Source organism: Stigmatopora nigra, chromosome 16, assembly GCF_051989575.1.
Source record: "Stigmatopora nigra isolate UIUO_SnigA chromosome 16, RoL_Snig_1.1, whole genome shotgun sequence".
Taxonomy (NCBI): domain Eukaryota; kingdom Metazoa; phylum Chordata; class Actinopteri; order Syngnathiformes; family Syngnathidae; genus Stigmatopora; species Stigmatopora nigra.
In genome coordinates this window covers 2882953-2996980 of record NC_135523.1, presented here as the reverse complement: position 1 = coordinate 2996980, position 114028 = coordinate 2882953, and the positions used below count along the sequence as shown (strand labels likewise).

Below are 114028 nucleotides of genomic sequence, written 5' to 3'. Positions count from 1 at the left end.
GCTTTTTTTCGCAAAAAAACGACATAGTATAGTAAGGCTTTTTATCGCAAAAAACGACATAGTATAGTATGGCTTTTTTCGCAAAAAAGCGACATAGTATAGTAAGGCTTTTTTTCGCAAAAAAACGACATAGTATAGTATGGCTTTTTTTCGCAAAAAAACGACATAGTATAGTAAGGCTTTTTATCGCCAAAAACGACATAGTATAGTAAGGCTTTTATTCGCAAAAAAACGACATAGTATAGTATGTTTTTTTTCACAAAAAACGACATAGTATAGTAAGGCTTTTTTTCGCCAAAAAAACGACATAGTATAGTAAGGCTTTTTTTTCGCAAAAAAACGACATAGTATAGTAAGGCTTTTTATCGCAAAAAACGACATAGTATAGTATGGCTTTTTTTCGCAAAAAAACGACATAGTATAGTAAGGCTTTTTTTCGCAAAACAACGACATAGTATAGTATGGCTTTTTTTCGCAAAAAAACGACATAGTATAGTAAGGCTTTTTATCGCCAAAAACGACATAGTATAGTAAGGCTTTTTTTCGCAAATAAACGACATAGTATAGTAAGGCTTTTTATAGCCAAAAACGACATAGTATAGTAAGGCTTTTTTCGCAAAAAAACGACATAGTATAGTAAGGCTTTTTATCGCCAAAAACGACATAGTATAGTAAGGCTTTTTTTCCGCAAAAAAACGACATAGTATAGTAAGGCTTTTTATCGCAAAAAACGACATAGTATAGTATGGCTTTTTTTCGCAAAAAAACGACATAGTATAGTAAGGCTTTTTTTCGCAAAAAAACGACATAGTATAGTAAGGCTTTTTATAGCCAAAAACGACATAGTATAGTAAGGCTTTTTTCGCAAAAAAACGACATAGTATAGTAAGGCTTTTTATCGCAAAAAACGACATAGTATAGTATGGCTTTTTTTCGCAAAAAAACGACATAGTATAGTAAGGCTTTTTTTCGCCAAAAACGACATAGTATAGTAAGGCTTTTTTTCCGCAAAAAAACGACATAGTATAGTAAGGCTTTTTATCGCAAAAAACGACATAGTATAGTAAGGCTTTTTTTCGCAAAAAAACGACATACTATAGTATGGCTTTTTTTCGCAAAAAAACGACATAGTATAGTAAGGCTTTTTATCGCCAAAAACGACATAGTATAGTAAGGCTTTTTTTCGCAAAAAAACGACATACTATAGTATGGCTTTTTTCGCAAAAAAACGACATAGTATAGTAAGGCTTTTTTTCGCAAAAAAACGACAGTATAGTAAGGCTTTTTATCGCCAAAAACGACATAGTATAGTAAGGCTTTTTTTCCGCAAAAAAACGACATAGTATAGTAAGGCTTTTTATCGCAAAAAACGACATAGTATAGTATGGCTTTTTTTCGCAAAAAAACGACATAGTATAGTAAGGCTTTTTTTCGCAAAAAAACGACATAGTATAGTAAGGCTTTTTTTCGCAAAAAAACGACATAGTATAGTATGGCTTTTTTTTCGCAAAAAAACGACATAGTATAGTAAGGCTTTTTATCGCCAAAAACGACATAGTATAGTAAGGCTTTTTTTCGCAAAAAAACAACATACTATAATATGGCTTTTTTCGCAAAAAAACGACATAGTATAGTAAGGCTTTTTTTCGCAAAAAAACGACATAGTATAGTAAGGCTTTTTTTCGCAAAAAAACGACATAGTATAGTAAGGCTTTTTATCGCCAAAAACGACATAGTATAGTAAGGCTTTTTTTCGCAAAAAAACGACATAGTATAGTAAGGCTTTTTATCGCAAAAAAACGACATAGTATAGTATGGCTTTTTTTCGCAAAAAAACGACATAGTATAGTAAGGCTTTTTTTCCGCAAAAAAACGACATAGTATAGTAAGGCTTTTTATCGCAAAAAACGACATAGTATAGTATGGCTTTTTTCGCAAAAAAACGACTTAGTATAGTAAGGCTTTTTTTCGCAAAAAAACGACATAGTATAGTATGGCTTTTTTTCGCAAAAAAACGACATAGTATAGTAAGGCTTTTTTTCGCAAAAAAACGACATAGTATAGTAAGGCTTTTTATCGCAAAAAACGACAAAGTATAGTATGGCTTTTTTTTCGCAAAAAAACGACATAGTATAGTAAGGATTTTTATCGCCAAAAACGACATAGTATAGTAAGGCTTTTTTTCGCAAAAAAACGACATAGTATAGTAAGGCTTTTTATCGCCAAAAACGACATAGTATAGTAAGGCTTTTTTTCGCAAAAAAAACGACATAGTATAGTAAGGCTTTTTATCGCAAAAAACGACATAGTATAGTAAGGCTTTATTTTTGGTAAAAAAACGACATAGTATAGTAAGGCTTTATTTTTGGTAGAAAAACGACATAGTATAGTAAGGCTTTATTTTTGGTAAAAAAAACGACATAGTATAGTAAGGCTTTATTTTTGGTAGAAAAACGACATAGTATAGTAAGGCTTTATTTTTGGTAAAAAAATGACATAGTATAGTAAGGCTTTATTTTTGGTAAAAAAAAAAACGACATAGTATAGTAAGGCTTTATTTTTGGTAAAAAAAACGACATAGTATAGTAAGGCTTTATTTTTGGTAAAAAAAACGACATAGTATAGTAAGGCTTTATTTTTGGTAGAAAAACGACATAGTATAGTAAGGCTTTATTTTTGGTAAAAAAAACGACATAGTATAGTAAGGCTTTATTTTTGGTAAAAAAAAAAAACGGCATAGTATAGTAAGGCTTTATTTTTGGTAAAAAAAAATGACATAGTATAGTAAGGGTTTATTTTTGGTAAAAAAACGACATAGTATAGTAAGGCTTTATTTTTGGTAGAAAAACGACATAGTATAGTAAGGCTTTATTTTTGGTAAAAAAAAATGACATAGTATAGTAAGGCTTTATTTTTGGTAAAAAAAAACGACATAGTATAGTAAGGCTTTATTTTTGGTAGAAAAACGACATAGTATAGTAAGGCTTTATTTTTGGTAAAAAAACGACATAGTATAGTAAGGCTTTATTTTTGGTAAAAAACAACATAGTATAGTAAGGCTTTTTTCTTTTTCCAGTGGCAAAAACATTGGGTAAGAAGCAGAGGTGGGAACAGGTTCAAATCAGGAATGAGTTTGAATCATTTTCCAATGTTATTGAGGTAATGGGGAGGATAAATATAACTTCCAATCTAGTATTGTTTTCAGCTGTTGCTGTGGTCGGTCCAGTGGCAAAGACATTGCTTCAGAACTTGAATTGGGAACAGGTTGGAATCAGGAGTGAGCTCCAATCCAGGACACAGAGCACTCATCTTGTTTACCAGTGGAGTTTAGGTAATTGTCAACTAATATGACTTTTGATCATTTCTTCTTGTGGTCATCATAGTTCCAAAAATGATGTATCTGACTGAATCTTTGGTGGAAACAAGTTCAAATCAAGAATGAATTCCAATCCAGCACTGAGAATGCTCATCTTGTTTACCAATGGAGTTGAGGTAATGAAGAGAATAAATCTGACTTCTGATACTTCTCCCTCTTGTTGTTACCGTGGTCAAGTGGCAAAAACACGGGGTTAGAACTTGAGGTAGAAATAGGTTTAAATCAGGAGTGAGTTCAATTCCCCTCTTTGCAATTCTTAAATTGTTTTTTGAGGTGATGAAAGTATGAATATAACTCCCAATCACTGTATTTCAGAAGTCACTGTGGTGCAGTTGCAAAGACATTGGATCAGAACTTGAGATAGGAACAGGTTCCAATCAGGGGTGAGTTCAATTCCACTTTTTGTCCTTCTCCGATTGTTTATTGAGGTGATGAGAAGGACAAATATAACTTCCAATCACCTTATTTCAGATGTCACCGTGGTCCAGTTGCAAAGACATTGGCTCAGAACTTGAAGTGGGAACAGGTTCCAATCAGGAGTGAGTTCAATTCTGCTCTTTGCAATTCTCTAAATGTTTATTGAGGTAATGAAAAGGATAAATATAACTTCCAAATCATATATTTCAGAAGTCACTGTAGTCTAGTGGCAAGTACATTGCTCAGAACTTGAGATGGTGAATCCAATTCAGGATTGGGTTCGAATCCACTCTTAGCAATTCTGCAGTTGTTTATTGAGGTGATGAAAGGATAAGTATAAGTTCCAAATTGTATATTTCAGAAGTCACTGTGGCGCAGTGGCAGAGTTACTGCTCAGAACTTGAGATGGTGAATCCAATTCAGGAGTGGGTTCGAATCCACTCTTAGCAGTTCTCCAATTGTTTATTGAGATGGATGAGAAAAGGATAAGTATAAGTTCCAAATTGTGTATTTCAGAAGTCACTGTGGTCCAGTGGCAAGGTTACTGCTCAGAACTTGAGATGGTGAAGTTCAAACAGGTGTGGGTTCGAATCCCACTCAAAGCTCAGAACTTGAGATGGTGAAGTTCAATTCCCGAGTGGGGTCAGATCCACTCAAAGCTCAGAACTTGAGATGGTGAAGTTCAAACAGGTGTGGGTTCGAATCCCACCCAATGCTCAGAACTTGAGATGGTGAAGTTCAAATCAGGTGTGGGGTCAGATCCACTCAAAGCTCAGAACTTGAGATGGTGAAGTTCAAACCCGGAGTGGGTTCAAATCCACTCAAAGCTCAGAACTTGAGATGGTGAAGTTCAAACCCGGAGTGGGGTCAGATCCACTCAAAGCTCAGAACTTGAGATGGTGAAGTTCAAACAGGTGTGGGTTCAAATCCCACCCAAAGCTCAGAACTTGAGATGGTGAAGTTCAAACAAGTGTGGGTTCGAATCCCACCCAAAGCTCAGAACTTGAGATGGTGAAGTTCAATTCCCGAGTGGGGTCAGATCCACTCAAAGCTCAGAACTTGAGATGGTGAAGTTCAAACAGGTGTGGGTTCGAATCCCACCCAATGCTCAGAACTTGAGATGGTGAAGTTCAAATCAGGTGTGGGGTCAGATCCACTCAAAGCTCAGAACTTGAGATGGTGAAGTTCAAACCCGGAGTGGGTTCAAATCCACTCAAAGCTCAGAACTTGAGATGGTGAAGTTCAAACCCGGAGTGGGGTCAGATCCACTCAAAGCTCAGAACTTGAGATGGTGAAGTTCAAACAGGTGTGGGTTCAAATCCCACCCAAAGCTCAGAACTTGAGATGGTGAAGTTCAAACAAGTGTGGGTTCGAATCCCACCCAAAGCTCAGAACTTGAGATGGTGAAGTTCAATTCCCGAGTGGGGTCAAATCCACTCAAAGCTCAGAACTTGAGATGGTGAAGTTCAAATCAGGTGTGGGTTCGAATCCCACTCAAAGCTCAGAACTTGAGATGGTGAAGTTCAATCCCGGAGTGGGGTCAAATCCACTCACAGCTCTCAAATGAAGGGAGTGTCAGTAGTGGGGTCAAATCCACTAACAGGTAGAGTAGAAGGGGGGAGGGACAGAGTAGAGGGGAGGAGGTAGGATAGAGTAGAGGGAGGGGGAGGAGGAAGGATAGAGTAGAGTAGAGGGAGGGGGAGGAGGAAGGATAGAGTAGAGGGAGGGGGAGGATGTAGGATGGAGTAGAGTAGAGGGAGGGGGAGGGGGTAGGATAAAGTAGAGGGAGGGGGTGGGATTAAGAAAGAGTAGAGGGAGGGAGAGTGAGTGGAGGTAGAGTAGAGGGAGGGAGGGAGAAGGTAGAGGGAGGGGGAGGTAAAGTGTAAGGAGATATGGTAGAGTCAAAACATTGGATAGTACATAATACTTTTAATATTTTGATATCATTTTAATATTGATATCTTTAATATTAAAAGTAAGATGTACATGCCAATAGTTATCCATCTACCATCTCCCTCCCTCTCTCTCTCCCTCCCTCTACTCTAGCGTACCTCCTCCCCCTCCCTCTACCCTATCCTACCTCCTCCCCCTCCCTCTACTCTTCTCTATCCTATCTCCTCCCCCTCCCTCTACTCTATCCTACCACCTCCCCCTCCCTCTACTCTACTCTATCCTTCCTCCTCCCCCTCCCTCTACTCTATCCCTCCCCCCTTCTACTCTACCTGTTAGTGGATTTGACCCCACTACTGACACTCCCTTCATTTGAGAGCTGTGAGTGGATTTGACCCCACTCCGGGATTGAACTTCACCATCTCAAGTTCTGAGCTTTGAGTGGGATTCGAACCCACACCTGATTTGAACTTCACCATCTCAAGTTCTGAGCTGTGAGTGGATCTGACCCCACTCCGGGTGTGAACTTCACCATCTCAAGTTCTGAGCTTTGAGTGGATTTGACCCCACTCCAGATTTGAACTTCACCATCTCAAGTTCTGAGCCTTGGGTGGGATTTGAACCCACACTGGTTTGAACTTCACCATCTCAAGTTCTGAGCTTTGGGTGGGATTCGAACCCACACCTGATTTGAACTTCACCATCTCAAGTTCTGAGCTTTGAGTGGATTTGACCCCACTCGGGAATTGAACTTCACCATCTCAAGTTCTGAGCTTTGGGTGGGATTCGAACCCACACTTGTTTGAACTTCACCATCTCAAGTTCTGAGCTTTGGGTGGGATTTGAACCCACACCTGTTTGAACTTCACCATCTCAAGTTCTGAGCTTTGAGTGGATCTGACCCCACTCCGGGTTTGAACTTCACCATCTCAAGTTCTGAGCTTTGAGTGGATTTGAACCCACTCCGGGTTTGAACTTCACCATCTCAAGTTCTGAGCTTTGAGTGGATCTGACCCCACACCTGATTTGAACTTCACCATCTCAAGTTCTGAGCATTGGGTGGGATTCGAACCCACACCTGTTTGAACTTCACCATCTCAAGTTCTGAGCTTTGAGTGGATCTGACCCCACTCGGGAATTGAACTTCACCATCTCAAGTTCTGAGCTTTGAGTGGGATTCGAACCCACACCTGTTTGAACTTCACCATCTCAAGTTCTGAGCAGTAACCTTGCCACTGGACCACAGTGACTTCTGAAATACACAATTTGGAACTTATACTTATCCTTTTCTCATCCATCTCAATAAACAATTGGAGAACTGCTAAGAGTGGATTCGAACCCACTCCTGAATTGGATTCACCATCTCAAGTTCTGAGCAGTAACTCTGCCACTGCGCCACAGTGACTTCTGAAATATACAATTTGGAACTTATACTTATCCTTTCATCACCTCAATAAACAACTGCAGAATTGCTAAGAGTGGATTCGAACCCAATCCTGAATTGGATTCACCATCTCAAGTTCTGAGCAATGTACTTGCCACTAGACTACAGTGACTTCTGAAATATATGATTTGGAAGTTATATTTATCCTTTTCATTACCTCAATAAACATTTAGAGAATTGCAAAGAGCAGAATTGAACTCACTCCTGATTGGAACCTGTTCCCACTTCAAGTTCTGAGCCAATGTCTTTGCAACTGGACCACGGTGACATCTGAAATAAGGTGATTGGAAGTTATATTTGTCCTTCTCATCACCTCAATAAACAATCGGAGAAGGACAAAAAGTGGAATTGAACTCACCCCTGATTGGAACCTGTTCCTATCTCAAGTTCTGATCCAATGTCTTTGCAACTGCACCACAGTGACTTCTGAAATACAGTGATTGGGAGTTATATTCATACTTTCATCACCTCAAAAAACAATTTAAGAATTGCAAAGAGGGGAATTGAACTCACTCCTGATTTAAACCTATTTCTACCTCAAGTTCTAACCCCGTGTTTTTGCCACTTGACCACGGTAACAACAAGAGGGAGAAGTATCAGAAGTCAGATTTATTCTCTTCATTACCTCAACTCCATTGGTAAACAAGATGAGCATTCTCAGTGCTGGATTGGAATTCATTCTTGATTTGAACTTGTTTCCACCAAAGATTCAGTCAGATACATCATTTTTGGAACTATGATGACCACAAGAAGAAATGATCAAAAGTCATATTAGTTGACAATTACCTAAACTCCACTGGTAAACAAGATGAGTGCTCTGTGTCCTGGATTGGAGCTCACTCCTGATTCCAACCTGTTCCCAATTCAAGTTCTGAAGCAATGTCTTTGCCACTGGACCGACCACAGCAACAGCTGAAAACAATACTAGATTGGAAGTTATATTTATCCTCCCCATTACCTCAATAACATTGGAAAATGATTCAAACTCATTCCTGATTTGAACCTGTTCCCACCTCTGCTTCTTACCCAATGTTTTTGCCACTGGAAAAAGAAAAAAGCCTTACTATACTATGTTGTTTTTTACCAAAAATAAAGCCTTACTATACTATGTCGTTTTTTTACCAAAAATAAAGCCTTACTATACTATGTCGTTTTTCTACCAAAAATAAAGCCTTACTATACTATGTCGTTTTTTTTTACCAAAAATAAAGCCTTACTATACTATGTCATTTTTTTTTACCAAAAATAAAGCCTTACTATACTATGTCGTTTTTCTACCAAAAATAAAGCCTTACTATACTATGTCGTTTTTTTACCAAAAATAAACCCTTACTATACTATGTCATTTTTTTTTACCAAAAATAAAGCCTTACTATACTATGCCGTTTTTTTTTTTTACCAAAAATAAAGCCTTACTATACTATGTCGTTTTTTTTTACCAAAAATAAAGCCTTACTATACTATGTCGTTTTTCTACCAAAAATAAAGCCTTACTATACTATGTCGTTTTTTTTACCAAAAATAAAGCCTTACTATACTATGTCGTTTTTTTTACCAAAAATAAAGCCTTACTATACTATGTCGTTTTTTTTTTTACCAAAAATAAAGCCTTACTATACTATGTCATTTTTTTACCAAAAATAAAGCCTTACTATACTATGTCGTTTTTCTACCAAAAATAAAGCCTTACTATACTATGTCGTTTTTTTTACCAAAAATAAAGCCTTACTATACTATGTCGTTTTTCTACCAAAAATAAAGCCTTACTATACTATGTCGTTTTTTTACCAAAAATAAAGCCTTACTATACTATGTCGTTTTTTGCGATAAAAAGCCTTACTATACTATGTCGTTTTTTTTGCGAAAAAAAGCCTTACTATACTATGTCGTTTTTGGCGATAAAAAGCCTTACTATACTATGTCGTTTTTTTGCGAAAAAAAGCCTTACTATACTATGTCGTTTTTGGCGATAAAAAGCCTTACTATACTATGTCGTTTTTTTGCGAAAAAAAAGCCATACTATACTTTGTCGTTTTTTGCGATAAAAAGCCTTACTATACTATGTCGTTTTTTTGCGAAAAAAAGCCTTACTATACTATGTCGTTTTTTTGCGAAAAAAAGCCATACTATACTATGTCGTTTTTTTGCGAAAAAAAGCCTTACTATACTAAGTCGTTTTTTTGCGAAAAAAGCCATACTATACTATGTCGTTTTTTGCGATAAAAAGCCTTACTATACTATGTCGTTTTTTTGCGGAAAAAAAGCCTTACTATACTATGTCGTTTTTTTGCGAAAAAAAGCCATACTATACTATGTCGTTTTTTTGCGATAAAAAGCCTTACTATACTATGTCGTTTTTTTGCGAAAAAAAGCCTTACTATACTATGTCGTTTTTGGCGATAAAAAGCCTTACTATACTATGTCGTTTTTTTGCGAAAAAAAGCCTTACTATACTATGTCGTTTTTTTGCGAAAAAAAGCCTTACTATACTATGTCGTTTTTTTGCGAAAAAAGCCATATTATAGTATGTTGTTTTTTTGCGAAAAAAAGCCTTACTATACTATGTCGTTTTTGGCGATAAAAAGCCTTACTATACTATGTCGTTTTTTTGCGAAAAAAAAGCCATACTATACTATGTCGTTTTTTTGCGAAAAAAAGCCTTACTATACTATGTCGTTTTTTTGCGAAAAAAAGCCTTACTATACTATGTCGTTTTTTTGCGAAAAAAAGCCATACTATACTATGTCGTTTTTTGCGATAAAAAGCCTTACTATACTATGTCGTTTTTTTGCGGAAAAAAAGCCTTACTATACTATGTCGTTTTTGGCGATAAAAAGCCTTACTATACTGTCGTTTTTTTGCGAAAAAAAGCCTTACTATACTATGTCGTTTTTTTGCGAAAAAAGCCATACTATAGTATGTCGTTTTTTTGCGAAAAAAAGCCTTACTATACTATGTCGTTTTTGGCGATAAAAAGCCTTACTATACTATGTCGTTTTTTTGCGAAAAAAAGCCATACTATAGTATGTCGTTTTTTTGCGAAAAAAAGCCTTACTATACTATGTCGTTTTTTGCGATAAAAAGCCTTACTATACTATGTCGTTTTTTTGCGGAAAAAAAGCCTTACTATACTATGTCGTTTTTGGCGAAAAAAAGCCTTACTATACTATGTCGTTTTTTTGCGAAAAAAAGCCATACTATACTATGTCGTTTTTTGCGATAAAAAGCCTTACTATACTATGTCGTTTTTTTGCGAAAAAAGCCTTACTATACTATGTCGTTTTTGGCTATAAAAAGCCTTACTATACTATGTCGTTTTTTTGCGAAAAAAAGCCTTACTATACTATGTCGTTTTTTTGCGAAAAAAAGCCATACTATACTATGTCGTTTTTTGCGATAAAAAGCCTTACTATACTATGTCGTTTTTTTGCGGAAAAAAAGCCTTACTATACTATGTCGTTTTTGGCGATAAAAAGCCTTACTATACTATGTCGTTTTTTTGCGAAAAAAGCCTTACTATACTATGTCGTTTTTGGCTATAAAAAGCCTTACTATACTATGTCGTTTATTTGCGAAAAAAAGCCTTACTATACTATGTCGTTTTTGGCGATAAAAAGCCTTACTATACTATGTCGTTTTTTTGCGAAAAAAAGCCATACTATACTATGTCGTTGTTTTGCGAAAAAAAGCCTTACTATACTATGTCGTTTTTTTGCGAAAAAAAGCCATACTATACTATGTCGTTTTTTGCGATAAAAAGCCTTACTATACTATGTCGTTTTTTTGCGAAAAAAAAGCCTTACTATACTATGTCGTTTTTTTGGCGAAAAAAAGCCTTACTATACTATGTCGTTTTTTGTGAAAAAAAACATACTATACTATGTCGTTTTTTTGCGAATAAAAGCCTTACTATACTATGTCGTTTTTGGCGATAAAAAGCCTTACTATACTATGTCGTTTTTTTGCGAAAAAAAGCCATACTATACTATGTCGTTTTTTTGCGAAAAAAAGCCTTACTATACTATGTCGCTTTTTTGCGAAAAAAGCCATACTATACTATGTCGTTTTTTGCGATAAAAAGCCTTACTATACTATGTCGTTTTTTTGCGAAAAAAAGCCTTACTATACTATGTCGTTTTTTTGTGGAAAAAAAGCCTTACAATACTATGTCGTTTTTGGCGATAAAAAGCCTTACTATACTTTTGTTTTTTTGCGATAAAAAGCCTTACTATATTATGTCGTTTTTTAAAGAACAAAAAGGCTTACTATACTATGTGTTTATTTTACGAAAATAAAGCTTTACTATACTAAGTCATTTTTTACGAAAATAAAGCCTTACTATACTATGTCGCTTTTTTTTAAGAAAAAAAGCCTTACTATACTATGTCGTTTTTTTACGGAAATAAAGCCTTACTATAAATAAAATAAATTTACACCACAACCAGTTTTAAGATACTCCATTTTTTTAAATAAATAAATAGAAATTTGCAATACAAAACATCTGAAATTTTGTTTTTTATATGGCTGAACAAATACTTGACATTAACATAACATCCAATACAATCTCTGGCCATGTAAAAAAAAAAAAAGTGCATATATAGTAATGACTTTTGCTATTATAAGTAGACTAACATTGTAGAGTAGCATGTGTACTTTCCATTTTGAATTTATTCTAATCAGAAGGTAAATTAGACCTAATTTTTGCCTATCATAATGTTAAAAATAAAATATTGTATTTTATTCTATTTTAAAATAAGTTTTAAACTACATTACATAATAGTTTTTCCTAAAGTATGTTGAAGAAGACAGAATATTTAGAGAATACAAGTATTTCTATTGGAGTATTTTGGCTATTTCAAGCAAAGGATCCATCATCAACATAACAGCCGCCATCATACAATCGCTTTGAATGCGAGACGTCATCACATTCGTCCTGATTGATGATGACGGCATGCACATATCTGACAGACCACTTTGCCTATTATCCTTACATTTAATGTTAATTATATTACATTATCTTTAAAAAAATAAAATTCTAAATGGTTAGTAAACAGTACTCTACAAAACCACCCTTAAAGCCCAAAACATCTATTCTAATTTTAACATTCTTTTCCTACATGGCCAAAGTCACATCAAACATGAATAGTCCAACCTGACACATTTTCCAAGAGTGCAAATGGCTTCCTCTTGTGACTTCCAAGTAGTCTCCATTGGGGGACGTCTCCAAACAAATGATTTTCCAGTCCACTTGTTACTTTGTCTAAAAGACATTAGCACATTCATTTTAAGTTTCCCTGCCCATACTTTTTTTAAATTAAACTTTCTTAAGCACATATTTTGACTTGCTAGCATTGCCCATTAGCCACTGTAGGCAGCACTTAATATCCAAACCATGTCAACCGGGAGAGGGCATCAAAATGGGTCGACAACAACCTAAACATTAAGCACCGTCTACAGCAGTAACGGTAACACCATTATACTTAATTTAATGATTATCTTTAAACCATGATCTACAAAAGACAATTTCTATACTTAATATTTACTCTTAAAATGAATGAAAATACTATACTTAACTTCTGGAACTCCATCGAGGTCACCCACAATTCAGCAATCTCACCTAAATGAGGGAAGAAAAAAAAACCCAAAGAACATGGATTTAATCATTTGGACAAAATAGCACATCCAATGTAATGCTATGCCTATCCATTATATTACTTTATTTGGTACTAATTTAAGTAATACTATAGACGTCACTGACATAAATGTCACTCCACATCCAAGCTGTCGACCGGGAGAGGGCAACCGTCGAGCCGACAGGGTTGAGACGTGGAGCTCCATCTACGGCAGTGACAGCCATCTTAAATTTTAAAAAAGGTAAAGTTAGATATCCAAACCAGTCCAAAAGAAATGGAGTTGTTTTCAGCCTTTTCTTCCACCAAGCTTCTTGATGCCAGTTTGGAGTTTTGTTCAGCACCATCCGCCTCCTCTTTCTAAAGAAGAAAAAAAAAAAAAGAATGTTAGCACATAAAAGCTAATTCAAATGCGTTAGGCGACAAACCACTGCATGCCAGGAACTCTTCTGGTCACTCCACATTGGGGCCAACACAGCAGACCTGAGTGAGGGACAAAAGACAAACTACATTGGAATTTGGCTAATAGATTTATTAAAGTCATCCCAATAACACACTTTATATATCTACTTTTTTAATGCTCAATGGGATTGTTTGCCCACCACAGACGGACCTCCACGCCCAAGCCCCGTGGACTCGGAATTTTTGCCCTCTCCCGATCGACAGGAATTGGACGTGGAACACCATCTACAGCTAAGCTCATTTAAATATCATCACAAATGGATGATAGGGACATTTTAAGACACGATTGAGCTCCAAATACTATAAAATATGCCCACCTTGTCTTCATTTCATTTACCTTACTTGCCACATCATCTTGATCTCCATTGCAGTCCATTAACAGGCCCCACCTAAGTGTGGGAAAGACAAACATTTATGGCAGCCATTAGACATGACTTGGCTCAACTTACCCAGACTGCCATGATCTTCTTGGCTCACCATTGTGCTCCCCGTTTTCCTGAAAAAGAAAATCATGCCACAGCAAACCATTAGAAGAGACTCATTGACATGCCACCGGCTACAAACCACAGAAAGTCTTCTGGTCACTCCAACCTGCACACTTGTGTCTTCCCATCTCAAGCAAACATTACAACGCGCAAACAACATTTAACAGATTTATTTTAATTTTAACAAAGGTGGGGCCTCCAGCCACCACAAACGATGCTCCATGTCCAAGTGGCATGGACCCAGAATTTTGCCCTCTCCCAGTCGATGCGGATCGGACACGGAACATCTGATGTGGTGATTTGGACTATTTTAGGACACCCAAGTCAATCTAGTCGCCAAATCTATTGACTTGACTCGATGGCGGTTTAAAAACATTTGTATACTATTACATTTAGCGTGACAGCAAGTCGTCCGTGCCTAAGTGAAGGAAAACATTACAATTAAAACAGGTACGATGCGCCATCGAGTTGAAAAACAACGCATCGTCGAGATTAACGATGATCAAAAGGCTAGTTTCAAGTCGAAAGCGACATTTCGGACAAACATGCAATCAAAGACGACAACATTTCTTACCTTTGACAGAAGAGACGCATCCACCGAACACAAGTTCAAACAATACGAATAAGCAACAAAAAGCAGCGAATTAGCCATGACAAGTTGGTGGATCGAGACCGAGGCGTCGAAGAACGCAAGTCTGATCATCCCGCCAAATACTGAATTCTATCCTTCCTTTTCCGGTCTGATGAGTCACCTGAACGGAAATACGTCACACGTCAGGGAGCCCCCCCCCCTGACATTTTGCTAAAACGCATGCGCCAAATGTGCTAAAGATTTAAATCAATTAAAGTTAATAGATCCATAGTATAAATGGTCTCTTTAAAAAAAAATAGAAACTAAGCCTCATTATAGATGGTCATGTTTATTTATTTATTAATTTTTTTTAGGATAAAATGCCTTCCTATACATGGTCACAAAATACAAACTTCAAAATACCATAAAAATGTATTACGTTTAATGTTTTTTTTTTTTAGATTAAAAAGACCATGTCTTATAGTAATTGGTTGGTAAGAGCTGTTAAATATACAAACCTTTTTCCTATCATATTTTTGTATAATATCCTACAAAACAATGACCTACTCACTCTCACACACAAACACACTCACATCAAATACTTATCAGATCCAGCATGTAAAGTGTAAATTGAGCTAATTTCTACCTTTCAGCACAATACAAGGTACCGACACGCCTAACTGTTACATTTGACTAAAAACGGGAGCGGTCGCCTGGCCGAGGGGATCCGTGCCTACCCACAAACGAGCCATGGAAACCTGGGCCTTCCTCATTGCTCAACAGCTCAACCCGCCTCAATTCCTCTGACGGCAAGATCATCCCACTGTCGCCCTCCTGAAACGCGCCACACATACACTTAGTCTCTTTAAGCATTTTTTTGCAAACATGTTTTTGTCCTTACGTCAGCTCCACGGCGCTCCCCCTCACAGGGCATCTCCTCAAAGGTGTCCACAGTGGCACGCATGTAACTGCACCCAAAAATGGCAAAAAATGAGTGTTAAGACCTACCCTATGCATGCATGTATGTGTATGTATGTATATATGTACTTATGTGTATGTACTTAAATATGTACTGATGTGTATGTACTTAAATATGTACTGATGTGTATGTACTTAAATATGTACTGATGTGTATGTACTTAAATATGTAATTATGTGTATGCACTTAAATATGTACTTGTGTATGCACTTAAATATGTACTTGTGTATGCACTTAAATATGTACTTGTGTATGCACTTAAATATGTACTTATGTGTATGCACTTAAATATGTACTGATGTGTATGTAGTTAAATATGTACTGATGTGTATGTACTTAAATATGTAATTATGTGTATGTACTTAAATATGTAATTATGTGTATGCACTTAAATATGTACATGTGCATGTAGTTAAATATGTACTTATATGTATGTAGTTAAATATGTACTTGTGTATGCACTTAAATATGTACTTGTGTATGTAGTTAAATATGTACTTATGTGTATGTAGTTAAATATGTACTTATGTGTATGTACTTAAATATGTACTTATGTGTATGCACTGAAAAATGTACTTATGTGTATGTAGTTAAATATGTACTTGTGTATGTACTTAAATATGTACCTATGTGTATGTGCTTATATATGTGTGCTAATATATGTGCTTGTATATTAGTTAAAAATAAAAAACATATACTCTCCATTTTCAGTTTTTGTAGTTGTTTGAGGAAATAATCCTATGTACCTTAAATTGGTGACAGCAAAAGAATCTTGTAGAAAGTTCGTGCTGTTTTTGGATTGATCCAAACCCAATTCCAGAGGGATGCCATTCTTTCCATCCTGGAAATGGGAAATCAAATCGAAATAAAAAAAAAAAAAGGAGGCTTTTGATAAATACTCACCACCAGTTTTCAACTGACCTTTTGCACCACGGACCCAAGCAGCTCTGCCAATGTGTCGGCCAAGCTTGAGAAGGAGGGTCTCTGGGTGGGCTCGGCTTCCCAGCAAGCCAGCATGATGGCGTAACTGGTCATCCAATACGTACACGCAGGTCAAATCAGAAAGTCTGATGCAATACTAGTCCGAGTCTCCTCACATTTCTGGGGTGCCGTAAGCCGGCGCTCTCATCCTGGTTCCCGCCTTCAGCCTGCTGCAGAACTCCTGGTCGATGTGCAGGCCGGGATAAGGGGACGCCCCTGAAGTGGGTTCGAATAATAGGATTTTTAAGATTTGCTCTTTACTGAGTTGTATTTCAAAGCTTACCCAAAGAGAAGATCTCCCACAACAAGACACCAAAGGCCCAAACATCACTTTGAGTGGTGAACACCTTGTCAAAGATGGACTCCGGAGACATCCACTTCAGAGGGAGGCGAGACTGAGCATAAAAAATAAACAGACAACAGCTTGACTAAACTATAAAATCGCCTTCAAAGAAATCAAATGACTCCCATGTGTACTCACGTCTCCCTGGCGCACATAATCGGGGTTTTTGTAGATATCTCTAGCCAGGCCAAAGTCGCAGATCTTCACCACGTCGTGGTCTGAAAGCAAGACGTTTCGGGCTGCCAGGTCTCGGTGGATGCACTAGAGTGGCCGGCAAAAAATAGAAAAATGAATTAATAAAATATATGAGATAGATGGAAATATTTCCAAAGGGGGGGATGAGGACTCAACCTTGCGGGACGCCAGAAAGTCCATTCCTCGAGCCACCTGGAAGCTGAAGGAGATCAGATGTTCCAGGAATAATGGAGAACTGGATTCTGGAGCTTGATCTTCACAAAGACTTTCTCTCCATCTTTGAAGATGTACCTAAAGGATGGAAAAACAATGGATTGACATATTACAAAAGTGACTTCCATTTGGATGTTTTTTCACATTGTTTGTTGCACAAAAATGGGACAAATCCTCACCCCAAAGACGTCTCGCTTGCTCTTCAGAAAGCTGGACAAGTTTCCATAGCGACAGTACTCCACGATGACCATCAGTGGTCCTGCCCAATGCAAATCCCAGTCAATAAATCAATCCCATTGAATAACCACAACACCCTCCCCATACCTCCTGGTTTGGTACAAGCTCCCAGCAGGTTCACGACATTGAGGTGGTGTCCAATATAGTTGAGAATCTTCAATTCAGTCATAAGGGCTTTGTGCTCGCTAACCGTCGCGCCCTCTGGAAGACACGGAGTGAAATTAAGTTGACAAAAACAAACACAATCCAGGTACTTTTGCATTACAAACTACTACCACCATTCCTTACCCTTTAGCATTTTCACCGCTACCGTCCCACAGCTGGAAGTCCCGTCAATCCCAAAGGCAGACGCCTGAACCACCTTCCCGAAGGCTCCTCTCCCCAAATTTCGGCCTGGTTAGGACATGAAAACTTTCTTACTTATTCCAACACAACGCATCAAGGATTAATATCCATTTTTAACTTGCTAGTGCTGCGCTAGCTAGCAAACATGGACAGAATGACCACTTGGGAACAAAGCTACAACACATTAGCATGTTAGCCTTGCAATTTTTAGGTGCTCAGACCAACATAGCTAACAAAGGAAAGCTAACTAGGATCAAATTTCATTATGCAGCATTTTCTCTCTTTTCTTTGGATGGATTTGTATCGAAATTAGTAACATTTCCCAGTCGGAATTCTTGCCTGGGTGGGACACGATAGTCGTTGCGGCCCATCCTGGAAGTCGACGTCCGATAAGATTTAACGTCAAGCCGACACCACCCCAGTAGCTGATTAGCGTCGGTAAACACGGTGCGGCCGTGCTCTTAATTACCCAGCCAAAGACAATACGGACTTTGATTAATGCCAGCGGAGTCCCTCCCAAGGATAGTTTGATAAGAGCTATGAGAAAATGCCAGTATCTTTGATGCCATCTTAATACATCCTCTGCTTACATTCCTGGAATCATTCAAAGAAAACCTCCTAAAAAAACTCTTTTCACATCCCATTGGCAAGGTACCTAATTTCAGACGGTCTCTTGGGAACTCCCAACGGTCCGGATCGTACCGGAGGCGTTCGCAGCGTTCGTCGATGGGACCGTCTCGCGAGTCCAAGACGATTGACAGGTACTCGGATTTACTCGAGGGACCATCCATCTGTGGGAGGTACAAGGTCAGGGTTAGCTATAAGGGTCATTCCCAAGGGTTAAAACAAAAAAAATGCTACAGTTTATTTAAGACGAACAAGATTTTTCCAGCCAATCTCCAATTAGTCTTCTTACCTGTCGTAATTTTCGGATCAAGAGGGTCAAGAGTAGCCACAAGAAGGTCGCCGCCACACAAGTGCACGCCAGAGTGGGAATCTCCACAGACGGGTTTCCGGAAACATCTGCGTACGACACATTTGTCCAGTAACCGAAGCCGACAACACCGCCTTCGACATTACCCATTTACCGTTGACCCAGATGTAGGCGGAGCTCTCCGCAGTCCCCTTTTGGTTGGACGCCCGACAAGTGTACAAGCCCTGATCCTCAATGGCGACACGGTCGATCCTGAGTGAGCCGTCCTCTGAGGACATGACGATTCCTAATGGAGAAGACGAAAAATTAAACAGGATCTCACATGGAAGAGCGGTTTTAGTCCATTATTGTTTTGGTTTACCTGATCTTTGTGACAAAGCGCCTCGGTTCTTGTACCAGGCCACGGTTGGAGCTGGGACGCCCTTGGTTGGACAGCGTAGGACCACCGAGCTGCTGGCGTTTACCGTCCAATTGGTAAGATTGTCCAACAGCACTGGAGCTTCCAATGCTGAAACATAAACACAGTCACATAAGAACATTTAGTCTGGGTTTAGCATTAAGCTAACGGAAGTGGACTCGTTCTTTTTATTTTTTTCTTAAGGAAGTGGACGTGTCGGACGCCAATTGTTATAGCGATCGCCGATCAGAAGAAAAATCACTCCACCAATTGTGGTTTCCCCGATCTTCCTCCCTGGACAACAATCGATGATTGTCCAAGCGGGGGGCCCCAAAGTCCGGGGCCCCGGACCCGACAGTGTCCGATGGGTTGATTGTTCCCGCGGCACGGGCGCGGGGGCCTGTAAATGTGGCATGGTGGGAAGTGCCATTGTGTGCTCTTCCTCCAGAACAGAGCCCATTCCCACGTGAAAGAGGTGGCCGGCAAAGGCGGGCGGGCTTTTGGGCGGGGTGGGGCCTCAGGAAGCTGAGGGGACCCGATTCACAAACAGCAGCACAGTCCGTGAGAGCCGGCGTGCTGTTTGTTTGTTTGCGACCTGATGTACGTGCACAAAAGACATCAGGATGTCCCCAAGGAGGCCCTTTTTAGGTTCCTCAAGGTATAGCTCGCGGGAACCAGTAGAAGTGCTTTTAGCTAGTAGAAGCGGTTTTAGCTAGTAGAAGGAGTTTGGACTAGTAGAAGCCATTTTGGCTAATACAAGGGTATCAGCTAGATATAATATTTCGATTTAATATTTAGATTTTGTTTTTTGGATTAAAAGAACTGGATTAAAATCCCTGAATATTATTTTTTTTATAGATCAAAAACAATGGTTTTTTTAGCTTTTTTAATATATATCTTTAGATTTTACAATATTACTTTTGAACTAAAAACCCTGAAAAAATGGATTAAAAAATGACAATCATTGATTTAAAAGGGGGAAAATCAGGAAATTTAATATATACATCTATACTCTTAATTTTAATATGATCCTAAAACAGTTTTTACAATAACATGCTTGAGTGACACCCACCTGAGACCCTCACCTGGGTTACCAGGTGCTCCTCCTGGCCAGTGATTCGGCGTTGGGCGGCGCACACATAGGTGCCCGAGTCTTGGGCGCTCAGGTTACTCCACGACAACTGCAGTAGACGTGAGAACTGCCCCGTGGAAGGCTCTCCGCGCAGGTCAGTGACCTCATCGTTGACCCCGCCGCCAGCCGGGTGGAGGCGGCGCCACGACAAGGTGGCGTACAGATACTTGTTAGCACTGCAGGTGAGGCGCAGAGCTCCGCCTTCTCGGGGTTCCTCGTCCTGGCTCACGTGGAATCCACCCGGAATATCTGAAAACGAGAAAATGATTAGTTTGGAAAGTGGCATACCTTCGGCCGCCATTTTGGAGCTAAGACGGCTAGAGAAGCCGCTCGTATTTACATTAGCCCTTTGAAACTTCCCGTGGAAACGGCGCGAGAGTTTCCTGATGGGAGATAGTGTTTATCTTTCCCAAACACCCCGAGGCCTCCCGAAATAACGCCGAGCTGCCAGTCCGAGGAAATGCGGCCCGGGGGGGCGCCATGAGAACCAGTTCCTGTTACGCTAACGCACAAGTGGAACACGTAATTACACTGACCTCGTAGAGTAACACTGATTCTGGGTCAGCTATTTGAATGTTTTCAATTTTGTCTACCAGGTTAGACGTCCAATATTATTCAATTAAAAAAAAAATGAAACTGAGGCAAAAATTACTACATAAAAAAAAAACAATGTTAATATAGAAAATAAACAAAACGACAGATTAAAGTCCAATAAATCCAATCCCTTTAAACACAAACGACATCAAGTCACCTGAAACATAGAAGTAGATGTCCAGATGGTCCAGTCCCACAGGATTGGTCGCCACACATCGAAAAACACCCGACACCAGAGCTTCATCCACAGTCAGAACGCCCACCGTCTAAACACAAATGCAGATGCAACAATTACATGAGGACTACATGAAGATGTGTCGTCACACGAGTGTGTCGTTTCCCACCTTGGTCTTCCCCTGGAGAACTTCCTGTCGGTGGCTGACGCTCAGGATGCGGTTGTGCGTGGACGTGGCGGGGAGCCCTGGACTCACGGGGAGCCACGCCGACGAGGATGTCGGAGTGGCGCACCTTTGGTCGGGAGGAGGACACTCAGCTGTGTTGACATAATTCTGCAGCCGTGTATGTCTACTGTGTGTATTTGGGATCAAGGTGGGGGGCTCCATGGTCTAATTTCAATCCAATTTAGTATTAAATAGTACTTAAATTGATGTTGGAAAATGTGCAAATAAGAATTAAACAAGTCTAAACTTAAAGTTTTTTTCCCCCAATGCCAATGTGGGTGCAATTCTAATGGAGTAATTGTCACTTAGATGTACAGTATGTATGCAATGCATATCCTATTTATAGATAAATATATATTATTGTGTGGGAGTTGTTCTTTGAGGATGTGCCTTTTCATCCCCTGCGTCATCTTCCACTTCCTGCCATTCTTTAAATCACTTGGCGTCATTAACATACCATACATTTCAGTTTTCCTTCATTAGCATCCACCCCTCTTTTCTATGGTATGTATTCACGCTACATATTTATATATATTTAGCAACACTTCACCTGACAAGCCCAAAGATTAGTAGTAGTAGTAGTATCGATCTATAGTGTTTATCTAGCAATGCTATTTAGTATTTATACTATTTAGGGATCCCTCACTCACTGGACAAGCTGAAAATGTAGTAGTAGTAGTAGTAGTAGTAGTAGTAGTAGTAGAAGTAGCAGTAGTAGAAGTAGCAGTAGTAGAAGTAGCAGTAGTAGAAGTAGCAGTAGTAGAAGTAGCAGTAGTAGAAGTAGCAGTAGTAGAAGTAGCAGTAGTAGAAGTAGCAGTAGTAGAAGTAGCAGTAGTAGAAGTAGTAGTAGTAAGTGTAAGAAAAACTACTACTACTACTACTAAGTAGGAGTAGTAGTAGTGGTGGCAAGTGTAAGAACAACAACAACTACTACTACTACTAGGTAGTAGTAGTAGTGGCAAGTGTAAGAACAACTACTACTACTAAGTAGTAGTAGTAGTAGTAGTGGCAAGTGTAAGAACAACTACTACTACTAAGTAGTAGTAGTAGTGGCAAGTGTAAGAACTAGTAGTGGCAAGTGTAAGAACTACTACTACCAAGTAGTAGTAGTAAGTGTAAGAACTACTACTACCAAGTAGTAGTAGTAAGTGTAAGAACTACTACTACCAAGTAGTAGTAGTAAGTGTAAGAACTACTACTACCAAGTAGTAGTAGTAAGTGTAAGAACTACTACTACCAAGTAGTAGTAGTAGTAGTAAGTGTAAGAACTACTACTACCAAGTAGTAGTAGTAGTAAGTGTAAGAACTACTACTACCAAGTAGTAGTAGTAGTAAGTGTAAGAACTACTACTACCAAGTAGTAGTAGTAAGTGTAAGAACTACTACTACCAAGTAGTAGTAGTAAGTGTAAGAACTACTACTACCAAGTAGTAGTAGTAGTAGTAGTAGTAGTAGTAGTAGTAGTAGTAGTAGTAGTAGTAGTAGTAGTAGTAGTAGTAGTAAGTGTAAGAACTACCTACCACTGAGCTATGGGCTGATTGATCTGCCAGTCTGTCTATCTGTCCATCCATCCATCCATCCACCCGTGCTCTAATCCTTTTCCTTTTCCCTGATTACACGCACCGTGTACTTAGTGTGTGTGAGACCCACCCTACTTGTGAAACACTCACACACAGAAGACATCCTCTCTTTCTCTACAAATGGAAATAAGAGTGTTAGATGGGGCGATAAAAGTTGGTTAGTCACACACAGAAAGAAACAGACGTACAACAATCGCTCTTCAGCCACTCCGAGTGTGCGTATGTTCGTGTCAGCTGACTAACTACACTTTGGTGTTCTTGTGATTTAAACCAAAAATAAAAACACACAAAAATAACAAAAGGAAAATACATTGATAAAATGAAAGTAAAGTTTAATGTAAAAACAACAACAAAATGATACAAACCATTGAAAAAAAGTGTATTGACAGTCATACAAATATGGTCATATGTAAGTTAGTTGTATAAAATTATTAAATATTAGCTTCATATATTACTCATAGAACATCTTTATACAAAGGGAGGGAGGATAGGACGCAAATACACAAGCATACATGGAAGTAAACATTCACACACACGCATGTCAAATGTATGAAGGACAATAAGGGCCACATAAAAACTACAAAAATGGTCACAATATGACAAAAAAACTTTTACATTTACATCACCTATTTTAGATGACTTGGCTAGTGTACATGTCTATTTTTTGGTACTATTACTTCATTTTTTTGCTTATATTTTGGGGGAAAAAGTGATACTTTAACATTTTATAATATAACTACTACTTTTTGAAATACCTGACTTCCCTCACGGAAAAGAATATGAAAGCCAAATGTTGTAAAATATTAGGTTAGGCAAAAATTAGCCTAATAATTTTTTGCGTGGCCCTGACGGTCCTTCATGCAAATGTCGCTATTTCTGACACCGAGACTTCCTACATGGTAGGGCGTCCGACTTTTAAAAAAAAAAAAATTAAATGTATATATTCATTTTTACAACGATAAAAGCTTGCGTCCACTCACTTCTCAAATTTGGGCTTCTTGCTGGAGGAAAAAACACAGTAAAAACTCACAGCTTTTGTGGATATGTGTGTGTGGGTGTATGTGGGAGGGGGCCAGGGTCATTTGGGGGGGGGACACGCACCCGTGATAGTACCACTCTAGGACACACAAAAAAAAAACAAGCAAAGCATATCCAACAGGTATTGATGGCGGTATGGATGGAAATGATGGAAATTAATAAATAATGTAGCGGGGTGTCCTATCTTTTGGCTCGTGCGCTGGCGTTTCACCGCTCAGCAGTGTCGCGAGTCTATTCCGGCGCGACGAGCGCTAGTCATGGGTAGTTGTGGAGGTGTGGGCGGGGCAAAGGTGAGTAGGGGAGGAGCTCTGCGGGGACAGGGAGGAGCCTGAAGGGGCCTGAAAGGTGTGCACGACTCACAAAAAGGTGGATATCAGAGTTAAATTTTGGTTTGGGTGAAAATTTTAAATTAATTTAAAGTGTCGTAATGTAATTGTTCCATTTTAATTTTGTTTTAAATTGAGTCTTGTGTTATTTATAAAATTAAAGTATGTTAAACCAAATTCAGGTAAAAAAATATCCAAGTAATGTCTAAATCGGACCCTTAAAAAATATGGAAGAATTAAAAATTATTAAATTTTATTATATTTTACAATAACCTGAATAAACATTAGCTTGCATATTGAATTAAAAAAAAATTTGGTGGAATATATGAATTTGAATATATTTTTTTGCATTGGGAATGAGTAGGGGACTTTTGGTATGAACATAAATACCTAAGGGGCCACCTTGTACATATTAAAGTTTTCTAAACTATTTTACATTCCAATCCTGAAACGTTACTCTAAAAGCCAATATTTTTGTGAGTTGGCTATGTGTGATGTGTGTGTGTGCTTGCGCAGGGGTGGTGGCGTGTGTGTGTGTGAGGGGGGGGGGCATTTTCAAGAATAGATCAAGTCTTTCGGAAGCAGCCCTGAGCCCCGTTTGAAGACGAAGGGGACAATCACGCTGCTGGGAAGCGTCTCGCTCGCGTCGGGAGAGGAAGCCAAACAACGAGAGGAAAAGCGCTCGCATTTTGGCACAGGAAGCCCGGCGCGCCTCCTGCCCGGGCCTGATAAGAAGCGCCGCCGCCGCCGCCTCGCATTCCCATGGCCGCCGGCGGACCCCGCTCGCCATCGCCAACGGCGGGGACCCCGGACGGCCCCAAAAGACGGGAGATCCCGGGCCCAGGCCTCGCCGTCAAGCTTGCGCTGCGGACGGGCTGCGGAGAACAAGTTAGATCCAGTCAGGATCCACAAAAAAAGAAACACCTGCCGCCCTGCCTTGCCAGCGAAATTTAGTTTCATTAATAGCTAACATAAATATTCATTCTTTTTTTCAAACGCTAGTGTCCATTTTGCCTAAGGCGCCAAACAAACCACGTTTACGTCACCCTCCCGCTCCCCGCGGTACACTTGGCGAACAATTTTGGAAGCGCCCGTCGGAAATAACGCGGCAGGCGAGGTCAGGGGCCAAAGTTGGACTATGCCGATGATGTCACGGACGCAACACTTAACCTTTACGCTTCTCTGGCTCGCTACACAATACGTTTTTGACCCCGAACGACCGCTCTGTCAGTTTTCTTGCCAAGTGTGTGTGTGTCACATATAAGAAAAAAGCATCAGAGGATGTGGTGTGCAATCACAATAATAAACAGGAGCGCGTCCTGCGCAGGAAATTCATTAAATCATCCACGTTTGATTTGGGAGGCAACAAACGCCACTACCTTCTATTCAACCGACTGTGTGTGTGTGTGTGTGTTGTTCCTTTCTATCTTCCCAAGCTTCGCTTGTGTGTCAGTGAATGCAGCACACACACTCCTTACACACACACACACACACACGGTAGGTTAAAATGACGGGAAGAGAAAAAAAAAAGACATTGGGAGCAAGTGAGAAAACACAGTGCAGCACACAAAAGCGCACACGGACGTTTTGACACATTCACACACTGACATGAAAGGCCCTCAAACGCCATGTGTTGTGGTTACAAGAAGGAAACGCTGTCTGGACACATGCTCCAATAGACAAAACACAACTTGTTTGGACAACATGCACACACAATGAAAACACACACATCATTTAAGGCACAACAACAGAAGGGACGGGTCACTTTTGTCTTAATGTGGGATTGCAAGGGCTGAGTTATTAATGTTTTTTTGGTGGGTCAAATGGTGGAAAAGATGAATATTTTTGTGATGGACGTCCATTTTAAATGGGAGGGATGGCAGAGATAATTTAGCAATTTAAATAGCAGCCAGTGAGTTATAAGTTATGTACTTTAAATTTCCCCTATATGATAAAAGACGCGTTTCAAGTTAATTCACCCAAAAGTTTAGCAAAGAAAATAAATTTTGTCGCATGAAAGGTATTGCAAAAAAATGCCTAATCCACCGACATTAAAAAATAATTAACGTCCATTTGTGGCACAAAGTGCACAAAAAAGTGATGATAAATTCATTTTAAAAGTCAGTGACAGAAAAATAATCGACAAAACAGAAAAAAATAACATGACTAGTTAATGTCGCAAAGTCCTGGAAAATAAATACTGCTATTCAATCTGGTATAAAGTAGTAGAAAGCTCAAAATTGGCCAAAAACTATCATTGCAAATACAATTTTAAAGTATGTCGAGGAAGATAAAACCTGCCAGAAAAAACATCCCCCTGAGATGAACTGATTGGCACTAAAACGCGAGCAGCCTACCCTGACCATTTGTTCTAAGCAAAATAGCGCTTATGCTAGCACGTGTACTTACGGGCCTTTGGGCGGACACGGGTGCCAGAGCCAGTGGACGTGTGGTGGCGGGACGCCTTGGGACGTGCAGTGCAGACTTTGCCGGCTCCCCCTGGGCACGGCGGCCGGGTCTTGCGACGACACGCCCTTTTCGCCAATCTCCGGACTCGCTGCCAGCAGACAAACAACATTGAGAAAAAGGTTTCCCTCGCCAAATGTCATCCGGTCTTACCGTTAACCACCAGCGTTAACGTGAGATCCCGGTAGAGCGCGTGCTCCCGGATGCCCACTCGCACCGTGTATTTCCCAGCATCCTCTTGGGCTACGTCGCGGATGACCAAAGAATGGCCGTCCATGTGGTACCTGGAGCACTGTTCCGCCGCCACTGCGCCGTCCTTCAACCTGGCAACCATAACTTTTAAGTTGCTTTCTTATTGTTTTAGGTCAACAGCAACTTCGTACCAAACGACTTCGGGCGCGGGGTAGGCTCGCAGCTTGGGGGAAATTCGGTAGGATTTCTGGCCCGCTCGAGCTTCCATGGTCGTTCCTCGTCTGGGTTTAAGTCGGATGAAGGGTCGATCTGAGGAAAGGTCAAAGAAGGGAGATTAGAAAGGTCGCTTTGGGAATAAAATGGTAGTGAAGGCTCCAACTTACCGTAAACGGTCACTGTGACTTTCTGCTGCTTGGTTTTATTCCCACTACCGACTCGACACGTGTAGAGGCCGCGGTCTGAGCGCTGTAACTTGGGAATGGTCAGGATATTGTAGAATAACATGTGAGTTCTGTGTTTCAGAAGACGCTTAGACGTGGAGCCGTGGTTGCTTATCTGTGGACAGAAAAAAAACCTTGTTAAATCTAATGTTGGATGAAAGCAAGAATCAAAATGGCTGACTATTAAATACCTTTCCAGGATAGTCCCAGGACATGTTAACCCTAGTGTTTAATTCTCCAGTGGCAGTGCAGTTGAGGACTAGGCGCTCTCCCTTTAAGGCTTGGACTGGACCACTGGTGTTCACGTACATGTCCAGGATACTACTCACTGGAATAAAAATACACACAAGGAAGGATGTTAGGCACCTATTGGAATAAAAGTTGTTGTGGTGTTAGCGGACCTGGTCTGTGGACGATGTATTGGCGAGACTTGTACGACACGCCGTCAATGAGCGTCTGGCAGAAGAAGAGGCCGATGTAGTAGAAAGTGGGAGTGCGGATGGTGAAACCACGTTTGCTGTTCCATAAGATGTTGCGCTGGTCTGGACTCAAACTGTGCTGAGGGAACTGTGGGGGAATGCAAAATGACAAATGGCGGATTTAATTGTTTTTACTTTTTTCCAAAGGAATCTCAGTTTTTTTGCTCATGAGTGATTTTTCCAGATTATATAAATTCATGAAAGGTGTCCATGAAATAGTTAATTAAATAGCAAAATAGTTAAATCCGTTTTTTTGGTGGCATTTTAAGTATCCATCTATATAGTTGACTCTATTCCATTTAGGCCTCCACAATACTGTAACAACACCAAGTTCAACATTTATTTAAATACTGAATTAGAAATTCCTATCATGGTGCCACTTGAACCAGTTTGTTTATTTGCTGCCATCCGTCCCACTCAAAATGTCTCGGACATCTCCCACCAATCACTCATCTCCCAATTGGCTAAAACTGTCTGAGTGGACACAGAATGACCCTGCGATATTTTCGTCCTCTGATTTCCGCTCCGTTTCCTCTCGAGAGAAAAAAAATAAAACCTCCATCCCAGATGCGGACCAATCCCGACGGGGTCTTCTCAAAATCCTTGCATAACCTTTTCGTCTTGGACAGCGTGGCGAGGAAACATGGACAGGTAGGAAGGAGCAAAGTGACCCTTTTCCCAACGGCCTCTTACCTAACGCGGGTAAAAAAAGGACGCAAAGGGGAGATGGGCCGAGACGTCCGAGGAGTCAGGATGTGGGAAACGAGACTCCGGGTCCATCTCCTCGCATCCTGTAGTAGTAACAGGATGCGAAGACGTTTTTTGAGCGAGAGGCTGGGAAGTGGGGTGCCTCACTTTCACAGCCTTAGCGCAAAGGAGGCGGGGTGGGGGGGCCTCGAGGGTATTGTTGTATGGAGGCGGCGAGAGAAAAAGAAAAGGCCATCCAGGAAAAAAACACTCCAAAAGGCCCGTGACAGTTCGCCGATGAAGGGAAGGGGAAAAGGGAGCTTTTTTTAGAAGCCTTCCCTTTTGACCAATACATTTTGTACTGGACAAAATGTTTGGGGACGTCGTGGAGACGTGTCAAGAGATGGCTTAAACGGTAGTAGGGGACAAAATAGGAATACATTTTTGAAGGGGACTCATTTTTGTGTTTTTTATAGCAAAATCTTACTTTTCTGTTATTGGTAAAACGATGGTGGCAACTTAGATGGATACGTATATGAAGTTAATCTTAGAAATTGAATTTATTATTATGTTTGAAGGCTATTTTAGAATATTTGGAGGCCAAAGGATTTTTTTTAATAGAAATTGCCCACTTTTTGGGGTTTACGACACGCCAATAGTAAAAGATTCATTATACTTAGACAATTTCCATTAAACAATCTAAGTCCAAAAATACATACTTCTGTTTAAAAATAGCTCCTAAAATTCCCAGTCCCACAAAAGCCACTAGAGGAAACCCTCCGGATGTTGAAATCATCCCGATGCGTTAGAGAATACTATTTTTAGAAATTTCCCTCAAATGCCTCGGGGCTGTTTTGGATTTGTCACTTGAGGAAAACTATTAAAAACACACGAATGAGTATTTTTAAATCTTTTCATTTCGTGCGCTTCCTCTTTCCTTTATTTACCAAGACGACTCATATTTTGCAAATGGTGATTAATCAAGTAGGAATTGAGGAATTTGTTACGAATAAAAAGTGAAAGAAAATGGCTATTTTGGGCGTTCCGTTATTTAAAAAAACACATTTTTATCACAAAACCCAATCTTTGTTTTCTGCTTGTTCGACAAATTCTCTTATCTGACATGTGACACTCAGGCCAGCGTATTCAAGTCCGCTTGAGGAACAATGGCGCGCGCTTTAGGGGGGCCGAAGCTAGCTACTTGGGCTTCCTCTCGCCAGCTGTTTTAAGCATCACGGCGAAAATAGTTGGCGGCAAGGAACGCTACTATGTGCCGGGCGGTGGGAAGTGATCCTGGCTGGGGGCCAACGGGGCACTTTGGACCCAACGTCCTGTCTCCAGCCGCTTTCGAAACAAAACAAGATCGGAAAAAGCTTGTTAAGAAATAGAAAAAGTCATCTGGGATGATTAATTTGGCCTGCGCGTGTGACATTCAACTGGGCTTATTTTGTCCAAAAACAAATTTAGTTGCCATTTTTCTCGGAAATGTCTTGACGTCACTCACCTTGACCAGGGTACTGGTAACGTTGGGGTGGGTAACTCGGCACGGGATGACCAATGGCTGCTTTTCCTTGAAGTACAAGACATCAGTGCTCATCTCCGCGTGGTCCACAAATGGCTGCCGTCTGTCTGAAAGACAAACACAGGCGGTCAGGGACCCTGAAAACGACACTTTAATAAAATAGGTGTTCCACAGGGCTCAACGCCCATCCCACTTTCTTTCCCATAACCATTTCATTTACCATTGAATGCCATATTGTACCGTTTGTTCTCAGTTGGTGGCTGCTTCCACTATTGTGTACTCTACAGTTCTCTGTTGTCATTACCCCCCACTACACCCACCTACTGAGACCCCCCGCCCTCCCCCTCCAACATTGAAAGCTAATGGCCGCCCGCCGTCTACAATAAACACACAAATTGTTGTGAGGCAATCGTAGCAAGGTATTGTTTGCTTGTCTGGGGGCCCCCGAAACAAAAGTACCCCAAGGACCAAGGAGTGAGTCGGGCTTCCTTTGATTGCTAATGGACTTGGAGGGCAGAGATGCTCTCTGGGGTGATGGGAGGGGCCACCACTGTAGACTTTCTGCCTCCTCTTTGCTCCGGCCGGCCGGCCGGCGGCGGCCTTCATCTCATCCTCGCACGCACGGTCGAATACCTTGACGGCGAGCCAGTGAGACCCTCCGCCTCCCCTCCACCCCCCCCAGCCACTTGGCCCTTCTGTGCCCCGCCCCACTCTCGCAACCCCTGGCCTCCTCCCTTGGAGTACAGGATGCTGGAGCAGGGCAGATAAGGCTGATGCCCTGTATGGGAAACTCTGCCCAAGCTTGAGCCTTTCAACAGCTGGCCCGTTACACTCCAAATAAGTTTTGTATTTATATACAAATATAAAAATATATCCAGAGCGACGCCAAGGTGCTGAAACTGTGGCCAAAGTGTTTAGAGATCACCCTTTTTTAGGACATCCTGTTTAAAAAAAAAAGAAAAAACTCCTGCTGTTGGCTTAAAGTCAAACTCAATTGCTAATGACAAATTAACTCTCTAAGCTCCATTTTAGACCAAATGGATTGGACGCTTAATTTTGTCAACATGGCCAATGAGGTTTGTCAAATTGAATGGAAACGAATAAACCAAAAAGTAGACATTTTTTTACTACCTATTTAGTCTATTCTTTCAGTTTTTAAACTAAATGTATAAGATAAGTATATATGATAAATAATCTTTGGAAGTTGAGAAAAAAATTCTGTCAAAAAGCCTAGCATAGATTCAAACTGATACTAATATGTGTCTTTTATAGGCAAGTGGCATCTTACCTGCCACATAGACGTAAACCGAGGTCTGCCGCTGCATTCGGTGGCGGTATCGGCACAGGAAGGAACCGGTGTGGTGAGGTCGCGCGCCCTCCAGCAAGGTCAGCCGACTGCAGTGTAGCCGTCGTGACTTGCCGCAACGGGATTCTTCCACGCGAAGCCGCTCCAGAGGCAGGTCAGGCGGGAAGGACCAGGAGAGTTCAAAGCGACCCCTGGAAGACAAAGAAGTAGTATTAGTTTGGCTGAAAAGCGCAACATGGCAGGCGTTTGCGGAAATGAGTTGATTAGGAAGCTCGTATTCAATGATTGCACTAGAATGAAAACATATTTAATAAGTTGGCTTATCTGGACTGTTTTTTTTTTGTTGACAAAATTGGCTCATAACTAGCAACAATGCTTTTCTGAAATGTTCCAAAGTCAATATTTTTTTTACAATTTTATAGCATTTTTGTTGAAGGGTCAAAAGTCATTCTTCAGATTGTGTAATTTTTCTAATCATAATTTCAATAAAATGGAGATGATTCAGTAAATTCTTAAAAAATTCACATGGAAGAATGTTTTTATATTTTTTTCCACAGGCAGTTTTGCACAAATTGGTCAACATTATCAAATAATTTGAATGGAAAATCTTTTCAAATACTTATGCTAATTGTTAGCATGTAGCTTTTGGCTTTAAAGTAACCTGCAGCTCAGCTCCAGGGTCTGGTTGACGTCCAGGACAAGCTGTCCGTGCGTCCCCTCCAAAACGGGAATGGCGTATTTGCCCTTGGCCTCGTCGTCTGCACCTGCGGGACACCGGCACACGTTAAGGAGGCGGGAACACGGCATCCCCGGGACGTCGGTACGGTAAATGGGATAAAGAGAGGGAACATTTCAGTGAGACGGATGATGGCGACCATTCATTGTCACGTTAATGGCTCCCGGCGGATGGATCATTCGCGGCAACTGGCCTTACTCACACTTCCGATAAGAGTTTCCTTCAGTATGACATTAGGTGACACATTCTCGCTCATAATGGGAACGAAACGTTCCTATTTAAACTGAAAGTAGGAGTCAATTTAAATGGGGGATTTTTTAAATTTCAGATTCTAAATTGGCATCCAACAGCAGAGAAAATTGGATTCGGATTGCTAAATGTATTTCCACATCTTTAACAAAAAATACAAAATGGAGTTAATAAATTACCTTTTTTGGGGGTCACATAAAAGCCAAAATTTTAAATTTCTCATTATATTAAAGGGACTTATTTTTAAAATGGCACAAGTCAGAAATATTTACATTAAACAAATAGCTAGAAATAGAACTACATTATTTCAATTCAAGCAAAAAAACATTGTTAACATTAAATATTCAAACCTTCACCTGAAATGAGTTCCAACCTAAAAATCGACAAAACCAATTAAGCAAAACTGTTAAAATACATTAAAAAAAACCTCAATTTTCAAATACAATATCACTTTACTAGTTAGCATACTTTCCTCATCTACCAAAATTTAAATGACATTTCTATCCACATTTGGATCCCTTAAATTCCTCTTGAAAAAAAATCCAGCACCCCCCAAAAAAACACCAAATACACCCAAAGCGAGTCATTTCTGACTGACCTTCGGCAAAGAGCGCGTACAATCCACAAAGCAGAGAAGCGAGCAGACAGTTCATCGTGTTGATCCAATTGTTGATAAAAGTCTTATTAATTCCTTATTTTGGGTGACTTGGGAGACTCATGAGCGACGCGTTCCCGTGCTTTGGGCTCCCCGGCCCCCCATTTATACAGTTCCCACAGTGGGGGCCACCGGAAGGCGGCCTTCCGTGACGCGCGCGCGCGCCTACCGGCACACCCTCGCGCCCTCCCCTTCCTTTAAGTGCGGCAAACTGGGAAATAAATCATTTGGAGTGGCTTGTTTTTTTTTAGTTTTTAACCATGAATAATTGCACGAAGCGAAAATACAAAAGCACACGAGCGACTTGTATGAAACTGTCGAGGGAAGTCGCACGTACACATAAAAAAATCAAACCTTCGCTTAGCTACTATTGACAGTAGTAGACGCACAATCTATTTTGGCAGTGTTACTTCCAGTAAAACTTCCTGGCCAACATATGAAAGGAATTAAAACAACATTTTGGGGGTTATTTTCACAAAGAAAAAGGACTAAGTTCACTGAAGTCAAATATATGAATTGGACTAAAGTAACCCTGAGGTGATTGTCGGACTTACCTGTCAGTTAACCCATGAAAATACACATTTTCAAGATTTTGTTGTTGTTGTTTTATTGTGTTTTTGCTACACTCTTGGTGCTGGGCGAGGTCACACCTGACCTCGGGTCTGCCGATGGATCCAGTCGGCAAACTTGACCACGTTTGTGTAAACGCCGGGACGGTTTTGCCTGGCGCAGCCCTCGCCCCAGCTCACAATCCCTGCCAAGAACCAACGGCGGCCGCGTTCCTGACACACCAGCGGACCCCCAGAGTCTCCCTGTTGGTACAAAAAGTGCCAGATACTTAAATCCTAGAAAACAATATGGAATTACATGTAGAAAAGGATTAACAGATATTTAAGTGGGGAAAATACAATATTGAAGTAAAACTGAACTTCCAGTGTGTGGCTCCAGTTTCTTAACTAGGTCTACAATGTCTACCGTGTCTTTTAATCTGTCTTGCTACAGCAATCAAAAAATTTCCCGAATACGGGATGAAATCAGATCTAATCTAAATACTGTAAAACTAATATAGATTGTTATCTTATCCGAAGTGTGGTTATTTTATTAATGGCTAGCTCAAAATATCACAGCCTGCTAGATTTCTCTGTTTATTGCTAACCACAGACAAACTTGACTCTGTCATGACGTAAATGAAAAAATTCCACCTGGCACGCATCCACTCCTCCCTGCAAGTTCCCGGCGCAAAGCATCCTGGGAGTGACGGCATCATCATAGAGGTCGTTGCACGTCTTCCTGTCGATGATCCGCACCGACGCCTCCCGTAAGCGAGACGCCAGTTCCCCTAGCAACAAAGCACCCACTTATAAAAAACGACTAGGGAAGAAAAGCCAAAAAAGTCCATACCATCTTCCGCCAGGACGCCCCAGCCAGTGACATAGCAGCCAGTCCCTACGGCGAAGGCGTGCGAGGGTGCTGGCGCGCATGCCGGCTGCACCAACTCGTTGAAAAAGACAGGGGCGCCCAACTCCACCAGCGCGATGTCGTAATCTGATGTCTGTCGATCGTAACCTGGGTGCGGGACGATGCGTCGGACTGGTCTGGCGGCGGCAGAAGATGCGCTCTTTCCTGCCGCCATTGAGCGCATCCCCATGTAAGCGCGCCAAGCCCGCGGATCTGAATACCTGTTGGGAGAATCCGGCAAATTCATTCCCTTATAATGCAGCAATGGCAGTTCGGACCTACTTGATGGAGTCGGAATCCTGGAAGCAGTGGGCAGCCGAGACCAGCCATCGCGCGGCGAGTAAAGTGGCGCCGCACACGTGACCATAACGCTCCATCTGGAGGCTGACCTGCCACGGCCAAGACCCGGGTGATGCCTCTGTGCCGCCTACGATCTTGGGCCGCCTTCGGGGTCGTGCTCCACAACCTGCAAAAGATGTCAATATAAAATAAAAAAGAAATACTACATGTCAAAGTCAAGGGCCCCATATGTGCTGCAGTGCCCCCAAACGGCCAATTTAAAAACATGTATCTTTACAAATATATTTAAAACATGCCTATAAAGTAATTTTTTCACGGACACTTACTGCACCGCAGCTCATCAGACCCGTCAAGGCAGTCCCTCACGCCGTCACACTCAGGGTTGAGTTTGCTCACACATTTCCCATTGGCGCATTGAAATGAAGATGCCGAGCAACCCTTGGAATCTACCAGAAACACTAATTAATACCCATTACGCCGCCAAATTTGATCAACATCTAGGCTCACATGCTCGGGTGCAATTCAATTCATCGCTGCGGTCTTGACAATCGACCACGCCGTCGCACATTGAAGACTTGGCCAAGCAAGCTTTCTTCCCGCACGAGTGGTAACATTTTCTTCCTGGTAACACAAGGAATCAAACAAATGTCTGCACAAAGATTTTTTTTTTTTAAACACATTTTACGAGTTTCGACTAACCACAAGCACCGTCTTCGCCACTGTCCGCACAGACACCGCACTGAGCTTTGCAATGGCCGTCGCCACACAACACCTCTCCAGGCCTGCATGAAGCTACAGTAGAAGCAAAACAAAAAAATGGTTACACTACAGCTTCAAAACAAACAAAAAAAATCTGTCGACACTTACTGCTCAAAGTGTAGACGGCACGGTACAGCAAAAAGAAACCACCTTGGGTCACAGATTGATCCGAATGGAAGTGGATGGACAGCGGAGAGGAGTAGACACGCTTCCTCTCGCCATCCGATACCTGGTTGCACAGTCTATGCCCAATAAAAAACAATCTGGGTCATGTGATCATCAGAATCCTCCCCGGTCGATCAAAAGGTCGACTCACTTAACACCACCCACGTCTAGCCAGTCCTTCTCGCACCCGTCTGACGACCGCTGGATGTCCAGCCTCACCACCGTTACCTCAATGGAGTAGCCGGGTAAGGGTGCCTAAAAGGGTAACAAAACAATTCAATCATTTTACATCCCTTAACCTACATTCTAGTGTGACTCACTCGTAATGTCCACTTGCAGTCGATGTTAGGAGGGTAGTGGGCCGGGTGGTAGGGAGACGAAATGGAGCCATTCCAAGAGGACATGGCGCCTCCACAACCTAAAAATGAGCATATATATAATTATAAACAGGCCACAAAAAGAAAAACACCAATAATTCTCTATCCATGAAAAATGTCAACTGACAATTCCCAACCTGCTTTAGCCACAGCGTGAAAGTACGCTCGAAAGATAATTCCTTCCCTCTGCCGCCCAAAGGAGAAGGTGAGCAACATGACGTTCCCCGAGGACGTCAACCTCATGGCGGATGACGAGTCCCATGGCATGGGCTGCCCACACCACCTGCAAACAATATTTTATCAAAAATAATTTCAGACAGTCACATATGTAAATAGACTGGAGCATACCTGGTGATGATCTTATTTTGCAAAGGCAGTAGGAAGTCATAAGCCGACAGTTTATGAGCGCCACAGCTTCCGGGCGCACCGCCGGCGTGGAGCGAGAGGACCACTAGGCGGACGGCGTGGCCCGATGGCACGCGTAGACGCCACTGGTAGTATGGCTTTTTGGGATTCGCCAGGATTAGGCTGCGGTTCACACCGGGTTTGGCATACAGGTCAAAGGACACTGCTACAAATTGAAAGCCAGAAGCAAATGTCAGCTTTACTCTCGTTATTATTTTTTTTGCAAGGGGGAGATTCAACCTTGGAAGCCCAACTGCCATTTCCCACTCTGGAGGCTGTTTGGATTCTTAAACTTGTCAGATTTTTCTTCCCAGTCGTCAGGAACTAAACCTAAACGGGTGGAATATATATGTTAAAAAGATATAACTCAAGAATTTTGAGAAAATAACCTGTCTATTCCATTACCCAATAAGTGTGTCGTGACATCATCCCTCTCCATGTAGTAGCGCTGCGCTCTCCGCCCATCCCGCAGAACCTCATCATCACCCGAAAATCGGCGCTGCAGACCATCTGGGTCGGACTCTTGAATCGCTAAGGCGACGTGGTCGGGAGCGGAGAACTGGCTCCAGTAGAAGACATTAAGGCCTTCTGTACCTTCACTACCGCACAATCACATTTTTTTCCCTTCTCATTCATTTTCAAGGCAAAAGTATTAGATATTTTCGCGGCAGTGTACCTGAAGGCGGCGATCCCTGAGCGCAGGTAGTAGGAGCCCCACGGTGAAGACTTGTAGAGTCCTGAAAACTGAAAAAAAATATTCAAAAGAGTTTCAATTTTGAACATACAAAATTCTGGATTATGGTAGCCTCTGTCAAAAAAATTAAAGCATTTAAATCTGTATGAATGAGATACAAAGAACAACCCAACGGGCCAGATCATACCTCATAGTGGGCCACTTCCAGCCCACGGGCCGTGTTTTTGACATCCTCGGTTTAAAGTGTTAGCAGAGAATGTGTGTGAGTGCATAAATGACAGACGTTTGTTTTGCTCGTCCTCTCACTATAGCCCGTTTGTCCTCCACAGTGAAAAGGGACAGATCCCCCAGGACCCTTCGGACCCCCCTCAGACACCCACACAATTTACAACGAGGCAGCTCCAGTTTCAGCTTTACATCTAAACAGTGATAACACAAAGGGGGGAAAATGAGGCAAAAGTAACACTCACATAAGGTTTTAAGGCCAGAGCTTGCGTTCGGAAGTGCTCTGAGGAACAGTTGGCCAGTTCCTCCGAGAAGCTCAAGTTTGGGAACTCCACACTGCATCCCAGGTAGAAGACGGACAAGGGCGGGGCTAAAGTGGAAACATGACATTAGTCATTTGGCAGGTATTTTTAAACACACATTAAAAGGACTCACGTGTCAAGTAGCGAGCAGCAACGGCCAATGCGGCGGCGCAGAAGAACACGGGAAGGAGCCTCAAAGCCCAACTCCTCCAGGAAAAACATCCAAGAGACACCTGCTCCTCTTTGAATGCCGTCAGGAGCCCCGGATGGCCTTCTTCTTCCTGAAAAGTTTCAAGTTGACCTTATTTTTAGCAAGTGTTAGGAAAACTCGGAAGGTCTCACCTGCGCCTCGGAGGAGTCGCGTCCACGGCCGAAGACGCAGTAAACCTGGCAGCTTTCCCCCCTCATCGTGGAGTCAGAGTCGGCGATGGAGAGGGAGAGAACCCCAGGTCGAAACCCGAGCCTCTTTTTCGTTCGCCCGCTCCACTTTTCAGGTGTCGGTCGGAGACCCACAATGCATTGCATCGGCAGTGGAGGGGACAATGAGGCTACTATGTGGGCGGCTGATATTGTGGGCAAACTTACCCCTGGTAGCAATTGAGGTGCGTTGGAAGGGGGTCGAGCGAGACCCCCTCGATTGCTAATCGGGCATCAGATGACACCAAGAGAACACTGAGATTCTGTGCTTTCCAACTTGATTGGGATACTCGACACGTACTTTAGATTTGGCAAATTAATGATGATTAAACATGTACATGTATAACATGTACAATGTATAAATGAATGGGGGTTAATTAACCACAAAAATGATCAAGTATTAGTTTATTATTAGATGCTAATTAGATTAATCAATAAATTATTTGATTAGATAACCTTACCAGTTACTAGTTTTTTTTCTTAACACATTGGCTGTCATTGACATCCTTTTATGATCACTGCTAGCCCTCCCAGTCAAAACGAATTGGACATCTAGTGCCATCAATGACAAGCAACCTGTTAAATGTAGTGCATGTCATCGGATATATCCGTAGATCCACGATGTGAACTTGCTGACCCTCACATAGACGCCAGGCAGCCCCGGTCTGCCACAGCCGGCCCCCCAACTGACGATGCCAATCAGAAACCAGCGGCCCCCGTCTGGCGCCTGGCAAGACAGCGGCCCGCCCGAGTCCCCCTATCACATAGCAAACAAAAAATCAGACACTCCAATGATAGCCTTTTGTGAGATAATGGATCGAACACTTACCCTGCAGGCGTCCCGCTCCCCTGACGGGACCCCCGCGCACAACATGCGGGGCGACACGGGGCCGTAAGTCTTCTTGCACTCAGTCTGGGTCATGATGGACACTTGCGCCTTCTGCAGCACAGATGGTAATGACTTGTCTGCAAAAAAATAATAAAATAAATCAACAATGGCTATACAGAAGAATGCAATTTTTCCCTTTTGATTTCTCACCCTCTTCCGAGCGATGTCCCCATCCCGTCACCCAGCAGCGATGCCGGGCAGTGACGGCGTGTGAGGGGGCGGGCAGGCACACGGGTCGAACCCCCGGGTCCGTCGAGGCGGGCCACGCCCTCTTGAGCCTCAGCAGCGCCACGTCGTAGTCCAGCGTACGGGCGTCGTAGTACTCGTGTGGCACGATCCGCTGGATTTCGGCCACGTGCCGTGCGCCACCCTGCGTCAGGGCGCCAAGATGAGCCCGCCAGCGCCTTGGGTCGGAGAGCCTGTGGGAGTTTGGGGGTCAGTTTAGCGGAAGGTGAGAAAGAATGACGGAGGACCCACCTGTCTTCACTGAAACAGTGTGCTGCAGAAATGAGCCAATGGGAGGAGAGCACGGAGGCGCCGCAAATCAGGTGACCGGAGAAGTGCAGGCTGACCTGCCAAGGCCATTCGCCTTCCTCCGAGTCGCTACCACCCACGATTCGTGGGATCTCGGGGGGCACGGAAAGCCCACAAGAAGCTAGAAAGAGGAATAAATGAAATGAAATTTGTAATTAACCACAAATTGCCACAAGAGGGGAGCAAAACACTATCTACATAGATGATAAAGAAGCACCATTATGTAGCTACTGTAGCATGTACTATGTATTCTACAATAAACTCTTCAAATACTTTAAACATGGATTGAATTGTTGAAAAATAGACATGTGCAAAAAAGCAAATTCCCCACCACAATCATTTTCGTCACTTGCATCCTGACAATCGGTGATGTCGTCGCACCTAGCGTTCTTTTTCCGTATGCACAAACCACTGTCACACTGATAGCTAACAGGTGAGCAGCTTGTTTCTGTCAAATAGAAAATATCACAAGTGAACATACCCATATACATTGACTAATTATAGAAAGCCAAACCCTGTGTGCAGTTGGTTTCATCCAGTCCATTGATGCAGTCTGTCTCGCCATTGCAGACAAATAGAGGATGTAGAGGGGTTGTACCACCGCAATTTTTGCTAGGCTGGGCTGAAATTGTAGATACTTATTCAATAAAAACAAGATAATAAACTCTGATTACTTTTGTCCATTCAGAACTAGACTTACAGCAAAAAACCTCGTCGCTTTCATCCTGGCAGTCGTCCATTCCGTCACAGCGTCGACTTTTTTCCACGCAAAGTCCGGTGGCGCACAAAAAATGACTTTTTGGACAAGCTACAGAGAAAAAAGACTGTCAGCCATACAAACTACATTTACAAAAATAAAGGCTTACGTTGGGTGATGTTGTATGGGCTGTACGAAGCCTGAAAAGCTTTGGCGGCACTTCGAGAGCTGCAGCGAAATTCCACTTCGGCATTACGGCCTGGTATGCGAAAGACACTTTCGTGTCCAACGTAGATACCGCAGAAACTGTAATTGACATCATTAATATTGTCATGAAAAAGTACTTAAATGTCATTTATGATTGCACATACATAACTTCATTGACCCTCCACCATCCATGTTCACAGGCCTTCATGTCTTTTGGTTTCAGAACATAATTGTGGAATTGCAGGGCAACACCCAAAGTGGCATCAGGGGTCTAAATTAAAAAAAATAAAATCAAAATGATAGCAAAATGTCATATTAACTGTGTATACCTGAAAGATCCACGTGCAAGAGCAATGAGGGGGCATCAAACTGGGGTGGAAAGGGCTGTAGATCTGCCCATTGGATTCAAACGTAATGTGAGAACTGCAGGCTGAATAGAAGAAGAGTAGATTTAAAGTTTTTTTGGAGTATGTATGTGTGAAATTGAATTAAATGTGACATACGCTCTTCTGCTATGGCTTCAAAGTATCCTCTGAAGCTCTTTGGTCCACTAGTCATAGTGAACGACAGCAACATGGCATTAGAGGTCGACACAAGCGAGATTGTGCTAGAAATCGGTCCACACATTCTGGACAAATACAACCATTTCATTAGAAAAATACACATTAATGTTTTATTTTCTGGTTTGCTTTAGAGACTCGCCTGTGGAGAGCTCGGCCCCTCAGAGGCAGAAGAGCGTCATAAACGATAAGGGAGTCGTGAACACAGTCGCTAGGCTCAATTTGGAAGGAGTTGACAGTCAGCCGGATGAGAAAACCGGCCATGGCGGTGAGCTTCACGTGGCATCGAATGCCTCCCCACGATGAAAACACATTTAGAGGCACCATGGAGCCGGGAAGGCTGGCGTAAAGTTTATCTACACATTGGGAACCTGAAGAAGAGAATGCATTAGTATGGTAATATAAAATGAATCTGTAGCCACAAATGACCTGCTGTAGCTCACCTGCTGCATTGGATGAGTAGTCTGAGCGTTGAACAGCTGTTAGAAAATAAATATAAACCCAAATAGTTAGTTTAAAAAAAATATATGTATCTATAAAAACATCCAAGATTGTGAAGAAATCTACCATTGACAAGGATTGAGTCAATGTCCACAGGCAGGCTTAGCAGGTAGCCGACTGAAGAGCGGTTCTTCATGGTGGTATGGACCGAGTCCCTTAAAATGGCGGCCACACATTCTTCACAAACTGCCGCGCTCTTCAGACGTGAGACCTCAAAAACCATCCAGAAGTGCACCAGTACGCCTCCCTTATTGGTAGTACTAAAAGCAAGGGAAATGCTAAAGTAACTGGGGACAAAGATGGACCCTTGTGGAACACCAGAACCTCTTGTTCTTTATGGAATAGTTGGCAGACCCTTATCTTATAACCTCGCACCCCTGGCCTTACCTGAGGTCTGAAATGATAGCGTGCTTATATAGGCGAGCTATCGAGGACGTCTTGTAAACACTGTTCACCTGTAGTAACAACAATTAACATAGCGCATGTATACAAAGATTATCATAAACAGCGATACCTACCACGTGGTTTATCTTGCTCGCCATGGAAACAAACTCGTGGGACTCGGCCTGGCGATACTCGGGGATGAATTCTACGTTGGCAACGCGGAACATCCCGGCATAGTAAACGCCACTGTTGCTTTCACGACGAACTGGGGTAGTTATCGAGAATAGAAACGCCCCACACCCTTTGATTTGGTATTTTTCCCCAATAAATATTGCATTTTGGCAGACTGTGGCGCATTTCAGGACAGACTTACAGATAAAAACCCAAAGCAGTGACCACAGGATCACCACCAGCACAAAGACCACAGCCGTGATGATGACAGCCAAGTGCTGGATGCTTAGCAAGTAAGCCCAAAACCTAGCCAGGCCTTTGGGCTTCCTCCTAGTCTTCCTGTACATCTTACACAGCTTCTGCAGTGTGTGGTCCACCGTTGACAGCTCCACGGAGACATCTTCAACCTGTTATTGAAACACAAGTGAGATAACTTGACCTTTGAGAGAACCCATACTTAAATTAAGGGCCTGATTAATAGCCTAGAACAAATAAATGTCAAGTAGCTTGACTCAGTGAACCGTAAACACTTTGGACTATAATAGAAAAAGCAACTGTATTGCTGTTACACTACTTCAACTCTAGTCTGGTGCATTGAATTACACACTAGTGAATATATATTATTCATTTCCTGAAACAAGAGAGGGTGAATAACATTTTTTTCTATTCAAACACAAAAAAATGTGTACATTTAAAGTGAAAATTCACCAGAAAGCCCTATAGGCTCAAATAGAATAGCATAAATATGAAATAGAAGCTTGTTCTTACATTGGCGGCCTCCTGTTGAGACGTTTCGGCATCTCCATTCTCCTGGTGCTCGGGAACCATGGCTCCAGCACCCCCATTAAGACCTCTTCTTAGGACACATCTTTAAAATAACCTGCAAGTACCACTATGCCGCACTACCAGTCGACAAATGAAACAAGAGGCATCGGAAAAACTGGCGTGTCGAGTTACCGTCATTACAAACTCCCATCTGGATAAATGGTCCACCCCACGGAGGGATGACGTTTTCCTACAAGAGTTTTATTTACAACGTTATTTAATAGACAAGCAGCTGACGTCCAAATAAAAACAAACAAATAAAAAGGTTCCAGCCTTTGTGAAATAAAATACACAAGTAAACAAACATAGAATCACAGTGAACAGACAAAAGTCACAGATACGAGAAGGTATTTTAACACTTGTCGTGCCTACTTGGTTAAAGGCACGGTCAACATATAAAATAAAGACAAACATAAAACGAGGACTACATTCAGAGAAATGGACGAGAAAGAGTCAAGTAGATTTTTTGAAAAAGGCATTGCGGGTGATGCTGGAAAGCAACTGGTAAGGTTTCCGTTTGGGGGGTTCAGCCAGAGAAAACACCTGCTGCTGGGGAACGCTGGTGGGGATGGTGACGTGCCGTTGGTGGAGAGGGTGGAGAGCTTGGTGATGCGGCGGTACCGAACCAGAGTAGCCCACAGCTAAAAGGAAAAGCAGTAAGTATGTTTTAGCAGCTGATGTCAAATTTATTTTAACTAGGAGAGCAAATGGAAGGCAGAGAGGTCATGTTATGCAACCTTACTCTTGATTTTGCCCTGTTTGACTCTTCTGGCATTGGTAATAGCTTGCTTTCTTTGCTCTTCACTGATTTCTATTCCTGTGGAAATAGGAATAATACAGGTTTGATTAAAAGATGATCTCTAAAACCTAGACTTAAAATAATTCTCTGAAATTACATAAATATAAACACATAAGTATTTAGTGGATTTTACATGAATGCGAAGTATAATGGGTGTTGTTGACTAGTTTTGTTCCAGTAGGACAATCTCACCCATCTCCTGGTCCTCCTTGACTCGCCTCCTTTCCTTACTAAAGGCTTGAAGCCACCTCTCCTTGTCCTGAAGCTTCCTGCAGCACAACATGCACACAAACTCCAACGTTTCAGCGTGGCGCAGTCGCATGGCGTTCTTCAGAGTCAGGCCCAGGTCTTGGTCCCTCCCGTCGGCAACATCAAGCACTTCAGTGAGGTCCATGTCCAGACGGCCTCGATAGTGAAGAAGATCTCGGCGGAGAACGTCCTTCTTGCAAAAGACCAGCTGATGGTCGAAGAGGAAGAAGCTACGTTGCTGCATTTTCCCCAGCCGCGGCAATCGACTCAGCTCCCCCGAGTGGATCAACTCGGAGCTGCGTACTAGCACATCAGGTCCCTGTAGCATCCAATACAAAAACTTAACTCTATGGAAATTTTCACTGTACGGGCTTCTGACGTTATTCATCACCTCCCAGTGAAGAATGGCCACCTGCCAGTGAGCAATGGCGTCGACACTCTCTAGCCGTCTCTTCCGCTCGTTGATCAGACTCGCCACGTTCTTCATTGCTTCGTAGGCGTCGCTCACACCACTGTGATCACTACACAAACATTCAATGAGACTGTAGGTTCAACTGGATGTCTATTGTTGGCCATTGAGGCCAATGGGTTAAAGCAGGGGTGGGCAAACTTTTCGGCCCGGGAGCCACATTGACTTTAAAAATTTGCCAGATGGGCGGGGTCAGCACAAGATACGATACATATAAAAAAGTGCATCCGTTAACAGTCAACCTCAAAACTTACAGCTGTGTGGTTAATATAATACACTAATGTCCCTCCGGCCTATTGGATTAAAATGAATTTATGACCCTCGTACTGTAATGTACACGTTAGTGTGATCTGATAAGATACCCGTGAGACCAGGAGAGGTCTGGGCACGTTTAGTAGCTCGTGTTCACTTTAGCTTGTGAGTACCTGTGGTCTTTGGGGGTGTATTTGAGCAGCTCCCCCAGCTGCAGGGGATATTTGCAGATCTTCTGAACAGGAGTGAGTAGGAAACCGGCAATTGAGATGTCAATCATCTGTTGGCGGAGGCGGCACCACTCGAAGAAGTGCTTGTAACGGCCAGATTTCATCAAGCGCTGTAGTTCGGCGCAAGCTGCCGGGTGTGTGTTACAGTACTCAGAGTAGATGGAAAAGCCTTCGCCCTTTCGTGGACAACAGAAAGAGAGATTGTTAGAAAGCAGCAATTTTTGTTGAAACACTGGCACTGAATTTCTTGTGCAGTTGTGAAGGTTCTTTGCAAATGTTGCATGTTTTCAGGTGACCTGTAAAAGGAAGCACGAGCCGATGTCACTGAGATGTGGCTCCTCCTTGTTGTGCTTCTTCTCCAAGTCGCGTAGGAAGCGCCTCTGGAAGTGGTAGATGTCCTCGATGTTGCTGAAGATGGTCTTCAGTTGCGGTTCAGTGAACATGTCTGGGTGCTTGCGGCATTGCCGGATATAGCCCTGTGTAGTAAATGACTTCTAACTCTAGTTGCTCTTTCGACATTAGCCTTTAGAGGGAGCTGAAAGATTAAAAGGTGAATTTCAAATGGTATTTTCCTCACCTCGCAAATATCTTTCAAGTGCTTAATGTAGATCCTTTCAGTATTCATAATCTCCTGCACCACATTGGTCCTCATCTGCTGCCTGTGATGGCTGATATGCGCCTCTCGGCGAACCATGTCCTCTTGCTCCGCCACGCTTTCCACGCTCCCGGCGCTCGAGTCCTCCTGGTTGACTCGCACCTGAAATGAGGTGACTGCTTGAAGCAATTACAAATGAAGAAAGAGAATATACTTAAGTACAAATAATACACGGGAACCACATGAGAAAGTTTTGCCAGTGGTTCCTTCAACAACTGCCACATGCAATTACACAATAGACGACAACCTGCCAATCAAATATCTGCCTAATTAAGACTCAGCTGTCACTCCACACCCGTTGTCAGGGAAACCAGTTGATCTCCAAGCGGGTGGCAGACTTACTTTTACACATACACACACACACCCAGTGTTAGAAGTGCCTTTCTTTTGGAATAAAGCCAGCTTACAAGTGGAGTGCAAACAAGCAGGTCAGGAAGTCCACTCACCCGGACAAAGCAGGACGGGAACCAGGCCTCCTTCTCGGGCCCCCTGCCCCACCACCAGTCCTTGTGCGAGGCATCAAGGATGCGGATTACGTCCCCCGCCTTGAAGGCCAACTCCTGCTCCTCCATGGTCACATGGTCCCACAGGGCTTCGGCGTACACGGCGTGGCCTGAGCTTATCCACTGCGTTAACACACACAAGAGTGGATGATTCCGTGTAGAACACCAAAGGATTACGACGCGGCATGCCAAACATTTTGAAATCGTACTTTATCCGAACATCGCCACAAAATTAAACTAAACTATGACAAAAATTCCCAACTATTAAACCCGTATTGGAAGGATCATTAGAGGTTCATACTGAGTTACACATTACCAAACTACACACACAAGTGGTGCCCAACTAAAAGGTTTCATTTCTGTGATTTACTATAAAAAAATACTATATATTGAACATTGTTATTGTTGCACAAAATGGCCGATATTTTGAAAGTGTCTCACCTCGACCAACGCAGAAAGTTCAACACCCGGTTCCAGGTATGGCGTGACATCAGCGTCAAAACTACTACTTTCCTCCTCTTCCTCTTCACTCACGCTGTCGTCCATCGGTACCAAAGCTTCCGAAACGCCATCTACGAAGAAAAGAAAAAAAAAACAATGGAGGCACATCTGAAAGGAGTTCCACACATTCTTAACTCTTAACTTTTCTTACCGCTAAGAACCCGGTGCAGCTTTTTCCTGCCCACGCGGTCCAGTCCGATGGGGGTGCTCTGAGAGAGGGCGGTGGGGCGGAACCTGGCCGAAATGGCTTTGTAGGGGGGCACTTGATGGGAGGGGACGGGTGGCCGTGTCAGAGGCTGCGGGGGAGAAAGAAATCTGGGGTTTAGCGAGTCTCGACATTTAAGAATGGCACCACCATATTGAGTGATTCTACTAAAATACTAAAGAACCGCACAGAGGGAAGGTGGTCCTCGTGGGGGGAGTACAAGGCCTCCACTCCCATTACGGACATGGGTCTCTGCAGTCGCTTGCCAGGGAGGTTCCCATCCACGGCACACTGCTCCCTGCTTTCGCAAACGCCGTTCTGGACGCATTGCCGATCGAGGGACTGCGTCCTTTCCTCGGGGTTCAACTCGGCCGCCTCCTCGGGAATGCAGTGCCTCCTGGAGAGCAGCTGACCGTAGTCTGATATGGGCCGCGGTCTGGTGCGACTGCTGCGTCGCCGAGACTTGACAGAAGTGGTCTCGGCGGGGGGTGATGCTTGGGACTCCGAGAGGAAGACCTGGGGGAGGGGAGAGGTGCTGGTTTCCGGGGAGTTACCGTCTCCTTGGCTTGAAACTTCTTGTCTTTCCTCCTCTGACGTCACCTGGCAACAAAAAAATGACAGCAGGGTGAGTGATGAATCCAAACAATTGCTTTCAAACCACATTGAGATATGTACTGTTAAAGAAAAGCTGTTTTTATCATCTGTATCTGAAATTTTTAATTTCAAACTCAGTCACTTCAGCTGAGCAACTTAGATAAATGTTAGAGCTTCTTTAAGGACAACAGTCCAAATGATGGAAAGGTAGAAGAACCTACAACTGCCAGAATTAAGAGACAATATTAGCATTGCGACGCAAGAAAAACAGGCTTATCTCGAGAGCTGATTCTTATGTAATAAAACACTGTGCGTAATGTAAATGAGCTTTGACAGGATCAACACAACTCCAACATAAGCATAAGAACAGCATAAGCAGTATTGAGGGCGTCTCTTAATCAAAAACAGCAACTCCTGCTCAACCATGTCCAAAAATTGTTTTGACTGGATCTAGACTGGCCTCAAAACCACTTGAATCAATATGATCCGGCTTCCCTGAAAAAAAAAAAGGCACCAATTCCTATCAACCATTGCAAATATTCCACAATAAAACACTATCACAGTGGAGTTCATTTCACAAGCAAATATTGATCTGGGCAGCCAAATCTCACCTTTCGGTTCTCCCCATCTGGATCGGGACCGCCACACACACAGCGGAAAGGCACACAGAAGGCAAGCACCATTGTGAAACACATTTAGGCCCACGGCCCAAGACGTTTTTTCTTGCTAGATGGACCAAATCATCCTCAAAAAACCCATAAAATCCACTCCAGATTTTTTTTAAATGTCCCAGCTAGGCCTCGAATGCATCATGGCTGGACTTTGTTCTGCCGGGCTGACTGGACTGCAGAAGTGAGGAGTCCGCTTAGAGCTACTCACCCACAAATGTTGCCCTTTTGCACAAGAGACTGCTAATCATAAGCAAAGACTAATCATTAACCGGGCCTGTTCCTTAAAGCATAGGACAGACGGGTCCAGCACGTGACCTGGCGCCAGTCGATGCATCACGTGGAAGGCAAACACAGCAGACAGTGCACATGACGGTGACATTGAGACAATTACCACCAAAAAATGGCTGTATGAAAAGGACTTCATTCACAAGGGTCAGCGAAATTCAATCTAGGCTTTTTCCTGAAGTTTCTTTCATGCTTGAAATGTAACCCCAAGTCTAATTGTGACTTAATGATTTCCAATCAGCTGCTGCTCGTGTCCATTACACTTGTTGGTTTGGCGTTATCGAGCTGATCTTAAAGCCTGTAGAGAAGAAGTGATCTTAGCAATAAAAAGCATGATTACTGGTTGACTCAGATTCACTAGTTCAAAACATTGAGTTCTAAAACAGAGTGGGTAATTTTAATGATACCAGCTAAGGATGTCTAAATGGATTGAAAAAGATAGGGTTTGTAATACCTACAAAATAATCCAGACACTGCAAAATTGAGACTAACAATCTTAATGTCAAAGCAGAAATCAATCCTTTCTGAAAAAAATGAAAGGAAACCCAAGTGGGCACTAAACCTTTGCGAAAAAACTAGCTAACAGTTGTTAGTGAACCAGTGAACAAAAATCAAAGTGCTTACTGTCCAAACTCACCTCATTGGGCCGGTCTTCTTCGGGTTGGGACTGATCTCCCGCCACAAACCCACACGTGGTGATCACTAGGGATCCATCTTCTCCAACAACGTGACGTTCGGGTGGCGCGTGAACCAGAACAGTGTGCCCTGCGGACATGACCCGAGGTCTAACGGGCGAGGGTCGACGCCGGCGCTCACTGACGCTCAAGCAAGGCACGCGTCGAGAGTAGTCGTCGTGGAGCTGACTCAAGGGCGACATCGGGGTGGAAAGACTCGGAGAGGGCGAGCGACTCTGCCTGCGAAGGATGTTCAGGTCGGTCATGCTGCCGACCAGCGTCAACATGGGTACCTTCACCCTCAGCGAGCTCTTCCTGCGATCGGCGAAGTCTGCTGAGGAGGCGCTGCTGGTCCTATGGATGTTTGGCGACCCGTTGGATGAGGTACTCCTCTGGGGGGCAGACGGCGTGGGGGCCTTGCGACCAAACGGCATTTTGAAAACGTGGAGGTCATCCACGCTCTTACTCAAACTGCTGGGCACGGTCGTATGAGGAATGCTTTCACTTATCTTTGCTTTCTTGTGTTCTGTCCTACCTGCCGCCACTCGTTCCTCATTTTTGTCCGACATGACAATCCGTCCTGCCCCGAATGCTTTCCTCATACTCCGGGATAAGCGGGAATTGCGCTGGAGGGTTTCGTCGATTTCCTCTTCGACGTCAGAGTCGCAGGGATTTCCATTCGAGTGGTTTGAGACGGCGTTGACATTTTCAGTCGGACGCTTGGCGTCAAGTCCACTCGCTCCACGACTCTGAATCCCCTGGAGCACTGCGGAGCGAAGCTTTTTAAAAGAGTCAACCATACCAAATGCAGAGAGGCCGACGGGACTTTCAGTGGCGGAGTCGGTGAAAGAATCCTTCCTGGAGCTGGAAAACAGCCTCATGATTCTCGAGGATCCGGGCTTCCCCGATGAGAAGTCGACGCCGTTTGTGAGGTTATCGGCGGTGGCGGCTGGGCCTACGGTGACAGGCTGCAAGTACGACACGACAATCCTCTCGGGTTGACTGTGAAATGGGTACAAGTCACCGAGAGGGCGACTCCGGGTCGGAGGTTCTCCGTTGGAGGAGGGGAGGCCAGAGGGAGGGAGAGAGTCTTCACTTGTAGACGAGACTCTGTCCTCCGGTTCTGCCTGCGGAAACAAACATAGACACTGAACAATGTACTATTGTTTTGATCATTGACCAATCCGTTGATGGGGGCACCAGAAAATAATCTCTGTTCAACTGGTAAATTTTGTAAGACTGAAAATAGTCTTGCACAACAGAACAAAAATACTTGATAATTATAGATTTTTAACATTGGTAACAATTTTAGTCACATCGGCCTGCTCTAGTACAGAAACAAACATTCACTGCCAACTCTGCATTTTTCCATTACCAGCTATCGGCTACATTAGTGGAGTACCAAGTGAGAGGTAGAAGTAGTAGTCCAATGATCATCTTGCAGCTTCTGCACAAGGAAATCCTGAACAAGCACTTTCGGAATGAGACATTGACAGATAATGGTTGTGTACACTACAGCACTCTTTGTGTTAGGATGAGTCACAGATAAACAAAGACTTTTGCTCTCTCAAAGTTGTAAGACAAAAAGCTAAGACACACTTGGGAAATGACTTGCCTTTAACACAAAAGCTGCAATTTGAAAGTCTGGGGGAGCTGAGGCCCAGGTTAGGGTCGTCTAATGTGCGTATGTGAGCGACTCACAGTGGTGGTAACTGCAGCTGGGCCTTTGAAGCCGGCCTCTCAGAGCATGACTAAGCGATGAAAAATGCTAATCCGTTGTGATTAATGCGATAAATTGCTGCGCTTCCTTCAGATTAACAACAATTGCCAAAGTTTCGACGTTGGCGCGGTGCATACCATGACGGAAATCTCTCTTGCCTAAAAAAAAATCAGTTGTTCAACCTGTCAAACGTGATGTCAACAATTTACCTGAAAACTGATGTAAAAATGTTTTTTAGAAAAGCAATGTACGAAAAGAATGCTAGCAAAGCTAATTTAGTTTTAACTACGGTAAAGGAGTAGGCGAATCCAGATGGGACACCATCGGAGCCATCGCCGCCAAGTACGACCCGCTGACAGATTGAATACACCGCCCCTCTACCACCAGGACCACTAGGAACAATACACCACTTTGAAAACGGTGCTCTCAATTGTCTTCTTGTTCCACCGGCGAGGAGTGACGAAGAGCAGCAGGGTCTGTTATCCCGTCGGATTTTCCGGGCCGGGAAAAAGATAGCAGAGGAATGTCAACAAGTCGACTTGGCTTAGTTTTTGGGGATTTTAATGTCTGATTTCATTTTACGACAGTAGTATAAAGGAGTTGTAGTTGGGCAATTTCCACAAATTGGGGACTACAAATTCAAATTTCATGAGAATTAACCTGTAACTTAAAAAGCAAACTAAGCAACTATTCTTTAAGGCTCACAATGAGAAAAATAAATTCAATTTTTTTAATTATTTACAATGACTTAAGTTAAAAAAAAAGCTTTATAACAAACATGATGTAAAAAAAATTGCCAAGAGAATATTCTATTTTCGTTAAATTTGTTTTGGTGTGCTTCCCTACTGTTATTTAGTGGATTCCTTGTTGAAGTCCTGCTAATCAGGGAGGGGTCGCTTGTCTTACTTTCCCACCCTCCCATCAGGTCACCACAGCCAGCTGGAGCCAAACTTACGATTAGACTCCCGCAGACAAGGATGAACATGCGTTCAGAGACATAAACATGCACTGGGGCAAAAACACACAGACAATTAGAAATAGTAGAGCATTCCGGCCTGCATAGAAAGACATACCATGATTCTTATTCATCAAGCTGTTTTGCGACAAGTTAAAACAAACAAACAAACTCTGAGAGGTCGCCTGTGCAGAGGTATGTCTCTGGCCTCGGGCCGGGGATCAAATTCATCGGGGGCGGAAAGACACCCGGCATTTAAGAAGCCAATTGCCAGACGAGGGAGGATCCTGGGAAAGTGGGCATTTGTCATTTTTCAACGCTTTCTCACCGTCAAAAATGTACACAGCCGCACTTGAATGGATAACACACAGCTGCCTAACATAAAATAAATCCAATTTGGTAGTGGGATTCGTAATATTTTTCAGTTCTGGTATTTTAGCTTATGAGATTAATTTCTTCCGCGATTACACCAATTGTAAATGCATTGCTTTGGTTTGTTTGTTTGTTTTTTGTGTGCAACACTCACCCGATTAAACACTGACGCCAATTAGCAAATGCTACGAGTCAGCTCCGCGGAACACACACCGCAAAAGTGTGTGTGTCATATTCCTCTTTCCATGCCATTGCTAATGTGATTAGCGCCGCTTTGCTTTTGAGTGTGGTTTCATCTACACGATAGCCTAATCAGGTAGACAAGCGGGCTATTCGCCATTGACTTGGAGTGCCACTTTAAAGCTTGCAAAAAAGCCCACCACGTCGTTGCCGGCCTTTCAGTAAGTTCAACACCATTTGGTTGGCAAAACAAGTCAATTTGGTTAAGTTAAAGGTAGTTAACATATAATTGATGTTGTAATGTATTGCTATGGTTGTTTTAACTGTCATATTTTGGCAAAATATCAACATTTTCTGTCCTGCCACAATAATGGCAATTAATTTTAACATGTGCTTCCAAGAGTTATTGACAAATCGATAGGCATGCAATTAGCAAATTGAGATACAATTATTTTGATTGTCAATTACTCAGAATTCCTTAAGCTACCTTTCCTAATAGCTACATTTTACTTATAAGATGAAAAATATAGTCATACTTCTACACACGAAATTAATTGGTTCCAGAACATTTTTCGTAACTATAATATATATAATAAGGAGACCAGTACTTTATATGTAAATTCCGTATTTGTTCCGTAATTTTTACGACAACACAACACATCCGATCACATTGACCCCGCACTCACCATTTCAGAAGCCCCGCCCCTACCAAATAAAGACCGTGGGAAGCGCAACTTACCCGAGGGGAGGGATGTCTGTGGGCGGGGCATACAAAGCTTCACCTGATCTGCTGTCATAGTGATAGACAACCTGGGAATTTAATACAATACTTGGACGAGCCTTGTCAAGAGTAAACATGGTTTCTGATGGCGGCTTTAAAAAAATTAAACACAAAAAAAATACTTTGGGAATTTGAACCTGACTAGGGGACTGAAATACTAGGCGGCACCATGGAAAGAATTTGAATTCCTGAGTGGCAAGCAAGTATGAAAGGGAAAGTAGACGACAGGAAACGGATTCTGTTGTCAAAAATCTCCTGTACAGGTTTAAAATTTTATGCTGCCACTTGGGGACATGTAAAAACATGATTTTCTACTTACCCACTGGCCATTTTTTTTAAACTCAATGAGATGCTCTTATTCTGCAAACATTTCCAAATTTCAAAATGATCTTACAGCTTTATGTTCAGTAAGTAACAATTTCCAGTGTACAAAATCCAATATTAAAATGTAAATTAAATCAAGGAATAAAGTTGCATTTGAAAGAATGACCAATTTTTCTCAAAACACAAAATTCCCCAAATCATTGACATCATGGTGCTTAAATTGCAATATAAAAAAGTCTGACACTTTCAACTTACCTCCATTTTAGGGTGAAATGTTATTGTTTCATGCCTTTTAGCCAAAAAGTACATGAAACTGCAAAGTTTGTATGCTTAAAATCCCAAGAATATTATCCCTCCAGTCAATTTTAATCATTTTGATGTGTATTCTGAAATCTGTAAGGGATTAACACTACACTACAACCAGTAAAGAACTAGAGCCAAAGTGCCTATTTCTTTCTACCATTGATCCACTTTCTTTTGGCCCATATAGCTCTTTGTAAGCCCCCACTCAACACCCCCCACTACCTCGCCTCCTTCAGCCAGCCTGGCTTCTCCCACATCACTATAACAACCAGCCATGTAATGCACCCCCTCCCCAGTACAGAGGCACAATTAGAAGACGAAGACTACGATACCATATACAATAACTTTTTGGAAACACAAAATGGACGACTTACCCGACTCATAGTCGCTGAATTTCCTCCTCCTGGTGCTTTTTTAGCCATGGAAAAGTAGTCGGGCTTTCTCTGAAGCCTCACTCCCTTCTTCCATATCGAGTGGGAGTCAATTCAAAAGAAAATAAAGCGAAAATACATGTTTTTCTACCTCATTGTTCGGATCCTTTCAAACACACCAGGTGCTAGTAGTAGCTACTTAGGCTAGTTGATGGAAGCACGCCGACAAACTTGTGAGACTCGTTTAAAAGTTTAAGTTCACATTCCGGACGTGTTATTAAAACAAAATATCAAAGTTGAAATTATTAAACAGGCTATAGCGGTGTTTTAACGTTAGTTACTTAGCTTTAGGGCGAAAAGCGGCACATTAAAAGAAGGACGTCTCGAGGAGGACGCGGAGCATCTTGATGCACTTGTTGCAGTCGAATCGAAAAAGAGGGAGGGATCGGGGCGGAGCTGATAGGGAAAGCCCCGCCTTCTTTCAGCCGCCTGTGAGAAAAACATAAAAATTAGAGGGCGTGGACTCAACGTTACTGGTACAATTTGATTCGCTGGTAAACAAGAGAGTGATTCACATGACGCCAATAGAAACTCACCTGATGAGAGTAGGTGACGCCCCTTTAGTCCTTTGTAGGAAATATAATGGTAAAAAAATAAGACTTGACATTCCAGTTAGTGCATTTTTTTCCCACGTATAATTGTTTTGCCCATCCCAAATACACATAAAAAACTTACAGGAGAGTATTATTAGTCATACAATTCCTTTAGTAGTCACAAACTCAATGTCATTTTGTTTGAGTTGAGATATACTTAAGTTTTAGGAGCATAAATGGAAAAGGCACCACATCACGCTCCAAATATTAGGAACCCAGAGAATGTGGTATCATTATCATCATCGGCAAATAGCCCGTTAAAGAGCTCGGAGCATCCTGACTCCATTCTTCACCAGGGCCACTTTTACGTTCCTGGAGAACACCGTGACGTAGTAAGCGAAGAAGTACACACCACCCTCTGAACATGTGAACCTTCCTGTTTGGGGATCGTAATGATTTTGTTGGTTGTAAATAATCTTGTCAAACCTGATGGGCATATTTGGAGCAGGTAATTTGCTCTGCGACATGAGACTTATTTTTTTACTGTCTACTAATTGAATTATTTGAATAAATTACTACATTTACTATTCAAAATTTCTTCCAGCAATTAAAATGGTGCATTCGGTGAAGATTTTTTTAAACTAATTCCCCGGACATGTACTTTAATGTATATAGAACTCACTGAATGTTTAGTTGAAATTTGTTTCAATTAAAAAACAAAGGTCATACTAATACAAAAATCATTACTTAATCGTCAAGTTGCAAAATCTTTGACTATCCTATAGTAGGTGTTTTTTTTCAATTGTATTTGATCAACCACAGGAAGCTTTCTTCCTAATGACTTGCTTTTCCAGCTCCGCCTTTATTATTAAATTACTTACAGCCGGCCGGAAGAGAAATATTGCTGTGGGCGGGGCTAAAACTAACTGTCATATACACTTACCGTAAATATAAACTTCAATAGACATTCCATTTAACCTCCAACCTGTTTAGGATAGGATAAAGGCTACAAACAACAACACTAATATTACATCCAAGTATTTTATTCCTTTCGCAGTAAGCTTCAGGATAAAAATAGATTGGGAATTAAATCAATATAATGAAAAAAAAGTTGACATTTCGAGGCAAGAAGAATAGCTTTATGTTCTCGTCCCGTAAAGCAGGCACCACGGCGTGAGTCATAAAACAATGTCATTTTGGGAGGCATGCTTGTTTTTTTTTTTTTTTTTTTAAAGCATCATTGAACATTGACGGCTTGTTTGACATTTGAGGGGCCAAATTGAGGGGCTTAAATTGCGCGTTAAATTATAAAACGGGAAATGACAGCAGCGTAGTAGAGCGAGTGTTACAAGGACAAGATATTATCTCAAGCAGGGGTGTCAAAGTCATTTTGATTGGCGGGTCACGTTCATGATAATTAAATTGCGTTTGATTTTTTTTTAAAAAGTGGAAATATACTAATGAACATATCTATATTATTGTTAATGTATATGTGTAAGATTGTATGATTAATTTGAAATTTTTAGTCCCTTATCTAGGTTGAAGATAAATGATGCCACAGTCACCTATAGAGCCAGCCATTGTTGTTATGTTGGAATTTTTGGGCACAAAATCTTTTGTAAAATAAGGTGGCATCTGCATATTTAAGTGTATTTTTTATTTTTTATATCTGACAGTGGTTTTCTGTCCAATAATTTCAGAGCTGGCTTATAAATAAATGGTTTTAGTGGTTTTATTTTTGCCGTTATTGGTGGTGTTTATTATAGTCAAACTATTTATCTATAGATGTTCATTAACAGGAACAAAAATATGTTCATTAATATGTGCTGTCCCTTATTAAATAAATCAAAGTCAAACTTTTTAAGGACTTAAACTTGCACATCTATATATTTTTTTACAGGCCACTGACAAAGCTCAGCAATTATGTCATAAAATCTATCAACTTTTATGTGAGCTTTAACGATGTATGCTAAAGCTTACTGTGTACATGCCTAGTTTATTCAACAGAGGGGGCGGGGTCAAAATTTTCATTTCGTGGCGATTGACGTAACGGGCAAAAAATGTAATGTGTATGGAAGGCATGATTGAGCTACAAAATGTACGCGTTTGACACCCCTGATCTGAACAACACTTTTAAGGAGGTGAGGTTAGTTAAGTGAGTTAGCTTAGGCTAGCAGAAGGCAGAATAGGCTAGTGACTATACATCGGGTTAGTAGAAATAAGCAGAAAGAGGACCAAGAAGCCAGAGTGGTTTACATAATCTGACGGTGCATACCGTAGCCCGTCATGCCCGACTGGGATGCCCCGCGATTGCTGCCCATCTGAAGGCTGATGAGGCTCTGGCCCTGGCGAAGTTGCTCTTCGGTGAATTCCCGTCGATAGCCTTGCGCTTTCCTGCGTTTGAGGGCGGAGAAGCGGTTAATGAAGTGGAGGTGGAAGTGGAGACGGGATTTTTACCTGTGGAACCAATCCGGGTCGCCTTTGTAATGACCGTCGCCGTTGGTGACGGCCACGCTGCCCAATGCCATCAATGTCCGTTGCACGGCGGCCATGTCTTTTCCTGAAATGGAGGAGACGTGGTTGAATGGAATTTAGGTTTGAGTTTTTTTAATTTTTTTTACTTGCCTTCCCAAAGGTCAACAGTTTGGAATATGTCGGTTTTGGTGACCCCGTAAGCTTCGGCGGCCTGAAGGAAGTGAGAAATCTTCTCCATCTGCTTGAAGGCCATCTGAGACTCGGAGATTTTCTTCACTGGTTCTTGCTCTTTTGGGTAGAGGCTGTTGATCAGGCGACATAAGACCTGGAACAGGTTAAGTACAAAAAAAATATGTAAAAAAATTCTCAATAAATAATGCCAAGTTCCTCCAAATTAATTCTGTGTCATTTTTCCAGACTCACCGTGCCGTCCATCAGCCATTTCTGGAATCCCTCCCTTCCCGTTGGGGGTTTCTCCACGCTACCCCCACACTGTGCCACGATCCAGTCGACCAATCGCTGCTCCAGATCCGGGTCGTACTTCTGCTCGATCTTTTCTTGTACCTCTCGGCTCAGGCCGTAACTCGGGCCCCTATTGGCCATGGCGATGCTCCCACCGCGATTCGCTAGCTGATGGCGGCCTAAGTGCAGTAATCACAAAATATATGCTATGGTAGTTAGTAAGACAAGAAAAAAATCACATCAAAATTACATTATACCTAAATAATGTGATGTGAAAGAAGAGAATTTCAATTAAAAAGACACAATGGCGACCTATCCATTGAGACTAGGAAGGTTGGCTAGCACTCCCATTTGATGCGTTTGGGGTGGCATGCAAAAAAAGGGTGTGGTTCTCAGCGGATGTCCCATCCGAAGACTACTGTTGCCACGGCGACCACATCAAATCAGTTTCCGGCATGCCGAAAAAGAGACCCACGTGTCCCCCGCATACGCCAGGCCACATTTGCTGTCTATTTTTAGCCCTAAAAAATCAATGACGTCAGATTTTGCTGAGTAATTTTTGCATGTCAAATGCCCAAGATGACACAGTAGAATAAATTGTCCAAAAAATAAAGATGTCACAAACATGCAGGCGGTTGATTGGTTGACTTACAGTTCAGAAGAAGCACTTAAATGGTCACGTCAAATAAGCGTGGCGATTCCGCAGAGGATGTCCGAGTCCGGAGCATCCATGAAGGGCGGCACAGGAGCGTTTGTGGTGGGGGTGCCGGACTTGGACGCTGGTTAGGACTCGCTTGTGTTTGGGAGGGGCGAGGACACGCCTTTTTATATATGCGAGGGGGGGTGGGAGGGGTTTGGAGGCGGATGGGGGTCGTCTATCGCGGAAAACGAGCGGTCACTGCAGTCTGGAAAGCTCACTATTGATGCATTTATTGATTGGTTCGGCCCCTTTGTGCTTTACTTCACTAGTGAAATGGGATGGAAAAGACAGTAAATGGTTAGTTAGAGCAATGCATCGCAGTCTATGGGCCGCAAGTTCGAGTCCGATACTACTTTTATGGGTCGGAATTAGATAACACACCCCGGGTTTGATTTACATGGACTGATTTCATGTTTCCAATCATTTTCGGACTATGAACTTTGGGTTTCTTTGTAAAATAGATGGGCGGGGTTTAACGTTTTGTGTTATCTAGGTATAAATTAATGGTAGTCTTTGCAGAGGATTAAGAATATATGACAAAAAGTACTGCTGTTTTTGTTTGACTTTGGATATAATGCTCAATTATGCCTCATTTAATAGTTTTCTAATTTGTACTATGACTTGACTCATGCTACTAATGTCATTTAAAATAAATCATTATTATATTAGATAGGCAGTCAAATGGCTAACCATGTGGATTTAATTAGCTTATATCACGTTTTTCTCTCAGTTTGGACTCGAGTCTAAACAAGAGCCATGTTCATCTCTTAATATCATAAACCTTTTTATTCAATGTCATTCACATTGAGGAAAACTAAACAAAAACAGCATAAGCCTAATTCATTGGAACACAATGTTGAACATTTGGGTTTAGGGGAGACCAATCCGTTGCTCACTACTTCTTAAAAATGGGCTACATATTTTATAGCCTCGGTTGAGGAAAAAAATAGGCCTTGGATTGATGTTTTCAGCCATGCGTGAGGACACAAATGATGACAGAAGGAGCGAGGTAAAAGGTCGCAGACCGCAGTTAACACGGACTGGCGTCGCCCCATTGAGCCCAGTCGGGTAAGGTGGGGTGGGTTGGGGGGGGGGGGGGGGGGGGGGGGGGCGACGACAATAAACTGTTAATGAACAACAGGCCAGCTGGTCCAACTTGTCACACTCGATCAGGGATGGACAAAGTTTGGCTCGCGAGCCGCATGTCAAGCTTAAAAGTGCCATGTACTATAACAAAAATAATACAAAGAAAATGGATGACCGGTCAAATTAACTCATTCACTGCCAATAATTATAGAAATGATGACGTGTTGTTTATGGATGGGAAGTAGGTTGGTTTTATCGAGAAATGCTTTTAGGACGAAGAAAAATAGGGTTGGAAAATAGCAATTTGGACTAAAGAGTAATGTATTTACAAATGTAAAACGGAATACTTTACATACCCTGTTCGCCTACCAAGCGCCTAAACTTCGATAAAAAAAAGCACAAACTCAAAAGTGCTGTAGCGCCACCTACCAGGTTGTCTTCATCATTACACTGATTTAAAAACCTGAATTTCATAGACAAGCTGACTCAGGCTGAAGACAATCTTCTCAACCTACCACTTGGAAAAAAACACCAAACATAAATCAGTGGCTGAAAACATTTCCATGAATAAAAACATTCATGGCAGTGAATGAGTTAATTATAAAATTATATTTTCCTATTGAATTCATCCATAACAAACATCCATTCACCCCTCATAACCTAACTTTTTTTGGCCAAAAATAAACCGGTCAAGCCCATGAGATTGAATTGACATACTTTAAATGACAATAGCGAGCTATTTAATGTGCCTAAATGGGAAAAATGTCATTGTGAAAAAAGGCACAGAAATTCTAAGGGAAAGAAGCCGCTACTACGGAAGTGAGTTTTTGGAAAAGACAGATTTTTGGCAGAAGGAACATGCCTTTTTGTGGTCGTAAACAGTCCTCTGAAAGTTACCCGTGTACCTTCAAATCATACCGTGGTGGTCAACTTGTCTATGAGGTCATCAATGGTGTACACCATCAGCTTGATGTCGTCCTTCTCTGACATGCGATGTTGGCCGTAACGCCGGAGGATGACGTCCACGTCGGTGCTCAGCACGCGTTCGGCTACCTGTAAGGAGATATGCCAGGGCACGTCCTCGTCCTTCAGCCCGTGGATTAGGCGCACTGGGCACGTAATGGGGAGGGGCCCGTGTAGCACGCAATGGTTCTCGGCCTCGCGTAGGAACTCCATGCTAAACTTGTACAAGCCGTCTTCGGCGTGCTTGCTTGGGATGGTCCACTCGCCCTTTTCTTGGAATTCCATCTTGGTCTATGTGGCAGGACACGGGTGAGACTCAAAAAGGGGGATGTAAGGAAAACTACTTTTTAAATTACATTTTCATATTTCTTAATACACTTTTGTACTTGACATTGTACTTTTTTTTGGTTATGTTTCATATGTACTGTTAACGGATGCACTTTTTTATATGTATCCTATCTTGTGCTGACCCTGCCCATCTGTCAAATTTTTAAAGTCAATGTGGCCCCCGGGACGAAAAGTTTGTCCTACCTCGAGCGGAAGAGAGTTGAACAACGTGACGATGTGGTCGGCGGCGGTGGAGATCCCCACCATGGCGGCTGTCTTCTCCGGACGTGCAATGGCTGCCAGCAGCATGAGCCAACCTCCAATACTGGACCCCACTAGTATCTAGAAGTACAAAAAAAGTTCATAGACGACCCTCACAGTGCAACAATCTACTAGAATCCTGCAAAACAGTGACACCCTGTGGCTACCCTCTGCCAATAACAAAGAATAAAGATATGTAGTTAATACCTGAGGACCATCTGCTAATTCATCCAACATATAAAGGACATCCTTTTTCCATGTGCCAATGGTCCCCTCTGCTAGGACCCCTTCGGAGGCCCCATGTCCTGTGTAGTCAAACCTGTAAAACCACATCCAATGGGTCAACCTTTATCTTCAAATGGTACAAAAATGGGTTCTTCCTGCTAACTTACCTGAGGCATGAGTGACCAAGGGACCTACAGAACTCCTCCAAAGCTTCAGCTTTCTGTCCATTCATGTGAGATGCATACCCAGGCAAGAAGACCACCCCTGGACTCTTGCCTTTAATCTTCCTGTAAGCCAGTTTGGGAAGATCCGGCCTGGTGGCATACTGGACTGTGGATTTATGCCTCCGGTCACCTATTGGGAACACATGTATTAATAGTTTGACATGTTGTGTAACTGTTAACATGGAGAGAACACGTGATGGTCATGGGGTAGAAAGGGTAACTACTCAAAGACAGGTTAATAAGAGTTAGGGTGACACATTTACAATCAGATCGTCTAGATGTCTTATTGCGATGATCTCAAATATGACGAGTACAAATTGTTCAGGCTAATGTTTATGAAACGACGTATTCATCAAAGCCACACCCCCTCGTGTGTAATGTAAATGTCTTTTCGAGCTAACACGGGAGACTTTTTAACATCAAAGTTGGCATTTTGGAAGGGGACAAACCTTTTAAGTGTGTGGAAGACGATGGAACGAGGGATCCTTGGCTTAAAAAGCGTGAAAGTCCTCTGCGACAAGACTTGAGAGCGAGGGCTGCCATGTCTGGAGAACGAGCCAGTGATGCAAGGTCTCGCGAGATGTGGTTGCCCACACCAAGAGTTTTACAACAGAGACGTCACAGTCGATTGAGAAATCTGTGCTCAAGATACGTCAACTTGTCCGCCATGATGAGTGTGACTGCTCGTTTCTGTGAACCTATAAAAGACAGACAGATGACGAAAATACTTTCAAATAGTTGCACGTGTGGCTTACTAAAAGCATTATAAATGATTAAAAACATTTTACATAACTATTTCGTGCTAAATAGTGGAGGCATAGTCACAGTTTTAAAACATCTATTATATCAGCATATTAACCAGTGACAATTTTGCACTTATATTAAAAATAGCAAACCAATTAAACGTCGAGGGTGTCCAATTATTAGTTCTTATTAATTATTAACATTCTGATCCAAAATACAGCTAGGCTCACCAATTAGGACACCAATTGGACATGATACATTATATCAGTGTAATAATAACAAAATAAAATGCAATAACTATATAATAAACAAATAGAAATTATTTTAACCCACATTAAACAAGTGTGTCCCCCCAAAAAAGTGGGTAAATAGACGAATCACAAGATTGTTAGATAGCTTATCTAACCGATGACAGAAGGGGCCCAGAAATGTCTTCTAATGGCTGTGGTTCAATAATGTGATGAAAGTAGTGGGGCCCCTGGTGAGTTTGTGACTGTCATGTGAAGTGTCAGAGTGGAACATGACTCAGAGCGTTACAGGCGGAAGGTCACCGAACGGAGGAACGGAAGCAGGACTGGGGGGGAAAAAAAGAACCAAGTCCGCCATTGTGGAAGATGGCAGGGGGGATAGTATTCCCGTAAAACGCTAGTCACTCTCCCTCCCTTCGACTCAATTCCCGCACCTCTCGCGCCCTCTCTCCGACCTCCACCTCATTTGGAGGCACATTTTATCCGTCAATACAAGGCGACGTCTTGGTCAGCCCGGGGCTCCGCCGCTACCACCGCGGAGGAATCGGACAAGCCGGAGAACCGAGGCGCGGGGGGGAGGGAGAGAGAGTGAGCTGAGCGAGTGGCGGAGGAGGAGTGCACACGGACGGACAGTGTGCTGAGCAGCCGTCGGCCTCGCTTCCTGGAGGATGTCTGCGACCACAGTGGACCACCAGCAGGTCGGTTTACGGCCACACATAGCTTGACGGTGCTCGTCAAACTTTGTCGACAGTAGTTAAATCCTACTATGGGGATGCCACATTTATAATTTGATATAAATAAAAAAGCCTAATGTGTGATAGCAGCATAGCCGCCCGGAAACGCAGGCCGACCGACCGACCCGATAGAACCGGTCTGTGATGCGGTTCCATTTTGACGGACACTACGGTGTTTGACATCGGATTAATAATAAATAATAATAATAATATCGAGCAAGCTGTTAGCATACTGTCATGTTCGTCCACTATAATATAGCACGTCTTGGATGTGCTATTGCTAATGCAGTGATTCATAAGCAATAAGCCATTAGAGATCATCAGGTGTGCCTTCACACATCATTCATTTTTTGGGGAAAATAGTGCGTTTTCATTTAATCTATGGCAGCATATTTCTGGATTTGTACCCATAAATATCGAGTAGTGATGTGTCTGGAGGAATAACAGATTGATGGACAAAGCTATAACAACATTGTAACCTTGTAATAACATTATTTAGTCCACTACTGGTTCAAATATAGCAAACATAGATCATAAATCATCATTTACAAAACATAAACTTGCAGGGAAATAACATTAAAGTATTTTGCCTTATGTAAAATAAAATGAAATTTTCACTTGATACATTGTTTCATTTTGGTTGACTTACTTGCTATCATTTTCTCTTAATGCTACAAAAAGTTAGTTTCAGTGGTGTAACTATATCTATTTATAAAGTATGAAAATGTAGTAATAGCATACTTATGCATATATTTTCAATAAAGGAACGATAATGGACTCATTGCCCTGTTAATGTAATCTTTCTTACCATTCCAGAGACCTAAAGGACAAGGAAATAAAGGTAAGTGATCGTAAAAGAACAGCCCCCGATGCAAAACACACGGCCATTTCCCAGCGACGACGCAACCGATATTGCCGGAAATCAAATATTTATGCGTCTACTAATCTACGCCGCCATGATTTAATGTTCCGTTCTTTTCCACGCAGTGCAAAACGGATCAATGCACCAAAAGGACGGAGTGAACGATGATGACTTTGAGCCTTACATAAGCAGCCAGACAAATCAGGTAATATGGGATAATTTAATAGTCACGGCCGTGCCCAGGGCCGCTTTGGACAAATGCTCAGTGTCAAGCAGGCCATCAAAAGATGGCATATTTGCAATCAGAGGTACAAATCAGCCATTTTAAGACCACACCAAATCCATTTTGTCAATCAGGGGAGGCTTATATGCGGAAAATGGTCAAATCCAACGATGCGACTTATACGCAAAATCCGAAAAAAACATGGTAAAGATGTTTATTTTGACCGGTGACATTTTTAATTTGTGATTTTCTCGGTCTCATAGGGTAACAGCTACCCACCCATGTCTGATCCCTACATGCCCAGCTACTATGCGCCATCCATCGGGTTCCCGTACTCACTGGGCGAAGCCGCCTGGTCCACGGCGGGAGACCCCCCCATGCCCTACCTGACCACCTACGGCCAGATGAGCAATGGCGAACCCCACTTCATCCCCGAGGGCGTGTTCGGCCAACCGGGCGCTTTGGGAAACACGCCTCCCTTCCTGGGACAACACGGCTTCAACTTCTTTCCCGGCAATGCCGACTTCTCCACTTGGGGCACTAGTGTGTCCCAGGGCCAGTCCACGCAGACCTCAGTCTACAGCAACAGCTATGGCTACGCCCCCAGCTCGCTAGGGCGAGCCATCGCCGACGGTCAAGCCGGCTTCGGCGGGAGCGACGCGCAGCTAGGCAAGATGCCGGTTCTCAACAGCATCGAGCAGAGCATGGCGGGACTCAAGCTAGGCACGGACATGGTCGCCGCCGTCACCAAGACGGTGGGCTCGCCCCTGGGGGGCGGCGCCGGCGGCATGGGCGGAATGGCGGCTAACAACCTGCCGCCGTCTGTCGGGTCGGCGGCGGCCAAGTCGGCCTCGTGGGCGGCTATCGCCAAGAAGCCGGCTAAACCGCAGCTGAAGACCAAGCCCAAGGTCAATATGGGGATGATGGGCGCCGCCATCCCACCGCCGCCCATTAAGCACAATGTGAACATTGGCACCTGGGACGACAAAGGCCCCCTGAACAAGGCGCCATTGGCTCAAGGTATGATGTCGGCGGGGGGGCCACCACTGGTGCAACAGCCTCTCCTGGCCCAGCCGCCGGCCTTACTGCAGAATCCATTGCCCCACCAAGCCCAGCACCAGCATCAACACCAACATCAACACCAACATCAACACCAACCCTTCCACCTGCAATCAATGCAGTCCCCACAACACCCACAACACCCTCAACACCCAGCATCCCTCCCCCATGGCCCCCTTCACCTCTCCTCCCACCCAGGCCCGCCTCAGGCCCTCCATCAGCACCAAGCTCCGCCTCCCGGCCGCTGGGTGGCTCCCAGGAACCGCGGCGACGGCTTCGGCCCCGGCGCAGGCGTCCCCGCCAACGCTTCGCCCTGCTCTGGCGAAGCGCACCCGGTCCTGGAGAAGCTGCGCGCCCTCAACAACTACAACCCCAAAGAGTTTGAGTGGAACTTGAAAAACGGACGGGTGTTCATCATCAAGAGCTACTCGGAAGACGACATCCACCGCTCCATCAAGTATTCCATCTGGTGCAGCACGGAGCACGGCAACAAGCGTCTGGACGGCGCCTACCGCTCGCTGGGCGCCAAGGGGCCCCTGTACCTCCTGTTCAGCGTCAACGGTAGCGGGCACTTCTGCGGCGTGGCCGAGATGCGCTCGCCGGTGGACTACAATGCCTACGCCGGCGTCTGGTCTCAGGACAAGTGGAAGGGCAAATTTGAGGTGAAGTGGGCCTTCATCAAGGACGTGCCCAACAACCAGTTGCGACACATCCGGCTGGAGAACAATGACAACAAGCCGGTGACAAACTCCAGGGACACTCAGGAGGTTCCCCTGGAGAAGGCCAAGCAAGTGCTTAAAATTATCGCCACTTACAAGCATACCACCTCCATCTTTGACGACTTTGCACATTACGAGAAACGCCAGGAGGAGGAGGAGGCTCTGAGGAAGGTAAGGGGATTACACTAGCGCCACCAAGTCCGGTCCTCCTGAATTACAGTAGAAATAACAGACAAGCACTTCCCTAAAACAAGCACTTTTTTTCCCAAATGACTCATTGCCCAACAGGAAAATTAATTCAAAAAAAAGACTTGATTCATCGACAGGCTCCCCCCAACATTAGAGGAGGGGGTCCTCAAATAGCCCACATTCCCAGCATTCCCGGTTTCCAGACAAAGGCAGATGCAGGGAGCTCCTTTTGAACAGAAAAACAAAAAAATGCAGCTTGATCACCATTTAAAATTTACTAGTAAGCTAGGGGTCAACATCTATTTTAGCATTGACAAAATATTGTTTTTGCTCAAAATAACCAAAATGGAGGAGTCAGAATTAGCTTTTTTAGGTCCATTTTATTTGAAAAAACATTATACAGTACATTAGGAGACAAAAAAAAACAACATAGATCCTAGTCTTTTCCAACTTTTAGTACAATAATAATATAAGCACATGCTACAGTACTCATAAATAGAGACATTGTATTTAAATAGTAACAACGCCCAAAGGTAGGATTGATTCCACGTGCTGTTTCGCCTGACTTTGCATCAATGAGTGAACAAGCAACCTTCAAATTGCCTCCAAAGTGTTGGAAAATCAACTGAAAATGGCCCAAAATGTGCACAAATTACAGCTAAATTTAGCACTGTTTACCCGCGGGTGTTGTTTTTCCTCACTTGGCAAATTCTGATTGTCTTTTTGTTCTCGTCGGCAGGAACGCAGTCGAAATAAACCGTAATCTTCCGGCGAGCCAGACGTTCCACACTAACGACGTAGTAGGACCTTCCAAACGACGACAAAAGGACGACGACGACGATGACGAAGACAAAGAACGTACCATGGCAACCCTCCACGTGTGTATTTGTATTTCAAAGTGGCCTGCTTTGGAAGCACTTTCATCCCCCTCATTCTTTTTAACTTTGGTTGCAACTAACGGACTAATCAGCGTAGTCGCCATCTTGTTTTTCTTTTGGGGGGAATCGTTTTAGCCTCTTGTTTGGGATCAGTATTCAGGTGAGTTAATTGGGGATTCGCAATCAAGCCAATCAGATCATGTTTCAACCCGCATACCAAAACAATTCAATTGCGGGTTCCATCTTTGTTGTTTTTTTTTTCTTTTCTTTCTTGTGATTGAATTTAAGTGCTTTTTTTGTCTGAGGAGAATGTGGCCGACTCACTAGCGACAATAAAAAAATGAGCCGTGTTTAGCGAAAAAAAGAAAATACTCGTGTTTGTCTTCATTTGGGTTAAATGGAACAAAGTGGGCGCTAAATAGACACTTATTACCGCGACTTGGATTTAGAGACAATTAGTTGCATTTAGGCAAATTGGAAGATGCTATTGTTTGGCTCAGCTACTTTAGATTTTAGGCCTATTTTTAATGAGTGTTAATGCAATTAAAATGGATTAAAATCACAAAAACAATTGCTTTTTGAAACCGCTTTGCAGCCAATGTAGAAATGTGATAAAATTAGGTTATACATTTTTTTATTCTATATTTTTAGAAAATAAATTGCGGATTTAATTTAATTAGTTTTTTTTTTCATCAAATAGTTGTATATTTTTAAACCCTACACATTTTACAATGTAATTTATATAATATCTATTATAGTAGTCTATTTTATTGCCCATAAAAACTAAATTAGATCAAATATTTGTTTTCATTTTCATTGCATTTATCAAAAATACATTATTTTAATTTATATATGTATATATACATTTTACATTTAGTTTGAAATCTAGTTGAAGTACAAAGCAAGGGCAAACTTACCGAACATACTGCTTGTGTCCGCTAGAGGGAAACACCCATCACCAATTCAATTCATCACAATGTCCTTCCTTAGTAGGCAAACAAAAATCCTGTCCAGGAAACAGCAAGACGCTTTCCCTCCTATAAAAACCAGAACGAGAATCACTTGTTGTCCTTCTACAGCTCTTATTATTATTTTTATTAATGTCAACTCGCCAAAGCACCGGAGGAGTGAGAAAATCTCCCATTATTTGCGTCCGGGGGAGCTGTAATTATAACACCGCAGGCTTTTGGACTAGCAATTGGTGTTAACTTGTGTTACATTAACCAGGTTTTATCAAGAAAAAAAAACATGATAACACTTGCCTTTTTCACTTTGGTCTGTCAACACAACAAATGTGTTGTTTTGTCGCCCAACAGGGAAGATGAGATGTGTTTGGGACAATTAATTAGGGACCCCAGGCCTCATAATGTAGCTTTGACTCAAATGAGGGCCATCCTACTTCCATTGGATTGGACATCTAGGCCAAAAAGTTAGTAAATATAACCTAGGAAGAAAAAAAAAATCCATTAAATAAATGCACTCAGTTTATACAGCTAAAAATCTAAAAGATCTACCCATAAGAATATAATACAAATGAAATGAATGGATCATATATTTAATAAATAAGGGACGTGAGAAATACTTTGATTGACAGCTCAGTGCTATTTATGAGGCTGTCTGTTGCCATGGTTACGAGTCGCGAAGCTTTTTTCCCAGACGCCTGGAACCCATAGTTGGCTGTGATAGGCTCCAGCACCCTCCATGAACCTAGTGAGGATAAGCAGTTTGGAAAATTAATTAATTTTAACAGCCTTTTTTGTTTTTTTGAGGTACTTGATAGTAAAAAATAGCTCCATCTGCCGCTGTAACATAATAATTAATATTGATCTCAAACCTGGTCATAACTCCAGCACGCTCCAGATTGAAAACCACCACATTAGATTGTTGCCCCCACCAATATGGCCGCCCCACTGGACACTCTGTGGAAACACACAAAAGAAATATGTAAAAATATTCCACCAAAACAGACCACTTTTCCTCTAACAATGGCATATTTTTTTCTTTTGGAACTCCTGGCATCCACTTTTTGACATTTGTCTGGCCTCGACATCCGCGAGGGTGACCTTCTTTCTGAATGGGTGACCCCTCCTCTCTCGCAAACGCCATTCACATGGAATAAAGCATCTCATTGATTTTCTGTAGCTCTTCCATAACGCTCGCCGCCAGCACGCAAACTATACACGCTGAACTACAGTATTTCATACATACATTAGACGTCTATCCCTGTCAATGGCAGTTTAAGATAATCTCCTAAAAGTACAAAAATGTTCATAAATGACCACTAACATTATAATAAAATAGCACCATCCCACACACAACCACAAGATGGCGTTAAAGTTCCAAAACTGCATTTTCCATTGTCCTACCTACTACTTTAAACCTATTTCATTTCAATCCACAAAATCATATCAGTACATTTCATAGCAAATCCACCAGTGTGAGTGCACCTTCGGCCATTTTTTTTGGGAAGGCTATTTTAGGCCGCGCTGGGTTTTAACCCGAATGTCGGCCTACGCGCTACACGGGTCATCCATCCACTGCAAATGATAACTAGACGGCCTGCGCACGCGTGGCGAAAAGGTGGCCATCTTAAGTCGGACAGCTCTTTGTTTGTAGCAGTGCTATTGATCTGGCTCCTCTTCCTCATCTTCCTCCCTCCCACGCTCTCCCCCCTCTCTCCTCCCTCCCCCGATCACTCGCTATTCTCCACGCGCAACCGTGCCACGCGGCTCGGGATTCACGGCGCGCCTCGGCGCTTGGGAAAATAACAGTGGCACGGGCGGGCGGCGCTGTCAAAATAATAATTAGGTGTGACACGGGGGCCAATGGCAGCCAATGGGAGCCAATGGGAGCCAATGGCAGCCGGTAAAAGGGAGCGTGGCAACATGGAGTGGGGCCAGAGTACAAGTGAAACATCGTTAGGTTAAACGTGTGTCAATCGAGCGAGGGAAAATCACGTGTTGAGGTCCACAGCTTTGATTGATGTGGGCTTTTAATATCATATGTCTGTGTGTTGCAATCGCGTGCAACTCATCTGAATATACTACATTTATTTATATTTGGGTATACGAGTTGGACAGTCTAATTTAAAGGTCTTTATGGTCAAAATACCTATTTGATTTACTAGATATACATGTACAAAACCATTACTACTACTGTGCATTAAACTCTGGTATGCCATAAAATACTACCATTACGACTACTACTACTACAACTACCACTGCAACCACAACAACTACTACAACTACTACTAGTACTACAACAACAACTACTAGTACTACAAAAACAACTACTAGTACTACAACAACAACTACTATTACTACCACTACTACAACAACTACTACTAGTACTACAACAACAACTACTAGTACTACAACAACAACTACTAGTACTATAACAACAACTACTATCACTACCACTACTACAACAACTACTACTAGTACTACAACAACAACTACTATTACTACCACTACTACAACAACTACTATTACTACCACTACAACAACAACTACTACTACTATGACTACTACTATCACCACTATTACTACTACTGCCCCTTATAGTGCAGAAAATAATAATTTGGCCTTTCATCATGTCTATTTAGAGAAATGATTATCATTTGACAATTTTCACCCTCACAGCATATACGATATCACTGTATATAATCATATGCTCCGTACACAATAACAAGCTATCACCATTTAGAATAGCCAGCAAAGGTCGAATGCTAACAACGAGGGAGGGAAAGAGATGCTGTGTGTATGTGTTTAATAGCCCTCGCATGCTCAGTCACCTCCAACCTTGCCATCAAGGTCAAGAAACGAGGGATGCTGAGCCGCCGTAAATGCTAATTAAAATGCCTTATTTTAAGAATGTAGGCTAACAAAGAGAGCCAGCCGGCGTCCAATCCAACAAGCGACTGATAGCAGCTAAAATTAGCGGAGCGCAAAATCGGGGGACGCGAGATGGGCGAATTCTTCATCCCCCGGCAATTAGAGGATAGGCGTCCAATTAGGCGCGGGATTTCCAGATAGATAGCTCGTATTTTTATTTTTTTGGCCCGATCGGTCGTGACATTTAATTGATCAAAACGAGTTGGTGGTAAAGACACCCCCAAAATCACGGTTGGGATTACACGGAGAAAAAAAAGCTCAAGTGATCCCTTAATCAAGAGCAAAGCTCATTTGTGGTCCAGCCAATCAGGAGCCAGTGTACACAACCGCATTGTTTACACTGCCGGTGGTGCTTAATGAGTGGCTATTAGTGGCGGGTGGACGTGATTGCTTGGGATAGCGCGAGAGAAAGCTAATAATGACTTTTTCTGGTTGTTATCGAGGTACAATCAAGCCAAGCGTGGAATAAACAAACAGGACTAAGTCATAGATTCTTTATCCTCTGCCAAAAACGAGCCATCCCTCTACTATTTTACATGTTATTTGTAATTAATCCCAAATTGTGGCTTGTTTTGAATTGCTACCATTTTCTTTTTCAATTACCTAGCCAAAGTTAAACGTACCAATGAGCAAGACAAAACATGGTGGCTATTATATACACACGCCGACCAGTCGACGACCGGTTCTACCCCTGGTAATGATTGCCGGTGGCAGCGCTCTATTATTTTCTAAATGGAATGCTTGATTTGAGATTGCCTTGTCTGTCTCTTAACGCCTCACCTCTTGCCGGAAAAGATGCCGTGCGCTCCTTAATGTGTGAGCTGGTCGGGGGGGGCGGGGGTCCGGGTTGGGGTTTCGCCTTCGCTGTACGACGTGAGCTGCAAACACAACACGGTTAAGGTTAATGAGGAACGCCACGAGTAAATACTTCACCTCAAATAAATGTTTCTATTATTGCCCATAAGGAAAACCCTGGATTACTAGTTAGGTTTAAATGCAATATTTATATATAAAAACTATATATACATTAGGAGTAGGAGTAATAGTAGATTGGTTTGATTGTACTAGTGGACACGAGTGGAAATGCAGTTATTTATTGTGTATTTCCACCAAAAAATGCATGTAAATATTGCTGCATAGGAATTTTTGGAGGCCCAAAATGGCGCCACAGCGGGTGTAAATGGACCCAGTGGCATTAATAGGTATTAATAGATAGTAGGGATGGATAGATGGACTGAGCCAATGATTTTTTTGTTTTGTTTTCCCTGTGGGCCGCCCTCCCTCCCTCCGCACGCAATAGTTTGGCCCTGGTTTTGACCAGCAGCGCCATCAACTATTGATCAGTGCTCTGACACATGTGTGTGTGTGTGTGGGGGGCGGTCTCTAATGATGCTTGGGCTCGCCACAGGAGGGCAGCCAGCGCGGCGAATGAGATTGCGGGTGTCATGGCGGCAGAGGGAATGGTAGGAAACCCGCGTCAAGGTCAAAGGGAAAATGGTGGGGACGTGCACGAGTCAGGGTTTTTTTTTGTGAGAATTAATCTTACATTTAAGTCATTTTTAAATGTATATTTGCATGACATGATGATTTACACTGGTTTACTAGTCTGATAATGTTGTGTTTTTTTTTAAATTCATATTTGTTAAATGGACAAAATAATGGAAAATATATATATATAAATGTTAAGATATTTTATTTTAACATTGTTTATTTTCATCTAAAAGCTTAAGTCCTACAACCATTGCAAATAGAATATCAACGTTATTTTAAATGTCTAATTTTATTTTTTATTTAAGAGTTTTAGGCCCACCACCATTGCAATTAGCATGTCAACGTTATTTTAAATGTATATTTTTTTAAATTTAATCTTTTTAACATTAAATTTTTTAAACATTTTTTAATTAGTTATAAAATAACTAATTAATCAAATAAAAGCATATTGGACGTTTATCGGCGTCACCGGCATCCAAAAAACGGCAAACAACTTTTTTTTTTTTTTTGCACCGTTCCAATCGTAAAAGGCCACGGTTGATTTGAGCCCCCTTAATTGGTCGGCGAGGTGGCTCCCCGCGGTGCGCTTTGGCACATTTCTGCCCGTTACTATGGAAACACGTCCTGCATCCCGGCCTTGTTTTTATGACTCTTTACCTCACGGACACTTTTTAATCGTTTTCCGTGCGAGATGGCCGTCGGCGTTTCCGCACTTTCGCCGTCCGTCCACCCACGCCATTAATGCGGCGGCGGCGGGGAGAACTTTCAAACTTGGCGTTTAGTGAGAAGTCGCCATATTGCGCAAAAAAAAAAAAACTCTCCCAAAACTAAGGCGTATTTTTACGACCCCCCTCGCGGTAATGCAACATTTGTTTAATAACCAACTGACGGAATCGACTTCTCCGTCATCCCACCTGGCGGAGGAGGGTCCGCAATGCGGATCGTTAGTTGCCCTCGGCCATCGATCGCTTTAACGTGAGACATTGATCGGGCCGGAAGGGACGCGCGGTCAACGGAAATCCATTTCCGGTGGCGACCAGTAGGAGGAAGAAAAAAAAGGGGTTATTTGGAAAAATTTAAAAAAGTACAACAAAAGTGACTGGATTTCTATAGTTTGCAATTTAGGAATTTACTTATTTAAGTAGCTTGCAACATGATTATTAATGACATTTTATATATTTTTTGGTAAATTTTGGACGACGATGATGCCATTTTAAAATTACTATTATCGTTATAGTTTGCATAAGTATTTTAATTTGTACTTTTTGACATTGATGCAGTATCTAAATGAAAAAATACATTTTTTGCACGGATCTTGCGCTGCTCCTTTTGTTGTTCTTATCTCGGCCACCAGAGGGCAGTTGAATACACATGTATGGGTATTATTATTTTTTTTAATCATGCTACGTGGCTAAATAAATAAACCTAGTCGGAAGATTGTAATGAAAACAAGTCAATAAATGTATTTGGTTATCAACGTGATAGCGTTCATTTCCGTATTCATTCATTGCAAAAAACTCATATGTTGGCGTATTAATTATGAGTGCGGGGCTTTGATATTGGATGGCCGCTAAATGATTATTATTCCATGTTGGGAGTCGATACATCAATTGTGGCGAGGATTTATATCGAAATATTTTTTTGGGGGGGGGGGGAGACGTGCTGTCATGTGTTTTTCGACAAATAATTTGTGGGAGAACAGCGTGTGTTTGTTTACCTTTTCAATCTCATTTCCACTACGTCTGGACGCCATTGATGCCGATATTCATCCACGCCGTTTCGAACAATGGCCGCCAGTCGTTCACCTATCAAAAAAAATTAGACAAATTAAATCAACCAAAAAACAAAAGTCTCGAGTTTTTGACGCAGTTGTTTTTGCACTTAGCAGCAGATGCGGCACCCCCATGCCCCCCCCTAATGACCGCGTAATGACGGCGATTTCCGTCTTTAGCGCCGTCGATTTTTTTTTTTTTGCGGGGCTTTAGACGATTTCCGTGTGTCAGACTTAAGCCCTTGGCAAAGCACAAGCACTGCACTTCAGCCGCTACTTGGGATTTGAGCCAGGTCTAATCAGATTAAAGCACCCCCCCACCCCACGCCATCCCCTAATACGACACCCCCCCGCCGCTCTCTCCTCGCCTCGTTTTAGAACAACACCCGTCTCCTCGTCGTGAATCTGAAGGCATCAAAACAAAAAAATAGAGGTCAAGGCACTGCGGATTGGGGTTCAATTCCAATGATGGTACAAGGAATTGAGTGGTGTTCGTCCGAGATGGTGAATAGACGAAACTCTCATTCTGAAATCAGCTTTGCTTTCAATTGGGGTATTCCTAAAAATGTGACAGATGGGCGGGGTAAGCACAAGATGCGATACATATAAAAAAGTGCATCCGTTAACAGTACATATGAAACATAAACCGAAAAAAAGTACTAATGTATTAACATACTCATCACTCATCATTAAAGTCAAAAGTATAAAGTAGTAAGTCAAGTCAAAAGTATAAAGTAGTAAGTCAAGTAAAAGTATAAAGTGCAAAGTCAAGTAAAAAGTATATAGTACAAAGTCAAGTAAAAAGTACAAAATACAAAGTCAAGTAAAAAGTATAAAGTACAAAGTCAAGTAAAAAGTATAAAGTACAAAGTCAAGTAAAAAGTATAAAGTACAAAGTCAAGTAAAAAAAAAAGCCATATGTGGCCCGTGGGCCGTAGTTTGCCCATATCTGATTTAAAGTGATAAATAGAATTGCTAGCTAGCGATTTAAGCTAACTCAATAGTAGTTCTGGTGGTCTACACTTGATTATTTTGACATTTAAAAAGCCTTTTTTTGCACTTGCGAGCGACCAGTCAAATATTTTGCAACGATGACGAGGTCAAGTGGCAGCGAAATGGCTTCAAGAAAAGCCACACACGCGCCAGCTGGAGCCCGGCGACCCCCGGAAGGTCACCAACCGCCTCATGAAAATGGATGGCACGCGGCGGGGGTGTCGGGGTCGGTCGGGGTGGCTTTGTCATACAGATAACCTCGACGCGTGGAGGCCGACTCGATGGACACCTTTGTCCCCCAAGGGAAGCGCTTTTGACGCCATATGCTAGCATTTACGAAACGAGCTACATGGTCAAAATAATGGCTATTTAAACTAACAAAATGGCGCAAATCCCGATTGGGATGGATAGAACAATGCAAGGACATTTTTCTATGCAGCAATTTCAAAAGGATTTAATCTTCTTGTGCCGGATTAGATTTTCCCGATTTAGAACAAATCTGTCGGACACAAAAGACACTGTTTTGGTGCATCGACGTCAATAGATGTACGGTTCAATATCATTTTTGGGCTTTAGATGAAAACCAATGTTGTAATTGTGTTTTATTATTATTTTTAGCTCATTCCTTCTCACTATTCACAAGATGGAGTACAAATAAAATGGCTGAAATGACAATTTTCCCCATCTGCCCCATTTTGAGCATCCCATCTGCCCATCAAGCCAGACGAACTCTGACCTTTAAGGATTATGCCGAGCAGGCAGATGAGATTGACCTCGCACGCGCATTGTAAATTAACAAGCGGACATTTTGAGATGCGGGGCAGTTAGCCGTCATGTCGAAAAAAACGGGGCGGCCTGGCCACGCCCCTCGGCGGAAACGACGAAGACGCCTAATCCCGGATTGTGGTGCTAGGAGGGGGGGATTAGGACGTGCTGATGCGCAAATTTAGCCTGGCCGCCAATCCCCAAATGGCTCACAATCTGGCGGCGCAAAAGAATGTCAATGAAGACAAAATGACTTGCGGAAATAAAAGCAACAAATAAATCTCATTTTTAAAAATAATTTTGGTAGAAAAATTCAAAAAAACTGCCCAGCAGAAGAACGTATACATATACATATACATATACATATACATATACATATACATATACATATACATATACATATACATATACATGTACATGTACATATACATATACATATACATATACATATACATATACATATACATATACATATACATATACATATACATATACATATACATATATATGTGAATATACATATATATAGACGTCCAATCTGGAAGTTTGGAGGGATTTGGCTGTATGTAATGCAATTGGACTTGTTGGTTCAATTGTGTGGAAAGCGGCCTTTTTTGCGTCAAAGAAAAAGCTTTTAAAGTGTCACCTCGTCGAAGCTCCAAGCCTTTTAGACCCAAGAATCTTCTCCACTGGGAATTTGACTGCTTGGGGCCGGATCGCCTTCGTCTTGGCCTTGTAAACGTGCTACCTTTTGTTTTGAAAGTGCACCTAACAGAAAAGCAGAAGAAGAAAAAAATTGGAATTTTAAAGGTCAAGCACTGTCATATATGAAAAAAAAAAAACATTCTCTGTACATTCATTAAAAATGTATCCCAAAATATCAAGTCGCCACACATAATTGACTTTGGCGGACCGCGCCAAATGATGCGACGGGTCCAAAAAACGGCCCACCGACCGCCTTTTTGACACCCGAGCGCATCAGGAAATGAAAACGCTGCAAAAATTAAATCAGACCCCCCCACACCAAAGTGATGAATAAAACATGCATGCTGTGGGCTATAGATTAAACGTGAATATTCATTTATTGGCACACCCATTGGGAGCCTCATGCATATTCATACGGAACCACGCCGATACTCTTATGATTAAATAAGAAGCAAAATGTGAGGGAGGGGTTTGAGGGGGGGCTCCTATCGTGAGTGACCACCCCTTCTTCCGCCCGTTAAGTGCAAAGTCACCGGAGCAGGGAAAGCCCATTAGGTTGAAGAAAGGGGGAGGGGGCGATTAGCCTGATTGGATCGGACCACGATGGGTCGCTTAAGTCAAGGCTAATTAGCGTCATTACATTTCGCCGCCATTGACGGAGATAAACGTCAATCGGGGTCTCGGTGACTCAGCAAAATGACATTTTTTTTTTAATCTCTGAGAGGATAAAGAATATATGTCGAACTGGTTGGACTATTATGTGCAAGAATGTGTGTTGTTTTGAAGATAAATGGAGGTGGTATTGGCCTGAGAGGGGCGCCAAAGAGCATGTCAAGATTGAGGAGGCCATTGACCTTTCATCACGACTTATGTGAGAAGGTCAAATATCTCCACGGCCTAAAATGTCAACTGGCGTCAATATGCGTTATAATTGCCACTTTTTATCCTTGGTTAACTTGGTGTGGACTTTTTCAAAATAAAAGCCAGCGCAGACGCCTCATTAGGACTTGTAGAAATGTGGGCAAATAAACAAATGCTAATAAACTCATTATTTTCTGAGAGAGAGTCATTTGTGGGGCTTTTGAATATTCATGTTAGGCTCGGATTGTTTTTGTTGTTGTTGACGAAAACTATTCTGGGGGCGTATTTAAATTGATATGAGACGTTCTGATCTTATTTTATAACTTTAAAATTCTCTTAAAACATTCTTAAAACAACTTATTCTACCCTTTAAACCAATTCCGGGTCCCCATTTCTCACTGGGATAGACTCCAGCACCCCCTGCAAGCCTACGCGCTTTGTAAAATTAACATTCAAATGATGTTTAACCTATTTTAGGAGAATTTATTTGATTAATTAATAGTAATTTGCTCCATAACTTTACTGTATAATCGAAACTATGAAAAAATGGCGCCTTATAATCCGTAAAATGCGGTCAGCGCCAAGCCGTTTATCGACATATTTCCTCAAAATGTCAAACAATTCCTCGCGTACGATCAATAGTGGACAAAAAAAAAGCACTGAATAGAGATGCAGTGATGAGTTTTTCTGTAATGGCTGCCATTACATCCAAACCCCGCCCCCCTCTTCCCCAACAACAACTAGCATGGCGGCGTGTCCCCGCGCCAACTCGCCGCTCCCCGTCAGTCGACTGCGAGGAAAAGTGCAACCTTTGCCTTGGGCCTTAATTATGTTCAATTTGCCAAGCCGGGCCTGAAACCATCGGAACGGCGAGGGGGGGGGGGGGGGCGAGGGGGGGTCGGAAAAGCTCTCTGACCTATTTATCAGCGCGGTGGCACGGCGGTGTTGTGCTCGAGTCGGCGAACGAGCGAGCGTGACACACAAAGCCATCCGGAGGGAGATAACCAGGGTGGGTGGGAGGAGCCGATTTTTGCGCTTGTTCATTTATTAGAAATGAGTCAAAATATGATGAGGCATCCTGGCAATATTGACTTGAAATTGACAGTGAGTTAAAAACTACACATACAATATTACATTTAATACCTAATGTCTAACTAACAAAGCAGCTTTTATATCATTTTACTGATTAATGATATTTACTCACATTTACTTTTAAATAATTACATTTTTTTTTATTTAGAGCACTGATTTAACAATATATTGACTTGCTAAATGATAAATTTAAGCTAATTTTATCTACAAACATACAAGTGAGGGTGATATAATTAATTTCACATATATAATTTAAGAACAAAAAAAGGTTTATTATTATACTACCCATAATTCCCAAAATAAAACAACTAAAAATGCCATAGTTATTAACGCTACACTCCAATGCTAACGCTAATACTTCCCACACTTGACATGTCCACAACACAACCTCCCCTTCTCAAAATGGCCGCACGACCATCCTCTGGAATGTCACGGAATGCCGGTCACTAGCGGAAAAGCGCCATACATTTACATCATTTTCCTGCGTGACTCCGCCCCCCTCCCCTTTGAGACTAATGGCGAAAAATGACAAGCTGAGGGATTTGAAGCCTCTAAAGGGCCTTTGGGAACTGATTAGTATGCCACAACACACACACACACACACACACACTCAACAATCTTCCTGACCTGCGCCGTTACACACGCGAATGTGCTTCGCCGGCATTTTCCCGCCCCCTTTTACGGCGGTAGCGGCATCCCCTACACCGACCCCCCGTCGCTCTCCATGGTGCTGAACGCCAACCTGCAACCTGACCCTCCCCCCGCTCTCCCCCGCCAAATTAATTGAAATCTAAACCCGACGCGGGGTGAACTAAGTAGGCCAATCTCGCCAATGGCGTCACCACCACCGCCGCCATTGCGTTTCTTACCTTCGTATCATCCTCGTGTTCTTTGCAGCGTGGCGAGGAAAACGTCTGCGATGGTGAACCTGTCAGGAGATAAAATCGAGCGTTGATAAAATGGTAAACAGGGGGACGCGGGTGACAAGCACCCGAGACGGTACCTGGTGGCAATTTCATGTCACTTATCTGTCGGGTGTGTATGTTTGCCATTTAGTCGCAAAATGGACAAGGTCATTTTTCAAGGACCCATTCAAATAGACTGTTTGTGTCACTTCTAAGCAAAGTACACAACTTTATCTACATTTTAGCATATGCATTCAAGAGACTTTTTTGTTTGTCTGTTCATAACAGATATGTATACCAAATTTTATGTTGCTAGGTAAAAGCGTCTGCGGGGGCTGAATTTTTAAATGCAAAACATAGTAGGAAAATAGTCAACCTATTTTCATTAGAAGGAGCAATTAATCCAAATTAGCTAAATTACCCTGCATTTTAGCACATGAAGTCAAGAGACTTTTTTGTTTGTCTGTTCATAATAAATATGTATACCAAATTTTATGTTGCTAAGTAAAAGCGTCTGCGGGGGCTGAATTTTTAAACACAAAATACAGTCTAGAAACAGTCAACCTACTTTCCTTAAAATCATCAATTAACCTAAAGTAGCTAACTTCCTCTGCATTTTAACACATACATCCAAGAGACTTTTTTGTTCATCTTTTTCTAATATACATGCATACCAAATTTCAAGTTGCTACGTTAAACCATCTGCGGGGGCTGAATTTTTAAACGCAAAATCCAGTCTGAAGGCAGAATTTTTAAACCGAAACGTCTTGACGGAGGAGGGCGAGTGGCATCGACTAGAAGGAGAAGAAGACTCAATAAGAGTGAAGGATGCTGTGGTGGAGATCTCAAACCTTCTGGTAATAGACTCCTCCAGGCTGCCAAGATGCCATTTAGGGCTGACGCGGGGCGCTTTAGCACTCTGTTTAGCCTTCACACACACACACACACACTCTTAAGCGGAGCCTGATCCGTCATAATTAGACGCCATGAAAGGAATGTGTGAAAGCAATAAGGTCCCTCCCGCATTCTTCACACAATGTCTGCGTTTTATAGTACTTGTACATTTTCTAGACATATTCCTATTGAACGACGAGGCGCACATTTTTGTCGAGTGTGTGTATGATGAAACGAACAAACCCCCCCTCCCCATCTGATTTCTCCGACCATGCCGGCCTGCCATCTGTGCAGGTATGGTGCAAAAGCAAGCCTTCAACGCCTGCACATTATTAGTCACTCTGTCCATCTCTAGATTTATCTTTTAGGATTTGGATTTGTTCCCATTTATTGGATATTCCCTTCTGAATTGAAGTACTCCACCAAATTTTATTTTAATACTGAATAGTGATACTTTATGAGGTGGATTGTCAAATTTAAAAGGTCCTACATGACTGTATTAATAGTTAGAAGAGTATTCATTAATTTAGAATGTATTATTGCTTAGAGTATCATAGTATTTTATAGAATTTATGTACATTTACATCATGTTTTTGTTGGAGTAAACAAGCATTGTATTGTGTTATTAGTACTTTCATTCAATAGTATTTTGACTTTATATTACCTATATATTAAGACCTATTTTAAATGGTACAATTTTCAAAGTAGATTATATTCTTCTTCTTATTATTATTAATTTAATTTAAAAATAATTGTATATATATTTTGTTCCTAACTGCTGCATATTTATATTAATTCAGTTCATTTTGATCAAAAAATTGGCCCATTTTTATGCATACGGCTTATATTTGAGTAGTCATATTTTCATATTCATCATTCCCAAAGTCAATTGTCATTGACCCCCCCCCCCCCCCCATTACCGAGGTCAATCAATAATGCACTTTCATTTAAATAAACATTAGCGCGTGGGGCCCGTCTAATTAATGGAAGCTCATCTGCAATTTGTCAGTCGGCTCTTTTGATGTCGTTATGAAAATTTCCTTTTCGCAAAATAAGCCCCCCCCCTCGCTCGATTAATCGCACATTGTAACGGCTGCCCCCCCCCCCTGCCCCCCTCCCATATCCCCCCCCTCCCCCACACATCGGCGTTTGCTTATCGAGAGATTAAAATCGCGAGGACAATGACGGGCTATAAAACGGAAATGTGGGGGTATGAAAAATTGTGGGTGGGTTTTTTGGGGGGTGGGGGGTGTTTGGAATATCAGTTGTATCTAATCTACATAAAGGAAATTTCTCAGGTCATATATCAAACTTGATGCTAAAGGCGAATCAATATCGGGGGAGGGTGGAAGACCGGGAGCGCTAATGCTAATGCTAATGCTAAACGTAAAAAAAGGGGAATGGTGAAAATGTGAGGGCTGGTGACCCAATTTTACAAGGATGCATAATTCAGCCATGTTCCCCCGCCGCGATGGAGAAACAAACGGGTTAGAAAAATGCGACTGGCAGTGGAGCGGTCGCCGCTCGCTAAGGCGACCTCAATAAGTCAAGTCGGCTTGGAAAAACGCTTTAAAGATTAAAGACAAAGAGAGGAGGAACGAGGAGGAAAAAAAATGGAAGTACATTGAAGTTTTTGGGAGACGTTGACTTGGAAGAATTTTCTACGAATGAGTGCTTATCTTGTCATGTTTGTTTTGGAAAATGCTAATTTGACTCATTTGAATTTCAAAATATGCTCCACCTAAGTCGTCAAAATACTCATTTGGTTCTAATTAGCCTCACACAAATACTATTTTTATTTTTGGGGGGGCGGTAACGATACTATAGCGATGCCATGTTTTTGCTATTAGATTGGAATGAAAACACCGTTTTTTTCCCCTGTTTTAAATCAATAATTGTCCTTTTTTAATCCTATTTTTCTGTGTTTTTAGTTAAAAAAATATTAAGTAAAATCTAAAAATATATTTTAAAAAAGCTAAAATAAACATTGTTTTAGATCTATAAAAAAACGGACTATTCAGGGCTTTTAATCCATTTGTAAAAAAAAAATCAAAATATTTTATCTAAAATAGTAAAGTATCCCCAAAAAACAACCCATTTCCAAGACCTAAAACTAACCTCAAGAGTCCTAAAATGACATCGGTTAACGCTACACACGTCACAATTTCCACACACACTCGAACGAGGCCCAGTCGCAACGAGAAGCGGAATCGACTGGCCCAAATCGACCGCATCTTCCGTCTCGGGCAAATTGCGGTTAGCCGTCGCCACCCGTAACAAGTGGAAGGAAGCGCGCGTCCTTATTCGGGCCACCGGAAATAGGCCAGAGGCGGAGGAGGAGGAGCGTCGGGAGACTGACTGCGGGCGAGGAGGAGGAGGTTATGTGTGTGGGGGGGTCTTAAGTGCGCTATCATAGGCGTCTCTTGTGCCTGCCTGCTTTATTTGCGGCAGTCAGGTTAATGAGTCCGCCAGCCCACTTGATGTGGAGAGGCCCGCCACAAAGCGCCGCCTCATTAGCCGCCGACGGCTAAACAAAAGACGCATTCACGCCGCTCCAATGACTTTGCGCCGCGCCACGAGACCTGGACGCGGGCCACCGCCCAATTTCAACCACGTCCACGGTTGCCGTTACGACGGGGAGAGGGGCGGAGCCAAAAAATGGCGAAAATCGGAGAAAGTTAGGAGAATTTGCACATTTTTTGACATATTTTCTAAAAACAAAGGTCCAATTTTCTGATGCTTTTCAAATTGTTTCCTTTTTTAACATTTGCAAAGAAATAAAAAGCACAAACAGCAAATTAACGTTATCATTTTAGCCAATACGCGTCTACCAAACTAGTTTGAAAAAAAGTGAGCGCAATACTTTCAAAATAAGGGTACGTTTTGACTACATACAAAATGCAAAACTTATTTACAAAATGAGTTAAAATGGCGAGCCAAAAACTAAAGCTATTTTTCCAGAAAAGTGCTAAAAAAATCATTTATATCTTATTTTTGTTAATTTACTAGCTTGGTCAAGACTATCGCAGTAAACCACGCTGTAAAAAATATCATTTATTTTTAATTTTTTGCTAATTTACTAGCTTGGTATAGCCTAGCCCAGTAAAAGACGCGAAATTCATTGTATTTGGCGGCTCTGGAGAGGCGAGCGGGTGAATAATAAACGTTTAGCGGCGTCAAGGGGTCCCCTGCAGAAAAAAAAAATGCAATTTTCTTGAGTAGCGCGAGGGTCAGCAGGAGTTAAATATTTCCTGCATAGGCACTTGTCTATTTTTAGCCAACAGCTGAGCCGACTGCAGTGATGTCAGCTTCGGTCGCTGCTGATGGAATGCTTTATATTGGGGGTTGGTTGGCGCGTGGGGTGGAGTTGGGTGGGTGGGGTGGGGGGCTTTGGGTAGGCCATAGACGCAGGAGCCAAAATGGCCGCTAAACGCCCGAGGGGAGCTAGCGTCGTTAGCGTCGGGCTAACACCGACGGCGTGGAGGCACGTCCGGTATTTACAGTGGGTCCCCGGCCGGGCTGGTTGCCCGTGTCCCTAAAAGAGAGCGGTTGCCCGGCAACCCTGATTGTTGCCATGGAGACGCATGTGTCGGCGTTAACTCGGAGGCGCTCGTTCCGACGGTCGCTGACACGCCGACGACGTGCTTATGTTGTTCAAAATTGTCCACACACACACAAATACTCGCATGTAATTACAAAATGGCGTAATGGGGGGCGGGGGGTTGTGCCAGTTTGCCATGAACGGCGAAATGGGGCAAAATAAAATAATCCCAATTTTATTTGCTTATTTTCTCTTTAAATTTTGATTGGAACTTGATTTTTATATTGTTTTTTAAACTAACTAATCTGCAGTTAAAAACCTAAGAAGCTATATAATGTCATTTTTATTCATAATTCTATTTATAATTAAAATAACTATTATCCCCTCAAAATTTTTAGTCAATATTTGAAGCAGACATTAGATTTTAAAAATTTAAAAATGGTTAGCATGGTTTACAATGATTTTTTAGGGGCAGGTTATTTAAAGAGATATATATTAATAATAAAAATGATAGCAATTTTTCATCTTACCTTAGCCACGTGGAGGAAGGCATGTTTCTCAGCAAAACAGTGACAATAACAATAGAAGTTTTGTCCAGACTGTAACTGCATCTAAAAAAAGAGAGAGCACATTTGTAATAGTCGTTCTAAAGCAACACTAATTCTCATTAGCATCATTTGTATACTATTACATATTAGCATCAATCTGCTGGAATGCAAACGCCAATTCCCAATATCATTTTACATAAAAAATAAAGCCAAGTGCAATAGTGCATGCACTCAATCACATAACCCCCCCCCCAAACCACTACAAAATCAACCTTTACAATAAAATAGACCCAAATGAATGTTAAACATTTCTATCAAATTCCCATTAGCACTATAATGCTACTATGGCTTTCAAAATGGAAGCATTCCTCATGTCGATACATGCGTGCCTGCCTGTGTGTGTGTGTGTGTGTGTGTGTGTGTGTGTGTGTGTGTCTATTGTAACATCCCCCCCCCCCCCCCGCCCCCCAAAACAATGCATCAGGGCCCTTTTGCATGTGCGCGGGTCAACGGGCCTGCCACGCGGGGTCCCCGTGAACCCCCCCCAAACCGCCCACCACTACCCCCGCCCTCCATCACAATGAACTCGCACAATGGGGTCACCCTTGCTTTTGTCACACACACAGGGGGGAGGTGGGCCGGGAGGGGGGGGTTTGAACTCAGTTGTGATTCCATCGAAATACATGGAAATGCTATTGACTCATTGGTTGCCAATATGGGAGTTAGATGACCAATCCAATGGAATTGGGAGCACTGGGAGTGAATCAATGAGTGAAATAGATTTGATGTTCTTTGCAGAGGATAAAGAATACATGACTGGAAGTGTTTTTGATCCAATTTAGTGCCACTATTCCATCTATCTACACATGTTGCAGCCACATTTGTAGTCAAATCTCCATTTCTAGTATTTTGACAAAGCTAATTGGCCTTTTGGGAGAATCATATTCATATCTCAATTGAAAAAAAAGTCCTCATCACTTCCCCCCTTCCCTTTAGAAATTAAATTTTCTTAAATTTGCATGCAAAGCAATCAAGCGCCCTGGACTAATGGACCTCCGGAAGCTTTTAAAAATGATGAATTGCAAGTGGCGACCGACAACATTACTCAAAGCTACCAAATTGCTTTAAAACGGCAAAACCAAAACATTCACACAAAAAAAAAAAAAAAATATATATATAGAAGCCATAAAAAGAGAAACCATGCACAGTGTGAGTGTGCATGTAAAAGAGAGAGAGGGAAAGAGAGAGAGAGAGGGGGGATGAGAGAGAGAGAGAGAGAGCCTATTGGAGAGAAAGAGAGATTGCACTCATTGTGATGCACACAACGAGCTGCCCTCTCCCCACAGCAGCCACAGCAGCAGCAGCCATGCTTTGCGGCACTACTCGCCATCTCTGTCTTTCCCGGGAGCCTTTCCACCACCTCCATCCACACCCGGGGACTAAACCTTTCAACCCTGGGCGCCGAGCCAAAACCCCAAAATGGACGGATAACCCACAAGACAGCCACGGTGAGTTTCAACGGTGGGGGGTCCGCATCGTAGCGACATCCATCCGCGCATGCGCCGCACTTGCTATTGTTATTGCGGTAGCCCGGCACAAATAGAGGCGGACGAATCGGCGAGGTGAGTGAAAAAGAAAGCGGCTACAGACCCCCCAAATACCCCCCCCCCAACCTACCCCCCCAGTTCTCAAGTGGACGTCTTAAAATGGCGTTGCCCTTTGTTTGTGTACCCCCCCCTGCTCGTCGCTATCCCCCCTTCTCCCACACACGCATCACCATAACTACCATTTCTTCTTTTGAGGGCTTCTTATAATATATCTATTCAAGGTATTTAAAAAAAAATGAATAAAAAAAATGCATGTCAGCGCATTTGCGTTAAGTATTAATACATGCTTAGGCTTTTTTCCCCCTGGTGGGATAGAGCAATGTTGCATAACAGGCATTTTTTAGAGCGGGGAGGGCAACTGACACTCACACACACATACACATAGACGCACACACACTGTAAAAAATGTCCACGCCAGTCGTCATTTTAGAGTTTCAAGGACACAGGGGTGATGCTGCTGGTGGATGCTGGGTAATATAGAGGAACATCTGTTTGCCTAGTGACGTCATGACGCCCCCCCCTCCCTCATATCCTTCCCTTTCCATCCCTCCCTCCATCCCTCCTCCCTCCTTCCATCATCCCAATCCTCTCTTGCGCTGAAGGCAGATGCCCCATTTGTTTGGCCGGAGAACGGCCATTAATGCCAAAGTCAGAAAGAAGAAGGAGTTGAGAAATGGCTGGGTTTTGGACTACCTTTCATCTTCATTTTATTGTCTTTTTCAGGTGCAAAGTGGACAGGTTGGACTTTTACACTTTTACCAGGATCTTCTATTTTCTACAGTCAGGAAGATTTTTTTGCATTTTTTTATGGGGAGAGGGCTTTCAAATGGAATGCAGCAAGAGGATCTCACACACACACACACATTTATACACACTCACAAACACATCCGGTGTGCGGGTTGCGTCTCTCCGTGTTCACAGCGGACCTTGATTTAATGTCTTACAATTAAGGCACGCGGTGAATGCCAAGAGATGATCCTCCTCCTCCTCCGCGTCTTCTATCGGAATGCTATCGTTCTTTTGTGCCTTGTGAAATATATACAATAAACGTGTTTTTTTAAAAAAACTGCCTTTTTTCTCTCCCTACGCTTGTATGTGTATTGTGGGGAGCTGTCCGGTGTGCGTGGTGCTGAAATCTGAAGTCTTTTGTTTCTCTCAGCAAAAAATGCCGATACTCCTTTCAGCGCTCCTATTGTGACGTGGCTCATAATTCCAAGTGCACAGGAGAGAAATGGATTATGTATATTTCAAGGATTTAGCAGTGATTTAATTATTGAATGTTTTTTGGGGGGGTAGGGGGTGCGTTTTTAAAGGTGACGTTGGAGGAAAATTTATGATTTGCAAAATAGTGCGTAGTGGGGTTTAATATGTAGTTTTAAAAAATACAGTAGTGTTATTTTTCATTTGTGCGGATCATAAAATGCAAAGGGGGAAGGAATTGTGACGCGGTTTGAGATCAACACGCCCTCCGGTGGAGAGAAGAGGCACTGCAACTTTAGTTCGTCAATGCGTAGCAATAAAAGGAAAACTGAAAAGGAAAATGTGGACTGTTGGGGAGAGTAGTTATTTTACAGTTTATTACGACTAATCTGAATATATTTATTGGGGATTTGTTATCAAATAAATTTAGAAGATTAAGGTCTAATGCACGGAAATGGGGGAAAATGTATAATTTCAAAACTATAATGAATCTCAAACGACTTATTCCAATAAGTTGAGTCTTTACCACTGAGGCAACTTTTTTTTTCCCTACCAAATAACTTAATAAATCCATCCTATCAAAAAAGAAAATTTGGAGCATTTCATTCCAACAAAAATATGACATTTATTGCTAATTCAAATCTGCATAGCAAAAAATGTTCTATATATTTTTTAAACTAAACATGATCAATACCAACCCTCCATGTATTGGACATCATCACCCAGTCAATATCAGCCAATATAAAAAAAAGAAAAAGTTTTACAATCTATGGCGCATGGGCAACATTTAGGTCCCAAAAGGGCATTAAAAATGGCCAATCCGAAATCCACTAATTTGACCCCAACTGTTTTGTCATTAAAACAAAAAATAAACAAGATTGCCCAGCATTGATGAGTGTGTGTGTGTGTGTGTGTGGGGGGGGGGGGTTGGTCCAATCACGTCTCCGACTCATTTTCCTTTTATTTCTTTCAATTAAGAAAGCAATCAAGAAGCCACGGTGGGAAATGGAGTTAGAAGCAAAACAATTAAGCTTCAATTAAAATTCTAACGATTATCAGGAATGAAAACGAGGACAAAAAAAAGTTAGAAAACGCCGCAGTAAGATCAACCGTTTCTATATTAAGATTCTGCGTCATGACGCTTGTGTCAAAATTCCTAAGCGCACTCGTTCCTTTCTTTGCTTTCGATATTTTACCACAAGTCAGTCAACAGCGCCACCTTGTGATACAAAACTGTCAATTGGCACATTGCAAAAAAGAGAGCGCTGGACTATTTCCTGGAGTTGTTACACAAATAAAACGGGATATTGTGTATTTTGTGAAATTGCTATCATATCTTGCAATATTTATACTTATATATACACATACACATATACACATACACATGTACACGCACACACATACACATATATACACACACCCATAGTATACACACACATATATACACATATACATACATATATACACATATACATACATATATACACATATACATACATATATACACATATACATACATATATACACATATACATACATATATACACATATACATACATATATATATTGAGACTGCCATTACAATAAAAACATGACTAAAGCTTTAGCATTCCATTACACAATTTTTTTCCTGATGACTAAATATTCTACCAAGACTCAAACCGCAAGGGGGCAGCAGTGCACCAATCTGAAGCTCCCAGCTCCATCACCACCTGACCAACCATAACTGCAACTGACAAAACTAGAAAGTCTGCATAACTCTGACAGAAAATATTCTTCCAACCAGTTGTGACCCTCAAACTAAAAGATACAATCAAAAAAACCACCCACACACACCAGTTAACTTCTAAATTCAAAAAGGCAAACTGAGAGAGGTTGAGTCCTGACCTTTCTACTGGAAAAGCCTCCTCTTATGGAGGAGTTACGAGGAAGTCTGGGGAACACCTTCACGCCCAATCGGCTCGGCCTAATGAGACAAGATGGGGCAGGGCCGCTATTACGGCCCCGGTCTGTCAGCACTTTGGTAATGAGGACGGCGTGGAAGCCTGAGGAACGGGAATATACACGAGATCAAGAGGTGCCCAACCTGCGGCTGGTGGGCCCGAAGTGGCCCACGATGTTCTGCCTAGCGGTCACTTGGCACAGAAGTTTTTTTTTTACTGCACTTTGCTCAGTGTCCTATCTGCAATCACATTTGTTCATTCTGCCATCAAAACAACGCCATTAATGGCCGCCAATGAAATGTTAAAATGCTCCCAAATCCACTAGAGGTCACCTGAAATGCTCAAAAATAACCTGGAAGCAACAAATGAATAAGAAGCAGTCCAGAAAGTCCCAAAATTCACCATTAGTGTCTGAGCAGAAATGCAACTAAGTTGTAATGCACGTTCGTGTCCGCTAGAGGGCGGGAACACCAAGGTTGAGTAATAGAAAGTGAAAATTAACGTTTGCGCAAGCTTAAACTTTTGCGATGGCGAAGGAAGAAAAAGTTGCGGAGACGGGGAGTGGGCTTCATTATTTCTAAATGAAATGTATCAGCGTTCAAAGAGTCCATTAAAGCCTTAAACGGGGGGCTTCGATGGGCAAATGTTTCTTGGTAAGCCAACCTCCGCCTCCGGGTGAGATGAGTAAGAGGGAGAGAGAGAGAGAGAGAGAAAGGGAGGGAGGGAAAGGGAGAAGGGGAGAGAGAGAGAGAGTGTCTCCTCCTCTCCGTCAGGTTTTGACAAGTGTGACGGCGTCAAACTCGGAAAGGGCAACGTCGGGGCGAGACGCGTCGTCAAGAGTTCCCCCCCCAACCCCCGTCCGTCCGTCCTTCCGTCCGTCATCCCGTCCCTCCCTCCCGGGTTGCCAGCCAGCCATCCAGTCAGCCATCCAGCCAGGAGCGGCCATGAACCGGAGGTTCAACTTTGGCTCCGACAGCATCTTCCACAAAACTCTCAGCGCCGTCTCGGCCAAGAAAATGCAGGACCCTTACCGGGGCGAATCGGCGCCGTCGGCCGGCTGCTACGACCGAGCCGACGGCGACCCCATGCAGGCGGGGTTACTCGCCGGAGCGAGGGCGTCCGCGCTGGGTTTACCAACTGGTTCCCTGTGCGTCAAGTACGGGGACGCCTCGGTGGCGGCGGCTGCGGCGGCCGCGGCTGCCGCAGCCGGCGAGAGCAGCAGCGGCGGCGAGCAGAGCCCCGACGACGACAGCGACGGGCGCTCGTGCAGCGGAGACGTGCTCCTCCTCGCCGAGCGCAAGAGCAAAGCAGAAGGGGGCGTCGGCTCTGGCGGTAAGAAGAGCAAAGAGCAGAAGATCCTTCGCCTCAACATCAACGCACGCGAGCGGCGGCGCATGCACGACCTCAACGACGCCCTGGATGAGTTGCGGGGGGTCATCCCGTACGCGCACAGCCCCTCGGTGCGCAAACTGTCCAAAATCGCTACGCTCCTCCTGGCTAAGAACTACATCCTCATGCAGGCGCAAGCTTTGGAGGAGATGCGGCGACTGGTGGCCTATCTCAACCAGGGCCAGGCTATCCCGGCGGCGGCCATTCCGGGGACCACGGCACTAGCCGCCCCTCCACCGGGCCTGGGGGCTTACGAGACGGCACCCCCGGTGGGCGTACCGCAAGTTCCGCCCCCTCCGGGCTACCCGAGCTTCCCCCCCAGCGTCCCCTCGTCGTGTCCGGACAAGTGCGCCCTCTTCAACTCGGCCGCCTCCAGCTTGTGCAAACAGTGCACCGACAAGCCTTAACCCCCCCAAAACTCCATCCACACCGGCTCGCACCCTCCCTTCCAAGGTTAGAGACCCAATACTGAGACTTTTTCTAATATTTCCATACTTGATGGTGTACATAAAGTGATCCTCGAATGACTACGTTGGACTTTTCTTGGGATTTTTACGGGGGTGGAGGACCTGGCAACTTTTTACCCCCACTTTTACAAAGAGTGGAACGGAAAAAAATGACCTACAAATGAACAAAAAAAAAAGAAAAAGAAAATCGAACCTTATTGCTGCTTTTCCCTTTGATTTTTTTTTTTAAAATTCGCTTTGTGGAATGTCACAATTGTCTATTTTTTAGGACTTTGTTGCAGGGGCACGTCTAAGGCCATTTTAGGATTCTTATTTATTGGTGGTTGCACATGCTGGTGTGTCTTTTTATTTTTTTTTTAAATGGCAGATATTTTAATAGATCCGATGGTTGTCAGGTGGAATGGTGTAGATATAATTGAGTTATTATTCTATGAACTGAAGGCCCGTTTGTATGTATTGGATTGTCGAGGGGGAACAAAAAAAGAAGCTTTATTAAAATATTTTGAACAGATGGACTTAAATGCTCATTCTTTGCTTTTAAAAATATGCCAAAAAGTACTATTTGATTTTTTAGGCTCTATTTAACTTTAAAAATGACATTTTAAAATGCACCTTTTTAGTAAAAACGTATTATTTAGTCTAAATCATGCCTTTTAGAAGTAAAAAATATGTAGAATTCGAATGCTAAAAACTAAATATGAGAACTTTCCACTGAATTAAAATAAATACAAGTTCAGCACCACGGACAGAGACAATTTGGTCCCATTTAAAATGATAGGAAAATGGATGCAAATGTGGCCTAACACATGCAAACAACAACAATGCACAGGGCGTCTGTTTGTCTTTGTGTGTATGATGAGCAATTTGGACAACATGGCCCGCCACCGTGTCCCACTTAATCCCATCAAGCTCCCCAAGGACCCCCCCCCCTGCTCCTGAACGCACCGCAAAAAAAAACCTCACAAAAAACAACAACAACACTCTTTTTAAAGCACTACTCAAAACAACATTTTACCAAAATGTAAAATAATGTCTTTTGAAACGAGAAATATGTTTAAACTGTTAAAAAAAGGAGAAATGGAGTCATAAAAAATGGAGTTTGTGTGTCTAATCTATGAAATATATATTTTTTGCTATCACAAAAGTCAATTATTTCTTTAAAAAATGATTTAGAATTGTTCATCTGAAAAATGAAATCATTACACTAACCAACGCTGTAAAAAGTGCCTTTACGTTCTCAATAAAAAAAATGTATCCGTTTCCAAAAGTCATAAAAATGACAAAAAAATAAGCCAATCAATTTCCAACATGACAAAAAACTTCAATTACAGGCAATGATTCCAAACCTAAAATTGCATTTTAACGACACAACCCCCCCCAAAAATGAGAAAAGACAAGTTCCTTCTAAGCCATTTAACACATCCACCTGTTGTCTCAACATACGAGCACCCACCTCTCTATCCAAATTTGAGATATGAGCGCAACAGTTCACCTGACATTGACTTGAGCGTAAATCCATCTCTCATCCCGATAAGAAAGCTCTCAATTGAAAAGTGGCCCAAAGGCAGCCTTTTTATGGGCCCGACTATAAAAAGTTCAATTTACTACACACCAAGCGGAAAACGATAAAGTACAAATCGACGGTGAGAGACGTCCTCGCCTTAAAAAGATATACAATGTGGGAAAGATACAAGTGTCAAATGGATGATAGTCAAACAGTGGCGCTTTTCAATTTCCGTCTGGGATTTATCGCATTTAAGATAATAAATGGTTGACTATATTTTTTGTTGTTGTTTTAAACTGAATCTTTTCCAACTTTTACAGTCCCATGTTATGACTATGGTCTTTTTATTTAAAGTATTCAGTTAATATTGATGACATTTGAATGATTAATTTATAAAACTGAACATTAACTTGATATATTCTCCTTAATATTTAGAAAAATAACAAATTATATTGCATTTATTTTAGAAATATTAGGATTTGGTTCTTAAAGTCAAATAGAAAGTATTCAGACCAATTTTAGTATTTATTTTGGCTTAATGTAAAAATTAAATCCCATTTAAAAAGTATTTACATTTAATTTCTTCCAATATTAAATCTAATTGTTACTTTTTTCCTTCTAAAACTGACTTTTATCCATAATTTTATCTTTATTTTTATCTATACTTTCTCATCAAATATTTGTTTAAAATGACATAGTCATCCTGGTTATATAAAACATTTTCTATTCATAATGTAACATATAACTTATGACATATACCGCAAGTTTGTTCTACAAAGGTTCTCCCTTTTCACGTAGCATTAATTAGCAACATCCCATTAAGTTCCCACTGCTCACTTTACCATGGACACACGCAATTGTTCTCATTTCTAACGTACTTTGTCCTAATGAGCTCTTAATTCATTAATGCGGGAAAATAAGTGAGGTCAGGTAAACATATGGTGTTTATCTCATAAGGGGGGGTGATAAAGCGCCATTATCCGCTCCATCGCAAATGTGATTGTTGGGTAACATGTCGCAATATTCAATCGGCCTTCATCCGATTAAACCCCCCCCCCCCCCTCCAATTTTACTAATCCTTTTCTTACCCTTTGTGCTATAATAGGATGTGCTTTTATTACGGATGGGATTAAAAAGTGTCGGATAGACAAACAAATAAAATACTGCTGTGTTTAAAATTGGGAAAAAGAAAAATGGCGTCGTATAGGAGGAGGAGCCAAGTGATGATGTGGGGGGGTTGGGTGTCACTTAGCCTGATCAATATGCAGATGGCGAACCGCTCAGAGCTCATTAACGGCGAAGCGAGGTGGATTTTCATCTCCTGTCTGTGATGTTCATTAACGGCGGCCTGGGCGTAGAAATCAAGACACGGCGGCGGTTGTGACACGCGCTGACGGCGGGCGGGAGTCGCTCCCACGCGCTCAGTTGACCAATCAGAGAGCGCCAAGGCTAAGATAGCCAGGCTATGGCGCCCAAGGCTATTTCTTTACAGTTTTTTTAGTTATTTTTTTTAAAGGTTTCCAAGAAATAGGGCCTAAAAAACAATAAAGACTTATTTTAACGCAAGTTTACAATGGAAAATGTTGACTTAAATTAGCATGGTCTTCCAAAACAATGACTATTCGCACAAAAATGAGCCTAAAAAAGCATTGAAATACAACATGGAGTTTTACTACTTTTTTTGTGACTTTTGCCGTTTTAGACTCGAATTTAAGCCACGCCAAGCGTCACCGCGGCGACCCCATGTCCTTGACTCCTCGTCGGCCTTCACCTCAACCCCCCCCCCAGCCTGGTGAATTTTATGGCTAATTTCCGGCAATTTATCCTGGCACTTTTGCGAAGAGACATTCCTGCGGGAATAATGTGCATAATTTGCATAAATCATTCTGATAGAATGCATATCAGTGCCCGTGACTCCGCCCCTCCTTCCCCCTACCCCCTGAACACCCTCCTCCTCCTCCTCCTTCGTCGACCCGCCGTCGTTTACTTTGTAATCAAAAGTGACTCCGCGGCGGGATGAGGCGGGGAGTAGCGTTTGGGATGCGGAAATACGATTATTTGCGGTACAATTCACAATTGGGAACCTGGGACTGTGGACCAATGAGACTAAATACAATATTTTTATATGAAAGTTTTTGGGGGAAAAATGAGCAGCACTTTAGTTTCACTTTACGTTAATATTGCAGTTTACTGGTTATTATTCTTAGCCATGCTCGCCAGCAAAAGCTAAACTTAGACCAAGTCTAAGACAAAAAGCAAGATAAATACTTTTCCTATATTAGGAATAACTACATCAAGATTTTTCTAAGTGATGACAAAGACTAAAAAAAAAAGCCTAATACCCAAAATACAGTCAAAATCAAAACATTTGCATGTCAAGAACAATTCCAAAACTAAAAAGCAAAACTTAGACCAGGACATTATTTTGAAAAATACACTAAGACCATCAAAATGAGTTTTTTAACCAGTACAAAAACCCAGAATACAACCAAACCTAGCCAAAACTGCAAATCAAGACGTCTCAGTCAAGAAAAATACATATATATATATATATATATATATATATATATATATATATTTATTAAAAAGAGGCCAATACTTTCCCCTGAACCAAAAATCATTGAGATCAAGACAATAGAGATTCCAAATTTCAGATATGATAATTTGCCACTAGCTGGCAAAAGTCGCCATTGTGGCTCAAATGTTGTAACGAGTGGACGTTAATCACAATAATCCAGGGCGGGCTCATCGGGGCTCGCCGATGGAGCGCTAAATGACGGCGAGCGGCGAAACCAGTCGCTCGTGGAGGTGACGGACCCCCACCAAACAGAGAGAGGGGCATCACTAGCTTGGCTTGGCTTGCACAGCCATCCAGACCATAATTACTCTCTCTTTGACTGCGCTGACATTAAGAGTCAGTCAAAGCAGATGAATTTCCAGCCCTTTAGCGTGGCTACCTCTCCAAAAATGCAGATTCTCTTAATAAGAGTGAAATTGCGGCGGCGCCGTCAACGCCGTTTTGCGGCCAGGACGCCTCACGTGAAGAGACAAGCTCTTCTTCTTTTGCATAAATGGCAGCGCGCTGTGGATTTAGCGGCTGGAAAAGGCAGTGAAATGGTCTCCCTGGATAGCTGACATAGAAACGGCACAAGGAAACTTGGCTAGGGCTCAAGTGACCTTATTTTGGGGGAAATTAAGAGGAAAAATGCTCCAAAAAATGTGTAAAATATATATATATATATATTAATGTAAGACTCAACTTTTCCATAGAAAGCATTAGTACTCCTAAAAAGGAGCAAAAAATATATATATATAAATGCAAAACTCAACTTTTCCATAGAAAGCCACTCCTAAAAACTTCAATACAAACTCCATCTTGACACAAAATGGCCTCCCAGGAGCCAAAACCCACCTCAACTATCGCCTATCACCATTTTAATCTAAAATAAAAGCTGAAAAACCCTCAATCAGATGCACTTCCATTCCTTTTTTTCGACTATAAAAACATTACCGGACGATTAACCGAGTTGAAGTCAAAGGTCGGCGACGCCGTTTTCGCTTTACGAAAATGAGATTTACTTTTTAGACGTCTTTATTCTGTAAAATACGGCGTTTTGCGAGGGTGGCGCGGCGGCGTGTTTAACCGAGCTTAAGTTCCAACATCCGAGCTGCCTTATGGCGCGGAAAAAAAGCCACTGTGTGGATACCACCATGCTGATAGGCTATAAAAACACTTAATGACCCCGTCGCTCGCCACCAGAGCGTCGCTTGACAATTCATCACCTCCGAGAACTACCGGACAAATTGAGACGTGGAGACATTGGCCGTTTGACTATCCTGGCGTCCAATCACGTTGCTCGGTTCGTGCTTTTGCCGCGACTTTATGTTTTCTGGACTATAAGTCACTTTTTCGGGGTCAAGGGGGGGGTGAAAGTATTTGTAGTATTTAACGAGGGAGTCGTGATATTTCATTAATTTCAAAATGACTAGAAATATGGATTTTAATAATGAGTACAATGAAGAAATGAATGAGAAAATTAACTATAAATAGCTATGCTGCTACTATATACTATTTTGGATACATATACATATACACATATACACATATACATATACACATATACACATATACATATACACATATACATATACACATATACACATACATATACACATATACATATACACATATACATATACACATATACATATACACATATACATATACACATATACACATACATATACACATATACATATACACATATACATATACATATACACATACACATATACATATACACATATACACATATACACATATACACATATACACATATACACATATACACATATACACATATACACATATACACATATACACATATACACATATACACATATACACATATACACATATACACATATACATACACATACACATACACATACACATACACATACACATATACATATACATATACATATACATATACATATACATATACATATACATATACATATACATATACATATACATATACATATACATATACATATACATATACATATACATATACATATACATATACATATACATATACATATACATATACATATACATACACATACACATACACATACACATATACATATACATTAACTATAAATAGCTATGCTACTACATAAAATACTTTTGAAACTTGTCAATAAAAGCTCTAATTTCTGAATATATATACGTTGTGGAGTAGGTGGCGACAAGGTGAAGATTTTTGTCCGCCACTCTGGGCGTGTTTGTTTGATATGTCCCATTTTTAATGAGCTCTCCGGAGGCCAGGCCCGAATTTGCATGCGGGCGTAATGAAAAAAGGGAAGAGCGCGGCATATTTCACGGCGACTGTCAAACTCACTCACGCCCCTCGCGTGAGCGGCGGGGAACTTCATTCTCCTCGACGACCGACGGACACGAAAAGTCTTTATAAAGTGGAAAGCGCTTTCTATCTATTTTTTTTTTATCTCAATAACAAGTCTCCTTGAAAGTTGCCTTTTTCTACCTCGAGAAAAAACTACCAAGCGCCCTCATTCGTGTCATATATATTCATATTATTCATACAGCGTGTTTTGGTGTATTATTTTTAGCCTAAATGTGAATTTGGGGGATAAATCGGACTTTTGTGAGAAGATTTTAAAATGTTTTTCCTACCTTGCTCAATGGCTGTCGTTGAGGAAGCTTGACATCATATCCATGTTTGACTGGGAAGTTTGGCATCTTATATATTTATATTGTGGATTTGATCCATTTTTGGAGCGGCATTTAAATCTGAATGAAAAAATCAAGAACACCATGAATATTGTATCAATAGAATAATGAGAAAAAGTACTTTTACTGTATTTTTTTAACATTTTCTAATCTAAAAAAAACACTCTAAATTGTTACAACAAAGAGTAAATAATTTTTTCCTCAATTTTGTAGAATTTTATAATAAAAAAGCCTATAAATTGTTACAACAAACAGTAAATAAATATTACTGTATTTTTTCTAATCATAAAGCACCATACAACTCAAACTTATAAGTAACTAAATAAATTACATTTTAATTTTTTGTAAGACACCAATAACAGTCTAAATTTAAAAAAAGGACTTTCAGGAACGACCATATGATAAATTGACAAATTATTGACCTATATGGTCCTAAATTTGGTAAATTAATAAAAAAATAGTGAATAAATGGCACATTTTATTTCACCCATTTTAGAAAACAACACAAAATGTCATAAATCAACAAACTAGCACAAACTATTACAACACATTTATCTCTCAGCTCTACCAGTCACTCAACCACAATAGATTGGTCGCCAATGGCCGTCAATCTTGGTGTAAAGCAAGCTCGTTAGTAAGATTTGGGCTGGCCCGCTGTAAGAAATGACGTGCAGGTCCCACCACTCCGACGCTAATGGCCACTCGGCTGGGCCGGACAGGTCTGAACGGCAAAGTGCTTATTGACACGACGCGCCCACTGACGGCCTGGCGGCTAATCGGCGGAATGACGCGGGAGGGATTCCCGTCCCGACGTGGCTCTGAAAAGGAAGTTGAGGACGCGGCGAGGCGGCAAAGCGCGGCGGATAATTAGCAGTGGCGCTTTAGCTAATTTTTACAGCTAAACATAATGAGTTGAGTCTATTAATTAATATAAGCACCCATTACGGCGTTGGCCCGATTTCACGCGCTGTGTTACAAATTTGTTTCTAGGGACGAGTTGGGCGCTAACGATGTCGTAATTAAAAGGGAGGAAAGCTGGCGTCTTTTTCTTTTTTCTTGGGAGGAAATCTGTTTTCAGAATAACAACATTTTATAGTACTTTTACAATTTGTGATACTAGTAACTGTACAAAAATCAATATTACTTTCTAGTGAAAACTTGAAGAAATACAATGAAAATGTTTATTAGTTTCTCATCAAAATATGATATTTTCAAGCAATTCTGACTTTTTTTAAATAAGTATTTAATCCTTCCAAGGAATTACCATCTCTAAAATGTATAATCAAGCAATAAAAACCTCAAAACATGACCCTATTTACCCATAAAAATGCCACTTTTCTATATAAAACTAACATAGCACTCAAAAATAAATACATGGTAAAAGTTTTTTAAAGCCAGTTTAGTAGTACTACAATGCATTTCAAAGTAAAACCCAAATATCAAAATCCAAATACCTCCCCATTGACAACCACCCTCATACCCCCAATAAACCTATAATACCCCCATCCCTCATTTCCCCCTGGTCAACGTCAGCCTTAAAAAGATATCTATCCTCAAACAAGGGGTCTTAAAACAAGATAGTCGGGGGGCCACGCTCCCCCGGCCGTGAAGGTGACACGGCGACGCTACACGCAGAACAAGCCCTTTTGATTAATCACAGGATATTTACTAGCTCACATCCAATCAAGGGCGGCCGGATCGGCGGGGGTGGAAATTACACAGCAGAGTTAACCTGTCACACTCTACTTTAAACACACACACACACACATATATATTGGAAAGGCTTCCGACTGATTGTTTTATTTCCCCTGCAGAAACAACATCACCTGCCGTCAGGTGCTGGCTTTGATATAAAACCTTACGTTAGAGAAGTAGAACATTCATCTCCGGGTGTTGTCGTAATAATGGGATGTAAGGTAATAACTACAATTCCTGTAGAGGACATAGTGTACTTACTGCACATGTAGCGAATAAAAGACAAATGTACTTTTTACAGTGGGCTATTTTTAAGGATATGCTGACAAACTCAGCCCTTAAAACTCCATTTAAAAATTAAATGTCAACTTTTACCAAAAGCAACCATGTTGAAAATAAGCATTTCTTTCATATTCCCTAAAACACTATGAAAGCGTGACACCCCTAACCACGTAACCTTTGCGCGCTGTCCTTCACGGTTAGCGCTTTTCCGCCGTGCTGCGTTAGCGCGCGATGCTAAATGTCACTCAGCAGGGGAGCTCGACTCCTTTTCAAAACAATTTCAACATTTTTTAAGGCGCCGCCCCTCGTGTTAATGTCCGACGAGTCCCCGGACGAAGCTACGATAAAAGACTTTTGTTAGCCGGCGAGCGCTACATCACTTAGCGGCGCGCTATCTGCGGACAAATACTCTATTAGACGGGAGCGTTTTTGTCAGTCCCGCCGCGGCCCGGATATTTCCCGGGAGTGACGAGCGGTATTAGCCGCCAGGAGGGAGAGTAATTCCCGTGTCACATTGCTTTAGCGCCACCCCCGCTGACAATGGCAAAGAGCAGGGCGCGCTTACTCAACGTAATCACATTTGCCTTTTTAATGGCATCCCTCCATCGGAGTTGGCCGGGGACGGCGTATCGCTCGCCCACTGAGCGCGAGCTAACGCTAATAATACGGATTGGTGATTCGCAGACAATTCTTCAAATGGATTGGACGTCTATTGTCTAAAAGGGTTTGGCCCATTGACAAGTGAAGACGGGAATAATGATGCCAAACTTTTCTTGGCCTTTTGTAGTAATAGAATACGGTAAATGGGAAAAAAATGGAAACATTTATATTACGATTTGCTACATTGTAAAACATTTTGACCCTTTGAAGTAGCTGAACATATAGTATTTAGATTATTTTTTTTGTAAATGTATTAAACGAACTGGATTCAAACCCTGAATATTCAGTTTTTTATAGATCTAAAACAATGTTTATTTTACCTTTTTAAATATATTTTGAGACAAAATGATTTTAGAACTAAAAACAGCAAAAATTGATTTAAAAATTACAATTATTGATTTAAAAGGGACAAAAGCGGGACATTTAACATACATCTATACTCTTCATTTTAATTTGATCCTAAAACAGAAAGTCAACACATGATTTACTTTCCCGGGCCGCACAAAATAATGCGGCGGACCAGATTTAGCCCCCTGACCGCCACTTTGACACCAGTGTCCTAAAATGAATCCTAAAGTACAGATGCTAATAAAAATGCTACATTCACATACTTTTACCAACTCCTACATAGCTCCTGTCAGAATAAAGCTAACAATTGGACACCTAGCAACGTCACTGGCAGTTAAATCTACAAATTTTCCCTTCCATAGGACGTAAGCAAGGGAACGCCCATCAAATATTCAGCGCGACTTGCCATTCTCGGAGCGAAAAAGCAAAGAGGCAACAAAAGAGGGGTGGTAAAACAAGGGCTTTCCGAGGAGCCTCTGTCAGATTGGGCGCTTTTCAACACAATTCCTCACTTGGCCACCGTGACGTAAATGCTCTCAAACATTTTGACATGGCAGCCGGCGTGCCCGCGTCCCTTGGCTCGTGAATAATGAACGGGCAGTATGCCGCCAACAGCTGTGTCACCTAGCGCCTCTTCGGCGCCATCTAAGAGAAGAAAAATATGGGAGCTGGTCATCACGATATCACCTGGGCGGCCTACATTTTAAATGAGCCGCCACCCGAAAAGGGCCGAAGAAGTCAAGACCATTTCGGACGATTTTTTTTTAGCCGTGACTCATCTTTAATTCAAAGCTGGTTGATTTCTCGAGAGTTGTGACATCTGTTAGCTTTCGCCGTGTCGGACGCCGCTCTCTTTAATAATTCCTGCCCGGCGACTCAAACTTGGCTGGGGTCAGACCTCAAGGGACAGCTAGCCAATCAAAGCAGAAAACAATTCTACAAAATGTTCGAAAACTAACAAAAAACGAGAATTGAAATTATTCTAGTCGGATCACAATTCATGGTAGCTACAGTGTAAAAATATGAAATACTAGAATTTCCTATTGAATCAATTGAAAGTTGAATTATTGAGGAAAATGTCAAACTGTGCTAGTAGTTTAGAGTTGGATATTAAGATAAATAGAGCCTAAAAAGAAGACAATATGTCTGTGTTCAAATAGATACAAAACACAATATCCACTTAAGTATTAGACACAAACCTAGAAAAAAACACCAAATTTTTTTGACTTATAGTCCAGACAATACAGCATTTTTCAAGCGAACCTGCTCACACTGGCAAAACGCCCAAAAATAGTCAAGGTTTTCACTGTAAAATGCTTAAAACATGAAACCACATTGAATTAATAGAAGGTTGTGTACACATTAGTATATTTATCCAAGTATTAATTAGACAGGACGCATTTTACGATGTTTTGTTGCATCAATGGTCGAATGGGTGGGCGTGTGGGGGTCTACCAACAGATGCTACCAACTGACCTAAGCGAGTTCGGTGGAGGGGCCAGATGTTCAGATGACCTCGCCACGTTGAGACCAGCTGATGCGGCCATGACGGCGATGGACACTGGCAGGGGAAAGCGATCCAGTGGCATCCCAGAACCCCCCACCCCGATTTTTTTCCAGGCCGACCCGGAAGGCGGGCAAAGGGCCCGATGAGAAAGATGAAAAATAGAAGAAGAAAAAAAATGGGAAGCGTGAAGGGACAGCCAGGGTTGAAGTGGTCAGTGGCGCTTGTCGCAGATGTTGACTTCAGCACAAAACGCTGCCGGCGGCCATCACGTCAAAACCGAGTGAGCCCGACGAGCAGGGTGGGGTGGGGGGACAACTGGGGGGGCGCCGTCCGCTTACATCTGCCTCAAAATTCAACAGCTGTTTCTTGAATGAACACAGATGCAAAAATAATGAGAATAATGCTGACTTACAGATCCCCGCTAAGATGTAAACATACTTAGGAACAACCACTTTAATTTAGTCTTACACTTGTACACAAACAACCCCTTCAAAAAAATCAATTTCAGTTCAAAAATTTCACGAGCGCGCAAACAAAGCGACCTGCTTGCGAAAACAGCTCCTAAAACGACGCTAAATACCACATCGCCTCTAAAAAGTGTCCTTTCGCATCTTGGGGGTATTTTGTCAAAGGGCACCTCAGCCAACCTCAATCAGGGTAAAAATTTCCTAGAACAACAACTACGCGCCTCCATATTTAGAAAGCTATGAATTTCCGCCATCTCATTTTGAGTAAGACGCCTCACCCGCTCATATTTGTACATTTCGCCCACGTCGGACAAACACCGCCAGCTCACTCGGCACTTGTCACAAAGGCTAAACGTCACCCTCATCGGGAAATGACAGTGCCCCAAAGTCTTCCTTGGTGACGTCTCTGGAGGTGGCAAAACAAGAAAATGGCAAATAAATAAAAACACCAAGCGGGGATGGATTGAAATGTTCAAATATGACTTTAAAACAATAAATGAGAAAGTGTCAAAGACGAGAAGGAGACAAAGAGGGGAGTTAAATGATGCCCGGGTGGCTTTACAAGACAAATGATGACAATGAAAAGCACCTTGTCAGCCATTGTCCATTTGGATTAATGGCTGCCTGGCTACAATTGAAGGGAGATGTCAGGCCAAAGAAAGAGAAAGGGATTGCGAACCCACCAGCAATATGGAAATAATAGCATCACTTCATAACATGGTGCGCTAGAAGTGAACGATGATGGTAGTAAACGACGTTATCTAAGCTAACCTCGGCAGACAAAGAACACGAAAAACTACGTCGACATCAATAAAACCTCCGATAATGACCCCAAGTAGTCAATGCTTAATGAAGTGATCCCAACAGAAGCCAAACTAACCCTGACAGTCACCATGAGGCAAGCCTTTTTACCTAAACATGCTAGCGCTGGTGGGCTAGCGGCTACACTGATCTGAATTGTACAGCCGTGACAAACATTAGACGCCACAGGCGCCCTAAAAAAATACATATCAGGCAAGCGCAAAGTCTTATTTGTGTCCTTGAGCCAGTCTCGGTCGGCACTGTGTTGCGGGCCACTTCTTCTTATGTCGACGCTAGCTGGTGTAACGCAAGCAGCCAAGCATTAGCATTAGCCCTCCAGTTAGAAGAGACTCTTTGGATCCTGTCAGCCAAACTTATCATACACTAGCATACACACACACACACACACATGGAAAAGCAAGTGAACAAGCAGCTTGTTTGTTACGGCAATTTAAGCTAACGTTAACATGAAGCAGGTAGACAGCTAGCGAGTCTATAGTGGGACCCTACAATTAAAAACATGGCTGCTTTTAAAAATGCTGGCCCTACAGATTTACTAAACTAACTACCAATTTCGCCATATGCAGTTTCTGGGTATGATGACAATTAGGCTTTTGTTGTTGATGATGACAACAAAGCCTATGGGTGAGGGAACCTATAGCTCTGGAGCCACATGTGGCTCTGTTGACGAGTGCATCTGGCTCTTTGCTAACCTGTGAGCTAAAATATGGTGACAGAACTGAGATACTACATATAGAACTTCTTTAATCTTCATTTTTTTCACTATAGACTCTTCTGGAATAAATCATTGATTGGCAACAGCATAAGAATCATTTAAATATATTAATATTCTTCTACATTAAAAGTGGTGAAATTACAAAATCCCAAAAAATAACATTGGAAAAAATAAATTGTTTATGTCTCTCTTCATCAAAAAAGGTTCCCGACCCCTGCAATAGATAAATATCACTCCAGACTGCCATATATGAAAATAGCCATTGCGCCTATCCCCCCCCCCCCCGCCCCCCCTTATGACCACACACATAACATGGCTTCCGAGACTAGAATGGCCTCCCCCGGCCACTTAGCGAGCACACAAAGTTCAACAACTGTGAAGAAGGAACTATTAAAGAAGGACACACAAAGCAGTGACCTTGACTGACAAGCGCTCTTCACGGCGGCCATAAACAGCAGCGGGAAAGCTGATAAGTGTTCACCGGCGCGGCCAATAACGACCCATCCGTCACTAGCGCTTGGCCCGTGTGCGCCGCTATAAATTCAACATACATAATGTACAGCAATAACAGCGGTGCTCACACATTCTAATGTATTACCATTATTCTTCCAGGAGGGGGTCGAACCCACCGCCTCCCCCCGTCGGCCCGCGAGTAAAAAAAAAAAATGCCTCTGGCCGTGATCATTTCATTCTAATCTTTGTTCCATATTATAATTTTCATGGTCAGAAATACGTCGCATTTCGATCAGTCGCTAAACAGAACGCGGGGGCCATAACGCCAGATTTTTATGTGACGGCGTAACCGGCGCGCCGGTCAATTGGTGATAAGGAACGCGGGGCGCGCCGTAAATCCTCAGGCGATGGGCCTTTTCAAACATAGTTACGGCGGAGGACGGATTCTGATTGGACGAGGCGGGTATCCATATGGAGGCCTGCTTAAGCATGAAAATTCATAGCCATAGATGCCTCAAAAATGAGATGCAGATTGGGAAGTGGAATTACCGCCAGGCGGGGGCGTCGTCGCTATCAGCGAGCTTTCATCTGCGTTTTTTGGGGGGTACAAAACGCCCGGAGGACTTTCTGCTGCAGAGATACGGCGGTAAATATGATGTTAATCGTGTTATGACAGTATTCCCCTAGTACTGGTGGGTGGGTTTTGATATTGGCGGACATTAACGGCGATAGATGTCCAATCTATTTGGACTGAGAAGGGTTTATCCTCTGCTACTAGGTTGATTTTTAATAGTAGATGTTATTTGACGACAATAAGGAATTCAATATAGTATATGAGAATATGAGTGCTATATTACTACTCTCAAAATTATATTTATAAAATAGTTTAATATCTAAGCACTGTTCAATATCTAAGTACTGTTCAATACCTAAGTACTGTTCAATATCTAAGTACTGTTCAATATCTAAGTACTGTTTAATATCTAAGTACTGTCTAATATCTAAGTACTGTCTAATATCCAAGTACTGTCGAATATCCAAGTACTGTTGAAAACAGTAGATATTTATATATTAAACTCTCACAAATATAATTTTGAGAGCTGGTTTCAACAGTACTTAGATATTAAAAAGTACTTATATATTAAACTCTAAATGAATCTATATATTACTTTTTTTCAAAATTAGACATTAAAAAAATACAAAGTACCACAAAAACATTTAAGATAGTAAAAGATTTGTTATACCTAAACCATATAAAAGGCCTCTGTTTTACCAGCATTAAAAAAAAAGGTCCACCCTGCCAAAAAACTGGTTGGGAGTCTACACAGCAAACTACATAAGTAAGTGTGCGAGAGTAATCATATACTAACACCCTTAATTAGCAAGCGTCTGAGGCCTCCTACGCACAAACTGCATCACGCTCACAGTCGGTGCTCTCAGCAAGTCTCACACACACTAAACACACACACACTAAACACACTTTACTTGCAACTGAAATTAACCGCTTTTATTTTGGTAGTCTTTCCCTAACCTGTTTTGTAATACTCTTCTCTCCCAGGTATCCCCACAGAGCCTGGCTTGACATGGAGGGGGGGGGTTGAAAAAAAAAAACTGCCTGCAAAGCTAGGAGACACTAATCTCCCTTGTGGAGGTCAAATCTAACATGGCAGGTTAGTGTCTACAGAGATTGACAGCCTGGAGAAATTGGGCTGCCAGGCAGCCACAACACGCAGTGACAGTAAACACCTCCCAGGAAAAAAAAAGGCTGGTTACCACCAAAGCCTTATAGCCAGCGAGCGCCGGCGACAGTCAGAGGGCGCCTGTCGTCGGCGCCGCCCGCCCGCTCGCCACCGTCCACGACCCTGCCTGCCTGCCGCTGACACTCTCTGTCAAGCCACCTCCATCATTGCACAACTTGGACATCTTTATCCTTTTCAAAGGGGCGGAGCAAGAGTGACAATATTCTCCCATCATGAAATTCTATTTAGACAAGAGTATTGTATTGAAAATCAATAGAAAATGATACAAAACCTAAAAGTACCAGAATAGTACATTTTCAAATAGTGAACTAAAAGAAGTATTTTTCCTCTTATAGTGGAAAAAAAATTGAAAATCACCACTAGTACAATATATATTTTAGCGAGGGGTATCATATAGTATTAATTAAAATGTGCTAAATCTGATCATATTAATTTAAGAAGCCAAAAACGACCATTTTAACTCATCCACGCAATTATAGCAAAACGATAGTCAAAAAATGTTTCATTTAGTTATAAAATAACGCCACTAAGTCGAGTCCTATGGCGTTAATTACGCAAAAGATGATCGGTCGCCAGCGGACAAACCAAATCTGACAGATCCAAGTGACCCCGCTGTGAGCATATGCACGAATACAAGGTCACGCTGGAGACCGAGCGATCACATGACCGCCACTACCATCCATTTTTAGCTCATTAACTCTTCAAGCGCCATTGAACGTCCACAGACCACGCCCCCTTCGCCCCCCGTTTGCCCTTTGCGTGCGCTCGCCTCACCTCTAGAGCTGTCAGCGACCCGTCAGTAGCAATCACGGGGACGGCGCGCCGGCTCCCCGACGCGTGGTCGTTTGGACAGCGCGGCGTTAGCGTTTCTGGTGGTGGGTGTCAAGGAGCATCTGAAAACAGATGTCCTCATTAGCGTGCTTTGGACACATAACACTGGCAGGGATTACAGGCGGGGGGGGATTAACTCTCGCTTTTTTGGGGACTTTGCGAACGAGCTACGTGGACGCGGTGACGCGTTTCGAGGCGGCAATGGCGGCAATGGCGGAGGGCCCTTTCGAGACGCGGCGTGCCAAAAGTTACTTTATCGAATGGGACAGATCGCCGCTTGTCTGACTGACTTAATCTGTTTGATTGAGCAACGGGATGCCTTCGGCTTCACAAGTCCTTCAAAGGCCGCGTGTTCTGCAAGTGTGAAAAAAAAAGGAAGGAGGGAGAAAGAGAGAAAGAGAGAGAAAAAAATCTCACTCGCCCAGCCCCCCCCAAAAACACACTATCGTGGAAACAAAATAATATAGCTGGAAGCTTGTTGTTTGAGTAGTATTGCTTATCATTTCAATGGAAATAGATTTTGGGGAAAAAAACTACTTGTACACAATTAAATACAAATACATGTCTACACATGTTGTTGTGCACGTTTGTATACAAATGGCAGTTGCTTAAAATGCATTGTTTTGATTTAAAAAACATGTTTTAATATTTTTTTTCTATTGATGGGAGTGTAAAGGTAATGTAAAAAATGGACAATGCACTTTACATATGCTAACATGTAACAAAAATCTGTCAACTGTCATTCTCATTGATGGGGGGGGCATCACTACCAGAGGATGATGACGAGTGGGCGGAGGCCTCGTCGGTGGGTGATAAAGAGGAGTCGCTCTCTGACAAAAAGCCGCCATTACCGAGCCATGAATTCATTGGTCGGGGCTGGGGCGTCTCATTACGGGGATTTGACTTTGCCCTCCCCTGGCACAAAAGGCCGCGTCAATGCTCATTGTGTGGAATTTTATTTGGAGCCCCATATGCTGGGGCGACCCCGCCCCGAAAGGTCGGACGGCGACGCTTGGCCTCACTTGGCCCGTTAACCACTGCGGAGAAAAGAAGGCATTCTGTTGCCACGCGGCCGGCCCATTGACTAAAGTGCCACATCGTCAATGCACGTGCTTGGCTATACTTCATTGAATTTAGCGGATTAAACATTTCAACAACAACAACAATAAAACTTTGACAATGAGTTACTCAGTATACCTCAATGGTGGCCTCAGTCCGACCTACACTTGGATCACTCCACTTTTTCCAGTATCCTACAAGTGATTATTTCCACTCTCCGGCTTTCTACTGTCCACAACATTGGAGTTAAATGCCACCCACTGCCAGGGTTATTTTTTTCTCAACGCGCATGAGAGCACGACGCCCGCTCTAGGACACCCCCCCACCCCTGACCCACCATGGTCTTCCAACTCACTCCCAAATCTCCACAGCTCAATCTCCAGGTCTCCCCTCGGTGACAAAGTCGTCCACATCAGACAGCCGTCACGCCTAACGAGAGCTGACTGGTGACACGCAGATGAGGGGGGGTCTGAGCTCGGCGTTGGCACGGGGGTGCTTGCCTGCCCTGCGGCTACGAAAAAAAGAAAAAAAAAACCCTGCCACACTCCGCCTGTCGTGTGAGAACACACAACTGCGTCCTGCTAGGCCCGGTATCAAACCTACGGCCCGCGAGTTGCAAGCCGCCCACCATGGGGGGATCCAACTTGAACCAAGGGGGGTTCCACTTGACTCTGTAACTCAATCAAACTGTTCAAATACTTCATTTTGTTTCCAGACAGGAACTAAAAGGGTACTTTGTACTATTTCTTATGCACATTAACATTATTTTTTTTGCTAATTTGTGAAAATAGAATATAAAAATGCCCCAAAACCAACAAGCTGAGTTTAACCCCCCTACCATAAGCTCTACCAGGCCCTCAGCACACACTATGTTTCCTTATAAATTAAAAAAAGTACCCTAACAATACAAGTCAATTGACCTAATGGCACCCAAAAGTAGTTAGCATAAGAAGCAATCTGCTCCTTAAAGAGCTTTTTATCCGTAAAACATCTGCTGTGGTTCATTCAAAGTCATTCTTCATTCCTCAAACAGTAATAATAAGCCTCCACTTCATTAAAGCATTCTTTCAAAATAAAAGCCTGTGACTAAACAGCAAATCATGTGCGAAGAACCTTTGGAGTTGGACACAAAAGAGTAAAGAAAGGAACAAATCAAGCCTTCCGCCATTCATCTGCGGACGCTTTTTTAATAGCGGGAGCGCAATTTATGGCCATTTTTTTTGGACGCTCGCCTTAACTCTAATAACCAAACATATGTCAGGTGATATAAAAGAGGGTAGAGAATCCAAGTTGACCCCTTAGCCTTAAAAATCCAAGTCTCTCTGTCACGGTCAAGTGAACCAGCCGGCCAAGTTCCGCAAATATATGCAATTAGGTCACGCTGGCCACGGTGACCCCAAAGTAGGCATAAACATCACTGTCAATATTAGACCTCGGCAGGGGGCGGGGCTATTCCAAAAAATGAGAGGGAGGCTATGTTGTTGGTTCAATAGACAAGTATTTAGCAAAAAGGCTAGCCAGGTCAAAATGGGTCATATCATTAATAAACTAATTATCTTTTAATTTTGTATTCATTTTTTAACAAGGTGCTTGAATAAAATAAAGTATCAATATCATAATTCAATGACAAAACATTTTTATACTACATTTTCAATACTATGTCAATCTATATCATTATAAAATGAAGACTATTTTACAGAGTATAAATGGAAATTTTTAATACTTCATCTTGTGCGACTTCTAGTCGAAAAAAAATATAATAGTCATTTAATTTTGACTCCAAATTTCTTTTTTTACAATACATATTCACCTTAACGACCATACTAACTCTAAACGTACTTTTCCTGCGACATATTCCAAGTAAAAGTCGATTAACAAGAGCTCAGGTCCAAAAATTAGCCAACATATGGTCCCCTTTAAAAAAAACTAGTCCAGCCATCACTGAATATTAGTCTCCCAGGTTGCTTTGCTGGGCCGCGAACACCCGAATAAAAGCAGAGTATATAAAAATGCAAATGCCTTCTCCTCATGCTTCTACAATCAAGCTCACCTGTCTCTGCCGGCCTTCTGGCCTTCACTCTTGGCCACAATCCCTGACAACCTCACCCACTGAGATACAGATTGGCCAGCCAGCCAGCCAGCCAGCCAGCCAGCGCAGAACCCCCCAACCACCCCCCTACCTGCCACATCAACACAATAAAACCACCGGCCACACATCTCGCCTCCCTCCACCGACCTAACTCCGTCCGTCATTTATTTAATTTCCCGTAGCGGCGTCCAAGTCCATCTACCGGCACTCGGTGGCTACGTTTGCCGTTCGAGAGAATCCGGCCGGCGCCGGCCAAACAAAGGTCGCACGCTCCATCATTCAAAGCGGGGCCGCGGCGACAGCTGCCTCCGCCACGCTCGCGCTGACAAACGGCCAGAAAAACAGATGGTTTGTGCATTCATGGCCAGTTTAGTGGAAGCCCGGGAGTCGCCCCCATTCAAGGGTTTTTTTTTGTTTTTTTTTGTCCGCCCTGGCTTTTCGGTCTGGTAGAAAATTAGAAAAGCGTTTTAAAATGGTCCCTTAATTACGGAGGTCAGGACGGAGAGCAGCGAGAGACGCTGCCAAATGGGTTGGCGGACATTTTGTAAATGCTTGTGAGAAGTAGAGGAATTAAATTGAGGAAGTCAAGGTGCTTTGACAGTCAAAAATTAAGTAAAGTCAGAAAGTTGTTACAATACTAGACTAGTTGTGATGACTATTTATTCTTCTTTGTGGATTCTGTGGTCAGTTTAGTAGCCCTGGGGCTCTCTGATGCCTCTTCAGGTCAGTCGGAATACTACAGACGATGAAACATTTAGTTCAGGGGACGCAAATCTGATTACCAAAGGTCAAATAGTCAAATGTTAGCATCACAAGTACATACTGTCCAACTTTAAGACAAACAGACTATTTTAGATATAATATTTAGATTTTTTTTTAAATAAATGGATTAAAAAGGGGGGAAATCGGGTAATTTAATATACATCTATACTATCTCTTCACTTGAATTTGATCCTAAAACAAAAAGTCGGCATTCATTTACTTTCCCGGGCCGCACAAAATGATGCGGCAAGCCAGATTTGGCCCCCGGGCCGCCACTTTGGACACATACTAAGACAATGCACAAAAACTACAATATCCATTTTGACAAGTAGAGCCAGCAACAACCATTTCATCCGTCTATATACATTTCTCCATCCACTCCCCAAACAGAAGAAGAGACTAATTCAGGTATAGCCGACTTGCTCAAGCCCACTAATCGCATGTGCCACATCATTAAAAAGAGCTTATCGCCTGCACCCGGGCGTGAAGCGTACTGGGCTGGGCGGCGTCATCGTCAAGCGTCTTGGCAGCGCACCCCCAAAAAGTCATATTGAATCGGTAGCGGGGAAAAAAGCATTTGTCGGGCGGCGCGTGGCAGTAGATCACGCACAAGGCCGCTCGCACGCATTAGCCGGCCTGTCGGCTAAAATGACGTTGAGCGAAGCCAGTTTGTTTGTTAGAAAATTAGCGGCGCGTCCCTAACAACGCGGCCAGGACGGCCCGAGCGCTTATGAATTAAAGATCACCGGCGCGTCTGTCTTGGCTCCGCAACCATCTGGACGTTCAATATTACATCCCGGTCTACGCTTTTCGCACCGATCGGGCTAGGAGTTTTGTGGCGGCTCTTGGCCACGTGTTTGCGTAAAAAAAAAAAAAAAGTCCTCGGAAGAAGTCGAGAGACTCTTTGGCTTATGCTAAATATGAAAGAAACATGGTGTCACGCTTATGTTGAATTATACACCCTAATGCGAAAAGAGTCACGGAGCACAGCTGGCTTTCAAATGACAGCGGGTGAATCCGGTCGAGATTTTAGTCGAGGAAATGTTTCATAATTTAGGATTTGTCCTGTATTAATTTTGCAATTCGACATCTGTTTAGTACTTGGCCTTTAAATGGATTTTTTTAAACTTATAATAGACGCTCGAAGACAATAAAATGGAGTTATTGAGTGATGAGGAGTTAGCTTAGGCTTTTTTAGGTTCAATAACATTAGCTTTGTTTGCTAGCATTCCCTTAGTTAGGTTTATTTACAAATACAACTTGTCAAGAAAAGGCACTTTCACATTTCAACTTATAATAGTCACTCTAAGACAAAAAAAATGAGTTATTGAGTTATGAGGAGTTAGCTTAGGGCTTTTTTTGTCATGTTATGCTAGTGCATTGGTGAAAATAACATTAGCTTATTAGTTTGCTAGCATCCCCAAATTCCCGTTTATTTAAAAATACAACTTGTCAAGAAAAGGCAGTATCACGTTTTGGAATAAAAACATGTACTTGAGTATCACTTCTAAATACATCAACAAATTGCGGCTCTTCGTCATGGCCCCGGACGAGTCAAGCCTCATTAACATAATCATGCAACTCATTAGCATAATTCCTGGGCCGGTTTGTCTGCGCCGCCGATAGTAATGAGTGGTACAGTTGGGAGATACCCACCCGCAGACCAGAGCAAAGCGCATTTTGGCAAAGCTGACCTATAGCGAGGCACGGCGCGCACAGCTGACATTATTACAAACAAGGACGTACACTTGATCGGTTACCGCATATGCACTGCCCTCCTCTGACGGTTAAAAGAAGTGCATGTGATATACGAGTTGAACGCTGACAATTTTCAAGTACGAATTAGAATATGACTTCCCGAGTGAGCTTTTTTTGAACTCCTTTTTGGCAGAAAGAACTTGGCCATGTGACGTGGGAGGCGCGCAAAGATAGACAGGCGCTCTCTGCCAAAAGCGACAGTGCCTAGTGACTGATTTGATGGAGATTAAGTGTGAATACCAATAAGAAAAAAAGCAGTTGGGTGAAACTATTTTCTACATGACCATACCACTCATTACCAAATTATGCATACACAATACTGTATAAGTGTCTGATAACAACTATTGTATACAAGTCTAACAGGGAAAGTATCTAAATGCCAAATATGTCCGTATTTCGCTTTCCTTACCTTATTTGGACGTGAGGATGACTTATTGTTTATCAGGGTTTTTCCTTATCACATATTTTTGCCCATGGGTTCAAAACTCTTGATTTTGAGTGTGAGTACCCATCCCATACATACATCTGCAAAAAAATAAAAATAACATTTACATACTATACAAAATGTTAATGTGAATAAATAACCTGCATCTGCTAGCAAAATAGCCAGCAAGCGTGTTGCATTCAGGTGCAACTCCAAAAGTTAAAACTATTCAAATAAAGGCCTGTCCCACATGAATCTGGACCTGAGGGACATTTTAAAAACAGAAAACTTGACACTTTATTACGAAAAATGTTTCCCCTATAATGAAGTCCCCAGAGAACTCGAACATTGGACCGTGGCGTCATCAGAGCGTGATGTACAGCGAGAGGCGTCAAGGTGATTTGTCGCGTCTCGCCATGGCCATACAAACACGGCGGCTCCCAAATGAATAGCGAGCGGCAAGTGAAACCGTGACCCCCGCAGAAGGTAGCCCCGACCCGCCGTCCCAGAACTTCCCACCGGATCCGCCCACACCTGTCCGTCTTCCCCCGTTTATTCCCTCCCCCCGCAAGTCTGAGCAAGGACAGGAGAAATTAGACACAGTTGATATAGTCTGTCAGGGGCTATCGCTCGAAATAGACCGTTAAAAGGCTATATTTGGACAGAAAAGCATTTGTATCATTAAAAAAAAATGGGTAAAACAATAACAAATCTGAGCGGAATGTCCAAAGTCAAGGCCAAAAGGATAACGATAATAACCTGCTCTCCCCGCCACAAAATGACGACTGCTTGGTTAACCGCGAGCTCCATTTTGGGACCTTCGGATCCCATATTTAATTAAAATTCCATTATGGCCTGCCGACCGCGTCCCGCGTGAGCCGAATCTGCACTTTTAATTTGTTTTAAATGGTTTGCAAATGCGCACCGTCG

General features: G+C 42.3%; 10 protein-coding genes across 12 annotated transcripts; 2 read left to right on the top strand and 8 right to left on the bottom strand.

Moving 5' to 3' along the window:
• Positions 1-11569: 11569 nt before the first annotated feature.
• flt1 (fms related receptor tyrosine kinase 1) lies at positions 11570-32855 on the bottom strand. The gene is given in 32 exon segments (XM_077735546.1): positions 11570-12744; positions 12886-13240; positions 13537-13608; positions 13669-13715; positions 14279-15109; positions 15177-15243; positions 16001-16095; positions 16176-16281; positions 16352-16451; positions 16519-16630; positions 16717-16839; positions 16930-17048; positions 17051-17245; positions 17311-17424; positions 17512-17616; positions 18224-18359; positions 18485-18591; positions 18657-18788; positions 18864-19010; positions 19972-20280; positions 20783-20891; positions 20970-21093; positions 26380-26527; positions 26590-26759; positions 26820-26937; positions 27012-27183; positions 27260-27396; positions 27470-27635; positions 29739-29863; positions 31045-31253; positions 31724-31826; positions 32646-32855. Coding segments are annotated over 28 exon segments (3744 nt in total). The 5' UTR covers positions 32701-32855; the 3' UTR covers positions 11570-12744; positions 12886-13240; positions 13537-13608; positions 13669-13715; positions 14279-14968.
• A 93-nt stretch (positions 32856-32948) lies between these two features.
• On the bottom strand, positions 32949-38381 carry LOC144209316 (suppressor of tumorigenicity 14 protein). Its single transcript, XM_077735548.1, is given in 17 exon segments — positions 32949-33514; positions 33905-34041; positions 34104-34381; positions 34443-34626; positions 34787-34906; positions 34968-35081; positions 35160-35461; positions 35536-35639; positions 35705-35802; positions 35899-36044; positions 36110-36332; positions 36407-36496; positions 36572-36765; positions 36843-36910; positions 37331-37455; positions 37521-37668; positions 37730-38381. Coding segments are annotated over 17 exon segments (2682 nt in total). The 5' UTR covers positions 37913-38381; the 3' UTR covers positions 32949-33346.
• An 18-nt stretch (positions 38382-38399) lies between these two features.
• Positions 38400-39712, bottom strand: LOC144209947 (transmembrane protease serine 7-like). Its single transcript, XM_077736520.1, has 5 exons — positions 39709-39712; positions 39171-39348; positions 38844-39112; positions 38634-38770; positions 38400-38561 (listed from the first exon to the last, which is right to left on the bottom strand). The coding sequence occupies exons 1-5, from the start codon at positions 39710-39712 to the stop codon at positions 38400-38402; spliced, it is 750 nt and encodes a 249-aa protein (XP_077592646.1).
• Positions 39713-40790: 1078 nt separating this feature from the next.
• LOC144209314 (transmembrane protease serine 7-like) lies at positions 40791-41835 on the bottom strand. The gene is made up of 3 exons (XM_077735545.1): positions 41259-41835; positions 41135-41170; positions 40791-41062 (listed from the first exon to the last, which is right to left on the bottom strand). Exons 1-3 carry the CDS (start codon positions 41413-41415, stop codon positions 40797-40799), a joined length of 459 nt encoding a protein of 152 aa, XP_077591671.1. The 5' UTR covers positions 41416-41835; the 3' UTR covers positions 40791-40796.
• Positions 41836-42752: 917 nt separating this feature from the next.
• Positions 42753-54102, bottom strand: spata13 (spermatogenesis associated 13). Of its 3 annotated transcripts, XM_077735543.1 has the most exons (14): positions 53817-54102; positions 53669-53755; positions 48623-49786; positions 46625-47035; positions 46382-46526; positions 46171-46301; positions 45673-45852; positions 45149-45328; positions 44868-45047; positions 44515-44747; positions 44012-44141; positions 43564-43939; positions 43315-43389; positions 42753-43213 (listed from the first exon to the last, which is right to left on the bottom strand). In XM_077735543.1, the coding sequence occupies exons 2-14, from the start codon at positions 53714-53716 to the stop codon at positions 43026-43028; spliced, it is 3441 nt and encodes a 1146-aa protein (XP_077591669.1). In that variant the 5' UTR covers positions 53717-53755; positions 53817-54102; the 3' UTR covers positions 42753-43025. The 3 variants fall into 3 exon arrangements, with proteins under 3 accessions (XP_077591669.1, XP_077591668.1, XP_077591670.1); XM_077735542.1 differs by having other exon boundaries at positions 53669-54102; XM_077735544.1 differs by lacking the exons at positions 48623-49786; positions 53669-53755; positions 53817-54102 and adding an exon at positions 47641-47899.
• Positions 54103-55285: 1183 nt separating this feature from the next.
• tagln3b (transgelin 3b) lies at positions 55286-58008 on the bottom strand. Its single transcript, XM_077735733.1, has 5 exons — positions 57848-58008; positions 57157-57374; positions 56884-57058; positions 56716-56818; positions 55286-56652 (listed from the first exon to the last, which is right to left on the bottom strand). The coding sequence occupies exons 2-5, from the start codon at positions 57334-57336 to the stop codon at positions 56511-56513; spliced, it is 600 nt and encodes a 199-aa protein (XP_077591859.1). The 5' UTR covers positions 57337-57374; positions 57848-58008; the 3' UTR covers positions 55286-56510.
• Positions 58009-59472: 1464 nt separating this feature from the next.
• Positions 59473-67672, bottom strand: abhd10b (abhydrolase domain containing 10, depalmitoylase b). Its single transcript, XM_077735731.1, has 6 exons — positions 67555-67672; positions 61431-61679; positions 60925-61111; positions 60740-60851; positions 60476-60613; positions 59473-60235 (listed from the first exon to the last, which is right to left on the bottom strand). Exons 2-6 carry the CDS (start codon positions 61522-61524, stop codon positions 59894-59896), a joined length of 873 nt encoding a protein of 290 aa, XP_077591857.1. The 5' UTR covers positions 61525-61679; positions 67555-67672; the 3' UTR covers positions 59473-59893.
• Positions 62173-67006, top strand: ythdf3 (YTH N6-methyladenosine RNA binding protein F3). The gene is made up of 5 exons (XM_077735730.1): positions 62173-62671; positions 63524-63548; positions 63695-63774; positions 64056-65741; positions 66499-67006. The coding sequence occupies exons 1-5, from the start codon at positions 62642-62644 to the stop codon at positions 66520-66522; spliced, it is 1845 nt and encodes a 614-aa protein (XP_077591856.1). The 5' UTR covers positions 62173-62641; the 3' UTR covers positions 66523-67006.
• Positions 67673-68196: 524 nt separating the features above from the next.
• On the bottom strand, positions 68197-107073 carry LOC144209435 (uncharacterized). The gene is made up of 9 exons (XM_077735732.1): positions 106950-107073; positions 97410-97526; positions 84079-84159; positions 79078-79136; positions 76197-76318; positions 73739-73826; positions 71311-71408; positions 68472-68556; positions 68197-68344 (listed from the first exon to the last, which is right to left on the bottom strand). The coding sequence occupies exons 2-9, from the start codon at positions 97473-97475 to the stop codon at positions 68239-68241; spliced, it is 705 nt and encodes a 234-aa protein (XP_077591858.1). The 5' UTR covers positions 97476-97526; positions 106950-107073; the 3' UTR covers positions 68197-68238.
• On the top strand, positions 89524-91213 carry bhlhe22 (basic helix-loop-helix family, member e22). Its single transcript, XM_077736037.1, has one exon. It carries the CDS (start codon positions 89527-89529, stop codon positions 90640-90642), a length of 1116 nt encoding a protein of 371 aa, XP_077592163.1. The 5' UTR covers positions 89524-89526; the 3' UTR covers positions 90643-91213.
• Positions 107074-114028: the final 6955 nt, after the last annotated feature.

Coding starts and splice junctions, on each gene's coding strand:
- spata13 (XM_077735542.1), bottom strand. CDS start 53,716: ATGGCTAAAAAAGCACCAGGAGGAGGAAATTCAGCGACTATGAGTCGG. Junction 49,787..53,668: donor ATTCAGCGACTATGAGTCGG/GTAAGTCGTCCA, acceptor TTGTTTCCGCAG/GCAGAACCGGAGGACAGAGT. Junction 43,390..43,563: donor CAAGGAGGACCAGGAGATGG/GTGAGATTGTCC, acceptor CTATTTCCACAG/GAATAGAAATCAGTGAAGAG.
- LOC144209314 (XM_077735545.1), bottom strand. CDS start 41,415: ATGGTTTTTGAGGTCTCACGTCTGAAGAGCGCGGCAGTTTGTGAAGAA. Junction 41,171..41,258: donor TGACTCAATCCTTGTCAATG/GTAGATTTCTTC, acceptor ATTTTCTAACAG/CTGTTCAACGCTCAGACTAC. Junction 41,063..41,134: donor CTACTCATCCAATGCAGCAG/GTGAGCTACAGC, acceptor TCTCTTCTTCAG/GTTCCCAATGTGTAGATAAA.
- abhd10b (XM_077735731.1), bottom strand. CDS start 61,524: ATGGCAGCCCTCGCTCTCAAGTCTTGTCGCAGAGGACTTTCACGCTTT. Junction 60,852..60,924: donor CTTGGTCACTCATGCCTCAG/GTAAGTTAGCAG, acceptor GTGGTTTTACAG/GTTTGACTACACAGGACATG. Junction 60,236..60,475: donor TCAACTCTCTTCCGCTCGAG/GTAGGACAAACT, acceptor CCTGCCACATAG/ACCAAGATGGAATTCCAAGA.
- bhlhe22 (XM_077736037.1), top strand. CDS start 89,527: ATGAGTAAGAGGGAGAGAGAGAGAGAGAGAGAAAGGGAGGGAGGGAAA.
- tagln3b (XM_077735733.1), bottom strand. CDS start 57,336: ATGGCCAATAGGGGCCCGAGTTACGGCCTGAGCCGAGAGGTACAAGAA. Junction 57,059..57,156: donor AATGGCTGATGGACGGCACG/GTGAGTCTGGAA, acceptor AACCTGTTCCAG/GTCTTATGTCGCCTGATCAA. Junction 56,653..56,715: donor GACCCGGATTGGTTCCACAG/GTAAAAATCCCG, acceptor CCTCAAACGCAG/GAAAGCGCAAGGCTATCGAC.
- ythdf3 (XM_077735730.1), top strand. CDS start 62,642: ATGTCTGCGACCACAGTGGACCACCAGCAG. Junction 63,549..63,694: donor TAAAGGACAAGGAAATAAAG/GTAAGTGATCGT, acceptor TTTTCCACGCAG/TGCAAAACGGATCAATGCAC. Junction 65,742..66,498: donor AGGAGGAGGCTCTGAGGAAG/GTAAGGGGATTA, acceptor TCTCGTCGGCAG/GAACGCAGTCGAAATAAACC.
- LOC144209947 (XM_077736520.1), bottom strand. Junction 39,113..39,170: donor CACTGTTTCAGTGAAGACAG/GTGGGTCCTCCG, acceptor AAACTCCCACAG/GCTCTCCGACCCAAGGCGCT. Junction 38,771..38,843: donor GGGACATCGCTCGGAAGAGG/GTGAGAAATCAA, acceptor ATTTTTTTGCAG/ACAAGTCATTACCATCTGTG.
- LOC144209435 (XM_077735732.1), bottom strand. CDS start 97,475: ATGCCAAACTTCCCAGTCAAACATGGATATGATGTCAAGCTTCCTCAA. Junction 76,319..79,077: donor AACACGAGGATGATACGAAG/GTAAGAAACGCA, acceptor CTTTTCTGTTAG/GTGCACTTTCAAAACAAAAG. Junction 68,557..71,310: donor GGCATCTTTTCCGGCAAGAG/GTGAGGCGTTAA, acceptor GTGTTTCCACAG/AGTGTCCAGTGGGGCGGCCA.